At 38.4% G+C, this 144,179-nt stretch overlaps 3 protein-coding genes across 16 annotated transcripts; all 3 read left to right on the top strand.

The window, feature by feature from the left end:
- The first annotated feature begins 39,154 nt into the window (after positions 1–39,154).
- On the top strand, positions 39,155–48,017 carry LOC115437887 (transmembrane protein 200A-like). The gene is made up of 3 exons (XM_030161269.1): positions 39,155–39,286; positions 43,113–44,243; positions 46,848–48,017. Exons 2-3 carry the CDS (start codon positions 43,146–43,148, stop codon positions 47,328–47,330), a joined length of 1,581 nt encoding a protein of 526 aa, XP_030017129.1. The 5' UTR covers positions 39,155–39,286; positions 43,113–43,145; the 3' UTR covers positions 47,331–48,017.
- Positions 48,018–49,747: 1,730 nt separating this feature from the next.
- Positions 49,748–125,916, top strand: epb41l3b (erythrocyte membrane protein band 4.1-like 3b). Of its 14 annotated transcripts, none has more exons than XM_030159706.1 (26): positions 49,748–49,888; positions 77,817–77,977; positions 85,531–85,680; positions 93,540–93,644; positions 93,880–93,922; positions 94,637–94,712; positions 94,955–95,173; positions 96,054–96,141; positions 98,335–98,379; positions 98,987–99,139; positions 100,860–100,957; positions 102,124–102,299; positions 102,788–102,993; positions 103,438–104,022; positions 105,837–105,890; positions 106,300–106,335; positions 107,535–107,720; positions 109,231–109,293; positions 109,467–110,177; positions 110,971–111,003; positions 112,097–112,183; positions 113,737–113,811; positions 114,744–114,842; positions 116,475–116,555; positions 116,929–117,044; positions 124,781–125,916. In XM_030159706.1, exons 3-25 carry the CDS (start codon positions 85,627–85,629, stop codon positions 117,037–117,039), a joined length of 3,384 nt encoding a protein of 1,127 aa, XP_030015566.1. In that variant the 5' UTR covers positions 49,748–49,888; positions 77,817–77,977; positions 85,531–85,626; the 3' UTR covers positions 117,040–117,044; positions 124,781–125,916. The 14 variants fall into 14 exon arrangements, with proteins under 14 accessions (XP_030015566.1, XP_030015560.1, XP_030015562.1 ...); XM_030159700.1 differs by lacking the exon at positions 49,748–49,888 and adding an exon at positions 68,232–68,351 and having other exon boundaries at positions 77,790–77,977; XM_030159701.1 differs by lacking the exon at positions 49,748–49,888 and adding an exon at positions 68,730–68,752 and having other exon boundaries at positions 77,790–77,977.
- Positions 125,917–130,474: 4,558 nt separating this feature from the next.
- LOC115437731 (zinc finger and BTB domain-containing protein 14-like) lies at positions 130,475–133,169 on the top strand. Its single transcript, XM_030161055.1, has 2 exons — positions 130,475–130,574; positions 131,194–133,169. The coding sequence occupies exon 2, from the start codon at positions 131,217–131,219 to the stop codon at positions 132,387–132,389; it is 1,173 nt and encodes a 390-aa protein (XP_030016915.1). The 5' UTR covers positions 130,475–130,574; positions 131,194–131,216; the 3' UTR covers positions 132,390–133,169.
- The last annotated feature ends 11,010 nt before the right edge of the window (positions 133,170–144,179 follow it).

Here is a 144,179-nt window from a genome sequence, read left to right as displayed (position 1 = left end):
CACACATGGCCTTACTATGTTGAACTGAACATCTGCTGTACAGATGTAAACAGTACTGTTTCATTACAATTTCATGATAATATTATTTTTGTCTCATGAGAAAGAATGAAGAGTCGATTTTTTTCTTCATCTTCTACCCATTATAACAGGAAATGGTTAAAAAATAGAGAAGAAATATGAACTTTGTCAAATGTCATTATTCATCATTAGTCTCACAGAATTTATTGTATATGGTTTGACTTTCAAAGCTATTCACCCCAAAAGTGGAAGAAGTGACAAACTGAATGCAAAGATGACAAAACCTGAGAATGGTTCTGCACCACATCAGCACAGGATGCTTCAAAATTAATTATAAATGAGAAAGGTTGATGTACTGGAGACTAAATGTTTGAAAGAAATGCACCATAAAACCTTTATGCCTGTTACATTTTTCTTTATTTTCCAAGTGTCACCTGTTTGTTTGGTTTTTTTTTTCTGTAAATAAATAGACATTCACACCATAAACCAGTGGACAGACAGAACTTTGGTGCAAGAAAATTCACAGGAATGCAGAAAAAGGAAAGTGTTTGTGAGGCTTTGAGGCAACATCGAAACAAAACTATTCCCTTGATGTACAATATCACACACTAAACTGAACAAATGACAAGCATGAAGCTTCTTAACCCACTTAAAACAAAGCCAGATGAAATGAAGCTTGTGCTGTTTACAGTGTTTATGGAAATTTCAATACTTGAATAATGCAGATTTTATTCTAAAAATGTGTCAGTATTAAAATTAATTGTTTAACTGTAAATACAGATACTCATATTTTGTACTTATAATGTTGTGTATTCTGTTGCACTATTTAGAGGACATATGATAACCAATTTCATGTAAATAAATAGCACAAACACATAATACCATGTATGGTTTGCATGATAAGTAGATGTGGAGGACCCCCACCACAGACTCAGTGCCAACATCTGCCAACAGGCTTAAGCTGTTTTGCTGCTTTCAACCACAAGAGGTCAGTAAAGCTTTTCAGTTTGTTCCCAGTATTTTATTTGAGTACATTTGATCTGAACTCTATGTTCCTCCTGGCAGGTCGGATGTTATGAATCCTAGAAATACAGGACTTTGATTTTTTTCTGCTACTGAACAACTCACAAAATCATTTGCATTGCATAACATGCTGCAAATTAAAAAATGAAAGACTACTTCCTAAATAATGTGATATTTGGGTTTTCTTGGCTCCTGTTTCAGTCTCCACAGACTGCAGCAGAGCCTTGAAGCCTCCTTCTCTCTGGTGGAAAAGGAAGAGGGATTGTTTGGCGCGTCTTCATGGAAGTTGAAGGTTTCATCTTTTCCATTTTGCAGAATGTTCCAGGTGGTCGGAGCTACAGGCGCCGTGGCACCAGGGATGGTTTCACATTTCACTGCACGACTGGTGGGGAGGTATTCCTCTGTTCACACATGGAGGCCTGGGGGGGGTGGGGTGGAGGAAGGGAACAGGAGCTGCTGCTGCTGCGGCTGGATGTGAGCAGAGCCACTGGGACAGTCCACACCAGATGTTCCCCCAGTCTAGGTCCAGAAGCACAGAGACATATGGACACACAAACACACACTGTGTAGCTCATTTATATTTGTCAGATGCGGAGATCAGAACCAATCAGAGTCCGTCAACAAAATGCACCAGCATTATTGTCTGACTGGTACTGATAATGAGAGCTCGTAGGAGGGAAAAGTATCAGTAAAAATATCATCCCCACCACATCCCAAATACAACACTGAAACTGACATTGAAAATGCATTATACATGTTTGAAATGAACTATGTCACTGTAGAAACAAGATAAGTGTTGAACTGTTGTCATATGATGTATGTCTTCCCTGTCCTTCTGTGTAGATCCTGTGGCTTGTACCAGTTGTTGCCTGAATGCTGCTCATCACTCCATTTACATTTAATACTTTCTTGTTGTAGACAATATTCATAAATTCTCTGTATTCATTCTTTATCAAATATTTGTACACATATGCTTCCTTCTCCCTCTTCTGTGGCTCTTCCTGAAGTTTCTATAATTTTTCCCAGTTATTTGTGACTTTCTTCTCACTTAAAATGAGGGTAGTTGGACAGATGGTGTTGTACATTATGTAGATTGTAAAACCAATGAGGGAAATGTCTGATTTGTGATACTGGTAAATAGAAATAAAACCAAACTGAATTAAAAGTAATACCTAAATAAATACATCTGAATCACTGAACATTAAGCTCAGAGTAATTCATTAATAAATAAATATGACACTGACAAAAAACTAACTGTAAAAATATCTAGGTGAGCATGACTTCTATGTCTTGTGTTATTATTTTCCCTCAAAGTCAGTATTTATACTTAAGAAAACTAACATTTCCTATTGGCATTTATTAGTGCATACCTTAGCTAATACTGTTCAGAAATGTCTAAAACATGCTTTTAGTTTATCTTTGGTTTCTGCATTATCTCAGAATGTGCTTCCGCTTCTTCTTTTTTTCCACTTCTTCTTTCATCCACTGATAAGGTGCATTAATGTCATCTACAATGTTTGAGTGTGAACTAAAGTTGTTATTTCACTGACTAAAAAGCAAACAAAGCAAAAAAAAAACAAAACAAAAAAAAAAACAAGCACTGATTCTCATGAGGTCTTTGTATGTTTGTTTGTTTGTTTTTACCATCGCCACAGATGAATATGTCTATTGGCTGCAATCTGCAACTTCACCACTAGATGTTCACTAAATATTAAACATTGAACCTTTAACTGCACTTAAATATGATATGTTTTTATGTAAGCAAAACACAAAATTACAAGTATCAAAATAATTAGGTCTTTGTAGCTCAAAATACATTATTATAATAACTAATATGGAGCCAATATTTAACTATTGTCTACAGCAATAAGCAATTAGTTAATTGAGAGCATTATTATAAAGTGTTCCTGTTTTAGGAAAAAAAAAAAAAAAATTACACTCATAACTCTTTTCTGGAACTTCTACATTGCAGACGTCATTTCACCAGAGTCAACTTTCAAAAGGGTTAACATTACATTTGGAAATGAATATTTTATGAGGTGCAACTGAGCGGAGTGAGCCTGGGTGATGCAGAGGCATTGGCCTTGAGATGCTGCTGTTGTTATGACGATACACATCCAGGAGATGGTGCTGTAGAGTCACAAACTCTCACCATCAGACACACAATGTCAGCATAAAGTCAACAGGACCAATGGAAAACCCTGTTCAGTCCACCATGGAATCAGTTGCTTTGGCACCGTCATTCTCAATTTATGTCATTAATCTCTTATTTTCTGAAAATGTATGTTTCATTGAACTATATATGATCATACAGATGTCATCGTATGATTATGATAAGAGCCGATTTTAGAGTTCTGTACTGTAGGGCAAATGAAGAGTTCCATAGTGTATGCATACTCTTGGTTGGATTTCATTACGTTAATTTTTTTCGCCGTCCTGCATAATAAGGCATCTGAGATGAGCATAATATTTTCTCACACTTTCATCTCCTCTGAACTGATGTAACAATGTAATGAATAAACCAATGAATAATTCATTATTTTGGAATTACTGATGAAAGATTAAGTGTGTTTTCTCCTAATAAAGATGCTGCATGAATTCCAGCCAATCAGGCATCCAGCTCTGCAACACAACACAGCATAACTGTAGATCTGAACACAGGTCAAAGGTTAGCTGCAGCAACTGGAGCACGACAGCCTGTGTCCATCTCCAGAGACTGGATTATTCCTCTTTTTTTTCCTCCCTTTTCCTCCCTCCCAGCCTTCATCTCTTTACCCCACCCCCATGCTTTCCTATTACACATCATCTTCACTCGGATTTGTTGCACTGCATGCTGCTTTGTGCATGTTGTTGTACACACAGAATGGGGTCCATTTGGCTGTGATCAGACTCTACACCTTGAGTCTGAATTTAGCCAAAATCTGTCACGATTTGTCATGGTGATTTTAACAACTGAAAGCTTCTGATCGCTCTTCCATGCTCATTTTTTTCTTTTTTTTTCTTTTTTGGAGAGTGATGCAGCAGCTGTTTTGAGCCCACTTCCAATAATTCTGCCTATTTGCTTTCAGTTTCTGCTCTGCCATCGAACGTTTTGCCAAGGGAGAGCAAGAGATCAATCGATGGACCAGCTCGGCACACAGACACAAAACAGTGCCCCTGTCGAGTCAAGCAAATCCATATCTCATATTTCCTCCATTTTCATGCAGATGGAAAGAAGAAAGGAGAATAAGACATATCTCTGCTCTCCTGACATTGTTTCTACCCCCCTGACAGTTTGATGTGATCGCATTGTCAGCCCTCTGACTCTGCTTGGTGCTCTCAGTTAGAGGCGGGATGTGAAAAGGCTGGAGAAACAGTGTTCCTGGGCACAGATGAGGCATACATATTTCAGCAGTTTGAGACTACATATTTTAGAAGTTGCAAGTGTAGTGTCAACCCACAAGTGGATAGCCTACTTTAGTGTATGGCTTGTGTATTGCATCACTTTACCATTGTTTTTTTTTGGGGGGGAGGTCCAACAAGCACAGAAAGTACAGTCACTCACCCACCCACACACACACACACACACACACACACACACACACACACACACACACACACACACACACATACTGTAAAAAGCCTGATGTCTGTAAATCAATCTCTATCATGTGAAGAATCCTCGAAATGCAAGCCATCATTGGGAATCTGCCCGAGGTCAAGTCCTCATCAAAGTCAATCTAATTTCCCACAACTCAGGGGGAGACTGACGACTTAGCCCCCATGTTGCCGTGGCAGCCAACAGCATCTCTCTGCATACGATCAGTCTGTTGCCATAGCAGCCCCATAGAGCTTTCCTGCCAGTCAGTCTAGCAGAGAAGATGAGTGAACCAGCGGTGCCCCCCATCCAGAGAGGCCTGCGTGTCTTCATCTGTTGCCATGGCACCGTAATAGCGTTCCGGATAGATTTGGCGTGGCGGGGAGTCAGTTCCTTTATCTTCCGACGCATAATATCGAGTTGAGCTTGCCTGTGTTCAGTGCTCACAATGTGGTGGGCAGACAAAGGGAGCCAAAACGGGGGCAGAAGGTAGATGTCAAGATACCGTATCTATATTGAGATCTCGAGCTCTGCCACTGAGCTCAGATGTGTTCATCGGGTGCTAATAAGAAGGTCCACGGAGATGGTGGTTGTTACAGACACATGCCGGGCACAGTGACAGGAGAGGACACTCCATGCAGCTGACTCATTTTGCAGCGTGGATGGGAGCAGATAGTGGAGATGTGCTGACCCAGTGCAACTGTTTGGAAACAATAACAGTTAGACAGCAAGGCTTTGAAAGTGTATCTGAAGATATACAGTACATTACTTTAAATACACTGAACAAAAATATAAACGCACCACTTTTGTTTTTGCTCCCATTTTTCATGAGCTGAACTCAAAGATCTAAAACTTTTTCTATGTACACAAAAGGCTTATTTCTCTCAAATATTGTTCATAAATTTGTCTAAATCTGCGTTAGTGAACACTTCTCCTTTGTCCTTTGCTGAGATAATCCATCCACCTCACAGGTGTGGCATCAAGATGCTGATTAGACAGCAGGATTATTGCACAGGTGTGACTTAGGCTGGCCACAATAAAAAGCCACTCTAAAATGTGCAGTTTTACTGTATTGGGTGGTCCAGAGGGGTCAGAAAACCAGTCAGTATTTGGTGTGACCACCATTTTCCTCGCTCAGTCTTCTTCATAAATTCTCTGAAACACCTTTGGAGATGGCTTATGGTAGAGAAATGAACATTCAATTCACAGGCAAAAGCTCTGGTGGAGATTCCTGAAGTCAGCATGCCAATAGCATATTCCCTCAAAACTTGTGACATCTGTGGTATTGTGCTGTGTGATAAAACTGCACATTTTGGAGTGGCCTTTTATTGTGGCCAGCCTAAGTCACACCTGTGCAAAAATCATGCTGTCTAATCAGCATCTTGATATGCCACACCTGTGAGGTAGATGGATTATCTCAGCAAAGAAGAAGTGTTCACTAACACAAATTTAGACAGATTTATGAACAATATTTGAGAGAAATAAACCTTGTGTGTACATAGAAAAAGTTTTAGATCTTTGAGTTCAGCTCATGAAAAATGGGAGCAAAAACAAAAGTGGTGCGTTTATATTTTGTTCAGTGTATTTAATTTTCATTGTGTAAGATGTAGCAGAAATGGAATACAACACTCATACTAAGGTACACTGGTGCATATTCACTTGTAAATAACAGTTGTGTTTTGTGATAAATTAATGAGCCATTCAGAGAAAGGTTGAGCTTTGGCAGCTGCTCCAAAGGTAGAAGGACTCATCCACAAACCATGAGGTTGATGGTCTGATCCCTGAGCCATGTCCCCTATCCATATGTCTAAGTGTCTATGAGCAAGACACTGACCTCCAAGATGCTACAAGTGACTGATTCACTGTTGTGTGTGTGTGTGTGTGTGTGTGTGTGTGTGTGTGTGTGTGTGTGTGTGTGTGTGTGTGTGTGTTCCCACAAACTGATGATGCATAGTGCACTTTGAGTAACACTAAGACAGAATCTCATATTTATAGAATCTCTAGAATCTCTGATCTATAACAATTTTTGCTCATTCGTAATTTCAATAGAATGGCACATTCTAACAGGAATATTGTAACTCCCTTGTAAATCTCTTATACATTTCTGTACATTTCTAGAACATAACTGCATGGAATTGTTTGTTGTTTACCTATTTTTCTTTTTACTTGCTCTTGAGTTGCTTTCTTTCTGTACTTTAACTGTGTTGGAGCAACTGTAACGCACAAATATCCCCCCAGGAATTAATAAAGTATTTGTGATTCTGAAATGTGCTATAAAAGTGTAAATCCATTCTACAATTTCCATTTCCATATAGACTGAGAGGACAAGTGCCTACCAGTATTATGGATGGGCAGAGTTAATGTACATACAGTACTCTAGTGTTACTTCTATTAATTAGTGTTGTGTGTTTGTCCGTGTCACCATCACCAAAAAAGAGAAGGGATATTGAGAAGTTTTTCCCATCCTGATTGTTATTGACTCTATTAACTACTATACTAATGAAAGAATAAATAAATAAAACTAAACATAAATCTCATCATAACTTACTGACATAACTACCATAGCTAGCATGACTAGCATTACCTAGCTAAAAAAGCCAACTAATGCAAAATTGGCTGGTGAACAAGCTAACATCATAAGCCTTTCCAGCATGGAAATCATGTCAGGCGACGCTTGTTAGCCTAATTAACTAGTATTAACTGAATTAATTAAATCTGACTAACTACCTAATGTCACTGGCCTATCTAATAAGGAAAATAATGTCAAATTATGTTTGTTGTACATTTTGCTGTACATTTTTGTCTCTGTTGTAAATATCTGTATATGCACAGATTTTTTTTAATAACTATTTTATACTCATATTTTTATTTTTATTTTCATATTGTTCAGGTTTTATTACTATACTGTCACTGCACTGTTACCCTTGCTGCTGAACACAAGTTTTGCTAATGTGGGATCAATATAATCTTATCTTATCTTATCTTATCTTATCTTATCTTATCTTATCTTATCTTATCTTATCCATGTTATCTAGTAATCCAACCCTGGTTTCAGTCATCTGTAGGTGAACAGACCAGCTCCAAGTAGAAGTAAATATTTATGGGTGGGATTTATCAAACTGTGAGATGAATTACAGTCTATAATATAAAAGTCTATAAAAGTCAGAAATATTTTGTCTTGTTTGTGTTTAAAAAATCAAAAAGAAAAACTACAGCATCTTTATCAGGTCAGGTTGGTTTCATAATATACTATTTACTCAGTATTCCCTCAATGCTCCACTCGCAAAAATTAATGATGTTATATTATTCATATGTGTACATGTATCTAATTTGGGTTGGTGGTTTTGTCTCCATCAGTGCTGAAACCAAACCTACACTCATGCTTTTATGTGAACACAGACTCCTGTTCAGTACTGGAGGTCAGTCTTCAGAGTTTTTTTGTAGAATAATGTTCCTGTAGACAAGGAGGTTAGTTAGGACGATACTCAGAGTCAAATTGAAGTGTCATTTTGGAGATTTTGGAGAAACTGTTTTTTGACTCAATTAATTTTCAAGTGTTCTTTGAGTCCATTTTCAGATGAAGTTTTGTAGATTAAGGTACAACGTGGTTTCGTGTTTTAAATCCGAGGATTTCAACAAAGCAGCAGATATCTATACACCTTGGTCATGTTGTGTGAGGCCATTCTTTGAACAGCCACCACTTGAAGAGAATGTGACATTATCTGGAGTAAACGTTCCACTGTTAGAACAGCTTTTGTTGATGTAGATTTCAGAAGCTTCAAGGATGTGTTTTAATTAATGATGAGAAAAAAGTGTTCAAGGTTATATTATATAACCTGTTCACCTTGAGTCTTATTTGATGGGTTTTTTTCTGTGCCTCCTTGTTAGTTTTAGATTTTACCTTCTTATCACTTTGAAAATATGAATCACCTGCCAGCCTAAGCAGGTGTAACTTATATACATACACATTTACACTGTGCGAGAATGCACATTTATTTATGTATCTATTTATTACTTTTCCTATGTAAGTTGTGACTCCCTGGTCCTGCTGTTTGTGTTATGTATGTTTAACCATGTTCGTAATAAAATAAGACAAATAAAGTAAAAAAAAAAAAAATAAAAAAAAAAAAAATATATATATATATATATATATATATATATATATATATATACATATATACATATATATATATATATATATATATATGAATCACCTGGATTCACCTGGAGCTGGAAAAAGAGCTAAATGTAAATCTATACCCTTTCTCCCTTTTTTGGTTAACCAATACTACAGATCATGGATTTGGGATCTTTGTAATTGTGATCTCAGTTTTATACTCTGTACCAACACATTTATAACCATGAGAAAGTTGAAATAATATTCACTAAAATATGCCAGCTGTAATGTGTATTCATTCATTTATTCATTTATTGGTTACCTCCTTCTGTGAACTGCTTAGTCCTCGAGAGGGTCACAGAGATGACAGAACCTACCAAAGGGTGAAGACAGAGTACACTGTGGGTGTGTTGCCAGTTAAATGCATGACTCCAGGTGAAATGAGAGCTACACAAACAAATGCCTTTTACAACTGCAGTACACTTGACAACAAGCTACAACCTACAAGGTACGATCAAACTGAGCTGTCCTCCAAGCTGGACAAATCCAACCAAAAGGAGATACAAATAGGATAAGACATGCCTTTATTAGTCTCACAAGGGGAAATTCTAGATGTACAGCAGCAAAGCACAAAAGCACACAAGAGCAAAAGAGAGTGCAAAATCAAGAATAAAGACAAATCAAAAAAGCTGTTTATACTATTTACAGCTGTGCACATGGTGATCATGCCACAGGTTGGATAGGGATATGGTTTATATTTCTATTTTTAAATATATATAAAAAAAAACAGTTAATAATTTCACTCCTACACAGCAGAATCACATCACAAAGCACAACAGTTTTCATTTCAGAGGATCAAATCTGTGAGTTTCACTACATGTCAGCTTCACAGTTACAGATCCATGGATACCGTTTGCAAACCTGTAGTAAAGGATTGATTTACACATGGCTGGTTCTTCTCTGTTATCTGAGGTTATGGAAGCTATTCAGAATCAGACGTCCCTGCCACGTGCTACCTTTCACAAACTGAGATTGACCCCACGTTGAAAGACAGAGGGTTTGTTTTTTAGCTCCAGAAAAGCAGCCTATGATGGTTTCATCAGCTGTCAGTCCTGAATGCTTTCTGCTATGAATCCTCACTGCCGGCTGTTTCTTGATGTGTCAGACTGTGAGGATTTGGCCTGTAATGAGGCAGCGGCAGTGCTGAGGCTACACTCAGCGTGCCCACCATTTGGTAACCTATCTGCAAGGACACAGATGCTCCTTTGACCATTGTCCTCATAGACAGACTGTCTCTGCAGCTTATTAAACAGTAAGCGTCTGAAAAGTGGAAATGTATCTTCGGCGGTTTTTACAACTCCATAGGAGAAGGTCAAGACGGGGCACAATCTTCCAGTTTCAGTCTGTTTGCATTTCACCCTCTGGCTGTTTCCTGGCATTTAAAGGAACTCCTTTTGATGCTTTCTGTCCATCATGGCTAAAAAAGATGCATTTTTCTATCAGTTCTTTGTCTCAGCCATCGCTCCTTGTCCTGCATGGCTTTGGAGTGTGGTTTATTCTTGGTTCTATCTCGAAGCATTTCTTTCCACATGTTAGAGGTAACATCCGGTGGTACATTCTTTCGCCCCTGAGTGGGAATTGCCTTCATGAACTCCTCCTCTGAAATGTGGTGTTTAATGTCCTTCAGGCAAATCTGTCACCCGTTGATGGGCTGCAACATCAACACTGTTCCTCCCTGTCGGCTATGAACTCGGATGGATTACTGAAGAGGCCTGGGGGGGTCAGGGGTGTTAAAACCACTCACACACAACAGCAGGCCCTATGAAGTGACTGCTCTGGAGGCTTCAAAAGAGAAAATAGGCTCAGAAAATCCAGTTGCATATCATTAGCCTCATAGCATAATTGCCTAAGTCATACAATATAAGGACAAAAGTATTGGGACACATTGAATTCAAGTGTTTCTTTCCTAACTAGGAGTCTGGGATACAGAACAATAATGACAAAATACAATACTGACAATACTATACTAACATAATTTTATATTGTGATAAATATCATATTGAATATTAACAGTGTTGTTTATATCTCAAATCAGCATGACCAAAACATCTTACAGCTGTAGTCATGATGCGTTCCAATACTTTTGTCCATATAGTTTATAAATATCAATATTCCCTTAACGTTTTATGTGAGATTTTTCTTCCTAAGCGAGATGTGAAGAAAACAGATGGTTGGTTGTGGTAGAAAATTATTATTTATAGTCAGAGCACAAAAAATGTTTTAGAAATTTAGAGGTAGAACATTTAAAATCATAGTCATGGATAAAAGAAAAAAAATCCATGTGAGACAAATGAAGTAAAAACCATCTCTGAGGCATTTTGGAAGCAAAGATAATAATTTAAACAAAACTAATGCAATTTAAAACTATATTATGACATTATATTGTTTTGTATCCCAGACCCCTGTTACAAAAGAAACACCTGAATTCAAGCATCTCCCAGTTCTTCTGTCCATATAGTGTATGACTTAAGAAATTTTGCTATGAGGCATAGCAAAGGAAATAATGATATAATATTAATTTCTGATGTGTTTTAGAACATTTTTAGCATATGGTATCATTACACAGTGCTTTAGTTGTAAGTAACTAAGATAAATGGTTCTGGCTAAAAAGAAACTCTTCTTTATGCATGATATGTTTGTGTTCATGTACCCAGGTGAGGTTTGTGTTGGAGTAGGCTTTGTGTTTGGAGTCAGTTGTTTTTTAGTAACTTTATAAGCTAATAGGTGTTTTGGTTACCTGCCTTTGTGACCACAGCCTGTACACTGATTGCTACATAAAGTTCTCAAATAGTTTTGTTTTTTTTGTCCTGTGGAAACATGTGTAGCCTTCCATCAACTTATTTCAACAATTTCTGGTGGTGTACGAAAATCCATTTTAAGAGGCAAATTAGGCAAAAACAGTATGCATTTTGGTGCATCCTAAAACTGTAGTATGAAACCAATATTATGTGAATTAAATATTAATGAAGGGTAAATACAGCAGTATCAAAGCACTGGACATTTCTCCAGCATAAAAATCCAACAGTGAATTGCAATTGTGATGACAACAAACCACTATAATGGAAAGTGAACAGAGGCCAGTTTACCAGTGGTCTGTAGTATTTCACAGACACTGCACAATCCTTAAAATTACATGAAATTCAGAAGAGGGGAGATGGGCTGGTTACCAAGGTTACGTACCGGAAAGGAGGCTTTCCGGAAGTAATGCATTCAGACCCTGAGCAGTGGGACAGATACATTCTACTGCTTATTTACACAAAAGTATGTTGAATATTAATATGTGTTAATAGATGTTGTGTATTTAGTATATAATATGAGATTTTCAATGGATCTTTTTACCCACAAACCTCTGCAGAGGGGAACATGCCTCACATCAACTGAGGTGCTCAGGAATCTGAAGCTGTGTTCCACTTTAAATACTTGTTCCTTTTATTTCAAATTACATTACAGATGTGTAAGTATAAGAGGAACAAAGTTCAAGCTAAGGGTCAAGGTTCAAGGTGACTTTATTTGTCCCCGTGGGTAGATTTGTTTTGCAGCAAGCTTTCGCTCACTGCCGGTCGCTGCGTGCGCATGCGCCCAACACAAATCCTTCGAAAGAATTACAGTGAGGATAATGCAAGCACATACATCTCATACATGAGACATAAGACATTATAAACACAGTACACGTGGTCACGTGATGGAACTTTTTCAATGGATTTGGTTGTGGGATGTTATGGCGTAATGTTATACATTTCTTCCTTACACTGAATGCAGCAGTTCATCATATTGGGCAGTTAAACAGAACGTAAAAAGTAAAGTAAAACGAAAACATGTGTGATTGAGAACCTCAGAACTCATGGACTCTACACTAGTGACTTTACTAATATATAATTTGGCATTGGCTACACGAGGCGCTATGACCTTCAGGTTTACATCAGTGCTTTTCAGAAGGCAGAATCAGACAAATGCTTGACATTTTTGTCATTTTTGCTTAGTTATTAACGGTACTGGTTGAGGATGTTGCACTAAAATATAGCTTTTAATTCAATTTCTAGAATATGTGTCATTGAATGTCAGTTTTAAAGGTGCAGGAAACTTTCGTGACCAATTTTTCATCAAATCTGTAAAACCTCAGTCATGTCCTTAGAATCACGAATCTGTAAGTCTTTCTGTGATTACTCACCTGAATCTCTTGCATCACAGTGAACAATTTCGAAGTGCCATCCACCATAAACAAACTATGTGTTTACAAACAGCGCCAGGAGGTTTTTGTCGTGACTTGCATTGCGGGAAAGGGCGGTTCATGCAGCCGCCTGGCTGCAGCAGTGCAACCATATGATATTATGTGGATGAAACAAACACGACGTGGAAACAGCTGAAATGCGGAAACGGATGGAGGAATATGCATAGAGGGAAGGGAGCTCCTGCCGTTTCCGCATCGTGTCTGTAGCAGCTGCCACTGCACGAACCTCACTTTCCCACAATGCACATTGCAACAAAATTCCGAAGTTGCCCGAGTTACCTCCCAGCAAGTTACCAGCAGGTACGCAGCAGAGGGGTAATGTCAACAGTGTGGAGATTTTTCAAAATAAACAACGATGACAAAAGTAACGGTGACAGAAAGTTACATTAAAGACAGAGACAGACGGAGTGTTCTGTCCGTCCTCTGACCACATTCTGTATGTAATTCTGTCCATTTTCCGGGTGCTCGCAGATGCATACCCAGACAGAGAATTCAGAGTTGTACTACTGGGAACCGTGGAGGTAGCGAACTTTTCAAAGAGCGACTGTGTGAGTTAGAGACAAACTACTGATATATTTATGACAACTACCCTCATCAATATCAACATTAGCATCTACATTAGCATTACCTCCTCTGTCATCGCCATGTTTGTTATTATTGACTTTCTTCTTCTTTGTCTCAAAAAACTTTACTCTTCTTTGTGATTTGGCAAGTACAGTTAATTAAGAGTGATGCCCTCTGGTGGATTGATTGAGAAACGCTCATTCCAACGCATTAAATGTCAGTAGCAGCACTTTGTTACAGTCAGACTAATGACAATGACAATAAAGCACATTTTCAAAAGTAATTAAGAACTGTAATGGTATTATTAAGTACTCATATCAGTGCTTGGTATTGGCAAGTAATCAAATGTAAGTAATTGTTCTTGTACTTGGTCTGGAAAAAAGTGGTATCGGTGCTCCTTAATAATAATAATAATTAATACAAATATTAATCTAATTTTAAATACATCTAAATGACCACTACTGGTGGATGTTGGCTGTAGACTGATGGTTAGAGCACATCTCTCTACCACATTTCCAAGCTGTTCAGGGACATTTACAGTGACAGTTGACAGTGCAGACTAAACACAACTCTACTTGAAGGACAGCCGGTCATAAATCTCCCCCAACACAGTCTCAAATGATGCATTGAAATGCAGCGATGATGATATGTACATTAACACAGAGCAAAGTAGGTCCAGAAGAGCCACTGTTAAGGCCTGCTCTGCTGGTTTGGATAATGTGGTTAAAACAAAAGAGGCGATCAGTCATTGTCCTGCTCCACTCTGCTGCTTTAAGTGTGTTTCAGTGAAGAAGGAAAGTGATGAGTAGGCACTCTCACTGAATGCTTGGTCTTCAGCCAGTGTACACATTGGCTTTGTTGTTGTGTTTTGCTTTCTCCTCTATTTTTCTATCTCTTACTCACACTCCCTCCAGCAGCACAAGGTGATACTGGCTAAGTGTACAGTATGTCTGAGCAGTTGTACACAACATGTTCTGCTGCCTGCACTCATAATGTTATGAGACTTTTGCCAGTACAGAATGTCTACTATACTACCAAAGTGTTTCTGGCTTTTACTTTTGGAAAACATCGTAACAAGGTTAACTGTGCAGTTCAAAAATATTCTCCATTATTGATTCTTCCGAGTGAAAGCGGTTGTATTTGTAGCTTAACATCTCATAACACAAAGTTGCCTTGAGGGGTTTTACAGTCCTCTCAAGAAACCCTTTATAACTACAGAAAATACAAGGAAAAAAAGCTCAGCAAGAGGTGCAGAAATTTATATACAGTATGTAGTGGAGTGGACCAGGCGCATCATGTGGGGCTGAGTTTCCATGGTGGAGTTGGAGATGAGACCCACACCAGTACCTGGTCTCACCTGGAGCACCTGGTCTCACCTGGAGCACCTGTCAGATGACGGCGTCCACTTGAATGCAGAGGGAACCGGTGTTCTGCAGAACATCCCATGGTTGTTGGCTGAGGCATGTGGACGCTGATCACCACAAAGGCTCTTTTCAGAGCCGCCAAACCCTCAGTAAAGAGCACTACAGCTGGATTCCCTCTTAAAAATAACTTAGATTTTTGCTAAATAAACTCAACCAGACTGCTCACTATGGCAATATTTTTTCCAAATAAAAATAGGAAATGTGCAATTACCTTACAACTATGACAATAAAGTTACTTTTTTTAGAACAACAAACAAATTTTGGTACCAAAGATGAACATGTGACCAGTATCAGTAGGTCAGTGAGCCCGTTTCCATTGCACATCTCAGAACATTAAAGCCCAAACTGTCCAAACTGGTCCAAAACACAAACATGTCCCATGTGTCTTTTCCAGTCCAGTCCTTGTCCATTGTCCAAACCTAAACTCTTTGTCTAGTCTAGTGACAGATCACCATGGCAGTAGACTGGTTTGGTGGACGTCCGTAAAATGAGTACTTATACTCTACTCATATATTGATGCCTTGTAAATGAACAGACAGTATTAGGTTAGATTTTTTTATTATTATTAAAAATTGAAACAAAACAAAAGGTGCAAAAAAACAAGGTGCCTTGAGATTAAAAGGGAAATAAACATGTATGAAAGGTTCAGGGTTTTGGACCAGGGTCAGGATCAGCTGGTCCAGGACAGCTGGTCTGGAACTCCATGGTCCTGGTCCCTTTTTCGCTTTCCTACAGGAAAAGTAATAAAAATGCTAAAATGAATAACAGAACACATGATGACAGATTCCTACCAGTGCCTGGGTCTTCATTGGGGACTACAGACCCCCCCACTACCCCCTGTAATTTGAACTAAGAAACAAAGTACCATCAAACAGAACACTGACATAACTACACCATAACAAATATTTTGAAATTTTTTATATATTTTCAGCCCTGTGATGAGCTGGCGACATGTCCAGGGTGTACCCCGCCTTTGCCCATAAGTAGCTGGGATAGGCTCCAGCGACCCTCGTGACCCTAGTGAGGATAAAGTGGGTTCAGAAAATGAATGAATGAATATATTTTTGAGTTATTTGAGTATGTCCATTGTACTGTATATAACTTTATTTGCTGTTTCTGTACGTCTCAGTCAGACATTATACTTTTCAAAGTTATTTTTCAGACTACAGTTTTTCATCCTGTTTGTAACCATGTAAACCTGCATATATGATTAATAGAGAAATAAAAACCTTTATATGTTAATATTTGCAACCCGTTTTACTCATTAAACTTCCAAAAGAGATCATTGACCATGATTGTGGATTTCATTGAAATAAATAGCATATTTTTGTGTATTTTTGGGTCCAATATGTTATTAAAGTAAGATCAAGTCTGAAAAGAATTATCAGATCATTTGGGTGAAATAATGCTGAAAAACATATACCAAACATGGGTATGGTTAAAAAAAAAAAAAAAAAAAAAAGTATCGTGCTATATAAAGGTAAAATCAGTTTTGGAAGACAGCCAAAAGAGGCTCAGACCCCTACAGGTTAAACACTATCTTCCACTTCTAACCACTAGATCAGTGAGGTACAATCCAAGTAATGACATGTTTGTTAAGGGTTTGTGATTTGGATTCTGTCATGTGCTGTGTCAGCTGTGATTCTGTTGGATTTTTGTTGTTTTACTTTTTTCTTCTGTGTATGGGTGTGTGTTGTCTTTCTCTCCCTACAGATAGTGGTTGAGGGAGGATGAGCTGCAGGTGTGGTGCTGGACTGCTGCTGCTGATTGGTTCCTCGGCGATGAGCAGGGAAATATAAAGCAGGATCACCGTACCTTCTTAGAGACTCCTCTCTTCCCATCCTCCTCATTTGTAACCAGCCATCTGTCATTTCTGCTGGAGAGCTTTGTATAATCAGATGCAAAAGGAGGGAATCTTTTTCTTTAAGTTTTCTCCTGTTTTTTGTTAGGAGGGTAGGTAAGATGGATGCACTTTGGTTTCCTTGGTTTGTGTTTGTAGGTCAGCGTAGTGAGCTTAGAGTATGATTCTGTTTGTTATGTTTGTTACTTTGATTCCCTACCTGATTTAATTACCTCTGCCAGGAGATATTATTGTGATCACTTTGCTTTGTGTGTTTGTTTGTTTGTTAGCAAAATAACTCAAAAACTTATGGATGGATTTTCATGAAATTTTCAGGAAATGTTGATACTGGCACAAGGAACAACTGATTAAATTTTGCAGATGTGTCTTGGTGGAGGTCTGCACTCAGAGTGATTTTCTTGATTTTTTTTTATGTAAATAAATCCCTCAAACTGCAGTTGTGTGATTGCTGGTCATTTAATTTTTTTAGCCTTCTCCTGTTTTTTAAGGGACATTGAGGGAGGGGAGTCTCACACCATGTTGCGTCTCAGCAACCCCTAGACCAAGTGTAACAATGTTCTACAAAAACAAACTGAACCTCCATCTGGGTTCTTTTACAAAGACAAGAATAAAGATGAAGTTTGTGCGGTTTATTGCAGTTACAGTTTGAGGCAGAGGGGTCATTTTGGGTTTTGTGGGAGGTTCTGGTCTGGAGTGTGGGTTCTGGTCCTGGTCTCCCTCACAGGTCCATCGCTGACGTCTCCTCCGATGTCATTTACACCCACATCTAGAAATATCAAGATAGAATCATTGACACTGTGTGGATGAGGAAGAGTGATTTCAGGAAGTGATTTTGTAAATGTGGGTCTTCAGGAGACAGGAAGTGGATTTGTACCGACCTCTGGATCTACTGGTTCTGATGGAAAACAACCGCTGATGGATGAACGGCTCCATCAGACAGGCCTCCTCTTTCACAGACAGTCTGCATCGCTGTCTTTCCTGCAACACAGTCCAAATAAGACCCAGGTTATCCACTGTGACACCCACTGACACACAACAACACAAACGTCCAACTGTAGTGGACATTCCTGATCAGATGCAGAAAAATGCAAATAGACCAACACATTGACTTCCATGTTGAGACAATGTCTTTGTACCATTGATGATCCAGACCAGTGTCCATTGTGTCTCTTCGTATTTTCTCATCCTGCTGCTGAAAACAAAAAAAACTAAGAAAAACTAGACAGTTGTAGATGAAATCACATTGCACTTGAGCTTTGACAATATTAAATATTAATTCCAACTGAACACTGCAAAAAAAAAGGTGTCTAAAAACAAGATAAAAACACAAAATCTGAGGAAAAAGGGACTCAAAATAAGTGAAATTATCTGTCCATGCAGCAAGATAATTTCACTTGAATAGATTTCTTGAATTAAGATTGTTAAATCTAGAAATAGGCATGTCTACAGATGTATTTAGAAGGTTTAATAAGCATAAAATACTGGATTTAAGATGAGATTACTTCAAATGTAACTTTCTACAGTCTCAAAATAAATGAAATATACTAAATATAAGCTGAGTGAGCTGGCTCTAAGAATTTAAGTCTTAAAATAAGAGGAACAAGTAGAAAAAAATGTGTTAAAATGAGCATTTGATTTAGCTGAAAATGAGCCCTTCAACCTGGAATCAAACCCAGGTCTACTGTATTAGAGCCCAACACCTTACCTACTGAGCTAAGCAGCTCTTGTTAAGAACCAAGTAATTTGCAGTGAACACATGACCTAGACCCTGTTGAGGGCCGGACCCCATGGGCAAAGGCCCGGCCACCAGGTGCTCACCCACTGGCCCCAACCACAGGCCTGGCTCCAGGACGGAGCCCCGGTAACCCTCTGGACCGGGTACACATTCCCTTGTTGTTTGTTGTCATGACGGGTTTTCTGAAACGTTCTTGGTCCGACCCTTGGCCTAGGTCCAATCTGCCATGGGAGACCCTACCAGGGGCAACATGACCCCCACAACAGAGCTCCTAGGGTCATTAGGGCTCTCAAACTCCTCCACCATGGTAAGGGGATGGTTCAAGGAGGAGCTAACTATTTTTTTAATCATTTCAAATATTTTTAACTCTTGTTTTTTTTCTTTTTAAAATTTAAAAAACAAAAAAGTTGTAAAACTTTTTTATTTTTTTTTTTATACGAGGTGGAGGGCAGAAGGTTGCATGAAGGTTCTATTCTATTCTATTCTATTCTATTCTATTCTATTCTATTCTATTCTATTCCACACACTGGAAATTGGAAAATCTGATGAGAACAATTAAACTTTTTAAATATGTTACAAATTGCAGTGTATCATCAGAGCTGGTATTTTCTTCTGGTTGTTCAATCATTTTCTAGCCAAACTCAAAGTTATTGAGGCTTTTATGTTCCCACATGCAGCTACTGGACAAATTAATCAGATTGCCTCAGCTGTGCTCCAAAATTTACACATTCATAAGTGGATCTTCATTTTCTATTCCAAATCTAATCAGTTTTGTTTTGTTACATATGTGTGTCTCTGTGATGCTCATTCGGTCTCCCCTTGGGGTTAAATGCCCTATATACCCTCAACAAAGTTTGGTCTTCTTGGTTTCTAAACAAAGTTCTTTCTTGTTGTTTGCTTGGTGTTTTTTCTGTCTGTTCTTTTTCCATTAGTGTCACTTGCAACACAGGAGTTCAGTAAAAGTATTGTGTGACAGAGAACCTCACAGATATGATACTAAAATTAGAGCTGTTAATACATTGGGTTCAGTATCATGATAAAGGCATTATCAGCAATTTGGTTTACTGTGATAGATTGAAATACATGTACTAGATTGAAAAACACATCATCATATGTATGAAACAGGGTCAATTATTTCATAGTAATGTGGGTATGTAGATGATATTGTGTATTGTTTGTTATAATTACACAAAATCTGTTCATTTTTTTTTCATTTCTTTTGGTTAATACCTGACATGGGCCTCCGAGTCAGTATGTGGAACTTTTAATTTGAGTCTGTTCCCCAACAAGTAATTTACAGTGTGACACTGCCCACTATAACTAGAGTTTTCACGCCTTTACCTCTTCCCTTTTGTTCCGGATCTCTATGGGAGAGGTAAGCAGCCGCGCAGTCAAAGAAAATTTTTGTTTAGCCTCTGCTAATTTAATTTTTAAATGAACTGGCTGGTCCAAACGGTATGAGGTGCTAATGATGTACTGAAACACATTTCTATATCATTTGATTTGGGTAGGAGCTTGTTTTACGGGGGTCGCTGACCGGAGGTTTTTGAGTCTTATGCCACTTCTGTCAGGTATGTTGTATTTTGTTTTAATAATTTTATGTATTACGCCCTTTTGTTCCGGATTTCTATGGGAGAGGAGCTTGTTTTACGGGGTTTGGTGACCGGAGGTTTTTTGTCTTATGCCACTTTTGTCAGGAGCCATTAAAACAATAAATGGAGACTGCCTCCAAAGTTATAAGTGTGGGTCTCGTCCTTAAAAAACACAACACAGTCTGACACCGTTGGTTACATGTATACAACCCTATTAGATTAGATTAGATTAGATTAGATAAAAAGAGATGATTAGATTAGATTAGATTAGATTAGATTAGATTAGATTAGATTAGATTAGATTAGATTAGATTAGATTAGATTAGATTAGATTAGATTAGACTTTACTGATCCCACAACAGGGAAATTCAACTGTCAAGGCAGCAACAGAATAAAGTGCCAGAAAAGGTGTGTATGCATAAAATATAGTTAAAAAAACAACATAGTGCAAAATCAATATAAAAAGATGATAATAATAGTAATAAAACCTATACCCCCAAGGCTCCATCCTGGGGCCCCTTCTGTTCAACATCTACATGCTTCCACTTGCTCAGATCATAGAAAAAAACAAAATAGATTACCATAACTATGCAGATGACACACAGCTCTACATTTCAATGTCCCCAGGTGACCATAGCCCCATACCAGCACTGGGTAAATGCATGTAGCAAATATCTGAATGGATGGGCCATAATTTTTTTCAGTTAAACAGAAAAAACTGAGGTGGTTGTTTTTGGACCCAAGGAGGAACGTCTTAAAATCAGCATGCAGCTCCAGTCACTTCAGTTAAAAACCTCAGACCAGGCCAGGAATCTGGGCGTTGTCCTGGATTCAGACCTGAATTTTAAAAACCACATACAAACAATTACAGAGTCAACTTACTATCACCTCAAGAATATTTCCAGGATTAAAGGACTGATGTCGCAGCAGGACCTTGAAAAACTTGTCCATGCATTTATCTTTAGTCGAGTTGACTACTGTAACAGTATCTTCTCTGGTCTGCCTAAAAAGTCAATCAGACAACTGCAGCTGATCCAGAATGCTGCTGCTCGAGTCTTCACAAAGACCAAGAGAGTGGACCACATCAGTCCAGTTCTGAGGTCTCTACACTGGCTCCCTGTCTCTCAGAGAACAGACTTTAAAATTCTCTTGCTAGCATATAAAGCACTGAATGGTTTAGGCCCAAAATACATCAGAGACCTTCTAGTCCAGTATGAACCATCCAGACCACTCAGGTCATCTGGTGCAGGTCTGCTCTGGGTTCCAAAAGTCAGAACTAGACATGGAGAATCAGCGTTCAGTTTCTATGCTCCGCATATCTGGAACAAACTACCAGAAAATATCAGGTCTGCTGAGAGTCTGCGTTCTTTTAAGTCAAGGTTAAAGACTCACCTGTTCACTGCTGCCTAACCCTAACCCTAACTAAAAGGCCTTTTACTTTTTAAATTTTATATTTTATATTCTCTTTCGAAACTCTGCACTGCAACTCTTACTTTAATATGTGTGTGTTTTTATATTTTTGGGTTGTATGTGTTGTTTTCTTACTTGCTGTTTTTAATCACCTTTTACAAATTTATTTTATAATGTTTTAAATGTGTTTCTTTTTCCCTTGTCATTGTATTTCAATATCCTGTGTGAAGCACCTTGAATTGCCTTGTTGCTGAAATGTGCTATACAAATAAACTTGCCTTGCCTTGCCTTGCCTATACAGACCATATACATATTTTACTCCCACTGTTCTGTTTGTATAGTGAAGGTTACACTTTTAACCTGATTGAATAAAAAGTAACAGCCATGGGTCCTTGGGCACTGGTATCGAGCACCAAACCAACCCCGTCTGCCGCAAATCTATTACTTATAATCAATGGTGTTGTTATGAGCCGATACAGTATACCCAAGTGTATTGATGTTTTCCTTCTCCTCCAGCTAACACATTATCAGTATTAGTTCCAGTCCAATTACACTGGTTGTGTGTTTGTGTGAGGTTTCAGCAGACGTGTCCAGTCCACATATGCCTTACTCCTGTAGAAATACAAACTTAAGTAGAAGTAAAAGCAGTGATTCAACTTCTGTACTGAACAGATCTTGTTGTGTTACATCTTGTTCTGTCTTATGTCACTTTTGTCTCGTTGCATCTCTTATGGAATCCTTTATGTAGTTTTTGTCTTGCACCATCTTTTACATCCTTCTCTTTTGTTAAATATTTTTGTGCAGTTATATATTTTACATGATTTTAGTCTTTTACATAATTTTTGTCTTGTTGCATCTTTTAATATTTTTGTTTTTCTATCATCATGTCTATGCACTACTGTTCATCCATTACGGTTACAACAAGTTTTAATGTTGGGAAGTTGCACAATATTGTAACATACAAATAATACAATAATATATTAAAGGGGTCATATTTTGCTAAACCCACTTTTATTAGTCTTTGGTACATTTATTTGCGTATTTGGGGAACCTAATAGTTCAAAAAGTTTGAATTTGAACCCTTGCAAAGCTATCTTTATATTCACTCTGGCAAAAATCAAGTGGATTTCTACAACCCCTTTCAATTGCTTCTTAATTTGCTCTCTTTTATAACTAGTTATGTCATGACATTTGCACTTATAAGGCAAAGACTTATGACAAACTTTTCTCCAAGTATATAATAACTGTTGTCAGCAGTAGCGGTTGTAGTCCATACTATACTGAAAATGTGTCCAAACTTTAAGCCGATTACCTAAAATGTTCAGTTGTTGGTTGAATGGGACAGAGCAGCACAGTCAACAACCTGGAGGGGGTGGGGCGTGAAGTGGCTCATTTGCATTTAAAGGGCCAGCGCTTACAATGACCTTTCTGGTGTCATTACTCAGAAATAGGATTGAAGATGGACCTGTGGAGTTGAATTAATGAAGAATTCAGACCCAAGCAGAGCATTTACAGTTTATGAAGACCACAGGGAAATGTTTTAAAATGCATAATTCCACTTAAAAAAGCAAAATACCACTCCTTAGAGATACATTAAGACTATCATAACATTCTTTATTTGACTGTCAGGAGAAGAAAGTACAGATTATTTTGTTACAATGTAGGGCACAGATGTCAAACATACAGGCTGAGGGCCAAACCCGGCCCAGCAAAGGGTCTAATCCGGCCCATTGGATGAATTTGTGAAATGCAAATATTACATTGAAGCTATTAACAATCAATTATTTTAGTTCAGGTGCCACATTCAGACCAATATGATCTAAAGTGAATCAGACCAATAAAATACTATCATAATAACATATAAATAATGACAACTCCACATTTTTCTCTTTGCTTTAGTATAAAAAAGTTAAATTTACATGAAAATGTTTACATTTACAAACTATCCTTTCAGAAAAAATGTGAATAACCTGAAGAAACATGAAAAACCTAAAAGGTCTTAAGAGAAATAAGTACAATTTTAAGAATATTCTGCCTGTTACTAAATGTGTTGTTGATTTACAGATCCACTGTGATCTGTAAATTGTAATACACATGTGAATGAGAAGCTGACGTTGCACTTATTTTTCTTAATAAATTTCAGTTTCAATTTCAGTACTCAAGTAAAATACAGAAAAACTCTACTTAAGTACCATAATGAAGTTCTGTCACATATTTGCTCTGGGTGTAAGTAATATGACCCATTTGTTTTATTATGTTGCTTGAGTAAATTTTAAGTCATGAAACATCTATGCATATGCAGATGATATCACATAATGAAATACTATCATATTTAAGTAGAATTATTGGTCAATATATAGCTACAACGACACGGTGTAATATAATTCACGTCATCCAGTTTGCAAAGGTAACACGGTGTCTTTTTAATTCACTCTGTGGATTTTCAACTGTCCTTCCAGCAGTAGAGGTTAATTTGCCCGATAACACAAATGAGTCCGAGCGCTGCAAAGGCTTAATTCATTGGGAAATGTTGATTAAAACATTAGCATATGAAAAGATGAATGACCTCAAAGATACTCCAGATAAAAGCAGTCAAAAGTGGTTGTGTTAGGTCGCCCAGCGAGATGAAACCCATTTGACTGAAAATACACTTTCAGGTAGTTGCTACTGGGAATGTGGTGACGGAGATAAGTGATTAATGTGCTAAATATATGCACTGAAAAATGAGTGGGTGTATTGTTAGATGAAGAGGAGAATCTGTTTTGGATCGAATCCATACTGTCAAATTTATAGCGTATTGGATTCTCCACAACTGAAATAACATAATGAAGTCCTTCATCGCACTTGTGTCTATCCATCATCTACTGATGCTTTTGAGTCGGTCAATCTGACTGACTCTGCAGAGCCTTTTAACATGATTAGAAAACACCCAAAAAGAAGACACATTTTGCGAAGTTTCCTTGTTTTTCCTCATTCACACCATCGAGTCTCCAAAATCACCTGACACAAAGTTGAGGTAACACCATATGTGTCACACGACTGAAAATAGAAATGGGAATGGAGCTGTGAAAAAGACAAACTGGCCACATTAGCCTAAAACCCACTTATAGGATTCTACAGGAATGATGAACGACTTCTTTTGCCACAGCCTACATGTTTTTAAAAGTTTATGTTCTTGTTTCCCTTTTTTAAGGAAACTTGTTTTAAGGATACAACAGAAAATACTGTTTGCATTCCTCTATGAAACAAGTAAGATTTAACTCTATTGATCATTGACATGTGTTAAGAAGTAATAGAACACATGTATTTAGAATCTTAAAATCAGTAGACTACTACAGTCTACTCTCGTTAAACCGCCCGCCGTTATACCGCCATTTTTGCTCACCGCCGACCAAAACCATTGCACAAAAATCCCCAATGCATTATTCCATTAGCTACCACCATTTCCACCTATCGCCATCCGCCAGCCCAGTTCCATGCACAAACAACACTTATACCATTGATTTCCCGACCGTTATACCACCAGCGTGATTGCCATCGAGTACACATAAATTTTAACAATGCACTGAAACAAACGCACCAGACGCTGATCGCGACAAGCTACGAGTAGGTCTACGGAACGGCCACCGTTCATTTATCGCAGAACACTCAGTAGGTCAGGATGTCGGGAAGAGGACGTGGGATTAAGCCAAAGCCTCAGGATGATGGGGTGTCATTTCCCGACACGGTATAATAATGCTTAAAATGTTTCCCCACTTTAAATGATCCCTTACAATATAACAGAATCAAGATTTATTTAGAAACGCAATTAGAACGGGTTAACGGAGGCAGCATAGACATCATATAGTAAAGACATGCACATTATGGACGCAACCCGTTGTAACGCCATTTTCGCTATACCGCCAATTTGGCCGTGAACAGAAGTTGGCGGTATAACGAGTGTAGACTGTATAAGTGATTACTTTTTTAGGTCTATATTGTTCAGACTCAAATTTAAAAGAGTAATTTTCAGTATGGTTTGTAATTGCCAACAAAGTTGTATATTATGTTCTACATATTTGGAAATAACCATTGGACCACTGGAAATGTGATTTGCAAAGTCAACCAGGGTTTCCATCTGAGCAAATATGAGACAAAAATCTGGCAAAAGACACATGAAATGTCTGCTTTACAAATGTGAGAAAGAAATAAAATGTTCTTACACTGAGAATGGTAATAAAAACCCAAACACCTCTACAATAAGTAAAATGTAAATAAGGGATATTTGAGGATGAATTGTCATATTAAAGGGCTGTTTTCCTGCATTTCTACAGAAAATCATAAACTGTTGTCTTGTTTATCCATTTCTTGCCATGTTAAAATGGAGTGAAGAAAAGCTGTCTTTTCTGCTTCCATTTTTGTTTAAGTATTTATGGTAGCTGCCCCAAGAGCCTGAAAAATATTCCATATGAGAGCCTGGATTTACTATCATTATATGTAGCTACATAAGATTTTACATTTACACCATTTTTTATGTTATAAGTGGTGTCAGTGGAATCATACAAAAGGCAACAGCATGCAGACCGGCTGGCGAGTGAGAACTGACTGTATCTGTCAAAAGTGATGCAGCAAAAAGTAGCAGTGGTTTGGAAGATACTGAGGGGGTGGAGGGAGGTCTCAAATCAGAATCTGCTAGGGGTCCTACAAAGGCAAGGCTTGGCCCTTCAAGGCAACACAATAAAACAAACAAAATGTTCTATGTAAATTCTATGTTAAAAAAAAAAATTTCTACGTAAAGTCCTACGTAAAATGTTCTAATGTAGCTGTAGTTTCATTTTCTGCCTTTTCTTTAAGCAGCTGTCATTCTAACTTGATGTTGTGGAACGTAACATCTCAATACGGTGGCTGACAAGGGCCAAACCCATTGCAACAGCCCAATGCGTCTCAGTTAGAGAAAACAGCTACAAGTACAGAAACGATGCAAACTCACAAACTCAAACACAAGTCTAAACGAGGTACAAAAGGAGGAATGTGGTGCAAATGAAAAAATGTGGCACAAGAAATAAAAACAAATGCATAATCATCAAATGCTCTGCAAATAAAGAAATGACGCAAACCAAGAAAACATCTGCAAATGAAAAATGTTGCATAACCAGTCACAACAATGGAAGTGCTCCAAACCTGCAGGGGACAGCATTTATAGACAACAGACTAGTGTCCAGTAGAATCAAATAAAAGTCACATTACCTGTTAGAACCAGAGACACAAGACTTGGACCCAAATGCACAACCAACAGACAGGAGTAAAGTTAATGAGTGTTTATTAAACACGGACAGGATTAACAGTTTACAAAAAGGTTTCTTTAAGGAGTCTTCGCAGGTCAGACTGTGTGAGTTCGTCACGGCGTCCGAGACCAGAAGGGGAGTTCTCTGCCCGGGTCGGGAGCACACGAGGGGAACCCGACTAGGAGTAAGCAGAGAAGAGTCAGGGGACAGACCAGGTCATACACAGAGGATCCAAAAAACAGGCAACAATACATGGGGATAAAGCAAAGCACTAACCGTGAGTCCAGGCAAAAAGTCGAAAACCAGTGAGGCAGAATCAGGCAGCCACCACCCCCCCGTCTTATGAAGTATTCACCCCCCCACACACACCCATGTCCGTGCACTTCCTGTCTACCCCTCAGTTTCATTCTGCCAGCAGGCCTGGGTGTTAATAGTGTAGGGGAGACTGGGGACAGTTGTAACATGGGTCAGTTGTAACTCTTGCAATTGCTCCAATCAGGAACAACTTAGGACTCACCAAATTCACTCTGCACATGCTCAGTTTAGTCCTTAGTCCGCATAAGAAGTTGTAGTGCCGTGAGGCAGACACATTAAAATTTGTGAGTGAAAACATAATTTTGTGGTAAGTAATATTTTTTGCTCTAATTATTTTTGTGATTGCATAGTTTGCATTTGAAAGTTGTGTAAATTATATTTGTGAGATAAACAAAGATTTATGCAACTGTTTATCCACCTGTCCACAATTATCTAATATAAGATTATTATATCCTGTGTAGATCAGTGTCCTTATTTCATATATCGGCCAATATATCGGTTATTGGCCAATATCGGATATCGGCCGATATATCGGATATCGGCTTTTTTTAGCCCCCAATATTGGTATCAGTATCGGCCCCCAAAATCCCATATCGGTCGGGCTCTACTAATAATGGAACTGTAGATGATTAAGAGATGAGATATCTGCTAAGGTGTCTGGGTTACCGAACTGGTTTATATATGTGTCTATGCGGTTTACTGCTGGTTGGCTGGTTTACATATGTTTTTATTTGGTTTACTGCTGGCTGCTTTGTGCATCTCCTCTCACACTTTGCACATCTTTGCATTGTTTTGTGTGTTTGTGTGTTTGTTGCGTATGGACCCCCCCCCCCCCCCCCCCCAACCTGCTATAGGGAATTTATACATTGTGCTGTATATGTGTTTGTGTCTCTGCTCAGTCAATGAACCACCCTAACCCAACCCCCAAATACAGTGTCCAGGGTAACCCACTGATCCGCACCTCACTAACTTCTTTGAATAGGATGGTGAGGAAGATAAAATATATGAAATAACTAAAACTAATACTAAAACTAAACTAAACTAGACTAGAACCAAGCATTCAGAAAAAAAAAAAAAACTAATAAAAACTAGCAAACATGCTCTAAAAACCAATTAAAACTAACTGAATTAGAAATAAAAGTCAAAACTAAATAAAACTAAACTATAATTAAAAATCCAAAACTATTATAACCTTGGTTTGAGTTTGTGAATTTGTATCGTTTCTGTACTTGCACCTGTTTTCGCTAAATGAAACACATTGGGCCGTTGCAATGTGTTTGACCCTTGTTGGCCACTGTATCTCAAGGAAAAAATAATTTCATCCTTTGACTCCTGTTCAGTTTAATTATTATGATTATTATAGTTATAATGATGATGGTGATGATGATGATGGTGATGATGATGATGATGATGATTATTAGAGGGAAGACTATCTACTGATATATAATTATGTTATGTTCTTTCTGTTCTTACTTTGGTCATGGAATGTGTATAATTAGTTTAGAAAATAATGCTTTCTGGGGAATTCATGCCCTGAAATGAGCAAAATAAACTAAATATTACATTAACACTGTTACATCTAATAATAACGAGAGACAATGCTGAAATCCATAGTATTAAAAATCCATTTCACTTTTAATATGTTAGAATTTACATTCAATAACACACATTTTGTAAATTGAAATGAAAGTTTGCAACATTTAATGTAACATCCTCAACCAGTATTGTTGATAACTAAACAAAAATGACAAAAATGTCAAGTGTTTGTCTGATTCTGCCTTCTGAAAGGCACTGATGTAAACCTGAAGGTCATAGCGCCTCGTGCAGCCAATGCTAAGACACGGCATTACTTCCACTTGGTTTACCTGCTCAGGTAATACTGTGTGACTGCTGCTGCTGTATCCATGGTAATGAACCCCTGCAGATGCCCTCGACCCGGACTCCGCTGACGGGCTGATTAGCGTACATGGATGAGGCCTGAGCTCTTCCCTGATTGGTCCTGTCAGCTCCTGGCATGGGCTCTAGCTCACCCCTGCAGAAGACCCAGCTGGCTGTACACTTCCCCTGCCATCATGCTCATGCCTGCTGTATTCCACATGACTGGGCTTGTCCTCTAGGACCCAGAGACCGAGCTCCGGTATAGCCAGTGAATCACATGCAGGCATAGATATGTGTTTGCCACAAATATTAATGCATTAAATAAGCAGTTGCTGCAGAGGAGTCTATAAATCTGCAACAGAAAGCATATTTCCTGCCCGTTTGGATCAGCTGTGAGAAACAGACCAGATCTTATGTCATCTCATTTCCTCTTGGAGTGAGCTCTTCACATTGTATCCCTTATCTGGTGCCTTTCTGCAAGTCACACCTTTTGAACAGCTGCTTAACAAAGACAGCTGCAAAAAAAAAAAAAAAAAACAGGAAAAAAAACATATATGCATCCTGTCATCCGTCACTCTTGCCCTCACATTTGATTCTCTGCTGCTTCTGTCCCAGCCCTCAAGCCCAGATAAAAAGGAACCTCTTCTAAGGTGTTTCGCGAGGCATTATAAAACGGTTGCCATGGATACCCAGTCTGAACAGGCTCCATATACAGGCAGCAGAATAGGAAATGACAGAGGCAATATTTCACATTTCAGAAATCCCCCTTTTTTCTCTCGTCAGCACAATCTGATAGACCGTCGTGTTAAAAATGTCAAAGATCAGGACCCTAAAAATAGATGCGAGGCTATTTTCCAGCGGTCTGTAATGCAGCATTGAGGGGCTATGTGCTTCTTGCTCCACAGAGGTGGCTTGAATGGCATTTTCCGCCTCATTTGGTCTTTGTTGTTTCTCCCTGAAGAGATGACCTATATTATCTAGAATGGGAGATCAAAGAAGGCGTTTTCACTCTGATCCCGTGAAGCTTGCATCTTACAAGCCTGGAGAATTAGTCCTGATTACGCAACAGTCTCACTGCATGGCAAAAAATGGCCATGAAGCTAAACAGCAGGGTAAAATAACCCAGCTACGTTGTTGCAGGCCTACCATCAGAACTCCTGAATCTGCAGTTTGGAAGAAACTGGGCTTTTGATTGTTGAAGACTGTAATTGCTGTTGTTTCTTGAAATACTGCTGCTTAGTGCTCTTTATCTACTTTGTAAGCAAACAGGGAAATTAGCAGGAAAGGATGAACTACTTAGATTTTCTTTGGCAAACTTTATGCACAATATCTAAAAGTTTACACTTAAAGACTTCTTTATCTAGGCCTATCGTCCATTACAGGTTCATATGAGCTCCATTTTTTTTATCCTGAATTCCCATTAGTGTTTCCAGATGATGATATGTGAGGTAATACTGGCCTCTTTCAACTCCTTGTTGCCTATTCATCAGACATTTATACTGGGGAAATGAAACAAGGTCACCAGAGGGAACTGGCTACCTGCTGGGAGGCAGTGCTCACCTGCTGCTCTCCACTCCCACCCTCCACCCACCTGTGTTCTCCTGATCCTTTCTCCTCAGAGATTGCTCTTACTGGTCCGGGCGCCGGCTGCAACTGGGTTTCTCGTTCCATTTCCAGTGCTCCACATGATGTCAGAGACGCATTGGCTGCTGAACATAGAAACGGACTTACCAGAAATGTCCATATTTCTCCATGACCTGTATCAGTCGCTATGCTGTCATGCATCTCATTAGCAGCAACTACACAAACTGCAGCAGAGATCCTCCCCTAATGGTCGTTCATCAAAAGGCAGTGTCTCCCTGCTGTACCTGAGCAGACAATGGTACACATGATGGTTACACTGGGAAAGCTGGGTGTGATTTATGGCGAGATCTTCCCCTCTGCTGTTTGAGTTACCATTGTGTGAGAGAATGAACAGTGAGGTCTAAATCCGAAGTCAACAGATGTATGCAGTTTGGTTTAATTTATATGTCGTTCGGTGAGTTTCAAGCCTATTATTATTTCTTTTTGGACCTTGTTTCTGTGCTCTGATTTATGCAGATATTTGACAGTGGTGTGCACAACTATTTTTGCAGATGGATGATCATAATATATAATCCAGGTTATAACTCTCATAAAATGCTCCTGTTTTTACAACAGAAGTTTGGTGATCTATATTTTCTTCTTCTCAATCAGAAATGGACCAAAATGGCTGTAGTGATAAAATGTATATAGAGGTACTATGACGGTTTCATTTCAATAACAAAATTCTGTGAAAGTGATTCTACAATGCAGTGAATAAATGTCTGCCTTTGCCTTTTTGGATGTATTTCCTCATTAGTTATGCAGCCATCATGATATAATGTAGATGCTTGTCTTGCAAGTCTATCAAATATTGCAGAATTATTGACTTACTACCATGTTAACCCGTGGGGAACCATGGGTCATATTAATACCGATATCTTCAAAATTCAAGATTCAAGATTTTTATTTGTCACATGTGGATGTACAGATACACATACAGTGAAATGAAGTTGCAACGAGCACCCCTGTGCAAACTGTGCTTAGCATAGAAGAAAAAATATACATAAAATACATAAAATATAATATGAAATATAAAATGTACATATGGACATGTAATCATTCAGTATAGGGATATAGTATATCTAGGGACTGAAGATAGTAAATACGTCATTCCTGATTTTAACTTCATTTCCCGTCACGCAGCATGGTACTGCGATTTATGGGCAATGCAATGTGATTGTAAGGCTATTGAATTCCAAAATTACAAATATCACCCGAATATTGGTCCTATCAACTTGCTGAGATATTTAATGTGGAGAGGGACTATTCCTCAACTGTAGGTCCAAAATTGGCCGGGTAAAAAGTCTCAATTTCTCAAAACTGTGCAGATACACACACACACACACACACACACACAGATGCTTTGAGACCTTCCAGTATTAAGATATATATTTTGTGATTACAGCACCCATTAGAAATATATCCCATGAGCAGGTCTTCATGGTCTGTATATAACCAAAGCCCAAGTAAAACAAATATGTATCAAATGTGTTTATTTTCTGACTTAAAAAATATTATTACATGTTCAGGTATGTAGTATGTAATATGTGAGTCTCTTTTACCCTTGTAGATTCTTGATACCAATTCCATTTGTAAGTGAACAGGAGGTAATGCTGTACACTACTGCAGAGGAGCAGAAGACAGACACTGAATCAGGAAGGAACAATAAGGAATTTCATGGGAAAATTACCGGAGTCCTCTACAGAGAAATCAATACACTGGCTATTATTGTGGATGTAACCTACTGAGAAAATCATTGGATTAGAAGTGGAGTCAACAAATAACCAGCTCAAAGTTAAAAATATACACAAGCATACGCAAATGTCGCAACATTAAATGGTTATATAAAAATATTTGGGTCTGGATCCACAAAAGGATTACACAGCTTTGGCATTTGCACAAAATCAGTGCAAATGAGACAAAAATATTGCATGAAACTCACCTCTGACTCACTGACTCCCTTTGTAGCTCTACAAATATTCAGGTTTGTGAGGCTTGAATGACTTGAATTGCATTACTGTTAAATGAAAGATAAATCACAAAATCTTAAGTCAGGAACTGAAGAGATCTGATGCATGTATGGTTTTTCTCAGAATGTCAGGTATTTAAATAGAAAAAGTAGTGATGATCAGACTGCTTTATTACTTATCCATAATACCCCACAATCCCAGAGTGTAACAGCTGCAGAAAACACTGATGACCATCAGATTCTGACTGATCTGCTGTTAATGAAGATGCAGCTGCTGCTCCATGTAAATACATAATCTGTTCTAACTTGTTTTGATGGACATTTCCATAGATTACTGTGGAAGCAGCATGGACATTGATTTGATTGTGAAGAGCTCTGTGTGTGTGTGTGTGTGTGTGTGTGTGTGTGTGTGTGTGTGTGTGTGTGTGTGTGTGTGTGTGTGTCTGCTCATTAAAGAAACCCAAAAAAGTGGCTTATTGCCATTTTTATTACTGATCTGTGGCTGAAACATGGAGAAACCTGAAACACTAGAAACTGTGGTGCAAAACAAGGTTAAATTAAACTAAGCTGCAAATGTTTATGGGCAAGTTTATGCAAATATATCATTAGTGCTGAAATGTTTTGTGAATAGGTGCTGGAAACGGAGCAGATTACAAGTGCAGACGCAACACAATTCCCTGGGCAGTCAGCACCATCCATTCTTTATGGATCCAGCTCTTTTAAATTATTCCCATATTGTTTTTAGTGTGTTTTACTATGTTTTTTTTTTTCATGCATGTAGTCCTTTATCGACTGAGGATTGCATCGTAATATGTGTTGTCTTTGTTTCTTCATGATAAAAATGGCTGTTGTGCATCAACCAAATTGCCCATATGGGATCTTAATAAAGACTGGACTGAACTGAACTAAACTAAAAGAAACACCAGTATGTTGTTGGGTTTGAGATTCTTCATCTGCACTGGACATGTATCTTACAAAAGCTACAGGAGGAGTACACTTCACTCATTCATTTCAGACCAGACCAGAGCAGATGTTTGGAGTGTAAGTGATGACCTCCTCATCTCCCATCTCTAAACGCTCTCAGCTACTATTTCTTCATTTCTAGGCAATCAGAAGGAAAGAGAGCTTTTATCTTCCCAACTGCGAAGCCCTTTGACTCCTGCAGCAACTAAGGCAGTAATGATGACAACGTCTCCTCGAGGGAGTCGGTCTCTGCCTGAGCCCACATTCCAAGTTTTCACATTCCCAATTAGCCAGTAGAGCTTAGGAAATGAAATGATCCCCCACAGCTTGTGATGCCTGTTTAGATGTATCTCATATCTCATAACCAGCATTTTACTGACAGAAAGACTGTTGGACAAGTAAAGAGAGCCTGAGGACAAAGTGTAAAGATGTGAATGTGTTTTTCTGAGCTCCGGCTGTGCAGATAACAACAGTGGTTAGATTGTACAGCAGAGCAAGGAACTATTTTTGACACTACAGTAGAAGTGAAGCCCATACCATGGTGCTCCGTCTCATGGGATGCCTGGATGTGTGAGGAGTGATCTATTTTTTGATAAGTATCAGTAAAATGGCATAGGGGCAAATCTGATACGGCTTAAATAAAACTATATGTAGGAGCTACATCATTCACAGTGGACAGGATAGGAGAGTGGTTTTTAAATAACCGTGACAGAAATGATATGATCACTGAGGAATAAATTGAATTATTGAATTACTGCTGCAGTGTGGATGGGAAAGCCCCTCCCAAACATGAAAGCCTCGACATTAGTGTGACACAACCAAAGCCTGGTCTCTTTCTCCTCGTTTCTTCTGTATTTTACACTCTTCTTTCCTCTCCTGTAATTTCTTTCTTTGTGACTCTGAATACCTATAGTGCTGAAAACCCAATTCATCACACTCTGGGTGAGCATAAGTACCTGGGGATATCTTGATAATAAATGACTTCGAATGTAAAGGTAAAGTCATTTGGGCCAGTTTCAAAGTCTGTAGAAAAAAGGTAAATGCTTTTGCAATTTCTGCAAGAGTCTGCAGTGCTCTTTCACCTTAGGGTTTTACAATCCACCAGTGAGATTGCAAACACCTGATTATTTCTCAATTGCTCTACATTGTGAAGATTAATGGATTTAAAATACCCATTAATATAGTGAATTAATGAAGCAGAACAGGTACTGTGTTGGACCTAGAGTTGGATTGCAGACCTCATTTTGTATGCAAAAAGTGAAAGCAGAAAGAGTTTAAGATACGGAACATCTGCAAAGGGTTTTTGACATTCCTTGTCAAATTTTCTACATAGGAATACGGAATGACGTTCTCAAACTTTGGATAGACACCTGGATGTGGTTCTTGAATTTACTACTTCAGTATGATCTCTCATTTTAGTTCTATCACTTTTCATTATTTCACATAAAGAAATGTCTTAAATTAAAGGTTCAGTTTGTCAGATTTGTCCATGCTCTTGTGCTTACTTGTCATGTGTGTTGAAGTTGGTACTGTACTTGAAGCTTTGCGTTTGTTGACTTTCATCAACTCCATCTTTAAGCTAATGGATATGTTAGCTGTGTTGTTAGTTTAAAAACATACGCTGTGCGTAAAGACAGATGCTGTGACAATGCTTCCTGCTTCCTTCCATATGCTGTGTAAAAATTAATGAAAAAACTGACAGTCCTGGAAGCTGTCATGTTGGTTGTTTAATGCAATTTGGAGTCAATGTCTGGGTAGTAGAAAGGCGAACATGTGACCGATACCAGCCAGGTGGTGTCTTGATTTCGACTGTTTTTTTATTTAAACAAACAGATAAATAAAAAGAAATTGATCTGAGATCTGAGAAATTATTATTCAAACACCAATCACTCTCATGAAATCAACCTCAAAAAGGAGAAACCACCTTTGGAAGGAATTTACTGCATATGTACTTTGAGTTTTTAATCTCATTGACTCATGTGGAAGGGGCAGATTTAAAAGCTATACAGCCTCTAGCCACCAGGGGGAGACTGAGGCGTCCTGGTTATGCCTTTGGGGAGTCATTACATGATCATAATAGTCTAGTCTATGCGTAGAAAGAGAGTTAGCAGATGACTAGCATCCAACATTAGACCAACTCCACCACTCACTACATAAACACATGAGAAACAGATCTCTATGGCATCAAGATAAGGCCAGATAACATTGTACACTTATGTGAAGTATTGTAAGCACAAGTGAAGTTTTGTGAACTACAAATATATATTTATTTTTAAAAATGCATCTACAAAACTTATTTTGCTCCTACAAACCTGTTTTGTGCTTTTACAAAACGCTTTTTGTGCATAGAAAACTTTTCTGCATGGTTACAAAACTTTTCTGTGGTTACAAAACATGTGGCCTCTTTTTAATGTGGGGGCGTGGTTAGATGGGAGGCGTGTCCAGACCTGGTCCAGACAGGAAGCAATATTAGTGGTGCTTGGGGCATGACATTGTTTTATGTTCTGTAAACAAAACTGGTTCCATTTATGGATCTCGGAAATGGTTTCAAGAACGGAACCAACTTCACTCTGCCGGGTACTAATAAGTGGTGTTATTTAAGGTGAAATAGAAACATTACAGTGGTACTTCGCAGTCACTCCACTGCAGTGAATGAGGTGATGTCTGTCCATCACCACTAATACTGCTTCCTGTCTGGACCACGTCTGGACATGCTTCTCATCTAACCGCGCCCCCACATCAAAAAGAGGCCACAATGTTTTGTAACAGATAAGTTTTGTAACCGCAAAAAGCATTTTGTAAAAGCAAAAAACGGGTTTGTGGGAGCAAAATAAGTTTATAGGTGCATTTTTCATGTACGTGTATGTTATCTGGCCTCATCTTGATGCCATAGATCTCATACAGTGAAGCTTTAACTTGGTCTGTTGTGCACATGCATAAAGTACTGGACTGTCCATTCTCATATAAAGTGAAGGAAAAGTAGCGAGGGGATGTTTGTAATGATGGTTAGTTGTGGTAGAAAATTATTATTTACAGGCAGATCATGAAAAATATTTTAGAAATTTAAAAGGAGGACATTTAAAATCATAGTCATGGATAAAAATGTACAAAATCAATGTTGAGAGAAATTAAGTAAAAACCATCTCTGAGGCATTTGGAAAGCAAAGATAACAATTTAAACCAAACTAACCAATGCAATTATATTTATCACAATAGAAAACTATATTATGACATTTGTCATTATTGTTTTGTATCTCAGACCCCTGTTAGAAAAGAAACACCTGAATTCAACTGGTCCCGATACTTTCGTCCATATAGTTTATGAACATTAATATTTTCTTAATATTTTAGGGAGTGTATATGTACATACATGGTCGATGTGGCCCTTTCATGATTGAGGGCAATTTTAAATATAGTGTGGAGATGATCTTATGAAACCAGTTTACTCTGATATGGATGCTGATGATCTTTAAGTAAATCCAAGACCAAATAGTTTGACCTTCAAAGGTTATATTTACTGAATATTAATTCTGATGTTTCTCTACTGTATATTATGCATAAACTTGGCAATAATTCATAATTTGAAGCTCACCTCAAACCCTGAATGTGCACCTGTTTCCTCATCAGTCTGCTCTACTTTTCTAGTGTGTACTGCTGTGTTCCCTGCAAACAAAATGACTCATAAATGATGTCATTTGCTTGAGTTGTATAGACTGACATCAATATCTCAATTTGATATATCAACCTGTAAATGTTTGTTCCTGCTGACAGTCTGTTGGCCTACAGATGACTGATCACAGCTGCTTAACTTTAGTTAAAATAGAGACCAAACATCACTCCACAGTGGGGATGCTGGTGATTTGAGGTATCAATTTTTCATTTTAAAAGAACTTGGCATCTGATTCTCAATTATGTATGCATCTGATGCCCCATGTTTTTTTGTTGGTGACATGGCAATGTACAAAACATGGATATGGACAAAATGACCTTATGTGTGCTGTGCAGTGCACGCAATAGAGAAAAACCGGATTAGTAGAGTATTAGTGTGGTCTCTTATGGGCTTTCTTATGTGAAAGACAAGATATTGTGAACTAGTTCACACAAATATTGGTGTAAAAATGGCCAAACTGTCCATATGCAAACATACCCTCTTGAGACTTTGCGTTGTACATTATGAAATGCAATCAAAACTACAAATGCAGTAGAAGTTCTGTCCTGTTTGGAGTGTTTAATGTGAGTCTGCATCTCAGGCTGATTACTGATTGGACTCAAGGGCTGTTCAGAGAAGTGACCTCTTGAATATGAGTTAGTACAGAGACTGATGCTGATGATGAGAGTGAGTCTGGTAAAGCGTCCGGTTTCTGGTTATTCTAAAGCACAACTTGATGTTGATTTCAAGTTTATATTCAGGAAATTTAAGTTAATAATATAATGAAGGTATTACATGGGCTGTTTTTAATATAAATGACAGAGCAAGAGGACACATGGACGGGCTGGTGAGGCTTTGGCCTGAGCCTTTCAAGAATACGACAGCTGGATCCTAGTGCCGTCAAATGCGAACTTCCCATTATTTACCCAGATTTACTACTTTAAATTAACTTATGTCAGTGATTTTGTAACAAGGGCTGCCTTCCGTCTCTATTGGATATCTTAGGTTGACACATTTTACAACATTTGTTCTCAGAGACAGAATTTTAAGACATTATAAGCCTCAGTCGGAAGCTCAGAAACATCTGTTGTGTATCACTGTATCTATATTACACAAGCTTATACAGCAATACTGAAAGCTGCTCTAGACCTCAAGACCTATGCAGCAACGCGGATTAAAAAGCCTGCACTTCCAAACCCATGGATTATTTCCCCCCTTGTCCGTGAACTCCAACTGCAGAATGCGCACTGGAGTTTTCCTCTGTTCCTTCTCACTAATTTATGCCATAAACAAAACACATTTCTGGGTCATAAATTTGCAGTCAACTCTCTGGAGCATCAGCACCGAGCTTTGTTTTTCATGCTCCCCCTCATGCCCAGCGTAGCAAGCCTCACATCACTGAAACACATCTGGACTCTGTCATATGTTATTTTGTGTAACATGCAGACACAGCATACAGGCAATTACAGCAATACAACCCAAGGGTGAGTGAAGCATGAGTAGAGGAAGGCACATGATGCAACACATACATTTGGTGCATTTAAGCATCTTCATCTGACCTCACCTACACTGTATACTATTAAATCCCATACTAATCTACAGCTTCCTGTTCATTTATTTTATGTAACAGCAGCCTGTGGTTTTATCATAAGTGGTCAGAGTGTGCAGTGAGTTAAAACCTGGCATCTGTATAAGATCCAAACAACTTGAATTTAGCAGCTTGTTGGTTTCAGTGCCACAAAGAGAGGTGAAATCTTGTCAAAACCAGGAAGCATTTGGCTCCTAACCTACAGTGTGATGATAGATGTCCCAGCAGCTCTCGTTTTTCACGTTGCCCAATTATGAGCACCAGTGATAAAGCGGTTGTCCCGCCCCTACCGGTCTATTGTGAATACGGCGTTCAACTGGAAACCACCACTCTTCCAGCCTTGGCACCAAAGTGGCGCACCTCGACATGTACAGCTGAAGAGGAGCGTGTGCCTTTGAACATGCGTGATTCTCAAGCCACATATTCTGGTAAGAAACGCTCTTTTATTACAATCCTACTTTTATGAAATTACTATTACTATTTTTATTATTATTACCAACAGCAGCAGCTCCTGCACCTTCTCATTGAACTGAATAACCGAGCGTCTTTGTGTTCCATACTAAAATATGATCTCACATTGGCTGCTTGTGGGTAGAATCGGCACAGGAGGTGGTTTGGAGGATCTTTAAATGATGTTTACGACAGGTTCTTTTATCTGAAGAGTATTCTGATCCGAAATAAATCGACGGATAAGAGTTTTTTTTATGTCAGGAAGGCGTTGGAGCAATGCGCACTCCAGTCCAGTTTATTCCAAGAGATTCTAAATTATTGTTTTTGTCCCTGTGTTAAATAGATAGATTGGGTTTTCGGAGATGTGATCCAGGAGCAGAGAAGTAAAAAGGCAAGTGAATGAAGATGTTAGAAGCATTTTTAACCAAGCTCAACTTTTTTTATGACGCTACCGTGGAATGGGGTTTCTCGCGAGTTGCTGAGACAAAGCGGTCCACAGTGGTGTTGTTTTTTTTTTTTTTTGGTTTTTTTGTTGTTTTTTTTCCCCCCCCATTATTGCAGCCCAGCTCTGGAGTTGTGCCGTTAGTTATGAAAGCGTATGGGCTTCGTCAGGCTGTGAAAGAGGTGTGGATGTTTGTCATCTGTCTGCGCCTTCTGAGCAAAAATATGCGATGTTTAGCTTCATGCGTTTGGAACCAGATGAGTCGCGGTGGATCTGGACATTTTCAGGCCACTTCCAGCTTCCTCCACGGGGGCTCGTGTATTTGGCTTCACGGTCTTTTCCAGCAGAAGGGAAACAGATGCGCCGTAATGTCAACAGTCGATTACTCACGCAACATTGCTCGGATAAAAATGCGCCCCCGCAGCTCGGACTTAAAGCACCTTCTACATCCACACGAGAGGAGGGCTTTGGATAGGGCATGGGTTTTTATCCCCCCTACCCCCAACCCCCCACCCCTTCCTCCACCGGTGTTCAGCACCATAGACAGAGGTACACTCGGATCGGACTTGCCCACACCCACCTACCCACCCACCTCTTCGGGTCCACGTTTGCGCGCTTCCCTTCTCTCCCCAAAACACACACACACACAGGTCCGCCTACACCTCGTCGGTTTTAGCGCAGGCTGATGCGTTTGAACCGGGATTGGATGTGATCTACAGCGGAAAGTCGCTATAAACAGCCGCTGAGTCTGTTTGAGAAGCTCAGGCGCAGATGCTCTGTGTGTTCTACTTCTCCAGAACTGCCAGTAAAAATAACAACTTGGATCATGAAGCTATTGATGGGCCTTCAGTGTCATTATTCTCATCCTTAATTCCGGATTGGCTATGTGAACACCCCGAAGTGTTATTAATTGCTGCTCTGAAAGGGATTTGTGCAATAAGTTATTCATGAATCTAAGCCCTAAGCCATACACAATTAGACGCGATTAGTCAAATTAAATACGTAGCTACCAGCACGATCAAGAAGGGAATGCTGGAGTCAGTCTCATTCATCAGCCTATCCTCCGATTATCATTCACCCCATGTGGTTGGAGCTCATCAGCAGATGTCTGTAATCATGATAAGTGTTGGCGGCTTCATTGCCCTTTGGACCACAGCTTCTGCCATAATCACAGACAGAAAAAAGAAAAAAAAAAAAAAAAAAAAGACAAATGCAAACAAAACAGTGGATTGCTCCTTTTTTCATTTTTTCATTTCATGGGAATGATGCATTCAGTGAAGAGCATTTGACATATATTTGGGTAGAAAGCAGGAGTCAGAGTGTTGGTAAGAGAGATTGTTGGGAGCAAGAGGAAGCAGAAAGAGAAAGAAGAGAGTGAGGAAGGGAGAGTGAGGTGGAGAGAACATGCCTGCTGGCCTCCTGTCTGGACACATTACACTTTCATAGGCTGATATCGCACCGGCACAGCTGACTATAGATAAATAGCACTCCTTGTTCTCTGCTGTCAACTTAGGTATTTGTCTTTGTTTTTACTTGCGTCATTATATTTATAGATCCAACAGCAGCAGCAGCAGATGGATGTTATCTGTGTGGCCAGTGACCTTCTGATTACTAATAATCACCTGCTTTTATAGTTGGCTTTGTGCAAAGAAGCAGAGGATGCAGGAACTGTCAGATGATCTCCGATGCAGTCAGATGAACCAGTTTAGAGGATCTTGGGGATAAACTCAGATATCTGATCTATTTCTCTCTTCCTCTAAAGTCATTCTTTAGTAGAAAGCAGCTAGGTCTGAGCAAATAATGGAGACATTACTGAAGAGCACTATCCAAATCACATGAGCTGCAATTTTTTTTTTTTTTTTTGATACAGGTAATATGTGTCTCAACGTGCCATTCTAAATAAAGCAATGTGGTGCTACAAAGATAACTCGGATAATGAATCATATTCCAGACCCAAGGAGACACACTTATTTGGTACAGACGTGAACAAAATCACATGCTCATTTTCATTTTTGTGCTTTTGTGTGACCAGTTTCACTAAAAATGGGACTCATATCACAGTAAATCTGTCTGAATTAGACGTCAACAACAGTGGGTTTTTACAGGCAGATATAATAACAGTCTGGAGCAGGAAAACACTGATAGCTGGCTGATCTGCCAATATCATCCGTGCCCAAACTCCCAATATTTTAGATCCTCAAAATGCTATACACGTGTCCGAAATTACACATTTTTCTATTTTTTGAAACCTAGTTGAAAATCTAAATCAAAGTAATAAACATTATTATGAAATTATCTGAATCCATGAATATCAGCGTGAAAATGCTAACTGTAAAAATGGCTTGGTAGGAGTGATTTTCATCATTTGAGTTATTACTATTTTCTCAGTTCACAAGTCTAATATAAACCATCATTTACTATGAGCACCACCCTCCATAAATACCTGTCAGTACCTATTTACCTGATTAATTGGCATAGATAGAATGTCTGTTAAACTAACCATAACTATTGATGTGGTCCATTACTCTGTTCATCTTCATCTCTAAATAACTGCAATTACATATCATTAAGACCTGAAAGAATCCAGTATTTCAATGCTTTTGCAGTTTCTAAAGAATGCATGTTTTAACAGCATTATATAATGAAACTGGTGTCCTAGCGGTCTCTAGAGGTCTGGAGCCCCAGGGGAGTCACCTTGTTTTACTGGCTGGTAATTTGTCTTTGAATGGTGCTGAAAGATTTGCTCTTATAATTGATCTCACTGCAGATTAGAGAATACATCTTGTTCTTTGTAATCCATATCATATTCAGATGGATTATTCAGAGTGAGTAATTTATTTGAAATGCTATGGATTACCTCAACAATTTCTTACTTTATTATTTCATGTGTTTCTCAACACATATGAACACCTGATGTCAGGATGTGTAAACCATGTTGACTTAAATCTCAAATTTTCCTCAACCTTTTATTTTCTTTAACATGCAGTTATAGCGAAAGCCAGTAAAGAAAGATGAAAATAAAGCCTTTCATTTCCAATCACACCCTTTTTTGTTCTTGTCACTGCATGAAAAGAGTGAAAAAGACAGCACATAAACTTAATTACCCATCTATCCCTGTGTGTTCTGTGTAGACTACACTGCAAACACTACAAGTAACTAAATACATAGATGTATTCCACTACTCCCCAACACCATATATAATATATGTTTGTACATATAACGTGGTAATCTGAAACTCGAATCAGGATTAAGTGTATAATCTCTCGTGCTATTGATGTAATTCTTTCTAAATGACTTAATCCTCTGCTCATTTGTATACAATAATCCTCAAACCTTCTCTTATCTCTTATATATACCTCTAGGTTGAGTGACTAGCCTGCCATCCAATCGCCATCATGATAGCCACGGGTGGCCTCCTGCGCATGAACAGGCGCCAGGATTCGCTCCGTTCTAAAAACCGAGCGGAAAACAAACGGAAGCGGAAATCAAAGAAAAAGAAGAAGAATGATGTGGTGGTGGTGAAGGGAAAGCTCAATCTGTGCTCTCCGGCCGGTTTGGTGGCTGCTGTTGGAGTCATAGTCCTGATGGTGGGGATCTCCATGGCTGTACTGGGCTACTGGCCAAGTCAGAACCAACAGGAGTACCAGGAGCGACGCAGAACTGGAGCATACTACACTAACAGAATGAGCTACTCCAGAAGTTCACCTTTTTCATCTAATCTAACAACTGATAAACCTCCCCTCGGCCAGACGAAGTTACTCAACCAGAGCCATGCTAACAGCAGTACCCCTGACCCCGCCCCTCACTGTGGCTTCCTCTGTGACTTCCTGAATAATTACTTGTACTCAGACAATCTGAAAGTCTTCGGACCGCTAGTGATGGGAATCGGCATTTTCCTCTTCATCTGTGCAAATGCAGTACTGCATGAAAATCGAGACAAGAAAACCAAAATCATCAACCTGAGGGACATCTATTCCACAGTTATCGACCTACACAGCATCCGGTCAAAGGAGTACTCCCCCCTCAATGGCATGGTGAACTACACTCAGTCTAGGAGCGCTGAGGGACCATCTGGCTCATACCCTGCGAGTGGGGGGCTTACTCGCAGCTCTTGGCCCTCCACTGGACTTAGTTTTCAGGGCGAGTTAGGTGCTGATGATGTGTTTAGACGTCCATCTCTGGCCAGCAGGCCTCGAAGCTGGTCCAGAGACGTCCAGACCTTCACAGACACGGTCTACAGCATCTACAAAGACTACAGCAATAGTACTGAGCAGACCCCACAGCCCAAACAGTGGGAGACCACATCCATTGTCACCTCCTCTGTAAATGCCTTCACTCTCCCTGTCATCAAACTCAACAACTGTGAGGTAGAGGTGTCTGAGAGGGCGGAGGCAGAGGTGGAGGCAGAGGCACACTCAGAGGAAGTTATCATTGAGACTCCTGCTGAAAATCCCAGGGAGGAGGGAGAAGCCATCAGCAGCCGGACTACAGAGGTGGGTAGTAAAGTAATACAGTAATCAAGTACAAATACTTCATTGATGAAGCATACATCACTGATGAAGTACAAATACTTCATTACTGTACCTACATGGAGTATTCAGCTTTTTACTTTAACTCTCTACATTTTAACACATACGTATACCTGTGCTGACTACTCCTTACACTCTCACAACAGGCTCATTTCTTGGGTTTTAATGCATTTGGGGGAGATTTGTTGGTTACTTTGCCTTCCCAACATCTAGAATGATTCCAGTTGACAATGCACAATTCAGAAATTCTCCATTGATATTACTGGTTACATAACAATTTTACCAGTAACCTATAGTATCTAATGCCAACATGTTTTTTTGTTTTTGGTTCGGTGTGTTTCTTTGTTTGTTAACACCTTAGCAGCAAAATTATTGGTTGAATTCATACCAAATTGGGTTTCTAGATTTCCAGTGAAGCAGCATAGATGCAATCACATTTTGGGAAAAGTAGGTCAAAGTTCAAATTTTTTATGAATTTTTCAAATCTTTTTTTTCCCCGTTTACTTATAATGGCCAAAATTTGTCTATGCTGTCTGTGTCTATGCTGACGTCAGCACACACATAGACATGATGACATCAGCTAGATCGATGCCAAAATAAGCTACAATATGTGTGAGGGGCGGGGTTTGTTTTGCTTGGCACCACTTGTTTTATTTGTTTGTTTACATTGTAGTCACATTATTTTGGCATGCTGACCACCAAAGAGCTGGCTTTTCATCAGAAATTGCAAGACTCACAGCTTCTAGTTATGTGGTAGCATGAATGAGACTTCTGAAACAGAACTGAATTAGCTGACCTGTAGTCAGTTCACACAACAGCAGATTAACATTGACCACTGCCGTCATGAATGTCATCTTATTTGCTGATTGGCTGTTGACAGTAAAAAAGGTGAATAAGCCAATATTTATGTTGGGCCAATAGAAGGGTGCATCCCTAATTTGACCCTGAATGAAAGGGACAGTCACACATAGAAAGATCGTCCATGGTGGTGTGGATATTTATTGGACACGATAGATGATAATGAGATTAGACCTTAGGGTAAAGGCACCATAAGGAATTCTGTTGCTGAAATTCATTACTGTTTTTGCCCGTTGGAGTGAAATTATGTCACTTTTCCACTGACGATAACAACTAGACTTGTCTGAACTTGACACAGCTTTTTTCACTTTTCTGCTGCATGAGAGCAGGGACCACCAGGTACTATCAGATACCATTTCTCTTACTACCTGCACTGAGGTTCGAAGTGGGTCAAGGTGGTCCTATGAATCTGACATATACCCATGCAGATCACAGATCGGTCAGTCAAAATCATTGCTGTATCATCAGTACGTAATCAACATATAACGCATTACTGTTGGGGCAGGACAATATAAGCTTGGCTTCTTCAGACTCCTTTTCAGACATAAAGTATTGTTAAAGAGCCACAATGAAATAGTTATACATTGTGTGACATTTGTTTTTATTTTTTGGTTGACTTATTTCCTTCAATATATTGGAGTGTCCTGTTGAAACTGGTAATTTGTTTTGCCTACCTATGTTCCAAATAAAATCTGTCTGTCTGTCTGTCTGTATATTGAGATGCAGGGAGCCGTAATAAAGAATAACAAAGAAAATTGTATGAAAAAGTCTTAATATTGTAATTCTAATTAATATTATGTATATCATAATTAAGTTTAAAGTTCAAGCGTCCTTCATTGTTGCCTCAGTTGTAGCTGCAGTTACTCTGAGGACGACTTCACAATAGTTTTCACTGCATCACTATAACAACCATCCAGTGAGTATTATACCTGCAATAGAAATACTGTGTGATGCTGGTCAAACCAAACCAAGTAATGTGAGGATGCAAACAAAACCACTAATACAGTGTATTGCAACCTTTTTTGAATGAATGCCCACTAATGGCATCATGAGCCTCCTGCCAGCCCCACTATCTCTGAAAAAATTTGTGAAATTTGTGGAACACTATGCATTTTGTGGTTTTTAAAAAACGGTTTCACTCATCAGAAAATAACTTACCATACTGCAAATAGTAGTAGGTAAAGACAATAAATTAAATCCATAGTACAAATAACTGCAGCAATTAACTACAACAATTAGTTGATTAACTGAGTAGTTAATTCAGTTAACTACAATTAGTCAACTATTAAAGTGATCAAAAACAATTTGGACTATCAATCATGTGAGTAATGAAATAAGAAAAATCAAAGTTCGCTAAAATACAGGTTTATACATTTGAATATTTCCTGTTTTCTTCACTCTCTTTATTCTCTTTTGGCTCCAAAATACCTTGTTTTGGAGTGTAACTTCTCAGTCAGTGAAATAATTAATTGATAATTGTGAGTATAATTGCTACCAACAGGGGAAACAGAGTTAATGGTATTGATTTCTTCTTGACATTAAAATGGTTTAATAGTCTTCACATTATAGTAATAACACATGAGGTTCAGTCAGCAGACGTGTTCTTTGAAGAGATACTTTTCACTTTTACACTGTGAGTGTTTTTTCCACTATTGTATTTACGTCTGCTGAGTGAGTAATGAATGTGTTTACTTTTTCCACCTCCGGCAGATTGAAGAGACAGACTCCAAGGAAAAGGACGCCTCATCAATGGACTACCCCCCACCTCCGCAGAGCCATGAGAACATATCCACTGACACATGTGACCAACAGGGGACGCCACAGGCACAGACTCAGCCCCAACCCCAGTGGGCCCAGCTGTTTCCTCCATCACCTGTTGCCAGGGCGATGGGGTCACGGCTGTCGCTCAACTCTCTCACAGATCAGCCCAGGCCTGCACGCCGCTGCAGCCTGTCTGTGACTGCTTGTCGTCAAGGCGACAGAGCCAGGCGCTTCAGCTGCCCTCGTCTGGAGCGCTCTAACAGTAAGGGCTACATCAAACTAACGGACCTAGGGGGCGAGTCTTTCGAAGCCCCCGACACGGACACTTCTTTAGTGGGCGCCGAACAGGAAGTAGCAATGGACGCAGCTGAAAAAGATGCTCAGGGAGATGATGAAGAGTTGGTGACACCCAGCACGTCTGCAGAATCCTAAACTTTTACTGTTGAGCCTCTGGAAACTCTTTGATGTCTTGTTCTTTGCATTGTCCCTTCTCTGCTTGCTGATGTGATGCTTCTGAAGAAAAGGAAATAATGGAAGTAAGCAGCTAAGGACTATTGAAACACAGCCATGAACACTTAAGGGCAAGGCTCTTTATAAATACCACATCCACAGCTCAATATTCAGATGTAATTTTTCTATTTTTTCAATGTAGCAAGAGCAATATTAAAGACTTGTAAGAAGATTTAGTAAAGATTTGTAAAAAAATAAATAAATAAATAAATAAATAAATAAATAATAATAATTAAAAAAAAAAAATTAAAAGAAAGAAAGAAATCCTAGACCATCCTTCCTAGGTAATGATTTGAAAAGATAAGTTTTGTTTTGTATACTGTAAGAGTAGGGCAACAATTGTAGCTTGTAGAATTGCCAAAACTGTCACTGAGAACTGTTGTCACCATGTCGTACTGTAGCATTTACATATGCCACAGAAAAAAACTAAATAGTTTAGATTTGTTCCTCTGCATTGTTATGTGAATACCATGTGGATAGGTGAGTTGAACTGAATCTCAGGTAGACGTTATGGTTTAGGATCGGGGACCTCCAGAACAAGGTCTTTCTTATGTGCACACTTGTTTGTATGAACATTCCTGATTGAATAAATTTGACTGTAACACTTGCGTCGGGTTTGTTCGGAGTCCTCATGTGAGCAGTGACTGCTAAATAGCTTGTTTGCCACAAGTTTTACTTGCATTAAGAAGAATTAAAAAGATGAAAACCTGGAAAATGTTGAACTGTGAGTGATTGAAGAGCAAATCCAGCAGTTTAAGGTTTTTTTTTTGTTTTGTTTTGTTTTCTTCATTTTAGCAGCGTTATGTATTTCCTGGAAAGTTATTGATGTTGCACCATCTGTGTTAACTGAACTGAGACCAGAAATCTATAAGTGACCTACACCTTACTGCATTGGTTTCTTTCTTTCTTTCTTTCTTTCTTTCTTTCTTTCTTTCTTTCTTTCTTTCTTTCTTTCTTTCTTTCTTTCCTGACAACTATCAGAACCTTTTTTTATATATAATAGTAGTTTGTTCTGAATTAAAAGTAAATGATTTCATACAGTACTCAACCATCATGCACTTCCAGAACAACATCAGCACCTTCAAAATCTATATTCAAAATATTTCTCTCATTAAGTATTTTAATTATTATTATTTTAATGCTCATATCAAGCCTTTTTTTTTTTTTTTTACATTTATTTCAAAGATTACAGTTAACAAAGATCAAACATACCATCAACAAGGCCACAAGAACATACAATAATCTTAACATACAAACAAAAACAAACAAATACAAAGGGATTCTTGGACATTAGTTCTCTGTAAAAAAAAAAAAAAAAAAAAAGTTCTTCATATAGTTTGACAGTTTTATCACATTTTGGGGAGTCTATAAGCTTAATACTGCAAATGTACTGTTCAAATTCAGCCAGGAGTCTGTGTAAACTGGGGGTCATTTTCAGCACTTTACATTTATGGATATGGAATTTACCAAACAATAATAATAAGTTAACAATGTACTCAGTGCTGCTCTCTTGGTGAATAAAACATGTAATAATAGACTCATATCAAACCAAAATCTCTTTCAACTTCTTAATTTGGTGATATCAGTTTACCTCTGTTGATCTCAGTATATGAGCACATCAGAACTGTGTCATCACTTTCTTTCTTTCTTTCTTTCTTTCTTTCTTTCTTTCTTTCTTTCTTTCTTTCTTTTCTTTCTTTCTTTCTTTTACAGAACAAGCTATAACATCAAAATGCTTCTTTGCCTATTTATTATTCATCTGTAACTCTGATCCAGAAATGTCATTTATAGCCAAACAATGGCATTATCCATCCATTGTATCCGTTGTGCTCCTTTTTGTGCTTACATACTTAAATTAGATAGATAGATAGATAGATAGATAGATAGATAGATAGATAGATAGATAGATAGATAGATAGATAGATAGATAGATAGATAGATAGATAGATAGATCAAAACAACACGTGCATCTGAGTTTAACCCTTCTCATGATAAAACTAAACCTAATTTTAGGATTAGGGTCACAGTTTCATGAAGAGAGGATGGTTGATCAAGTCTTAATGTAGTTCTCAAAAACTCTTTATATCCGGTTGATAATTTTCAGAACCCCGCCCCCCCGCCCCCCAAGCAAACTCAGTCGCAGCATAGCCTAACACGGCCATCTAGTGGTCATGTGACGGACTGTTATCAGAAACATTCATCTTCACGCAACCTGCCGCCAGGAGGCAGTCGGATAATGCCGGATAGTGGTGGTGGTTGTCCGTGGGCGGATCCGTTTAGGAGTATCCTACTATGGGGGCCGTTTTCCTTGAGGCTGGAGGGGCGGGGTTAGCTGGGCCCGTCTCTGGGTAGGTTTCCCAGTAGCTGACGCTTACAGGTGTCTTGGTCCTTTCCACACCGGGACGACGAGCCCCACGCCGGGATTCCTCCTGGTCCGCGTTTTTACGCACAGTGGTGTCACGGAGTTGGTGTTCTGTCAGGTAAAAGGTGTTGTTTTTGAATACTATTGCGCTATTCAGAGCCACAAAGACATTTAAAGAACATGCTTTTGCTGGAATGAAGTCAGTTATTCTATGTTTGTGGAGATAAAGATTCCTGTTAGGGGTTGTTAACATGTGGAAGGAAAGTATCCACACACTTTTGCGCACGATCAGTAATGTTTTGTTTCATTTTCATGTGACAAACACCGGACTTTCCAACAAACTGTGACCTGCTGATCGGTGACCTGCAATCTGAAACGGTGAGTATCAAGTCTTCATTCACAAATATATGGGGAAGTATGATTCACAGAAATACAGGTAGTTAACATGCAACAGTAAAGGCCATGTGTAGTGAAGAGTCCAGGTTTTGTAAGTTTAGTGGTCCAAGCAACACTCCAAGTAGATGGTGTTTTAATCTGAGAATAATTTCAGTTAATAAAAAATATATATATTATCTTGGTTTTCAGGTGTCAAAACTTTGACAAATCCAATTTCTGTTTGACTGAAGGCTGATCAGATTGTGTGATGGTCTGTCATGGTGACATATCTACAGTGTCTAGATCAGCATTTTTCTCAGACAGTTTCTTAACAGAGTGCTGCCATTCTGCTAACTGACTGACTGCTGAGCAGGCAAAACGTGTTTTCCTTGACTCTTAAACACACACACACACACACACACACACACACACACACACACACACACACACACACATACACATGCAGACATGCACACATGCACACACACACATACACCTGATCAAAAGTTGACTGGGCACTGGCTGTCACTTCGGAAATGGGAAGTTCTCACAGCATGTGTTTCCTCTTGTGTTCTTCCCAAAATAGAAATGAAATCAAATCACAAATGAAAGAGCATTTTGTTGTAAGATTCTATCTGAGTGACTCTGTGGGTGAAAGAGGTGCTTATCAATGCTTTACTGTCTGATTATTTTTATGTCTGTAACCAACTCATGTCCACATGGTTGCACTAACACTTATTTTATATTTAGTATTTAAAAATGCGTACATTTTTGGGATAGGGCATGACTTTTTATTGCGCCACATGGTCATTTTTCCAGCTCAGTGATTTGAAAAGGTTTATGAGGTTGAAATGATGAAGGTGAATGTACAGGACCAGGGAGATAAGACTGTGCAAAGTCCGTGAGACTCGTCGTGGTTGTTGAATGACTGCAGTGCATGGGCAGCCACGTTTTTCCTGACATGTTACGTGAATATTGATCAAGAAAAACCTGAGTTACTGGAGTTTTATGGCAACCGGTGACATGCTTATGCGTCTTAGAGCAGATGAATGTATCAGACCACGTGTCCCTGGGAGATAATTGTGTTTGACTGCATACTTTCTGATAGTGAAAGTTTAAAGACCACAATGAGGACTGAACTGAGCAGAAACACACATTACAAAGTCAGGAATTGTGACCTTTCTCCAACAGTGTAGCTTACAACTGACAGACCTCTTAAGTAGGAATTTCATGAAGGAAACATTATTTCCAAACAGGAGGTTTCCAAGATACTGTTGTCACACTTGACATAAGTTGGCTCTATACACTGGAAAAGCCCACTGTTTGAAAGTTTGTGTCTAGATGGCTATGAATCTGCAATAACATTCACATAATTTATTTGGAAAGTTTATGTTTGTAAAAGAGAAAGCTGCACTTACACTTGGCTGAACTGAATAATCTGTTTGGTATTGTCGGACATACTATGAGTTACATGATAATAGCTGTAACATGCAATAGCTGACTGTGTTTCTTCCCTGGTTTTTCCAAGTTAGGCCACTGGAACACAGGAAGGTTGTAATTATGGGCAAGCAGCGGGGAATTTCCAAATTCTGACTTTGACCAGAATGTGACATATGTGCCAACACTGTATTTTTGATCAGGTATAATGTACAGTATGACCATGTTGCATTGGTGTAATTATTGACAGGTCAGTTTAGAGCAGGGGTGTCAAGCACAGTTTAGTTCAGGGGCCACGCTCATCCAAATTTGATCTTTAATGGACTGGACCAGTAAAATAATAACATAATAATATGTAAAAATGTCAACTCTAAACTTGAGTGAAAAAAGTAAAATTACACAATGAAGTTGTTTACATCTACAAGTTATCATTTAAAATAATGCAAATAACATGAACAAAAAATTTCTTAAGAAAAATAAGTGCAATTTTAACAATATTATGCTTCAGTTTATCATTTACAGATGTGCATTACAACTTGCAGATCACACTGGATCTATAAATACATAAACCATTTAGTAACAAGCATAATATTGTTAAAATTGCACTTATTTCTCTTAAGACGTTTTAGGTTGTTCATATTTATTCAGGTTATTCACATTGTTTGTGAAATGATAGCTTGTTTTAGTGTAAATACAGTAAAATTACATGAAAATGTTTACATTTACAAAGACAAAATTTTTGAGTTGTGATTATTTATAGGTTATTATGATAGCATTTTACTGGTCTGACACACATAAGATTGAATTGGTCTGTATGTGGCTCCTGAATTAAAATGATTGTTAATATCCTCATTATGATTTTTGCATTTCACAAATTCATTCCATGGGCCAGGACTGGACCATTTGGTGGGCCGGATTTGGACAGCATGTTTGACACCCCTGGTTTAGAGGAAATCCTGTGACCTGTTTGAAGTTGTCTCATGTGTCTTTGGGGTATCTCTGCAAACTGGAGGACATAACAGGATTAAATCTGTGGGCTGAAGAGAGAAAGTCATTCACACTGTTCTGCCGTGAGAACAGTTTGATGCTTTTAAGAAGCTCTGCAGGAGAGATTTCCTACTGTTGTTTTGATGTAATGATGCTAGTGATAAAAGACTATCTTCGTCTATTCATCTTAGGAATTTGAATCAATACTCCTGACACTTCTCTGCATGATCAATAGTACTCGCATTGTAGTGGAAGAGAAGACGTTACTCTACTTTAGATGCTGTGACTCACTGTGCTGCATGTGACAAAATAATGAATATGAAACGACCCTGGGTGTGAGTCAGAAGCACAGGTGAAAGGTTAAGAGAAATAGTCTGCAAAGTCTTAGCCACTATCACGATTTAGTGATAAGACATGCAAAGATTTGAGGAAAGTAGTGCCTATAGTGGAGCCAAGTTTTGAGTTGTAGCGTCACACCCACACCCACACCCACAGTGCACATACAGTGTCACCATGATTGTACAGAATTATTAAAGTCTAGTTTGACTGAAAAGTAGGTTTTGATTTCTGTTACAATTTTTCATTTAATAATGTCTGCCTTGTAAGAACAACAGCTAAAATAATCATTCATTTAGAGGGGTTTCCCTTTAATTATAAGGTCAGTTTACAATAAAATCAATATAGATAGCATTAAAACTAAATTATTTTACCCACATCTAATGGATGCAGCTGCTCCCTAGTGGACTTTTATTTTTAAGCTTGAGTAATTTTTATTCATTATCATCTGCTCTGAGCAAAATATCTGTACCCATGTATGATGGTAATAATGGTCCATTATATGTATATATTTTCTACTGTTTTTACCATAAACATGGGAAACAGTGGAACATAGACCTCATCTGAAACACCATGTATTTTTGTGTTTTTAAAAACCATTTTCACTTATCAGAAAATAACTTGCCATATTGCATCTAGTAAAGACAATAAATTAAATCCATAGTATAAATAACTGCAGCAAATAACTACAACAATTAGTTGATTAACTGAGTAGTTCATTCATTTAATTACAATTAATTAGTCAACTATTAAACTGATTAAAAACTATTTTGACAATCAATCATGTGGGTAATGAAATAAGAAGAAAAATCAAAGTTCACTAAAATGCAGGTTTATACATTTGAATATTTCTTGTTTTCTTCGTTCTCTTTACTCTCTTTGGACTCCACAATACCTTGTTTTAGAGTTTAACTTCTCAATCAATTAATTCATTGATCATTGTGAATATAATTGCTATAGTAGCTAAAATTGCTCGTTGCAGCCCTTTATACTAGTGGCTGTAACATTCATTTATTCTTGAAGAGACTTTTTCATCCTCAAACAATTACAATGTGAAATGTAATGAGTTACATTTACATTATATCACATTATAATAGAGTTGTTTTGATTTTAAACATGATAGGAGATTGGTACCAGACACTCCGTTATGAAAATGTAAATTCACAGCTTGCATTGAGACAACAGCTCCTGTAAACTTCAATAGAAATGCTCCTGAGGACGATGCTGTGCCATATTTTACTGTGACAGTAATTGCATTAGTGTGTAAAATCAAAACATGCAAATGAAGCCATCAGTGCAGTTTCCCTGCCCTCAGGTGTGCTGTCAGTTGAAATGAACTAAAGTCGACACGTGAGTGCAGCGCTGCTTACCATCTCCAAAGCCTTTAGGGGCTGGAGGAGATAAAGCATACACTGACTCAATCTTGTTGAGTAGAGAGATAAGCTTGTTGGGTGTCCCGTTATCTCCCAGTGTTGCCTGATCACTTGAGTGCGGGATGGAGCTGTCTTTGCCTTATAAAGCTGTAGCTCCTGGGGTGGCACATTGACAGTCACAGGGTATTTATAGTGGAGATGTCAAACAGGGCTGTCTTTGAAGTCCTCCTCAAATGAGCCACTGAACAGGAGCTTATATTTCCTCACAAAAAGCTATGCTACATGATATGATTTTCTTTGTATAGTTGTAATATGTGAAATATTATTGTGATTAAAGTGTTCATGTCAGTAATTATAACAAATCACCAAATAGTTACTTTTGGTGTTGAATGATTATTTATGCTCAGAACCTGACAAAATATTTCAGAAATCTAGAAGTAGAACATTCATTCGTTCATTCATTCATTCATTTACTCATTTAGTCATTCATTTTGCAATTGTAGTTGATGACATGAATAACATTAATCCTAAAGATGAAGATAATTAAGATGATTATGTCATATTATGGCATTTGTCATGATGGTTTTGTTTCCCAGCCCCCTTTTAACAGTGAGACACATGAATTCAATGTGTGGCAATACAGTTGTCCATATAGTGTAGAACACACACTTTGGACTTCATTTTTATTCCAGCATCAATGCTAATCATCTATGCGGTACTACAAAAAGGAGACGCTGGTTGAAGGTATACTACAATAATACTGTATGCAATATTTCAGTGTTAAAGTGTCTTAAACATAAAATTGATGATATAACGTATTTTGTTGACTTCCATACATACAATACATCAAATGTTAGTCTACTGTCATGGTATTTCTAGCATTAAAGTTTAATGCATGCATACGTGTGTATATATTTTCAAGTGAAACAACACCATATAAAACGTTATAACAGTGTGAAGCACAGCATAAGTAAAGGTTTAATGCAGTACTTTGTTATGCTGATTTCATGTATGAAAACATACATCATTTCCATTGCCTTAATTTTTTGTGACCTCTCAAATTGTTTTTTAATTCAACAGGGGCAGCCAACCCTGGTCCTGGAGAGCCACTATCCTGCATGTTTTAGATGTATCCCTCTTCCAACACACCTGATTCAAATGATAAGCCTATCATCAAGCTCTGCAGAAGCCTGATAATGACTGTCAGGTGTGCTGGAAGAGGGAAACATCTAAAACATGCAGGACAGTGGCTCTCCAGGACCAGGGTTGGCCACTTCTGCTTTAATGGAAACGTGGCTGCTGTATGTTTTCATTCGTTCCAGTTTTGAGAACTATATATGTGCATTAAATAGAATATATATGGACGTCATTTCTGGCAAATCAGTAATGTGTTACTTTAGATAATAAATCACAAAAAAGGTCTGATTGCACTTTTTGGTGAATCTGGTTCAGAGTGTGTGGTTAAGTTAAAGTAATCAGTGCTTTATGTGCATCCACTACTGCACAGCACTGCTATTGAAATGGCGATCCTATCCTGAAATAGGAAGCTCTGAATGGAGGAGTGATTTCTGCTTCCATTCTCTACTACACGTTCTGCCCCTCCCATTTTCTTTAGTGCTTACTCTGCAATCACTAGAAGAGCAGTCATTATTAGCCTACTGCTTTCCAAAGGTTAGAAAAACCCATTGCATTTATGATTCTTCAAGATAAGATGTGCTCCCCACATGTGAGAAGAACAAGATAGGAGGGAGTGTTCCTCACCTTTCTCGCCATAATTCCTTCTTGCACATGTATAAATCAGTGTGGAAAAGCCTGACCCCCTGTTTCACTCGGGAGGTGTAATGTGATGCTCGAGGTAGGGGGTGGATTTGGGAGCTTTTCGAGTGTCAGAATCAGACTGTAATTAGGCGTTGGTGCTTGGTGACCTGCGGCCCTTTGGTAGTCAAGCTGTTCACAACAGAGTAGAGATGGACAGCAGGGGAGAGTCGCTTTGACCGGTTAAAGGTGAAGCATGAAGGAAAGCTGGAGTGAATTCACCTTGGGGTCATTCAGTTCACACTGTAACCTGTAACTATTATTAAACTGACAAACCATAAAGGTTTATCACTGACATGTTCACACACATTGGCACACTGTTGAAGATAGAATCCTCAGGTAGAGAGTTTTCACTTTGGAAATCACTGTACTAAAAAAGCAGATTTTTGTAAATGCAGAATAAATAGCGTTTGGCAAAAAGATAATAAAATATCATATTTGTGTTAATTCTCTTGAAATACAGAGGCTATAATTATTATTTTTTTCTTAATGGCTTATTTCTTATTTAACTTTTTTCTATTTTATGTTTTGCATATTCAGATGCTATAAAAAGATGATTTTCATTAGAGTTGATCTGAAAGTGTTGTGGCCTAGTTATTGTCTAGTGTCATTTTACATCTTTTACATTGTTTTCATCTCATGTCTTTTACATAATTTTGGTCTCATTGTGTCAGTTTTATCGTGGCACCTTTTACGTTATTTGTGTAATTTTCTGTGTCATTTTCATCTTTTATGGTATCTTCTTGTAAAATACACAACAAAATGAAGGCAACATTCTTTTTGCATCATTTACATAATTTTTGTACATTTTCTCTTTGATTTAATGACATCTTCTACACAATTCTCATGTTGGTGTGCATTTTATGTTGTTTTTCATTTGTTACAGTTTCAGTTATATTGTCATTTTTGTCTCATCACTCCTCTTGAGGCATTTTCATCTTTTTCTTTTGCATCATTTTTGTCTTGTTGCACCTTCTGCCTTTGTTTTCACATTTAAAACTGTATATTTACAATTTAAAACTTCAAAAAACTGTGTAGCTTCTTTGATTTTCACTCAGGACCAAATGAAATTCTCATGTCACATTTTTCATGAGAATATCAGCTGATATTGTCTTCCAGCTCTGTAAGTCTACAACATTTAGTGACAAGAGGATCTGGAAAATTCAGTGACTATTTCGTCACTGTGTGATGAAATGGAAATATGTTTCTGTTTTTTAGAGCTGGTCCTTTTTGTCCAGCAATTATTTTCCACCAGACCCTAGGGACAGCAGGGAATGCTGGCCTGGACTTGTTTTTTTAATTGGATCACATGGGGGATTTGCCATGTATTGTAAGAGACATGCTTTAGTATAATTATGTATTGATAAAGTGCCAGGTTGCTTGTTCTGACCACAGCTCTGAAAATTGGATTGAAGTAATGAGGTTCGTAAGGTCACAGATTTTAGAGGTTACACATGCATACACACTGTGGTCTGCTGATTAAAACGGAGATACACTACCATAACAAGTCTAACTAATCATCTTCTGTTGGTTGTGTCTCTTTATGTTAATTTTAAGTGAATGCTTTTTGATTGTCTTAAATGTGACTGGTTTAGATGATTCTCCTCCAGTTTAAGTAACAGAAGCAGTTACCAGTAAACTCCGTATGTAAAGGATAACAGATATGCTAAATAGCTGCTAAGAGTGTGGAACAAGACATTATATTCAAGGTTACCCAAGTTCAAGGTTAAGCTTCACATATAAATCAGAGCAGATGAGCTGTACAGGAACTAACTGTGTGTGCACAGCAGAAAAAAGTGAAGAGTTAAGCAGCCACATAAGCCAAGCACAGTCCAGAGATCACATGTTGTCTGTCTTGTGTGGTATTAATCATTGTGCTGACCAAGGAGTCTCTGAAGAGTCATAGATGTTCACTTATCTGCATGTCACTATCCATACACGGACTCACAGATAAGAGAAACTCAAAGTAGTAGGTATCTTTAATCTTTTAGTGTTGCAGATGTTTCCTTAAAACATTAATACCCTGCATGACCTTTTATCTCCTTAATCAGGTCATGACTTTGGTGTATTTCTGTGATGTTGTTTTTGTGTTTCCAAAGATCACTCAGAATATAACAAACAGCCATACAGTAAAACCTAATTTGTGTAGCAAATGGTTTACAGGGGAATGAATAATGCAATAAAAACCATAAAAGTGCTGTAACACTGGGATGATTAAAAAGAATAAAAACAATTAAAGGGTCAAGGCAAATGGGAAAAGCAGAATATGAGATTCTTACAAAAGCTTTGCCATGAGAGGTTTAATGTCAATAGCAGAGTACGCTTATGTCTTTCAAGTTAAATGTAAAAAGCTCCAGCTGAACTATAGGACCAGCAAATACTGAAGACCATTTAACCCCTAAAATATAGGCCCACCATTTATTTAAGCCTCATGTATTTAGGGTGACATTAAAGGTTCAATTTGTAAGAGTTAGGCATGCTAATGTACTTTGTGAGTCTCTTTTGTGCTGAAGCTGGTCATCTGTGAATGTTAGCTTACTCCATTTCTGTGGTTATTGCTGTCTCGGTTGGGCATTACACTGATTTATGTTTTTTTTTTTTTTTTAATATCCTAGATTTAAAAAAAAAAAAAAAACACTTGTTTTCCATTAGCATAGACATAGATTCAGTCTAGTTAGCTACAAAAAATGTTTATAATCAGGAAATAGTGAATCTAATGTTCTCCTTAAACTACATAAAGTATCCTCTTTATTTTTCTAAATATTTTAGCTGATTTAGATTTAGGTTTGGGTATAGTTGTGGGTCTAATGTGTAGAGAGTATGTAGAGTTAAGTTTGTAGAGTAGAGCTTATGACTATCTCTGTTGCTTAGATCCATGAAAATAGTCTGTATAGTTATTTGTATATAGAAGACTCGCAACATTTTTTCACTTAAAATCCTTCTACTCCAGTGTTCTTAAAGGCCTCTATAGAGAGATTAGGTTCCACCTTTTCCGGTCGTGTATTACAGTCAGTGGAAAGACACAAGTAATTTTGAGTGATATCATTATTTATACATGCCGTTTGTCATATAAATAGTAAGACTGTCCCCCCAAAAATTGATGTAAAATGAACTTATTGTAACTTTCTGTTCAGAGGTGCTGACTATAGTAACTTTCACCTCTTTTAGTAATTTTTCACCTCCTCCTTGTTGATGTGAGATAAAGGTAAGGTAATAGCCATTTTGATGTTGGTGACATGTATTGTGTGCAGTGAGATGCAGTACATTGAGGTGTTTCTTGCAAAACTAGATGTTACTTTACCAGCTTTACTACAAATTTGCTACTTTCTTGACTTATATTATTAGATTTTAAATATACAAATATTATTTGTGTAAACAGTGGCACATTTAAAACTTTAAACTTTTTCATAAAATGATTTGTCTCTCCAGTGACATGTTTGTTACTGAACCCATGGGGCACATTGGTAGGGAGAGAGTTCTGCTGTCTGTTCTCCCTACAGAAGTAACAACTGTTAGCTTAGAAATGGAGTGGAGTCAACAATGTCAACAAAAGACCGGCTCCAAGAGCAACACAAACTCCAGCACAAACTTCACTTAAGCACACACACATTTTACATATTGAACCTTTAAGAATAACCTTACTTTATGTGTCACACTTATATATATGTAGTGGTTGACTGTAGCCCCCAGCACACACACACACACACACACACACACACACACACTCACACACACACACACACACACACAGACTGAATATTTCATATTTTGTCTTGTAGTTTTTGTATATTGCTGATATTTTGTGTGATATTTCTATACAGTCTTTTTGCACTTTAAGTGTTTGCTGCTAAACGGATCTTCATTGTTTCTGTAACAGTGACAGTAAAGATCTATTCTATTCTATTCTATTCTATTCTATTCTATTCTATTCTATTCTATTCTATTCTATTCTATGTATTAAATCATGTTGACAACCTAAGGTGTTAATTAGCCACAAACACTGACCCTGGCCTACTTTCACTGTAAAGCAAACTGAATCTGCCAGATTCAGTTTGTTGTTCTATAGCTATTATTATCCAAAAATCCTAACTTAATGTTTGTAAAGGTCAGAAAATACATCATCAGACTCACAAACAGAAAGGACAGACAGTTTGAGCTACGTTTTAGTTTGAGCTGTTTTTAACAATGCAAGTGTGTGAGCAAGTTTATTTCCTTTGTAGACAAATTGCAGTCTTTCAGCATACCCCTCATTTCCAATTTAAGATGCAGCGTTACAGACATACAGTCACCGCCCACCGGCCAGACAGGCCCCGATGAGCAATGTCTGCAACCGGCATGACATACAGACTCCACCTGCTCTAAATGTAGATAACTATTGTTTGGCTGAACCGAGAACATATTTATGCTCACGTATTTAGTTGTTACTTCCTGTTGTATTCCTTATTGACTGCCTCAGTCATTGGGGGGCTCATTGCAAGGGTTATTGTTACAGTAATTCCTGATTTTCAGCAAAGAGACGTCAAGGAGAAGTGAAACAACACTTTTTAAGAGAAATGGGAAATAACAGTATGTGAAATTAGTATTTCGCATTTCCCTCAAATCAGTCACTTTTATCATAATGACTTTCATAATGGCTCTGACGTTGTCTGCAGACGCTTTATGGTTAATGGAGATATTGCTTTATGCACAGGATGACACTGCAACAAATTATTGTTGCGTCTGAGATCATCTCTCCTCAGCTATTATGTCTCCTCACAGCACCAAGGGTAACAGGAATATTTTATTACATCTATTGTGTATCCACTGTGGCTCAGAATCACACCCACTGTGCTGCCGATTCCTTGTAAAGTTGTTGGCTGGTTTTATCAGGCTAAACTTGCACATGTAATAGCTATATAAGCACTGACTGCAGTGTGAAAAATACTAAGTCCTAAATGTGAAACATCCATTGTTGTTGTCATACTGCTCGTTTTATGGGCTGAGCTACAATTAGCTAGAGGCTGAATGAGGAGCCAGCTGTCTGTTGTTCATAAGACCCACACTGTGTGTGTGTTATTACATTTACCCTTCACTATCAGCAAACTATGCCCAATGCACTACTGCTCTGCACTATTTAGGGAATTCGCTTACAACAGCAGCAAAAATCTCCTCTGAAGCTCTAATGTGCATGACTGTGTGTTTAATTTGTATAGTGTAACGTACAGAATGTGTTGGCATGCAGCATACTCTTGAGCATGAAAGCAATTAGATGAAATAAAAGTCAAATGGGTGACTGAGTTGGGTCAAGTTCCCACTGGGAGGCGGGAGGAAAAAGCCACAAATCCCTAGAGGGAACAACCAGACACTAATTAAAAACTTGCTTTTATGTCTGCATTTGTGCACCCATGACCATATGTGTGTATTTGTGTGTACTGTATGTGTGTGTACAGTGATGTTCATGCTCTCTTATTACTGGCTTATTCTAGTATGTCTTGGATTATGCTTTTTATTGAAGGGAGTATTATGAAGTGCTCTAGACAGGGCGCACATGGTCAGTAAGTCTTTGAGGAGTCTGTTGAAATTCAATAAAATCACATCTTGTGCACTGGACTGTATTCAGTTCAATGGTTAAATAAGTATTAAGATACTAGTAGCTTAATGTAAGGTTGCTACTACAAGGTTGTTACTGAAGCAAAAGTACAAAAGCATAACACTAGTACATAGTATGTAACTGTTCTTAAAAGAAATTAATGTACAATACTCATCTGTTACATTTCTTATAATGGACTTATGTGTTTTTTCTAGGTTGTGGCTATAAACGGTACAGATATAGATGAACTTTTCTGATCCTCAAGGGACACATAATTGATATTTTATAACATTTTATCATACTGTACATTTTATTAGTCTGCATATTAACTACTAAAGCCTTTAGAGAAATTATGTGGCGTAAAATGTACAGTATTTATTCAAGCATAGTTGTATATACTAAATAATCCATTACAAGTAGCCTGCTTGTAATTTCTGCTTTGAATATTCCAAAATATGAACTACAAAAATAAATTTACTGAGTTTGCAAACCAGCCCTTTTGGGACCTGACATGACAGACTCATGATAAATTAGCCACATAACTGAAAACAATTAATTAATCTTTTAAAATAGATATTTTGTAGTTTTGTTGTTGATTGATCATTAATTTTCCTGTAAAAAGTTAAAGTGTAAGATTCAAATGGTGGAACAGTACCAAGTGCTCAAGTATACAGTGGTGAAATGTAACTACATACTTTTACTATTACACAGTATTTCCATGTCTGACAGCTTTAGTTTATTTTCAGATTTCAGTTCCTCGTCCCCTTTGTGTTTAGTAAAAACCACATATTCCCAAATGTTTTGAATGTTTGAGATAAACTCAAGGATGAAGTGTTTATGATTCTCCTGCTCCTTAAGCTAAATAAACTCTTTAGAAACTGGATTAGCAGGAAAAGACATCGCCCCAAGCTCATAACTGGCCCATTTTACTGAGCTTATGAAGAGCTGACTTTTTAGATATATGTGGTTCTCACAGGGTGACACTGTAAACATATGATGATGTTATAGCATATAATGAACTGCTGTAGATTTAATATAATGTTGTCAAAATGAGCACAAACTTAGACATGTCCAGTAGTAAAATGCAATATACATGTGAATGCAGCAGTAAAAAAAAGCATCATATATAAGAGTGAAACATTAATGGGAACCATTTTACTGCTCAACTACATTGACTTGAATTATGTTTTAACCATAAAAGACCTAAACAGCCAGCAGCAACCAAAAGCACCCACTGATCTAAAATGTTTATGAACTCCTAAATCACTAATACTATTAAATATTAAATACTATTGAATCACTAATATTATTAAATGTTAAATACTATTAAATCACTAATACTATTAAATGTAATAATTTGGGTAAAATGGAATTTTTCATCTTTTCATCATAATCAGATGTGACCCATTTAGACATCCGAAGGCTCCATAGTGAATATGGAAACATCATCTTCTGTAACACTGATTCACCAATAAAACCCATGTAGTGGTTGATAGTGGTTGGAGACACTTGTTTTTATGTTCAGTTAATGATGTGTTAATGATGTGTTGAAATAATCACTTTTTATTCAATTTTCTCTGTTTCATTATAATAACCTTAGAATTTTAGGGCATTTCTAAACATCTACATGGAAACAAAATATAAAAAAAAATACCTGATTTTCACTGAAAAATGAAAAATGCAGAGGATAATATTTTTATAATGGTGATCACCTAGGAAAGATTCTCGGTCTTCAAGGGTTAATGACTGTACTTACTGTGCATATTCATATTTAAGTCAGGACCCCACTGGAGGGGATTGTGAGGTCCAATGCAGAGGGACCACATCTGGACAAAATACACTCTCTGGAACAGTCTGCTGTTTACAATAAGAGAACGTTATCTTCAAAACTCAACTCAAACTGTGGCTGAAAGCAAACCAGTCTTGTGCTCATTTTTGACATTTAACCTTTTAATGTGCTGGACTTTTATTCTATTGTTCTTTTATTGCTCTATTTGTTTAAATTGTGATGTTTTTTGTTACATGCCTATACACTACAGATGGAATTTAACATTGTAGTAATAATCCACATCTGATGTTGTCTCAGTACAGATGTTTATTCATGTGTACTGGCCCAATCAACTTTATTTATTTTATTGGTTTATTAAACAGGGACATTGTACATTGATTCACATTGCTGTAAATGCACCAGTGAGCCTAATGGCTATTGTTCATCTGCAGTCCCTCCACAGATGTTGAATTGTCACCCTAAAAGGTAGTACAAAGTTATAAACATAAAATTTTTAAAACAAAATTTTAAATATCTAAACACAGACGAGTACAATACAAGTTTTGCAAAATAAAGTTTACAATAACACATCAGACAAAGTAAGTAAAAAAAAAAATGTTAAAATACACTTGGCACTTATATATAAAAAAAAAAATACAACAGAGGCAGGGCTAAAACATTATAATGAATCAATGAATAAACAAATAAATTGATCCAGTGGAGAAGTTTCAGTATTTTCAGTAAGAGTATTTTTGGTGTACTTCTACTGCACAGGTGTCAAACATGCGGCCGGGGGGCCAAATCCGGCCTGCAAAAGGGTCCAGTCCGGCCCTTGAGATGAATTTGTGAATTGCAAAAATTACACTAAGATATTAACAATCCTTTTAGTTCAGGTTCCACATTCAGACCAATTCAATCTCAAGTGGGCAGGACCAGTAAAATACTATCATAATAACATATAAATAATGACAACTCCACATTTTTCTCTTTGTAAATGTAAATATTTTCATGTATTTACACTAAAACAAAGTATAATTTTGCAAAAAATGTGAATAACCTGAACAAATATGACCAACCTGAAATGTCTTAAGTGAAGTAAATACAATTTTAACAAGATTCTGCCTGTTACTAAATGTTTTGTGTTTGTAGATCCACTGTGATCTGTAGGTTCTAATGTACATGTGTAAATGATTAACTGAGGCAGAATATTGTTAAAATTACACTTATTTTTTCAGTTTGTTCCTGTTATTCACATCTTTTGAAAGGATAGTTTGTAGATGTAAACCTTTCCATAATGTTAATTTACTTTTCTTTTTTTTTTTTTTTTACTTTATTTATAGAACTTTTCAACATTCATAGAACTTTTCATTGCACAAGTATAACATTTATAATTTCAAGCAATGTATTCATAATACAAAGATTGACACTGGACATGATAAACAAACAGAACCCAAGGGAAAAAGAAAAAAAAAAGGCAAAACAAACAAGACACACATAAAGACAGTCAAGACAGTGCATTCTGGTACTGTTAAAGGAGGAAAATAAATAAATAAATAAATAAATAAATACAGGTCAATAACAATATAAACACCTAAAATCTTTTTAAAGTTCCAAGCCAGGCAACATATTCACGCAGTGTAAAAGAGGCTCCCATATTTTGAAAAATTTATTAATAGAGTTATTTAGGGTGCACCTAATTTTTTCTAACTTGATATTAAGCATGATGTCTCTAATCCATTGATCGTATGTTGGAGGTGATGAATCCTTCCATTTGAAAAGAATGATACATCTAGCTAGTAAAGATGCAAAGGCCACAACTTTTTGGTAAATTTGCTTTTTTTTTTTTGCTCAAAAACATAGAGATAAGCTTGGAGTTGACATTATTTATATATTATTATGTTATTATTTTACTGGTTCGGCCCACTTCAGATCAAATTTAGCTGAATGTGGCCCCTGAACTAAAATGAGTTTGACACCCCTGTTCTACTCTATTCACTCTGCAAATTGTGTCTAATCTTGGTTCGGTTTCATTTAATTGCATTTGTGCAAAGAGTATTCATAATACGAAGACTGACACTGGACATGATAAACAAACAGAACCCAAGGGAAAAATAAAAATAAAAAAAGGCAATACAAACAAGACATCGATAAAGACAGTCAAGACAGTGCATTCTGGTACCGTTAAAGGAGGAAAATAAATAAATAAATAAAACAGGTCAATAACAATAGAAACACCTAAATGTTTTTGAAGTTCCAAGCCAGGCAACATATTCACGCAGTGTAAAAGAGGCTCCCATATTTTGAAAAATGTATTAATAGAGTTATTTAGGGTGCACCTAATTTTTTCTAACTTTATATTAAGCATGATGTCTCTAATCCATTGATCGTATGTTGGAGGTGATAAGTCCTTCCATTTGAAAAGAATGATACATCTAGCTAGTAAAGATGCAAAGGCCACAACTTTTTGGTAAATTTGCCCTTTTTTTTTTTTGCTCAAAAACATAGAGATAAATTTGGAGTTGACATTATTTATATATTATTATGTTATTATTTTACTGGTTCGGCCCACTTCAGATCAAATTTAGCTGAATGTGGCCCCTGAACTAAAATGAGTTTGACACCCCTGTTCTACTGTATTCACTCTGCAAGTTGTGTCTAATCTTGGTTCGGTTTCATTTAATTGCATTTGTGCAAAGAGTATTCATAATACAAAGACTGACACTGGACATGATAAACAAACAGAACCCAAGGGAAAAATAAAAATAAAAAAAGGCAATACAAACAAGACATCGATAAAGACAGTCAAGACAGTGCATTCTGGTACCGTTAAAGGAGGAAAATAAATAAATAAAACAGGTCAATAACAATAGAAACACCTAAAATGTTTTTGAAGTTCCAAGCCAGGCAACATATTCACGCAGTGTAAAAGAGGCTCCCATATTTTGAAAAATGTATTAATAGAGTTATTTAGGGTGCACCTAATTTTTTCTAACTTTATATTAAGCATGATGTCTCTAATCCATTGATTGTATGTTGGAGGTGATGAGTCCTTCCATTTGAAAAGAATGATACATCTAGCTAGTAAAGATGCAAAGGCCACAACTTTTTGGTAAATTTGCTTTTTTTTTTTTGCTCAAAAACATAGAGATAAGCTTGGAGTTGACATTATTTATATATTATTATGTTATTATTTTACTGGTTCGGCCCACTTCAGATCAAATTTAGCTGAATGTGGCCCCTGAACTAAAATGAGTTTGACACCCCTGTTCTACTCTATTCACTCTGCAAATTGTGTCTAATCTTGGTTCAGTTTCATTTAATTGCATTTGTGCAAAGAGTATTCGTAATACAAAGATTGACACTGGACATGATAAACAAACAGAACCCAAGGGAAAAAGAAAAATTAAAAAAAGGCAATACAAACAAGACATCAATAAAGACAGTCAAGACAGCGCATTCTGGTACCGTTAAAGGAGGAAAATAAATAAATAAATAAATAAATAAATAAAACAGGTCAATAACAATAGGAACACCTAAAATGTTTTTGAAGTTCCAAGCCAGGCAACATATTCACGCAGTGTAAAAGAGGCTCCCATATTTTGAAAAATGTATTAATAGAGTTATTTAGGGTGCACCTAATTTTTTCTAACTTTATATTAAGCATGATGTCTCTAATCCATTGATTGTATGTTGGAGGTGATGAGTCCTTCCATTTGAAAAGAATGATACATCTAGCTAGTAAAAATGCAAAGGCCACAACTTTTTGGTAAATTTGCTTTTTTTTTTTTGCTCAAAAACATAGAGATAAATTTGGAGTTGACATTATTTATATATTATTATGTTATTATTTTACTGGTTCGGCCCACTTCAGATCAAATTTAGCTGAATGTGGCCCCTGAACTAAAATGAGTTTGACACCCCTGTTCTACTGTATTCACTCTGCAAGTTGTGTCTAATCTTGGTTCGGTTTCATTTAATTGCATTTGTGCAAAGAGTATTCATAATACAAAGACTGACACTGGACATGATAAACAAACAGAACCCAAGGGAAAAATAAAAATAAAAAAAGGCAATACAAACAAGACATCGATAAAGACAGTCAAGACAGTGCATTCTAGTACCGTTAAAGGAGGAAAATAAATAAATAAATAAATAAAACAGGTCAATAACAATAGAAACACCTAAAATGTTTTTGAAGTTCCAAGCCAGGCAACATATTCACGCAGTGTAAAAGAGGCTCCCATATTTTGAAAAATTTATTAATAGAGTTATTTAGGGTGCACCTAATTTTTTCTTACTTTATATTAAGCATAATGTCTCTAATCCATTGATTGTATGTTGGAGGTGATAAGTCCTTCCATTTGAAAAGAATGATACGTCTAGCTAGTAAAGATGCAAAGGCCACAACTTTTTGGTAAATTTGCTTTTTTTTTTTTGTGCAAAAACATAGAGATAAATTTGGAGTTGACATTATTTATATATTATTATGTTATTATTTTACTGGTTTGGCCCACTTCAGATCAAATTTGGCCCCTGAACTAAAATGAGTTTGACACCCCTGTTCTCCTGTATTCACTCTGCAAATTGTGTCTCATCTTGGTTCAGTTTCATTTAATTGCATTTGTGCAAAGAGGTGATTTGCACTGTTTTTTCTCCAACAACAAACCTCGTGTCATTCATTGCACCGCTGTGTATATGTGTGTACATATATTTGTGTGTGTGTGTCTGTGTTGGGGAGGGGGTGCGCTGCTAAATAATGCCCCGGCTGTCCTGCTATCCCACAATTCTACTGTGAGCTGCATAGTGGAGTGTGATAGGCTGGTGGAGAGGGGAACTGCAGCAGAGTAGCACCGCTGTCAGGAAACAGAAGCCCACTACGAATGCAACTCCCCTCACAAGCCGAGCGAGGACGGTCCACCGGGTAATACAGCCTTCTTCTGCTTCTTGTCTTTCATTTACTTCGTCTCCACTTTTCTCCTACAGCTGCTGTTTCTGTGTTTGTGTTACTTGCTAGCTTGTCTGTTGCTCGTGCCATCACAACAGCCGCGGTCAGTGACATATCATTAACATTAGAATACACTTCTACTGTCTTCACTCAGGCGGAAAAGTCGAGTGGACGTGGCTAACCGTGTCGGAAATATTAGGTATTAGCTGCTTTTTTCTCTGTGTGTGTGGTTTATATAGTAGCTAACCTTCCGGTGCGTAACCCTGTAGCATTATGTTGTTGTTGTTTTTTGTGCTGAATGGGCTGCCAGCAGCGGTTGTTATTTTCCAGCTAAGTCAAACCTCGGACGGCTATTTGAAAGAAACAAACCGGTTAAGGTAGGCTAACTGGGTCTGGTTTCCAGGCAGAAAGTGGAAAAAAAAATGATGAAAACAACTCGATACAGATGCTTTTCCAGCCTTAAATCCCACCGCATTGTACATCCGCGAAGGGCAGCGCTGAGTCACTGACAAACACGGGAACCTTTCTGGACAGTTAATGGATTAAAATGGGTAGGTAGTCGGAGGTTAAGACGACATACTTGGGTGTTTTTGATCTGCAGTGCGGAAGGCGTGGTTAGGGACAGGATGACATGGTCTGGATCTTCTTTTAGCATCCTCACATCCTTGTAATGGCTGGAGTCTGACTTGACATTTAATTAAGATGCACAGTAAGCTGTTGTTGCAGCAGCAGCAGCCTTATGGGCCTTGGATGTAAGGTTTACAGCTCAGGGACAAATAATAAACTATATATGTGTATTCAAGGTCTTAGTTTTACTCAGTCTTTTTGGGAGTGACCAGGATGGATCGGAACAGGAATGAGTACATTACAGGAACAGCACATGTTAGATGTTTTGGAGAAAAAGTCAGAGGCCAGACTGAGATGGTTTTGACATGTACAGAGGAGGGATAGTGAATATATTGATAGAAGGATGCTGAGGTTGGAACTGCCAGGCAGGAGGTCTAGAGGAAGACCCAAGACCAGTTTTATGGATGTAGTGAAAGAGGACATGAAGGTAGTTGGTGTGAGAAGAGGATGCAGAGGATAGGGTAAATGGACAAAGATGTTTTGCTGTGGCGAGCCCTGAAGGGAACAGCCAAAAGGGAAAGAATAAGGAGTTTTACTTAGTCTGTGTTTCCCAGAACCTCAAATGTTCCTCAGAGGGGTTGCAACCTGCACAACACAAGACACAATAGTTAAACTCTGCACTCACATGAAGAGCATACTCTTTGTACATTTAATGTCATGTAAAGTATTTTTTTTTTTATTCATCATAGTGACACAGTGGGACCATTTTAAATGTATAATGTGAAAGAAGGGGTATATGTGCATTTTTTAAATGATTTTATTTGTAGGGATGTGCAGTAGTAATCAATCAGGATGCATAGTCGACTATGTTTATTAGTCGTGGTTGTAGGAGGAGGTTTTTGTGACCGTATCAGCTCGGCTAAGGACCTTTTTTTTTTTCGGTGTCTCTACTGCATGAGAGCAAAGACCACCAGAGACTATCAGATACTATTTCCAGTATCATCTTCACTGAGGATTCCAAGTGGAACAACTATAGTCATGATGTGTAATCATGCAGATCACAGGCTGGTTGAGCCAGAATCATCGCTGTCCTCAATATGTAATGTGTCATCATGTCAAGATGTGGGACACTGAGCCAAGCTAGTGGGAAATATCTGAAAACCTCAGAGTAAATGTTCAACTTGGCTCTATCTTGATAGATTTACAACAGATTTTAAGTGTACACAATCGTATTCTTTCACTAAAAAAAATTATTATTGGTTATTCTACAAATTATTAACTCACAATTTACAGTTTCTGCATTGTTTCTTTACTCATAGTAGCAGTTGTGCTAAAGACAACATTATAATAGTTAATGCTGTGTTACTATAATGATCAGTGTGGTCAAGTGAGTACTATATGCAATGTGTTTTGGGCCAAACCAAGCCATGCTGAGTTGAAGTGAGTCAAGATAATTCTGCCAGTGGAATAACGCCAATACAGAAACAGAACTTGTGTTTAAAGCACCTATTCTGCCTGAGTCTTGCATATATTACAAAAATTAAATGATATATTTGTCATTTCTTAATTTTTTTTTTTTTTTAACATTATTTTGGTTTGGGTGGAGTGTGCAGGGTTATAAAGATGTCTTAACTAATTGATGTTGTTATTCAGCTTCTAAAAAATAGTCAAAAGGCCCATCCTTAGTTGTCTCCAGCGTTTCATCAGTATAATGCAATATTGACTTTCACAGGAGATTAGCAACTAAGTCAGTTCTTCTGAACAGTATCCTTGCCAGTAGCGATTATTGCTAATCAAGCTACGTCTGATTTACTGATTACTTATAGCTAATCTCATAAATGCGTAATCCCTGTTGGTCTGTCTCACTTGCTGTTTAATTAGTTTTTAGTTCTTCTTGAAGCTACAAAGGTTTAGCCCTAATCTTTAACAGTAACAGGATTTTCATTTTGTATAAAGAGCGATACAACTGTATTCAGACTCCAGCAGACGTTTGCTAGGTATGGTTTTTGTCAGACATACTGTTCATGTTTGTGTCGGGCTTTTGTGGCCAAGTGACTGCGTCCAATAAAGACTTGGTGTCACATAATGAAGTGCACCGTCAAGACAAACGAGTTAAGAGGACAATATATTTGCTGGTCTGTCCGTTGCATCCCTTTAATGTGTCGGAGCAAGACACAGTCATGCTAAGAATGTAAACTCAGCAAGCTGACAGGATTTATGGCCTCCTCAGCAAAAATGCTCCCAGTTTAAACTCACCTCCATGTGACCAGCTGGCCTTCCACAAATTCTGCTGTCAAGATGCAGTAGACTACGATGAATTTACGAAAACTGTTACAAAAGCTGGATGAAAAAGCCTTTGTAACTTAGGAGCTAATAAATAAGCAGAGGTAATTTAATGGTGTCAGTGGAGACCTAAAGCATCTGTGTTGACATTTTTAGAGTCGCTGATTATAATTTTTGACTGTCACTGCTTAGGGGACACTGTACCAGTGAGTTTTAATGGATTAATTTGTTGGCTTCATAAATGAACAGCCTTGCAGTGTCAGGTCTGCCTCTACATTGTGAGTTTGTGTTGAATGAGGGCAGAGGAATGTTCTGGCTAAACCTTTGTACATGTCAGGTAGAAACCAGATCTGGGATGTTTGAATTTCACGGACTGTCCACTGTGGGACTGTGAAATGTTATGAGACATTTTCCACATACTGTGTGTCGTATTCACTTTAAACTTTACAGCTTGTGAGGATTTTCTGAATGCCTTGAATGCAATGCAAATTTTAAGCAGCAATTATTAATGTGGAGAATGGCCCCTGGTGAACACATATTTTTCCCAATTAAGGACATCCCACTTGTTTCATAACATATCAATATTTTTGTCAGCTTCAGTTGAAAATACTTCATGGGATCTGTAACGCCTCAGCAGAGGTGTCTCATTTGAGTGGCCAGACCAGCTACATGGTATCCTGTTACAGTGGTGGGGTTTGTGTGTGACAGCTGTCAGCCCTGCAGCTATGTGGAGGGGCGCATCATATACGACTGGCCCTCACAGGATGGGCTCTGACGTGTTAAAAAACGCCAACCATCCCCTTCCATGTAACCTCCATAAGTCCCCAGGGGAGCAATGGGCGCGTGTGGGGGCAGGGGTGGGCCCAGCTGTGGTGAGCTCTAGCTAATGGCACTTAGCACAGATGGCAATTCCTCATCCTCTTGTGTGTTTGTGTGTGACTCCATGGGCACAGGCCACTTTCCAACAGTGTGCATTACAATCACAAATGGACCTTAAAATGGAACTCGCATGCAGAGAGAGCAGCACCAACACATTTAGTGACAGTGACCAATTATGTAATGTAGCTACAAAGTGATGAACCTCTGCAAGCTTTTAGCTTAGATGTGAAGATCCACTGCAATGTATAGCCAAAAATATAACATGCCAAAATAGTTCATGTCACATTACTGATAATTTTTATTGACTAGTTTTTGATAATGTTGCTTTTAATTTTACTTTATTCATCAAGCATCGCAGGTAATTAAAGCTGAGGAAACAGTAAAAGTCCAATGAGTGATGCATTATTGTCCTATTTGAAGTCACATTTATTCAGTTTTACACTCTTGCACATCTGTAAACGTATCACAATATGTTCAGGGTAGGGATGTAAAGAATTAATCGACTAACGATTTATTGTCAATAAGAATTTGCTCGATTTAATTATTGATAGTTGGTTAATTGCCCTTGTCCACCTGTCCACACCTGTCCGAAGGCTGCCGGTTTGTCAGCGCTGCGACGCCGCGGCTGGGATAGCCGAACATCAAACTGGATCATGGCGTTGATGAGTTAGAATGTCTTTATGGACATGGTGGAGCGAAACACTGACCGGCCCGTCTGTTTGTGGGAGTGATACACCCCCACCTAAATACACGCACAAATGCGGGGTCGGTATCGGAGCGTTTTCCTGGAGGTTGGTGTAGTCCACGGTCAGTGAGACAGAAATTGAAAACATCCTCCAGGCTCCTGATTCGGGTCTCAGGTATGTAATGCATTTGCGAAGCTTCAGGAGGTGGGGAAAAGATAAATGAGCAAAAAGTTTCACTTTCACTTCTGCAGGGGCACGGACTGCATCGCCCCGTACCCCCATAGTATTATAAGTAGGATGGAAAGTGACGCACACACGGGCACAGTTACCAACCAGCACACACGCATCCCCCGGCTGTACTGCGCGCTTGTGGCCAAGTGACACCCCCACGCCACCGACAAAACGCACGCGCATGCACCCACCCATCGATTAAATGCACGCACGTGCAACCCCCCCATTATACACTGCCACATCAACAGATGAATTCCACAGGAAACACTGGCTGTATCCACTGGTTCAATAAATCAAACATTAAGGAATATAACATGCTTTTTTCATGAAGTACATGTATATAAACAATATTTAACTTTTATTCTTATAGACTGTATTGAAAAAGAAATTTAGGTTCTCAGGAAAATCGCTGCTTATCCATTAATCGTTAACCAATCGATAAGGTCAACCAACTAATGATGAATGAATTAATCGATAATTTGCATCCTTAGTTCAGGGTTGGTGTGTTTAATCATTTGGTTATAATGGCACTGAAAGTGAGTGGTTTTCGTCACTGAGGCCAATGTATGGGTTGTAAAACACTTCAATAAAACAATACATATCTCATTCCTGCCATGTGGGCTCATACAGCTAGCTCATTTGCAGTAGCTGTAACTTACAAAAGTAAGTCACAGTGAGCCAACGGGTACCAAAGATTTGTGTGTGTTTGTGTGTTGCTCTTAGCATGTTGGTTATCCATTTCTGAAACAGGCAGGGATCAGGGGTTTGACTCTCCTGCCTTTGGGCATCTCTGTCAGAACAATAACAGAAGATGTCCATTGCTACTGCCAAACCGACCACTTCCATTATTGTCTTTCACAATAATTGTTGTTACTGTTGTAAATGTATTACCACTACTTGACATTTTGTTAACTGAGGGATAAATCAGTATTAATCAGAATGTGATTTATGTCTGATTTGAATGTTGTGTGTGTTGTTTTTGGGAAGGAGTAATCTCAGCGAAACACTATTGTTCACTGTTGGACTGGGCAGTGTCATTTTAGGCCACAATTAATCTCAGTTTGGTGTATGATCTGCTATGCAGAGGGCTGCTACAAATTGCACTTTCAAAACTTCTCCTCAGCTAAAATTTGTTTTAAATGGCCTGTTTATCGGTGTAAATATGGTTGTTTAGAGTGCAACATACACACATTACACCAAGCTATTTCAGTCTGTTCATAGTAGTACTTGAGCATCAGTTTCCACTAGCAGGTTTAGGGTTTAGCCTTCAATTAAATTCCAAAGTTTGTGTAAGTGGTTTTGCTGCTCCTGATGAACAATGGCAAATTAGTATAAGTTCATCAGCTTCAGGGCCAGAGTCTGATGTACACAGATGCTTTAGAGTTATGTTAGAATGTGATTTTGCTTCAGTATAAAACTCAGGTGGGACAGATTACACTGAAAAATCTTGCTAATTAATGGAAACACTGTAGCTGTATACAGGAAAATATCAACTAGTGAATCCATTGAGATCCTGTAATATTGTACTGTAATAATGTTGGGCTAAATTCATGCAAAATTGATGAGTTTTTGGTCTGGTACAGCAAAAAAAGGTCACACACAGCCTAAACCTAAACCAGAGCGCTGAGCAACCTGAGAGAAAACAAACTATAAAACGTTGAATTTGGTTGAAACTCACCTTTTTCAGGAGGTAAGAACATTGTGATTCAGATAATGGATTGTGATTCTACAACAAAAGATTGTTATTTGATCCTTTGGCCTGATTGCTGAGCCTGAGTTCAGTTTTTGTAGTAGTAATCTTGGAGATAAATATGTGACCTTCTACACCCAATGCTTCTGCTTTTCTGTAGCTGCTGTTTGAGTTATTTCTCCCAGCTTTTATGAAAAGTGTCTGTATTTAAATGTTGACTTTTTATCAATTCCAAAGAAAGTTGCTGATGAAACATTTGCATCACTTTGATCGTACCAGAGGATTTATCTGGTAAGAAGGAATCGTACCATCTGATAATATTAAGAAATGTAAATGCTTCTGTGGCACGAAAATCAGAAATGGAGAAGAACTTTTTTTATAATGTCACAGATGTTTAGAGTAAAATGACGTTGCTTTTTCTGACTGCCTGAGTTGAATGTTATACTCAGTTTGATAGAGCTATGCTGGCATGGGCCACTCCTGTGTTGCAGCAGTAATGTGTGCACTAAATGAGTTGTGAATACAGCTTTCTGAATGCATAATGTATGTGCCAGTGCATGGTGAAGGCCACACACAAGGCTACTGTGTGGGCTGTTGTAAGGCCCTGTGAAGAGTGCCTGTCACCAGTGACTGAACGTATTCTTCCTCCATTTCTATGGTGCTGAGATGTTCCTTTCCTCCCCTCCTACCATAGTTCCTGCTTCATGTGGGGGTTAAGAGAAGCAAAGGTTAGCCATGCAGACATCATTTGTCAGCTGATTACTGAGCTGTTCCTCAACTCGGCCACACATGACACAATAAAGCAACAGAGAGGTTTTGACAACTAAATTCCTCTCAGTAGTGTAATTGCTTATCTTCGCTTGAAAAACGTCTTTTGTTTCAAAGCCAGTGTTAGAATTTTCATCTTGTGACGTCTTCATTTGTTCACATTGCTGCTTTCAGAAAGTCTTGATCCAGATTGGTAATCTGTGCAGCCCTTTTATAGTACCACAAGGCATATGAAGTATTTGAAAGAGTGTGGTCAGCATGTTCAGTGGCCCTTGATGCTCAACATCTGTACTCAGGACTTCTTGAGCAAAGTTATAATACTGTAACAGTCTTCTATTAAAATATGTCAAAACAATTAGGCTTGTGTTTTATTGACTTGTGCACTTAGGCCTACATCATGTCAAGTGCTTCACAAACAAATTCAGAGAAATGTGTCATTGTGTAACAGCCGATTAAAGACATTATAACTACCTTTTAAACATTTATTGTTGCTTCCAGCTATTTTATATTAGAATGAAATGACATAACATATGTATATCACTTGGTAACCAAAATACATTTTCTTGTCTGTAAGCATGATTTGTGCCTGAGTCACATCACATGATCGTTAAAACAAGAGCTCCCATGACTCCATGCTACTTCACAGCATCTTTTTTCTACATCTATTATTATGAGTGAAATGGCACAAGTTACATGCCGTGCATTTAAAGTGGTAATCCTGATTTACTGCTGCTTTAGGTCAGCATGATTTTGATCCATTCAAATACTAAAAAATCTCTGTTATGAGGTAGGTTTTTTTATTACTTGGCAAAGCTTTTGTGGTATCGTGTTGTAATCCAGTTTAAATATTTCCATTGGTAATGAGCAATGGGCTTCAATCCCTAAGAGGAATTACCCATTTGGCGATCGAAAAATCAGTTCTTTACTGAAGAAATGTAACTTTGTGTGTGGTAATGAGCAGTAAAATCATAACAAATGTGGAGGTTCTTTTATTTGTGGAGTCAAAACGTTTAATATCACTTATCAAGTGTCATTGGAAACAAAACTCTTGCAGATGAGCTAAACAACATTGACTCCAGCTGTTCATCATACAGCTATGCGCCTACAAGTAACACATGGGCCACGTTTTGTCTTCTTGAAATATATTCAGACACAGGTTTCTTATTACAGATCATTACATGTCTTGACCTTCACACATGCATTACCTACTGGTGGTATTTCAGAGTTTTTTTAAGCACTATACGTACAGTTTTGTTGCCTAAGCTTTTCCTTCAGTGTGTCAGAAGTTTTGGATATCACTGTAGCCCACAGTGTTGTTGTTTTTAGATCCAGAGGCTGCTGTCCCCACACGCGGCTGAAAGTCAGAGATCCTGCCCTGAATCCTCCTCTCACCCCGGAGTAAACACGGCACTATAAATAGAGCTTAGGGAGGAGGAGGAGGCCCGCAGCAGAATGACAGGCATCCATAGTACAAACCCCAGACTCTCTGTAGTAGAGGCCTGTGTCCCGTGCACACGCCCTCCAAACCCCAAGCCCACATCCCAATGTTAAAGCCTGTGGGTACATTTAGCACAGAAGCCCCTAGTGAGATCTGTCATCTTTGTTTGGCAAAGCAAGCTATTAGATGTTTCCTCTTATTACACAGTTTGAAGCCCTTTGAGATTTCATCTGATGCTGGTATGTTGCTATTCACAGAGGGAGAAGGTCATTCAATGAAAGATATTTACTGGAGCAGTTCAGATGCTTTGAATTGCTGTGTGTAAATACTCTACAGATCTAACTGTAGAGCTATGAATGGAACTGGATGCAACATAGAGAAACACTACCCTGATTACCAAAAAAAATCTATACATGTCTCTGGAAGAAATGGAGTAGGAGCAGCTTCTTAAATGTCAAGTTTTTAACATAGCTCACATTAAACCGAACATCTTTGGGTTTTAATTTTCTGTTTGAATAGAAAATGAAGTATAACTAATGAAGTGTATTCCAAATATTTACTTTATCAGGTGAAAGTGATGTAAAGATGTCTCATCCAGTCCTCCAGTATTGCATATATTGAAGAAATTGTTACATCAGTGTGTGAAACACTCTTTACTCTCTTTTGCTGACACAGTCGAGGACAGGTTTCGAGTACACTGAAGCAGCTCACTTTAATCAAAATTTTACTCTACCGTCAAACAATATCCACATCTTTGAATTTCATCAGAGGGTTAGGTTATTGTCATACAATCCTGAAAAGTGACAGTACACTAGATCAATTTATAACAAGTCCGCTGATTCAACTACTTTTCCCTCTTTCCTCCACTTCAGCGTGATCTACCATGACAACTGAAACAGGCGCAGACTCGGAGGCCAAGCAGCAGCAGCAGCAGCCTCAGGAGAAGGAGGAGACCGAGAAGGGGAAAGCCAAAGCAGCAGCCCGAACTGCTTCACCTCAGAACCAGCCAGAGCAGCTTCCCGCCGCTGCTGGACACAGCACGCCAGCCAGGAAAGAACAGGTCAGCCTTCTCAGCAGCCACATGGTAGCCATCATCCTCAATAAATTACTAAATCATCCACCATGATTACCATCCACCATGTTTCCTCCACACAGATACGCCTGTCACAGATACTACATTAATGCCTTACTGCAGTCATTTTAGCTAATGATGATCATAATCTCCACTGAACTGTATAAGACCAGTTGGCTAAAACCATAGCCAACGTATTTTCATCACTATTTCTATACCATATCAGATTTGACTGGCATTCCAGGCTATTCAGGGACAGGGATTCACAAGATTCACTAAACCATTTGAAGGTCTGAAAGGTTTTGTTTGGGTTGTTGTACTGCTTTACAAATATAACCCAAAAGACTATATAATCAGAAGTGTGCATTGTTCTTGTTTTTACCACTTTTATTGTAGAACTGAAGCACTGAAGTGTTGTCTAACCCAGTGGTTCTCAACTGGTCTGGCTTCAGGACCCACTATCACCCCTAAATGATAAGCCACAACCCAAATTGATAAAAGTTAAACTTCTCAAATTTATTTAATGAAAAGATGGTGTGTTTTGAACCTTAGATGATACAAAATATCACAATATGCCAGGACTAAAGACAAGTTTAACGATAAATCAAAATGACCAGCAGGTGGTGATGCTAAAGAGGGAAATATTCCCTTTAATGCTAAATGAGGTACATTTTAACCAACACCAAAAAGTGCATTCAGTCACGTATTCAAGTATTAATCATAAAACTGACATAACAATCAGAACATTTCAGTAACAGTCATTTTTAACACACTCTGTGTTTTCATGCAAAATGAATTCAAGTAATAAAGTGCACGTAGTGTTTCTTAACATAATTTTTTGGCCAGGCAAAGGCCCATGACCCAGTGTAAACCGGTTTGCAACCCACTTTTGGGTCATGACCTACCAGTTTAAAGTCTCTGGTCTAACCCACCTGCCCTCTGCTTTATTCACTATTGTGTTTTCATACATCATGTTGGAATCAAATTGACAAACAAACCAATAAATACAGATGGTGGTATTGTGTTGTAAAATAATTGCCCCCATGGGAATCCAGTGGATCAGAATAAAGCAGTGTAACAGCTTTGCACACTCCTTCTGAAGGACAGGTGAGCTGCTACCTCTGACTAGATGAAAAAAACAAACATTGCATAACACAGAGTAATCCTATTCTACATCCGACTCTGTGTCAGCACCAGCATCAGAGGGCTCAGGAGGGTTTTAAAACAGGAAGTGACATGTTGAGCCACTTGCACATATATTAACACCAGCATTGATCTGGAATTTTGTCATCCCATTTACATCTAATAAAAAAATTCTATATTACGAGGCTTTGTGTATTCAAGTTATTTATGCCAAATCACTTTCTGTTTGCAAAGCCTAAAAGATATACATCCAACTTCAATGTTCTTTTTTAGGTTGTGCTGAATGTATAAACTATTGTTACACATAAAAAGTAGACAATTAAATCCTTCATCACATGTATTTTTCTAACATCTAATTGTCAGCTAAGTGTAATCATGTAACCATCTCAAGAGAAATGGGCCTGTGAAAGGAACCATTGTCTTCACCAATATAATAAATTCTCATTCATTACCTTTAGTTCAACTGCTCCCATATGTAAATATTTACATATTTTGCCCTGCTTATAAAGTTTATGTCATTAATTAAAGAATTATTTCCTTCCTTTTCATTTCCCTTCAAATTAGAGCTGAATTTAAGACAAAAACAATTACACACCATTCATTCGTGCATTGTGCTCCAGAATGAATTGCACCTTTGTGTGGAAAAATGGAAATGAACGTGGGTAAAAATTCTGACGGCATGACCTATATGCCCTCAGTGGGCCAGCATCAGATGCATCAATAGACAACCACAACTTCATCAGTACTCATTGTTTTCCTTTTTGAGGTTCAGGAACGCCCTGTGAAGTGTGGATGTTTTCATTCCTTTTCAACTTTGCATCAGCTGATTAGCACAACTTCACACAGCTGCAGGAAGAAAAAGCAAACTGAGCTACTGAAGTAGTTGGCTGGAAATAAAACGTTTTAGCGGTTCATGGGGTTAAGATCTGGGGTGCAGGGCAGGGAAACAAACACGGTTAACAAAATGTCAGTAAATATTGATTGTACAGGAAACAACACTCCTGACAAAATGTAGGATCTTTATAGGAATAAGATATGGTAAGATATGATCTGATCTGACTTCATTTATCCCGCTGTTGGTACATTTCACAGTTAACAGCAGCATCACACAGCAAGCAAGTGCAGAGAAAAAGATAAGTAGAAACACCACAAACGACTGAAAAAACTAAATATAAAGAGAAAAGTAAGAAATTTGCTATTTATTTAAATATTCATATAAATATAGAATTATAATTAAATGTTATTTACATTGTGGTATACAATACACACTTCATTTTCTTCTTTCCACTCTTTTGCTGCTTTTCAACACGACATTTCTATTTACTGTAATGTTAGGTATATGGGTGAAATTTTCAGGCAATCCAGCAGCAGACTAGTGGATATTTAGGTGAACAACAGTCAGAGAGCTGTCTTTTTTTAAACGTGACCTTATTTACAAAGAAAAGTGCAGCCTGCAGCCTGTCCATTTTACATTTGAAACAACACAGGTAGCTGCTGATTTTATCTGAACACTAAGTGCGTGTCCGCAGATTTTGGCCCACACAACCCTCTGGGCTCACTATCTAATCGATCTGTAGATTAAATTTCCAGCACTTCCAAAATGGAGGTGGGCCGCCTCAGACTGAAGTCAGACTTCTGCTCTATTCCCTAATCATTATCTGAAAAGTAATAAGTGGTAAGATGAACTATAGACACGTACAGATTTGCTATTCAATCTGTGCAGCTTCCAGGAGCCAGAAATGTTCTCTAATATAATCACTCATATTACAAACAAATTACTTGCATTAAAAACTTCAGTTACACACATCACTGCAGCCCAGAGCATTTAGTTACAAGCTTAAAATCACACCAATTCAGGTTCATCATAAGTCACAGAAATATGATATGTATGTTCAGTAGAGCGTATATTAACTACATTTGTTTATTTTTGATTTATGCAGGTCAGATTATTTGCTGTTGGGGTGGCGTGAAAGTATTTGCTGTTAGAGGGCGTATAATAATTTAATGATTTAAAAAAAAAATAATTCAAGAAGTTGGACTGCTCTGTATATGTCTGCTCCAGTGATGTGTAGTGAGGTTCATGGCTGGTGAGGCACTGACTCAGTCAGATCTCCAAATATATGAACCCAAAAGAGTATCGTATTCACCTTTTGATTGGCAACAGTTAACAGGTTACGCTTCATATCTCATATCAGCATTCTTTACACATACATACGTGACTTATATTTCATTTAAGGTTAGAATTTTATTTTCAGTCAAATTATGTTGGATTTGTAATCTTCCATGTTGAGATAAAGGCGGGGCGAGGAGGAAAAGTGAAAGAATCACTGCACTTGACTTGTAGCTCACACAATAGCAAGAATGTGTGGACTCTTGAGTGCCCTCTGCCATGAGGCAGGAGTACTGGCTGCCTCAGTGAGTGACTTTTTTTATGCGGTTTTATGATTGATCTGCTTGACTGAACAAGTTATATTACATACATTACATACATTTTATACATTATCCAGGCTATGGAAAGTCAGGGCATATAATCAAAGTGTTTGAAACCATTTTATTGGTGATATACAGAGAGACAGCAACACACTCTTAATTGCATGGGACGAAGCACAGTTTGTGAAGGATTACACAATCCAAGGTGAGGCTCAGTTCGCTGCTGCCGCACCGCGTGTCACAGTTATTGGAATCACACAGAAAATAAGTTTATAGTACAGATCAGCGGACAAATATCTATATTTATTTTTATTTTATCATTATTTGTTTTTTTTTTTCTTTTCATGATGACAAGTGAGGCGCTGCCTCCCCGACTGTATGAGGATGAGGATTAACTGAGCTGTCCTCATTTTATCTCTACAGTGATACAGTAACTGTGTACCAGCCATAAATGCAACTTTCAATCCACTGTTGCAACAAAAAGTGTAAGACTGTATTCTATTTATCATTGTAGCAAGCAAAACTAAGGAACCAAAAGGTCAAAGCCACTCAAGTCAGATGCCAAAAGGCTGAAAACAGTGCAAATCACTGTGAGATGTTTTGCCTTCTTCTGATCTGCCACATGATTAGGCATATAACTGCAATTAACACATGCTCAGACTCCCAACCCCACTGACCCAACACTGTGGTTTTCATCCTGATGTGGAAAAATTAAGTATGGAAATGTACTGTTTGATGACGAGAAGAAATAGAGCGTGAGTTTACACGTGAGTCATTATGAGCTGTAATGAGAGAGGAGCTGCAACACAGTGATGGATAGGTTCATTAACGGCACAGGCAGGGAACCGCAGCAAAGAGATTAGTAAACATCTCATAGTAACCAAATCTTATGTTGTAGGAACTATTTTTTTTTTAATCCGTCCAGATTGCAAAATTTAGGGGGGTTTAAAAGGCTCTGGTTTCAAAATAAATTTCAATTATATTTTTCAATAGCCCAGTCACAAACACACACATGAAAAGCATTTATTCTGTTCTTTGAATGAGCTATTAATATCTACAGATTGGGTGGTGTCACCATTAAGAGTCCTTCATTTTTATATAATAACCCAGAACTTCTTTTTTTCATTTTATACTGCTACTGCTGTTATATCTGCTGCTTTCTTAAAATCCATTATTCACCTCATAACCATTACTGTTTTGTGCTACCACTGCCATTGTAAATGGACTGTGTGCATTTTATATTCTATTACAGTTTATTCTTTCGAAGTGACTACTGACACAGTACTGTGGCATGAATTATCAGTTTGTCTATTACCACAGAGCCAATCAGCGCCCTCGTTATGTCATGTCTAGACTGGTTACTTGTTACGTCCCGAGAAGAGTACCAAGGCAATATAGCAAATAGATCAGACATAAACGCAGCAGAGATTTGGCTTACTTGGTAACGTATTGGACTGCAACATCGAAGACTCGGGCTCAATTCCTGGGTAAAATAGCTTTTTTTTTTTTTCCTGAAAGTTTTCAAACAGGCAGCAGGAGCAGGGGGGGCCCCAGCGCCAAGGGCGCCGATAGGTAGCTTTGATATAAATCAGCCACTGGGACAACGTTCAGAGAGCAGAGTTCGGATCACAGCACTCAATACACTGAACTGGCACAGAACTGAGAAGTCACATGGCACACTGCTGCATCTAACATGTAGCTCTACCCACCTTCTCCAGCCTCCTGAGCAAAGAACACCATAAAACAACATATAGAGTATTTAGAACAATAATTCCTATTCTATACTATATACTATCACTAATTTGTCATTTCCTCCATCAGTTGCCATAGTACTGTGGTAGCAAAATGCACAAAAGAATGCACTGAAGTATATGCTATATATCACCACAGTACTGTGGCAACAAGAGGCTAATGAGTTCATGCAGCAGTATCCCTAATTGGCTCTTGTACAAATGCTAACATTTGATTGGCTCTGTGGCAATAGACAACCTGATATTTCATGCCACAGTACTGTGGCAGTAGCCATTGCCTTTACACCTCTTATTTGTTCTTGTTCTATTTTTTTCTAATGACAAGGTAAGAGAGAAACAGTATCTCAATTCTGTGTATGTCCTGTGCATCTAATGAATTGACAATAAAAAAAATCTTTGAATTTTTTAAATCTTGAATCTTATAGCAGTTTGTGTCCAACCTGAAGGTGCAGTACTTTCACAGCCTATGCTTGATTGTGAACCAGAGTTAACATCCTTAACTAAAAAGGCTAGAATGGGCAAAACAAACACTAACTCTAAGTGTTAGTGGCCACCACATGTGAGCACAGGGATATTAATTTAGTTGCAGTCTGCAATATCACCGCTAGATGTCATTAAAGATTACACACAGAGCTATTTCTCAATTATACCAAGTGTAAATTTTTTCTGATTTTATATTATCAATATTGACCAAACATTGGTTTTTAATGAGTTGATAGTTGAGATAAGCTGAAATAGGCATGTATTTCGGCAGCAAATGATGTGATGCTGTTCCCCATTAGATGTTCTATGGATGCTTTATTAATATTTCTAACATTTTTATAAAAGCCTATTCATTTAGCCTATTCCTATATAGATTTACTTTGTTTGCTCATATGTGTAACTATATTATACGAACCTACCCAACATTATCTTTTATGTTTCTTTATGAGTAGTATTTGTTTGGTAAAACATGTTTCTGTAAATCCCCATTCGTTGAATCTGTACCAGCATCATTATAATCAATGTAGCTACATTGCACAGGCCTTGTTTGTGTCATAATAATGATGATGGATGTTGCCAGGCCATTATCATAGTAGTGTAAAATGACAGAAACATGGCTGAGAGAAATCGCATCACTGTGACACAGCAGTGTCAGTTTCCCCTGCGGCGAATAATTCCTGTTCGATGAATGAACTGGCCTCCTTTTATACCTCCACTGCTGTGTTTTCCTAATTCTCTGGTGCTTGTTCGATTGGTTTATTCCTTCATTTGGTGGCTTTTTCTCTGCTGAAAGAAATTCCCAGGAAAGGGGTACAATATCGTAAAAAGAAAACTTGTGTACATCCTCATAGCTAATGCTGTAACAAACAGTAATTCACAGTTCACTTTCATCTCAGTCCTACTGTTTCTCTTAAACACAGTACTTGAAAACGTCTATAACCTGAAATCTCCATCATTTGTCCTTCATCACAGAATTAAAAGCACTTTATGAAAGGATGTATGTTTACACCAACAAGCTCTATTTCAGTGTTCCTATTAGCACTGAACTGTTATTTGAAGATGGACTTGACATTTATTAAGCTTTTCTTTAAATACAGCATTGGCAGTTTCTTTTGAAATGTGAATGAATGAAATCCAATTTAGACTGTCACTCAAATTCCTGTGTTCCCTAAAAGTCATTTTCCTTTATGCTTCAGCACTGAATCTGAAAATGTCCACATGTAGAAATGGTCTACACAAGCTACAGTTGATGTAATGGCTATAGTCCGGAGAGCAAGATCAGAAATGTTCAATATAAAAATGAAAAGGGACATTAAATCCACTCTGTGAATAAGAAGAAAAATATCTCTGAGCCAAGTCTTCTTTTTCAGCAAAAAAAAAAAAAAAGTCACTCACAAAGAGCTTTGTTTTCAGTGAAGTGGAAAATTGGATTTTCTCTCTTTAAGACAAAATGGCAGTCTACTCAGTGCGACCTGATTACAGTCAATCAGGGTTCCAGTCTCTATTTTTAGGATTTGGACATGGGACAGAGCTGGTGGTTTTGTTAAAGACAGCAGCTTTAGGTAACACACAGGGCAGGTAGAGGCATTAAGGTGTGGAAATGGTGCCCAGGTGGGATTATTCATATTATTTTCTCCTCACACTTTGAAATCTAAAATCAATTGTCAATTTGAAGCCATACATTACTGTCATAGTAACGCAGTGGCGATTTTTTTTTTACTCTTGTTTTCGCAGTCTCAGGAGCCGCAGGAAGAGGACCAGGTATCCCACAGGTCATCTACCAGTCGTCTGTCTAGGTCTCCCTTGAGAGGAGTAAAGAAGGTTAAGATCATGCAGTGTAAGGTCACCCTGCTGGACGGCTCAGACTACACACTCAGTGTAGAGGTAAGACATGAAATTAGGACATTTTCTCTTTTCTGCCATTTTTAAAGACATTGATTAAATGGGTGAAAACCAAGTCTCTCCCAGAAATTCAACACTGAAAAGTCCACTTGATTGTTTAACATAGGGGTGTCAAATTTGCAGCCTGTGGGCCAAACCGGTCCACCAAAGGGTCCAATCTGGCCCGTGGGATGAATTTGCAAAGTGTAAAAATTACAGGGAAGGTATTAAGAGTCAAGGGTGTTGAACTCATTTTAGTTCAGGGGTCGCATACAGTCCAGTGTGATCTCAAATAAATTAATATCGTAATAATCTATAAATAATGACTCCAAATTTTCTTGGTTTAATGTGAAAAATTGATATTACATTACGACTATAAATAATGACAACTCCAACCTTTTCTCTTTGTTTTAGTGCAAAAAAAACCCCATTAAATTATGAAAATATTTACTTTAACTATTCAAACAAGAAATGTGAATAACCTGAAATAATATAAACAACCTGAAATGTCTAAAGAAAATGAAGTGCAATTTTAACAATATTCTGCCTGTTACTAGAAGTGTTGTGCCTTTGTAGATCCGATCTGTAATGCACATGTATAAATGATGAATTGAGGCGTAATATTGTTAAAATTGTACCTATTTTTCTTGAGAAATGAAATTATTTTCATGATATTCACATAGTTTGCTATTGTAAATATTTTCATAATTTAATGTTATTTGCACGAAAACAAAGAGAAAAATTTGGAGTTGTCATTATTGATAGGCTATTATGCTGTTATTTTACTGGTCCGGTCCACTTGAGATTAAGTTGGTGTGAATGTGGCCCCTGAAAGAAAATGAATTTGACATCCCTGGTTTAACTGAACAAGATTCAAAGATTTTTTTTTATCTTGTTAAATGGCATGCATTTAAAAAGAAAAAAAAAAAAGACAAGTGGTATAAAGAATAAACGACAGCAGAATATTAAGTGTACATGTTTGTCTATTTACAGTAGCAGCAGTAGTGCAATGCAGTAATGCTTCTGAGGTGAGGAGGTGCATAATGGAACCAAACAGCAGCAGATAGTGCAATATTTATAATAAAGTGAAGCAGACAATCAGCAGCTAATGTGAGAGTATCACAGGATGTAAGTCTACTGAGTCTTATGTGCAAAAATCAAAAAAATAAATACCTAAATGAATATATCTGACCGAGTCATCTATGTTTACATCAAAGTACAACTGGTCAATCTTAGACTGTGATTGGTTTAAATTGTCACATGATCTGCTTTTCAGAGGGGTCATTCAAAAACAACAGTCTAGTTGAAACTCTTCTACTCAGTTTACAATCTTTGTAAATGTCACGTTAATCCATGTAATTACACAAGTTTACAGAAAGCTGCACTGGCCAATGGGCTTGTGGCATTAATGTCAATACCAGAGGTTCCTAGGTTGGTGGATTTATTTCTGTCTGTTTATAGCAATACTTGAGCGTCTGAAGTGTTTGATTTCTGTCTGCATTAATGTGCAGAGTTTGTGTAACAGGTTGTTTTGCTGCTGCTGAAAAATTATTGTAAGTCTGTCTGGTTTACACAGATGCCGTAGGGTTATAATATAATTTATTGTGGAACACTGTAGCTCTATACACAGGAAAATGTGAACTCATGTTTATGTCATGTAGACATTGGTCATTATTGTAATAATTTTGGTCTAACATTGAGCAAAAATGCAGTTTATAGTAAAACAAAAAGCCATTGCACACAGTCTAAGCCTCCAGAAACAGGAGAAAACTAGAGAAACTAGAATACTTACAGACTGGTTGTAAGTTGTTTACATTTTACAAAAGACAAGAAAGGAAATTCAGTTTGTGGATTGTCAGAGGATCTTATAGCAGATTGGTCAGAGCTACATCCAGGTTTTTATGTAATGCTTTATGTTACCCTCTTTGTTTGCTTTAGCTTGGCTGCATTTTATCATTTTTTACTGTGTTTTACATATACTATTCATTTTATTTATTTTTCAGTGTCGGGATCTGTAGCTTTAAATATCTAGTTAATTTCTTTTCCTCTCCCTTTAAGTCTTAGCAGGATTTATAAAAAAATATCCCAAAAAATATCTGGCAAAATGTGTCATTTGAGTTTTGTTCATAATATGCAAAAACAAACTGCATCCCACCACTGGTTAAAATATCGACATGGATCTGTAGTATTATGAATGCCTGTTGTATTAACATAAAATAAGACTGAGCTATTTTGAACTAGGGATTTCATGGATTTCCCCACACATTTGAATATGCGTTGTGTCAGAAGCCTCTGTAGGATTTGTTTTTCCCTCCAAAGCCTCTCTATGAAGTCCTGAGATGGGGGGGGGTCTTCATATTACGCCTATTAAACATTTAGTTCTTACTTCAAAGCTGCTTTCCAGAAATAAATCCTGCGAAGAAAGGAGAGCTGATAATCAGAGCAAAAACCTGTCTTTGTGTCGTTAATGTGGACCTTGCAGCCCCACTAACCTAACTGTGTGGCTTTTGTGAAGATGTGGAGAAATTAAATGTGAAAATGGAACAGTTTGTGGTGGGAAGAAATGGAGCGTGAGCTGCTTGCTAATCATCATCGGAGACAATGAGATGAGAGAGAGGTGTTGGCCAGATCCATTTTCTCCAGGACAGAGCTGAGGACTGATGAAAAAAATATACAGTTCTCGTTAAAAAGAACATCACACTCTTATACAGTACTGTGTCAGCCAGGAGGATGATGTAATGTTTTGAGAAATCGTGCCACGATTGTTTCACTTGCACATTTTATTATTCATTTTATTCCCGTGGAGTGCTATTAGCATAAACTGTCAGCATCTGTTGCTTTAAATACCCAGTTATGAACCTTCTGCTGCAATTAGAGCCTAAAATCTGTTTAAAGATGGCTTTGTGTTTAAGTGTGAGAAGAGCCAGCAGTTTTATGTCAGCGCAACATAAAAGCTACCTCCTGCCTTCAAATAGTCCTTTATCTTAGAGACATATTTATTCAGGAACAAATCGAAATCATGGCATTATTTGACATGTCACCCAAAACAAATCATCAGTCTTTTAACTTTTTTTCCCCCCAATCCCCATAAAGTGTGCATACTGTGCAGGAGGTGACAGATCCTCCTTCCCAAATCTGTTCTGAGCAGATTCCTCCCCTCCAGGGGTTTGAAGAAAAGGATTAAGAGGACTGGTGGTGGTGGTGAGGGAGTTTTTTAATGGAGGGAATTAGTGTCATGGACTCCGTGTGTTGGCATGATTACTCTATGTCCCACAGTGGCTCTAGAAGAGGCTTATAAGGACCATCATTTGTAAATAGGGGTCAATCTGGACATCTTACCCTTGAGACAGATGCAGAGTAGGTCGTCTGCTACAGGATTTCAATACTGTAAAAAAAAAAAAAAAAAATTGGCACAATATTATCTTGAGAATATTATGCAAATTTTAAAATAAACTGCTGTGTGTGATGTTGCTCTAAATTGAATTAAGACGTCTCCATTAAGAGCTGCTACAGTTATTGAAAATTGGTTTGTTTTGTGCTAATTGAAAATGCGTTTTACAGGCTGCAACATGTCAAATGCATATTGGAATGAAAAAAGTCAATTTGCACATGTCACTATGAGTTTGTTAAAGCCAATTATGGTTCATTTTGATGTGACATACTATTAGAGGAAATTATGATTCAGTCTTTTATGTAACTGTAAAAACATTCTGCAGATGAATTTGTAATGAAAGCAATTAATGATAATAACGCAGTCATACAATTAAAAATATTTTCATTGGGTTCTTTAATTCTAATCTATCTTATCCTAGCAGCAAAGACTCAGCTTTATTGTCATTCTATCAATAGACATGATAGAACGAAATATATAATATATACATAGAAAATAGAAAATTATATATATATATACACACACACACACACACACAGTATATAATTTTTTTTAATGACTCTAAATCTAGAATCTTTGGGCGTCAAACTGTTGAGATATTTTGATAGCTTGAAAACAAGAAATAAAAAAAATCTGCAGTGAAACTCCCAGTTGCAGGTCTACTAAAACACTGTGGTCACAGAGCATCTCTGTTGTGCTTCGTGTTCTCCTGATTAAATCTGTCACCCTTTAAAGAGCATCAGGCTGTGCTCATTACTGCACTGTTGATGTCTTAGGAATGAGTCACATCTGTGCACTTTGTGGGCACAGCATCCATATTAACACCAACTGTACTGACACTGGTGATATTGAAACAACCTCATTGAATATGTTCCATTTTAATTACAATTTTTAAAAAAACGCAAAACTGGAACAGCAGCTTATTTTCCCGCTTGACCCATCAGACAACACACACTAAACACAGCAGACATAAGTGAAACAGGCCTCAAGTGTTTCACACATAGATACAATTCAGGTCAGAGGATCTTCACGTAATCGCCAAGGAGTTATCTGCCTCCTTCCAATCCCATTTGAAACCAGTCCAAAATGTCCACATTTGACAATTTTTTTCCCCCTGACACTGTGGTTTTCCAGCTCATCTCAGTTTCCTACTGTGGGAAAAATGTCCTCACTAATGGTTTCCTTTCATTTTCTGTGACACAGAGCTGCTGTCCCTTCCCTTCCCTTCAGACGGTGTTAGGTCTCTGGAGAGGCTTTCATCTCATGTTTCATCAAATATTTAGCTTCCTTTCAACAATTCTTTCACATTTAGATGCACAATTTATCTTCCCTCCAAGGTGTATTATAATGTTTCATCTTCTGCTGTACATTTTCCATGTGACTCTCTAAACATGCTGTAGCAGCTCGGTTTTTTTTGTGTGTGTGTTTGTGATCTCTTAATCTAGTGATGTTGTAATTGATGAAGACTGATGGGTTTTCTAATTTGAGATCAGTTTTCCTGGTAATTTCCTGTTGTTCTCATTCTTTCCAAATAACCCCAGGGAAGGCTGAACATAAGCCAGATCTGTCTACTCTGTTCGATATCGCCTGCCTGACAGAAATATGCTCAGGTCACATGCTTTTTTAGTGTGTGTATCGGGGCTCTGACAATAAAGCTCATATACACACACATTCTGACAGTAAAGTATTGCACTGACATCTCAGTGTCCCAGTGAAGCAGTGCACGTCTGACATGACTCTGTTCATTCCTTTTGAGACAGTCTGGTAGGATTAACTGTGACTTCAGCAGCTTTATGGCTCTGTAAAAATCACAAACGTACGCTCTGAGTTCTCCTCATAGGATTTACTGCAGGTGTGTTAATAGACCTCTATGTGTGAAATACAGGTTGTATGTTACTACTACCGCTTGTGTTTTATTTAGTTATATTCAGTCCTCTTCCTACATGTGTGTGTGCTAAATAGACATCTGACTTGAGCATAGTCCTGCTGCTACGATAATCTGTGGCAGTGGTTTTGGCTTCGTGCAGGTAGGAGGCATCTGTATTGTGGCAAATCTGGCCTCAAATTGTCCCATGTGAGCAAATCCAGCCTATGGGCGGGGATAATAAAACTTGAGCTGTCTGACCCTTTTTTTCCCTCAATACTGATAATTTGATATTAACAGACCAGTAACCCATATCTGATGTACATTTGCAGTAAACATGAAGAAGAGTAACACAAAGTCAAGCACAAAAGTTTGTAGATGTGCGTGTTTGTTAATCAAAAGGCGACATAATGTTAAAGGAAAAAGTGTAGGGAGTTCCCGGCAGCACTCTTTACAAAAGCTAATTGACGTTTTAACAGCTCCCTGAGGGTATATGAAGATTTATAAGGTAAAAGAGTAGCTCATTACGCTACAGAGTTGCTTTAGTCCTCTGTGATCCAGTACCTTAATGTTCTGCATCAGACAAAGACAATGTGGACAAATTTAATCTTTTTTTTTTTGCGTTGTGAAGATTTTTATTTAAATCTTTTTTTTTTTTTTTTTCAGTCTATATGAACTTGAGACAAAATTATCTCATGACTGTACTTCATACATGCATAGTATCTAAATGAGGTGATTGATGTATTGGACACGACTGTGCAAAAGTCCTAATCCATCACTTGATTTTTTTGGTTTAGTAAAATTGTAATGACCACACAAATGCATTTCTCAGTCTCTGCACTCAGATCCAATCTGGATATATGTGAAGTATGTACAATAGTAAAAAAAAAAAAAAAAAAAAAAGGTTCAAGGGAAAAAACAGCTTCTATAAACCAAAGAGGTCGTATTTAGTGTGACCTTCCTTTGCACGTAACATTTATTTAATCCAGGGCCAGATTAACACTTCATTGTACCCTGGGCAACAATATTCAAGGGCCCCATCATCACAACCCCAGGATCCCTATAATCTGGCAAAATACAGAATAAGTTCCAGGAATATATGTAAATATACCCCATACTTCAATATCTAACTATCATCAAATGCATTTTGATGTACAAATGTGTAAATGCTCACAGAACTACAAGTGCACCACTATAGCCTCTTGTCAAGGCCACTCACTTGCATATGATGATTTGAAAACAAAACACATTAGCGTCAGTATAATCTAAAATTGATCCACTACACTACGTTCTTTAAATTTTCAGCTTTTTTAATGTCCCTCTCCTTTTTTAATTTTCGTTTGGCGCTCCCACTTAGCTGCTTCTCCATGTTTGCAATGTTTTGATTCGCGTAGTTCTTGATGTCTCACATCCCGCTCAGTGCACGCACTTTGATTTGCGTCACCGCTGATTCACTTTTTGGACTGACCAATGAGGAGAGGGTCTCAGCTCACGGTCACAGACAGCAGGAGCAGGGTTTCTGTGCAGTGCAATGGCTCCGGGCAGCAGACAGTTTCATTTATAAGCAAAAGATAACCAGATATTTTCGTTATGCCCGAGCTACCCAGGGCCCTTCAGAGGTCACGAGCCACTGGGCAATTGCCCAGTTGCCCATATGGTTAATCCGGGCTTGATTTAACCCTTTTGTTCAGACAATATGAGATTTTATGGCATTGATTTTATACCAGGTTTCAGTCATTACATGTTGGATGCTTCTACCTGTTGGTGTTGCTTCTTGTTGTGGGGTCAGAGGTCACACTAAACAGTGACTTCAACCTTTACAACCCATTTAGTTCAGTTTTGTGTATGTCTGTTAAGGTTGTTCACTTATTTCTTGTGTTTTTGTTGTATCTGAAGTAAAGAGAATGAGAAATAAATAAGTATGATCATTTCAACCCTGTAAAACACACAAAGCTGAAGATGGTCTAAAACTTTAACACAGTACTGTATTATCAATAGATGTATTGACCCCATAAGAGGAACTCATTCAGTCATAATCTGAGCCTGAAACACCAACAACCATAACAAATAAACATTGACAAATAAAATAATAAAGCATCATTTGCAAGTGTGTCATTGTGCCTTATTAGTTGAAAAAACTAAAATAATTTTAAATGAAATAAGTTGTGGAGAAACGTATTCAGAGTTAATATATTGCAATAATATAACACAACCAGCTTTCATCTACAAACAACAAAAGCTCACATGAAGGAAAAACTCAATCAGATTAATTTGATATATTACCCAGTCCTAGTTGTGCGTCATGGTGCTGCTCCTAAAATTGGAAAACATTAATTTTATGTTCTACAAAATGAGTTTCCAGTCAATTTCCATGTCATTATCTCAGTTAAAGGGGAGGGTAATCTATTGGCATCATCAAGTTTCACTGCCTGGGGTTTCTACATTTTATATTGGCACTTGTCTTGTTTCATTTTTCTTGAAGGATTATTAGTTCAAAAAGAGCATTTGTTTTGTCTAAGTGACATTAACTGCAACAGATCAAATAATTCGTTATATCTGTCAAATGACTTATAATGTGTTTTTTTTGTTTCTTTTCCACCATCACAGAAACGAGCCAAGGGCCATGTGCTCTTCGATAAAGTTTGTGATCACCTCAATCTGCTGGAGAAGGACTACTTTGGCATCACATACAGAGATATAGAAAATCAGAAGGTAAACAAAGACATTTTATATTTAAAGTGAGGAATGAGGCAGAAAGAACAGTAAATATGTTATTTGACAAAGCTTTTCAACAGCTTTTAAAAGATTTAACTGTTTAATATGATGCACCTGGAGATGATTAATTACAAAATTTAGTGACAGTGTCTTCAATACGAAGTGTAATTTATAGTTTAATTTTTCCTTAATTGTTTCTTCTTGTTTTTTTGTTCTTTTTTTTGTGGTGCAGAATTGGCTAGACCCTTCCAAGGAGCTGAAGAAGCAGATCAGGAGTAAGTACTGTAATGCACTGAGGCCTATTAAACATTTTGTCATTATTTGAAAGGTACCTGTAGTGAATTTTCATTGCTAGCTATTTCAAAAGATCAAGTACAATACTAACCGTTCCATTATCAAGTACACACGAGTAGTAAGTCACTGTTCCGTCAGTTAGACATGGCCAGTGGCATGTTTCCTCCTTCATGGGCTGTTCCAGCACTGGTAGTGATGCAGTAACGTTGTATTGTCCAATTTCTGGAGTTGCAATGGACTGGTCACTGACCCCATGCAGCAGACACCAGTCTAAGATGACACATTATCGGCCAGTGCTGGGGCACGTCACTAGGATAACGGCAGAGTGCAAAGCTTATGGCTGCACAAACAACAATCGTGAACTCGTGCTTTCCACTCAACCTTTCTCATTGACTGCCGCTTGTTTAATCGTACCGATCATCCAGGATCCATGAGGGTACGTCACTTCAGCAGCAATGGCTTCTCCCTATAGGCTCTGCCCTCGCACATAATTCACATAATGAAAAGGTCCAGTGTGGTGCATTTATGGCAATTCAGTTTTTTGTTACAGAATTTGCGGCTCTCTCGCTTATAAGTAATACACAAAGCATAATTAATGTCATAAGCTTGACCAGTACAGGTATATTTTAAAACTGACTAATTGTATGTATATACATTTTAAATGCTAATTTTGCTTTTATTTTTTTCTGTCTCAGCTGGTCCCTGGAACTTTTCTTTCAATGTGAAATTTTACCCTCCAGATCCCTCTCAGCTCACTGAGGACATCACAAGGTGAGCATTATTATCTTATATTATTTTTATATGGCAGTAAGTTACTCCTTTAATGTGTGAAAATCTATCACGAGGTGTCATATCCTTCATACAGATATACTTTCAGAAGTTTGGTGTAGATTAAATTAAGTTTTACTGTAAAAATGACCAATGTTGCCAATAAATTACCCTTACAAATCAAGGAAAGACACCCAAAAAATAAAAGGATGCAAGTGTTTCACATTGTGTCTTCTCTTTTTCAGGTACTACCTGTGCCTGCAGCTCAGAGATGATGTGGTTTCCGGCCGCCTGCCATGCTCCTTCGCCACCCACACGGTGCTGGGATCCTACACGGTGCAGTCTGAGCTCGGAGACTATGACCCAGAGGAGCTGGGCAGCGACTACATCAGCGAACTGCGCTTTGCACCAAACCAGACCAAAGAGCTTGAGGAGAAGGTTATGGAGCTCCACAAGACCTACAAGTGAGTCCGAATTACTTTTCCTCAAAGCTATGTGTGACTTTTTTTTCCTTTGTCAACCAGCATCTTAAAAACAAAAAGATTCAGTTGTCTGTCAGACCAAGAAAAGCCTCAAACACTGATATTTGGTAAGCTCAAACCTCTGAGTTGATGTTTTTCACACACAAGCTTTCTTTTCTTTGGTAGACAGAAGATTTTCACACAGATAGTGAAACACTGATAAAAAACCAAATCATCATTACATTAAAATCAAATCACAGTAGTTACCTGAATGTCTTAATGTTAAGACCTTCCTGTCATTTCAAACATTCAGTTTCGGTAACATATTTGTAGTTTTTATGTTTATTTTAGCCCTAGATGGTAAGACAGGAATAATCTGTTCTAAAAGACATCACGTCTAAGGCGGTTGTTTTGTTTTTTTTGTGTCATATAAATAGATCTAGATGGTCCATTCTCTCTGTTTACAATGATTTGTATGTAATTCAATGCGGCCCTGTCTAGCCCACTGGGTGGAGTAAGGCAGTGACGGTGCAAGGATTAGGGTCTCTCTAAAGGCCATCAAAGCTAAAAACGGATGCATTCCTGGTTCTCGTTGGACCTTTAGTTAAAAGTAACTATAAAGCAGACTTTTAGGAGAAAACATAAGATAAGATTTTATTGTTCCCACTATGGGGAAATTGCACAAATGACAGCAGTAAATCCAAAAATAAGGTGCAGAGAAAATAGAAATATACACATGTGAAATTTAAAATATAAAGAGAAGAAAGAAAAAAATCTGCTATTTATAGAAGTATGTATATAAATAGACCCTATTTATGTAAATTGCTCATATTGATGCTTGCTCATATTGATGTATCACCTCTAATATGTCTGGTCCTTTCAGGGGGATGACACCAGCCGTCGCAGAGATGCACTTTCTGGAAAATGCCAAGAAGCTGTCTATGTACGGCGTGGACCTTCATCATGCCAAGGTAACGAGTCGGTAAAAATATTCAACTTCTCATGTAGAGTTGGCAGCTCAACAGTTAAAGGAGAGAAGGGTTTGTTTGAGTGTATTTGATCAAAGCCACAGATAATAAACACTGGAGATTTCTCATCATGTTTTTAGCTCCTTTCATAAGACATAAAAAATGTGTTAAAACTCTGCTAATGTGTTCTGTAATGATGGGTTCTAAGGTTTGTGCAGATGGATATTCTGCACATGAACTAACATACTCCACTCACGCAGTCAGTTGTGCTGCTTTCCACCACAACACCGCTGCTTCTGAAACATCATGGCTGCCACAGTAATGCCTCTGTTTAAACCACACGCCACTGCTGCACCGCTGATTTACTGACATGATATCATCGCCTGTGCCTGTGTGGATTTAAGGTGGAGGAGGGGTGGATGGGTAGGTAGAAGAGATCTGGAGCCCAGCTTGACTTGAATGATTCGGTTTCTAATCCTCGGACCAGATGGGATCAAATGTGTCATTTGAGCACAGGCAGGAGAGACAGAGAGAGAGGGCTGGATTATGATGGCAGGTCTTTTGTCATCAGAAAGAGAAAACTACACTCTGGATGTTCTCAAAAGCACTTTGGAAGTGGGGTTCTCTCTGTGAGTGATTGCCTTCATAGATATAGATTAAAATGGGGGAGATGGTAGAGATATGGAAGGTTTGATCAGAATGAGGTGATAGGAGTGCTTTGTTTTGGATTTGTGAGATGTACTCATCATATTAAATAAGGAGAATTTGTACATTACAAAAAAGCATTTAAATTAAAGTAATTTATCTACCAGTGCTGCCAAATATCAATTATGTAGAAAAAAAAACTAGTGAAATAAGCAGCACTGAGCAGTACTGCACTGAGCTGATATTAGAGCACTGTGACAGTTCTTATTGTGAAAAACAGCCTTAAAAGACACAGTGTGGCCTCTTTGAGTGTCTGACAGTAATCTAACTGGACATACATGCAAAATAACAAACTTTAAGCTGTACGTAAGACAAATATTCTCACGACAGTTCTAGTCTGTATAAATTAGTGCATTAGTGTAAATTGAGGATTGTTCTTAAATACAGTGCATATGTTGGAGTCACAATCACACACTCCTGTAAACCTTTGAAAAGACTGAACTGCATAGTACTGGAGAGTGCAAACACTTGAACAGTTTGACATTAGTTTTATCTTTAGAATTTTTTAGGCAGATCAGAGATTGTGACTTAATGATGCACTGGAGCCATAATTAACATGAATACATCAGCATCAATGCTTTTTCACTGAGGTTTGCTTGTCACTAAAATAGACTGTTCACCTTTAAAAATTGAAAAAACTTGCCTTATTGCCGTAGTGGTATTTTATACTGGTGCATTTATGCTTCATGCATGTCAGCATGCATCCAGTCAGGAGAAGCCGACTGGAGTACCAGCACAGAAGCGAAGCAATGTAGCAACAACAGTATCTGCTAAGATATTGTCAGCATAGAGATCCAGCAACTAATGTTAACTGGTGTTGGGCTCCCAGCACAACACAAACCTCACAAGCATGCACACATATTACATAGAGAACATTTAAAAAAAAAAAAAAAAAAACCTCCCACATGAAACGAAAAATAATATTCCAACTTCATCCATGTACACTGTATTTAAAATAACGCCACTTTGTGTGACAGATGCCTTTCATGATGCATGTCCTCTGCAAGATCCAAAAAAATGTAAATGTTTTCGTCAAAGGGATTTGGTGCCATTGAAGTGATATAAGAGTTTCAGTTTTATGTTGTTTGATAATAAGGTACAGCAGTGAAAATATTCTAAATACAGCAGACACATGAGTAAATATTGATATCTATTAATACATGTCTACGTTATGTTTTGCTGTCTCCTTTGTCTACAGTATTAGACTACAACACTTAAGCTTCATGTGTCAGTGCCTTATGCCTCATGTGCCTTATTTATGTACTTGTCATTTGTTGTAGTCATTAAAATTTGGCTGGGTGGCTAATAACACAGATGTTAATAAATTATCTTAATCTCCTCTTACATAGTATATCATTTTCAAAACAAGATAACAACAAATATAAGACTATATGACTAGGAATTAGGTCTTGGTTAGATAAGGAATTTTTGCTCTGCATATCAGACCAGCATCCCTCTTTTGTCTTCTCTCCTCTCTCATTAAATGCAAAGTTGGTAGGGAGTCTCTATGAATGCTTGGCTCCATCTGAGGGAGAGGTAAGAGGCTGCTTTCCATACGTGTGTGCGTGTGCGTGTTTTGTGTGTGTGTGTGTGTGTGTGTGTGTGTGTGTGTGTGTGTGTGGTTTCTACTTGTGCATGGTCACACACCAGAGTTGTCATTTTACAAACCCACTGTTGTTTAAGACTGGTTGTTCCTGCCTTGGACCAGCGTTTCCCCTCTTTCAAAGCGTCATGATTGGTTTCACCTGCTCATCTCGTGCTTTGTGCAGTGAAGAGCATCATTGTGTGCTTCATCCACCATTTCCCATGACTTCACTGTTGCTTTTGCCGCTCAGCGCCTCTTGAGTCATGATTCAGCGTCACTGCAGCCTGCATAGAGAAGATAAGAGCATCATATGCCTGACTTCACTTTTCCACCTGCCTGCTTCTACCCTGTTGTTACCATATCTGCAGCTCCATTCAATTCTACTTTATCCTGCTGTTGTCCCAGCTCCTAAACACCTCCCATGTATCCTGTGAAGATTATGTAACAGAAGTTTGTTTTTTTGCAGAAAAGAAAATAATATGAGGGATCCTGGGTGACTGAAACCAAGTTGACTAATTATGGTTAAATTTAATATTTGTCTTTTTGTGTTGTCTCCAGGACTCTGAGGGTGTGGAGATCATGTTGGGAGTTTGTGCCAGTGGCCTCCTCATCTACAGGGACAGGTTGCGGATCAACAGATTTGCATGGCCCAAAATCCTCAAGATCTCCTACAAGAGGAACAACTTTTACATCAAAATCCGGCCTGGCGAGGTAAAGTCAAGTTTTCAGATGTATCTCCATCAGAAGGGTTATCCTTCAGTCACTGCATCTGTACTTCTGTTGTGTTTGAAATCAGTTTTCTCAGCTATTTCAGCTCAGGTCTAATTGAAACTCGGTAGGTAGATTGTTATAATTAAGGTGCAGCCGATGCCAGGATAGTGGATGCATCAGTGAATTTACATTTCTTTTTCCAAATCATGTTTGAGGTAATTTGTTTTTCACTCTGCAGTGATCTGCTAGTGCACGGCTCTTACATAGGGCTGTTCATTTGAAGTAGCATCTCAAAATGTTAAAGCAGCAACAGACAACATTCAGAGGAGAAGAAAAGCCAGAATGTAAAAATATACCCCTTCCCTCTGCAGTTCCCTCCTCTGGGTCCAAATCAAAAACTAAGCATACAGATCCTGTTGCTGTTTCATGCTGTTATGGAAAAATTATGCCACATTTTATGTTAAACTGTAGAGCAGTAGAATCACCAGCAAATCACATCTGACAGAATCTGATCAGCAATCAGTGATTACAGCTGTCAGTCATGTATTTAACCCTCCTAACTGTCTGAGAGGATCTGTGATTGGCCGAGGACTGCGTCATGGGTTACATTTTTTTCAGCCTGAAAACATAGACAATGAGTAGAGACAGATGTCTCATGTCCTCTCAGACCACTGGATTTATAATATACTGAAAGAGAATTCTGGAATTTTGGCCTGGTCGTGCTGGAAAAAAACCCTTCAACTTCTGCATCTTTTACATGTGGCCTGTATCTGGGTAATGACTATCTATGCATTTCTTTCTGGAATTAAAATGATTCTCTTAATTCTGTCCATGTTGTTGTCAAAATTTTTAATGCCAATTACGGAGGAAACCATGATGTAACAGGAACCAAAAGTTTTGTTCGCATAGTATTCAGTGACATAGTTATATTATGTAATACATTGTAATGATAAAATATTTTATCATAAGTAAAGGTGACAAAATGGCATTGAATGAAATTACACAATTACAGTGTTGATCCAACAAAATGCAGAACACAAATATATATAAGTCTTGTCATTTTTAGATATTTTAATTATGAAATATATCTCCAAAGTCCACATTTCTGAAATCATTTGAAGCGTTTGCCATGAAACTGAATCTGGCGATCTGTTGGAGGAGGTGGGTTTAAGTGACCTTTCAACCCACAAGAGGAAGCCTTTTTTTCCTGAAGAAAGTGGTCTTGTTGGACAGATTGCATTTACACCTGGCTGCGATGTGATCACATGCTGAGCTAAATTATATCCACATGTGGTTTAGTCGATCAGATCACAGTGCATCTTACAATAACATATGTGTTTACTTAACCTGATAGAAAATCCAGATCTGTCATTGTATTATAAGCCAGTGTTTCATTTGTACAGGGGATCCAAGGTTATGTCTAAGAGCATCAAGTATTAAATATATCTTAAATAATACTGACTTTAATTATTTCATTGTAATCCTGATTTTGGGTTCACGGTGCAGGTGCAATGCAGAAAAATGTATATTAGACACATGGAACTTGACAGACTATTAAATAACTTAGGTAGTGGTGATGGGCAGAAAGTATGGTGCTGCTGTTACTTCTACTGATGCTGAAAACACAGAAAATGGTAATTAATGAGCCATTAGAATTACAGCAGCTAATGGTTTACTGTTGGGGTTTGTTTGTTCACTGGATCTGACTCTTCTTTTGCAGTTTGAGCAGTTTGAAAGCACAATTGGTTTCAAGCTCCCGAATCATCGTGCTGCCAAAAGGCTGTGGAAGGTCTGTGTTGAACATCACACCTTCTTCAGGTAAGAAAAGTACAGCAGACGTTTAGACGTAGGGAAAGAGCTTTTTTTGAGCAGCAATACATTATATATAATAACAAATGTTAAGTATATGCAGGTAATTCTATGCAAAAGTCTTTTTACATGTAGTAATATTGAACAAAAGGAAAGAAAATAGAATTTAAGCTGCAAAGATTGTACTATATCCTGCAATATACAGCCCTGAATGCATTGCGTTCTATGTTCCAACCCTTCATCATTGATAATTGTATTACATTTTAACAGTAATTCTTGATAGGAATGATGAAATTTGTTCATAATCAATTATGTATAAAAACGCGAAGTAATGAAATAGAAACATTTCCAAATGTAATGTCAGAGCAAAAATTCAAAGTATTTTACTATCCACCCAAGAGAAGAGAGTTGTGTTGAGGATAAAATATACATTTTGGTGCTTCACTGATGGCTCGTATCCATTAGATCTTTAATGTCAGTTCTAGTGAACCAGCACAGGTTTCCATAGGTTTTTAGTGGAACCAAATGCTATGGAATGGATTTGTTGTGAATGGAGCATGGTACACACTACACAACGGACCAGCCTATTTTGTTGATTTATTATTTTATTGTTGTGTTTAAGTGAAATCATTCTGCTTACATTAGTTGCATGGTGCATGCTGTTTTTTTCCATTGATTCAGTAATTATTTCCAAATCATATCTTAATTTGACTAAAAGTTCTTCTTTCCATCTCATGAATGTCTTAAACATATTCAAGCCAATAATTTCAAGTAGGTGGGTTTGTCCTGTAACCGAGCACCAACTTAAATTAAATATGCAGCATTTCTTTTGTGCAGTTTTGGACTCTCAAACACTTGTTACTCCTTGGCATCATTAGTGTTAATTGATCACACTAATGCTTTCCGTGCTTTAGCAGCATATGGATAATCACCTTACATGATGTCTTTGTAGTGGAACAGAAACACTGTTGCAACTGTTTGTTGTTGTTGCCATTTGGATCGCAGCAAAGATTGTGCAGCTTCAAGCGTGTAAAGGTCTCTTGAGCAGCGAGCCAAGCCTGAGAGCTCTCTGGAGGGTTTTCAGATGAGGGGGAGTTCTAATGTTTTACAGTGCGTCGCTAAAATCTGTGTTTTATTTCTGGTTTGATTAATGTGAGTTTTTTTAACTGTGGCAGGCTCGTGTCCCCTGAGGCTCCCCCAAAGAAGTTCCTGAGCCTCGGCTCCAAGTTTCGCTACAGCGGCAGAACACAGGCTCAGACCCGCAGAGCCAGCTCTCAGATCATCAGACCTGCTCCATTCTTTGAGCGCTCCTCCAGCAAACGCTACAACATGTCCCGCAGCTTAGATGGAGGTGAGGAGAGCCACAGTGGTTTGATGAATGTCCAGCCATTAAGAGCAACCCAAGTTAAAAGCACGAGAACTGGTTTTCATTAAGTTTTCCAGGTCATGAGGAACATGCTGAAACCCAAGCTTCACTCAGTTGTTGAACATGATCTGATAGAACAGTCTCTTCACTAAAACATGCTACTGGGAACAGGAAACAGTGACAAAATCCATCACTGAACAGGCAAAATACTTGTTTTATTCATGTTTTCTTTAATTTTTAAATCAGAGAAAAATGTGCTTGCACCTGCGAGTTGGCAAAGCTGAAGCTTCTGAGACTAATTTGCAGTAACAAAGCCACAATTGATTTGATTACAACAAGGTGCAGGAGAGAGTCAAACCAATTGCTCATGTTGTTTGTTGTTAAAAAATAAACAGACGGTCTTTCTTCCTCTCGTCTTTTATCTGTCAGTGTTTTCAGTCCATAACAGCCATCTTTGTCTCCCTGTCCCATAGCGCCCATCATGGAGAACCACGAGACTTTGATGAAGGACAACACCGCTGACAGGGCTGCCAAAGTCATCGCCAAGGGAGACATCATCACCACAGTAACAACAGAGAAGAAGGCAGAGGAAGAGAAGGCTGAGCAGGAGGATGCCCAGATGGAGATTGCAGAGACGCCAGAACCTGCAGATACAACACCACTCAGACAAGACACAAAGGTAAACTGGTGTGGAACAGAAACGCAGCCAGAGCTGCATTTAGTTGTAGAAAAGATCATTTGAGGCTTGGATTTCTTTTTGTATTTTCGTTCAAAGAGACACTGTATAAATAAATGTGCCACCTGATTCAAAGAGAAACATATGATGTTTCTCAGAAGCTGCTGCAACTTTTTTTTCAACTTTTAGTTTGGTTTTCTTTCATAAGAGACTTCTTAATGGCTGATGAGATATCCCAGTTGCTTTCAGCTTAACCCACTGCAGTAGAGTAGGCCTAAGTGCTTCTCATTTTTGTGTGCGCTTTACTAATTAGCTTTTCTTTTCTTGTCCTTCCTTTGACCCCACACTATACTTGTGTGTGTGCCCATGCGTACTCGCTCCCATCTCCTCCACTATCCTCCATTTACATTCGACATTCTTCCTTTCGTTGACACTGCCCTACATCAGAGCTCCCCTCATGTGTACACAACTGTCCCCCTCCGCTCTGAGCTTTCACTCCCCTCATCTCCTGTTTCATCGACTAAAGTACGGCGGCGGCGCAGGGAGAATGCACGCAAACGGGCCTCATCAGTCAGTCCGGCCAAGAGCAGCGTCGGGTGCCGGCGCCGGCAGGCCCACGCGGACCGTAAAGCAGCCCTGCTGGAGGAGCAGGCGCTGCTGCTCTCCGCACGCAAACAGAGGCTGGAGCAGGGCAAACGCCGTGGTGGCACGCTCTTCTCCTTCTCCCTGCACCTCCCTGACTTGTCCTCCTTCCTGGATGAGGATGGCTACATTACCTTTCCCGATCTGTCAGAGATGCGCTTTCTCCCTGAGTGCGCGCAGAACTTCCTGCCCATTAAATCACCCTCGCTCATCCCCTGCTTCCTCTTCATATTCTTCTTCCTGCTGTCCACCTCCTTCTCTGTCCCCTATGCCCTCACACTGTCCTTCCCTCTGGCGCTGTGCCTCTGCTACCTGGAGCCCAAGGCAGCCTCCCTGACCGCCTCCATAGCCCAGGGCTACCATGACCATGACAGTTCAGAGGAAGAGGAGGTGTGTGTGCGTACGCCTGTTCTGTTCCAGTGCCCGCCTCTGGCTTTGAATGACAGTTCATTAATGACGGGTTAACCCCTTATTGTGTCCTGTATCCTGCTCTGCTGTTCTCACCAGTTAGAGCCGACCTGGAGACACTGTCTGTCTGTCCCAGTGTCTGTCAGTTCACCTACTTTCAGAACCTCATCTCTGCCCAGTCACAATCTCATCCTGTAGACAACACCCTCATCAGCATCACCAGTACACAGAGATGAACTTGCAAGTGTCACCATTTCATATTTTATAGGCTTGTGTTGATTCCACTTTAACAAGAGGGTTAGACACAAAGACTCATGACCTGAGCACCTCTTAACAAAGGTTTTGGCTGCATCACTAACAAATGAGCATGATTATTATAACATTACAGTGAAGGGCTGGGCAATAAAACAAATCTCAAATAATGATGATAAAAATAAAAACTGATCAAGGCAAGGCAGATTTATTTGTATAGCACAATTCATACACAGGGCAATTCACAGTGCTTTACAAAAATGGAAAAGAGACAGATTAAAAACACAATTATAATTAAAACTGATCAATGAATGATAAAAATGTATGATAAGGTTTGGATATTATTTGTACTTGATTTGTTTAGATCTGACATCCTGTCATACAGCAAAAATATATGCATCAACGAACAGTCTGTATTACATCAAGGGGGACTGTGTTAATATTCCAAAGTTAAACTAATGATCCCTCTTTCCTCAGGCTTGAGCCATTATCACACTAGTCTTCAAACTATCAGTATCAAGAAATTATATGTTGTGTTAAATATCAGTATAAACAGATATAGAAATTGTGGTTGTATTTTATGCAGTATATTGTCCAGCCTGACTGTACTGTGAAAAAAGAAGTCATGAAAATTCAGAATGTCTCACAGCATGTGTTAAGGTTTAGACATTTTAAGTGTCCTTCATCAAAACCCATATTAAGAAGCATAACTTTGTGCCTAACCCATCTTAGTGCATCTCATCTACATTCATTGCTTAGAATAAAGAGTGACTGCCACAAGATCACCACCAGCTGCATGGAAACGCCCCCATATTTATCTTTGCACTATGTTCAGGCTCTCTGCATTGCCTTCTGAGTTTAGCAAAGCAGCACAAATTTAAATAAATCATTTAAATTGAACTTTGGCTGACAAGTGCTCTCAGCATTTCACTTAAGTAGTTTGTGATGTGATGTGCCAGAATGTAATTTTTCTCCTTGAGCAACACCCTATAGAGTCACAAATAATCAGTGTGATGTAGTGCACACTGTGATGCAGAGAGACTGTGACAGGTAAATGCATCCAGATCAGCTCTAGTGTCAACATGCATGGAGAGAAAGGGGGAGGGCCTGAAAGTCAGGTTACTGTTTGTCCAAAAAAAAAACCCAAAAAAAACTCAGCTTAAATCCTTGTTGTTTGTAGTTTCTCCTACCTTGACTGGATTTCAGTTACCAGGTTTAATCCATTCCTAATCGAGCACCAATCTCATAATAATACACTTAAATGTCAATGTGACTGACCGAAGGTTTCAACTTCCTCTGAGTCTGTTTTGCTCGCTTACTTTTCTTTTGCTTTTTTTCCTTCGTTGTCTTTTTTCTTCTGCTAACCTTATCTGTAGTGTTGTCTGTTAACTTAATGAAGCAAGTAATACATTTCCATTATTTCCATTCATGGTAATGAAGAATCTGTTTCTCTGAGTGCTGCATTTTCATTGGTTTAAAAGTTGGGTTCTCTCATTTTCTTGCTTGCCAACTCGGAATGGTTTGGGTCTGTTCAACAAAAACAGACTGACAGCGAACAAACTGACTTTGCCTTTGACGGAGAGATGACTGCCACAGAGGTTTGTACATCAGGGGAAATTCATGTTTTTAAGGCATGAAATGATCTAAAAGAAAAAAACAACAGCACAGAATTATATGTTTAATGCATTACAATATTCAGAAAACTTATCTGTCAAGTACTGCAGGTAAAGCATGCCCTGCTGATCATTTTACTGACTGTTTCTATCTATAGTTTTTCTGAATCACATTTTCTCTTCTGCCACCCCTCATCACTTGTCACATCCCACCACTGTTACATTAATCTTATTTTTTTGTATTGTCCACCCACCCTTTTCTTGATTTGTCTCTGCTTCCTGCTCCCTGTTGTCCACTTTCCTCATTCCCTATTTGTCCGCCCTATCTTTTCTCTTTAATATTTTCCCATTTCTTCCTCATCTCACACTCTGCTTACTCTTTACTCGCTATCAGTCGGAAGCAGACGAGGACTCTGAGATGCGGACTCAGGTACACTGGGCTCGCTATGTGGCCCTGCTCAGTGCATCACACCACCCCCAGATGCACTGAGCCGCTCAGACACCAGCCATCAGTCACTTTGTGTCATCCCTCACACCTTGGCTTGCCTGCTTCTGCTGCCGCTGTTGCTGTTGACATATTCACTCTCACACTGCACACCAGACTGAACATTCATTTTTGCCTGAATTCACTTCACAGACTGCTCCTGTAAAGCTGTCGCTGTCTCTAAACATGCCATTTCAGCTCAGTCCTTAAGTGCTTTTGTTTATGTGGTGGATTTCTTTTCCTGAACATAAGTGTCTTAAATACATTGATGCTGTTGCGACTTTTTCAATGACTTGAATTTTCACCATAGTGGCATTTTTAGTTGCACTATAGAGGACAAAGCTCCCAATTTCTCCCAGTGAGAGTCTGACTTTAACACAGCGATTCCTCTTCCCTCTTTTGTCTTTACAGTATAGTTTCATAAGACGAGTAAAAGGGGAGAACGTATTTATCAGACATAGTAATCTGATGCTAGAGGTTGGTAAGAAAACGATGCATGACTGAAATATGCATGCAGGTATTTTGGTATGAAGTACCCTAAAGAGGACTTATAAGTATTTCTAATCCACCAGACGCTCTGCCCTTACTAAATGCTGTTTTCTTGATCTAACTGTTTTTGCTGTGAGCCTCTAATTAATTTTTTGTAGTAAATAAAACAATGAAAATAAACCGAATCAAGCCAATATTTGCAAAGATCTTAAACTCTAATGAAATTTGGGAGTGTTGTGCTTAACTGAACCTATAAACTAAAACTAGACGTGTGCATGAAGCCATTTTCATAGAATTAAGCTTTACTAAATGCTCTCTTAGCATTTAAGTACAAGCTGCCATGTCAACAGACCTTTTGCCATTATTTTGCTGTTTGTGGAAGCTGTCTAATTGATAAACAGGTAGCCTGCAAAGCCTCTCAAAAAAAAAAAAAGGTCTGAATGTAACAAAGACATGCATAATGCAGGTTATGCGGGTTTGTATTGTTGACATTTTGTTTCCAGACCTTACCAGACCTGCATTTTATGTTGCTCAGTGTTTGTGTGTAATTCATTGGGACATGCAAGCTACCATTGCGTACATAAAGCATGGCCGTCGCTCCCTTCGCGCTGCCCCTGGCCTCATCTCCCTCTGTCATGGTTGACTGGCCACTCTAGGACACCGAGCCCCCGGCGGAGATGGTCAAGCACCAGACCAACATCAGCGAACTGAAGCGCTCCTTCCTGGAGACGGGAGCCAGCGCACAGGGTCTCACAGAATGGGAGAAGAGACTCTCCTCGTCCCCTGTACGCTCACCCAGAGCAGATGAGGCACCGATGATAGAACCATTGGACCTGCAGGATGTAAGCCGCTGCCTGCAGAGTGACGGATGTGTGTGTAAAGCATGGCGTCACCAAGGAGACTTGTATTGACATCAGAAGTGTTTGTGTACTGACTCAGACTGCAGTGAATTTAACAGGACTATATTTTCTCCATTACAATGTGCGTGGTGTGGTATATTTTAGATTCCAGATGGTTCTGGAACACATTACAGGACAAAATGTGCACATTGATAGGTGACATTAATCATTTGGAGTTACTGCAGGAATAAAAATGCTTTCTCAGTTCACTGGGAGTGTCTCTCTGCCAGTGTCAACATATATTGCCAATCTGTCAACTCATATGCAACTCATTTCAGTCAATCAATCAGTCAGATTTTTTTATATAGCACCAAATCATAATAAAAGTTATCTCATGACATTTAACTTATAGAGCTGGTCAAAACCAGACTCTAATTTAGAGGGTAATTTGTCATATGTCGATCTTGGCAGTAGATAATGCAGTCAGAAATATAACAATAAACAATAATACACTCTGTGCACAGAACCCTTTAATTAAACATAACATGCTGCACACTTTTAATCCCCCTCACTAAGATTCTGATGAAAGTTACTGCCCTGTGATTTAGATTAGATTGTCTTTGGTTAAAACTTATTATATACATATTTATATTTTAAAGTACTCAGATATTATAAATGCACAAGGCCATTTAACCTTGAAAAAGTGGGTCAAGGTTACCGATTTTCAATAGGCTTCTGCTCCGTGCTAAGATGCATACACAGTATAAGTTTTGTGCAGATATCTCGATGCATTCTTCAGACAATACAGTTATGTTGTTGAATGGACAGATAGACGGGCAGGCAGATGACAAAACGATTACAGTACCCCTCAGCTGAGGGGTAAAAACCAATAAAATAAACAGGCAGTCACATAGAATCAGGATATGCTTTTAAATGACTCAGTCTTGGGCAGATCATTTCAGAGCCTCAGGGCCCTGATGGCAAAGGCTTTGCATGGAAGTACAGCAAACTTTACTACCTGTACTACAGTTGTTAAAAACTAGAACAGCTGTTACTGTTATAATTACCAATAGCTAGAACAAAGGTCCATAACTGCTAATACTACAACTCTAAACACAGGTAGTCCTAAAACAAACTGGGAGCTAGTATGGTGACGCTTCAAGGCTTTTTTGATCCAAGACACAAGAAACACTGTTGAAATAATGAAAGTGTGAAGAGATAACAGCATGTGTGATTGTTATGATTGTGCTAGTGAAATTACATGGCTGAGTTTTGAAAGGGTTTTTATCAAAGCTTCTCTTGTTGGACATAATCTGATGAACTCATGCAGGACAAAGGAGCAGCACTGATTACACTCGCATCAAATATGTCTGAAATAGAAAAGAGTTGATTGCGTAAAGCAGTTGTGGAATCCAAATCGACCTCTTGTAAACTGTTGCGTTCACTCCGGACACATTGTTTTTTGTGTGTCTTTTAATCTGTGTGACCTTTGTATTTGTTCTTTCTCGTGCAGACTCAAGATGAGCAGCCTGAGGGAGAGGAGACAAAAGAGGAAGTGGAGCCTAAAGCTACTGAGGTTTGTTTTTCTCTCTCAAAAGCAGTGTTTCTGTGAGTCTGTCTGACTGTCTCTGTGTGTGTAATTTGTAGCCGTACTCTCTCTTGAGCTTATTACCCGGTGTGCTGGCTGTGATTCTCTCTGTTTATTAACCTGGACAATCCGTTTTCAATAAGCAATAAGTGTCTCCCCAGGGGAAAGGATATCTGGTGAAATACGTGGTGGATAGTTTGGTAACAGATGGGGCCACCTCCTCGGGGCCTCACGGGATCAGTCTGTCAACCACTATGGATGATGACGTTTTCATGGATGGGACCCTCAGGGAGGTTGAGGAGAAGACTCCCGATTCCCAGGATGAGGTATCGGAAAGGTCAACAGTGAAAGTCAGTCCTGGAGCTGTCAGACAGGAAGTGTCCCAGGCCATCAGCGACAAGAGAGGGACTCTGATCATCCTGAAGGAAGCGGAGGACAAAACGGACGCAGAGGACGGAGTCGCAAGTGGTTTAGATGAAAAAGAGGAGCCTGCTATCCCTGGAGACATTGAAGCTGTGGAGAATGAGTCTGAAGATATCAGAGAAGACACTGCCGCTGTCACAGACGCTGAAATCACAGTAACCAAGACGCTGAGTCCGAAGATAGAGATAAAAACTGATGACATGACTCAGATTAAAGGTATTGACTCACCCAAGAAGGCCATGGCTTCGTGGATTTCTGAGGTGGTGACGACAGCACAGGGGTCAGATCCTGTTTGTGTGTCGACCAAGGAAGTGAAGCAGCATGAAACTACTGAGGAGACGAAGCAGACAGCCAACATCTTTACCTTTGAACAAGTCCAGACGGAGCTGACAAAGTCCAGCATGACTCACATCACAGTTACTGAATCTTCAACAGCATCCTTAGCAGTGGTACTGTATGAAAACTAAAAGAAAAAACTTGGTTTTGGCTACCTCCCTTCATATCTCCACCACCACCCATTGCCTTCCCCCCAGCAGTAGCCAAACCAGTCTAACAACAGTGTAATCAGTTGCTGTGCATGGCTAAGGTCCGCTTAACACTCACAGTTTACTCTCAACACTTGCCAAACCACATTGCCGCTGCTTTTTTTAAACAAGTTTTGTGTTTGTTTTGAATTTGTTGATAGCTAAAACTGCTTGACTTGCCTTAGCAGCTGGCTCCGGCAGCTGATAAGGAAAGGGCTTTGACTCCTGTTCTTTTTTTGTTAATCTTTTACTTTTTAACAGTTTTGCTCAGCTGCACCACTTTCTTTCAGCCCTGTTATCAGGTGCCTGAAAACAGTGACTTCATAGCTCTGGCTCAGAGCCACTGCTGCAGCTTTCCCCCTCCTCATCCTCCAGAATCCCCTCTGCCTTTGTACAAGTCAGGAAAATTGTATGGGTCTACCTGAAAAGCAATTTCAGTGTTCATAAGGAGCAGTTTTAAAACAGATCAGAAAAAATGCTGCTGGTGGATTCAGCAATTCTCAAATCAGATTGTTTGAGGTTTTAGGATTTGTTGAGCTCGGTGTAAATGTCACTGAATTAAATGAGCTACATAATGGTATTCCATACAATCTATGTAATATTTACTTTTCCCAGACTCTCTCTTAATACAGTATGTTGTTCACTGTTTCCATTCTGACAGTTTCCTCTTTAATTCTTTCTCTTGTCCTTGTTTCTGTTGTGTTCTCTGTCCCATCAGTCTACTCTTGGATGGGTTTCCTCTTCTCAAAAGGTGATGACTCTATTCTTGTTCTTTTTTTTCTGTCCATAATACACCACTGTGTATTGTAACATAGTTTGCTGTATTTGTAATAGATGTGTGTATCTACTGTCATTATTGCTATTCATAGTTTGTACACAGTATAAATTGCAATGATCAGGCTGTTGTATTTTTGTGTGTCTTACAATGGGCCTCGGTGCAGGACTTTTATTGTGTGTTGGATGTAGTCATCTTCAGCCCTGGACTTTGGTCAAATGTTGCACAAAGGAGTTAAATAACACTTCCTATATACATTATGTTGCATTATATGTTATATGTGATGTTGCTGTGAAGAAGACTCTGGATGATGTTTGGCACTATGGCTCTAATTCAATATTTACTTGTGGGTGAGTCTAGCCCTGCACTCTCAAGCATTTGACAAGATTGGATAATGTACATGCATGTGACAACAACTTAGTGTTTAATTGCAAAACTTGGAATTTACAATTTTGACAACCAAATTCTAAGTTGCTGGTCTGTTTGTCATATTTCTACAATAGAAATAAAAATTAATAATTAAAATAAACTTCCCCCTCTCTTTACTATCATGGATAGTAATGTCATGTTTAAGTGTGAACTGGGGTAAGGATCCCCTTAACTAAAAAAAACTCCAGACTTTTGAGGGACTTGCATGTTCTTTGTGGCCACTGTAAGTAAGAGTGGGGGGTATTGAGTGGGTTGTATCTGCAACTTCACCACTAGATAAAACTAAATATCACATACTGAACCTTTCACCAAGGCAAACCTAATGCAGGGGCTTCAACTTTGAGGATTTGTAGTGTTTGCCATTGAGTCATTTTGCAAAGCTCATGCCCAGACCCACTAAAAACTAAAACTTGTCACCTCTTTGTGAGTCTCAGCCCCTGAAAATACGATTTGTTGACTGACTCATTCACAGAACAGGATTAATTTCTTTGGATACAATAAGGTCTTTAATCCACTCTGTTCCTGGGCCATGATAAACAACCCGCTTATTCATATTCCTCCTTCATGTGTCAAACTGTGCAGTGCTATTTAGAAATATTGATACAAAAACACCATTTAATAGAACTTTTCTCCTTTACAGACGTCACCTGATCCAGAACAGAAGACTGTGGAGACTGTGGAGACTGTGGAGACGAAGGCAGCACCAGCCGAGTCAACAGGGCCAATGGTGAATATCCAGACCACAGAGCCTGCAAAGGTTGAACCAGTGCAGGAGCTAGAGCTCAAAGTCAAAGAGATATCTGCAGAGCCTGCAGAGGGGGAGCTAAGCTTAGTAGTAGTGTTGAAAGAAGATTTTAGCAGCAGTAATTTAGGAGATCCACAAGCTGGGTTTGGTTTTCCAGGCACTGCACCCTCTGTAGCGCAGGTTGAGCAACATACATCTGTGGATTTGGTAACAGAGATGCAGCCAGTAACAACTGTGGAGTTAGATGAGAATGTGTCTAACTGTTTCCCAGAGTCTGAAGTTGAGAAGCTAGCGGAAGAAAGCGAAGTCAAAAATGAGGAGGGAGAGGAGTTGAACTCAAGGGAAGAAAACAGCGGTTTCAGATTCACTGTTTCACCTGCTTCTATAGAAGAAAATGAAGAGAAGCTGCCATTACCAGAGGAGGAGCACAACGAAGAGCAAGCAGCAGTTGGTTTGGAGGAGGAGTTAATAGGTTTTGAAAATGCAGGGAAGAGAAAGGACACAGAAGTTAATGGAAAGAGAGTCCAGTTCTCCAGTGAAGTCCAGTATTTCAAGGCTGAAGAGTTCCCTTCAGAGTTAAAAGATCGTATCGAAGACATGGAGGAGGAGGTAGAGAAAGTTTTGCCAGCAGATGTTTCATGTGTAGAGAGCAAAGAACAACCATTCCCAGAGATCTTAAAATGTTTGCCCACTGGAAAAGAGAAATACTTCTATGTACAATTGGACTCGGAGGCTGAGTTGGAGAGTACAGAAGAGAATGAGACAGGTGTAGGAGAGGAAGAGCAGGAGGGAGATGGGAAACAAATCGATCTGAAAATGGCTGAAGATTGTGTTCATGTGAGAGAAGATGATGCGGTAGCTGAAACAACCCAAGCTGAAGTCCTGACAAATGATGAGGTAGATGAACACCACCTGAAGTCAGTCCCACACAACACGACTCCATTGGGACCTCTGACCCCTGACGTCCCACCCGCCCATTCACTTCCCGCCACATCTCAGTCCGAGGTAACCCTGCATCGTCTCAGCTGGCCCCAGCATCGACCCCGTAACCTCACCTCCACCCTGCCGTCCTGACGACACAATCTGCCCACTAATAATCAAGGGGAAAACCTCGACCAAAAGCATGGAGCTGTGTCTCAGCTTTCTAACTTCACAGTTTGTAGCTGAGCAGATCAGGGGACCTATGATGTGGTGCACACACTTGATTGAAACCTTGTGATTTGCATTCTCCAGCATTTTCTCCTTCACTGGATTAGGGACCCTAATGCATGACTGCATGCTCGTCTAGAGAGCGCTTCAATGACTGGCTTAGTTTATTAGCATGTGGCATTTATTTGTGTCAATTTGATTTTATGTTCAGTGGTGCTGAGCTATTTTAAGGATTTCAGCTAACAGCGAGCACCTACAGACGTTTGCATTAGACGTGATATCTGATTCATTCTTTGAGAACTAGAACTCAAATTGAGTGTTCTTTCATTCTGCTTCTGCTCTTCTTGCATTGATTTGTACCTGTGTTTTCCTTCTTTATCTCCCAGAGTCCTGAGGTGTGTACCAAAGAGACGCCTGTGATCCACACAGAGACAAAAACCATCACCTATGAGGCTGCAGAGGTACAAACAGAAAAGACATTCCTCTTCATCTTACATCTCTCCAAGAAAAAAATATTACAGTTAATGTACTTGCAATAAGTGTTAGCTAATAGATAAGAAGGGGCTTATTTTTATTAAAACATCCCTGATAATATGATAATTTAATTGTTACAAGCAGCATGTAACATAATGTTAGATCATAAAGCATTTATAAACACCAAAAAAAAATGTATCATCCTATAAACTGCTTAAGAGTGTTAATAAACTTTTGATGGCTTTTGTATAGTTGTTAATAACAGCATTACATCTAATTTTTGAGCTTTTAATTTCTTAATTGAGATTAATAATTAATTGAGATTAATACATACTTTATGTCTTTATTAACATGTATGCTTTTTGCTGCTACTGGAGCTATAAAACAAGAACAATCTCTTGTTAATATTAATTAATCTTTTATTTAATAGATTCACCACATAGTGCTTTTCTGCCTTTCTTACAAAACACTGGTAGTGTGTTTTTGAGCTTGACCAGTAAAGTGTTCAGAGCTGTGAACAGTGTGTAATGTTTTAGGTCGCACCACATAGTGGATGGCTGCAGTCATGAGGTTGCGTGGTTTATCCACAAATTGCAGGGCGGTGGTTGGATCTCTGGATTGGTGCATTTATTTATTCTTAAGTCTGTGAATAGTCTGTAAACTTTTAACAAGATTCTTTTAAGTGTTTTTAGATGTCTTTTAATCTAACATGTTTATGCTGCTATTACACTTAAATAATCTTATGATATTGTTATAATAGAGTCTTTACTACCTATTAACACCCTTTACAAGCACAACATACAGATTATAAGGATTACAGGTTTCAAGATGCTCTCTAGTCCCTGTTGACTGAGCGGCTCAAGGGAGCAGGTTTGGCTTCATCCAGTGCACAGACGTTGGGTGTTTTGCTTATCGACAGGTTGACACTAATGGGGACGCAGACCCTGGGGTGCTGCTGAGTGCCCAGACCATCACCTCAGAAACCACCAGCACCACCACAACTACACACATCACAAAGGTCAGAGGTTATCTATTGTCTCTTTGACCTCATAACACCTCCAGAATGTCAACAAAAGTGTGAGACTTTTTCTGCTCAAGGCTGAACTAAAACGACAGGAGAATAAAGACTACAGGATGGGCTTAATGGTGGCGCTGTCATTCCATTAAGAAAAACAAATCAATAGCAGAATTTTCTGTGTCCTTTTTGTGTTTTTTCTTCTTAAGACTGAAGCTTGTCATAATATGTTTTAAAATGCAAAGGAAGTTTATTTAAACCCAAATACTATTATGAAGGACCATGTTTTTATCTTTGTACACAGATTAACTCTTGTGAGCAACAGATTTCCATTACAACCATTAAATCCATTAACCTCCTGACCCAGGAAATGTCAGCAAAGTACAAGCTTTTTTTGTTTTTTTATTAAATAAGTGCCTATATTGGAAACATCATGATGCAACAGTTTTTTCAGATGCAAATTTTTATGGAATGTCCTTTGTGGTGGACAGTTTTTTGTTTGGTTTTTTTTTGTATAAAGTTGTGAAACTCTTGTCCACAAATGTGGACAGAAAACCCATAGCTGGGTCTTAGGAGGTTAATATTGACAAAGCCCAGGCCTTTATGTTCCAGCATCAGATGAATTTCAGAATCATCAGTTATTCTAATTCGACACTAGACGGGTAATTTGTGCTGTAATGTAAATGATCTATAAACAAACAGTATTTCTAGAAGTACAGCTATTGCTGTATTTCTATGAGACTTTTACTGTCTGTATATAATCATTTTATTGCTTTTGTGACCTTTAGGTTTAATGGTTGTAATAGATGTAAAGCATCTCATTTCCCAACACAGTCAGGATGGGAAAATAAGGATCCTACCATCAAGAAATGAATCTTTTTTTTTCTTTCCTACCAGTAATGATTGATACGACGATGAACGCGAGCCATGAGCATGGTTCTCCATAACTAATATCTAATCAGAGATATAATGTGTATTAAATGGAATGCAATATGATATTAACCCAGTGGAAATCTCTTAGTCAAGACTTGTGTGCATCCATTTCCCTTTAAAATATGATAAGTTGAGCAACTGGTACAAAACTTTCATTTGGAAACGCTGATGTTCATGTCCCATGAATTTCTAATAGCTTCACAAAAAGCGACAAATTCTCTGCTCAGAGTTCAAAGTGATGGATGTTTTGCAACATTAGCACCACACTGACAGATGTAGATGATAGCTGCTACTTGTAATGCTTCCCAGCACTGGTTATATGTCAGTGTTTTTTTTTTTTTTTTTTTATGTTTATCATTGATTGCAAAAATGAAAGTCTTAATTTTGAGAGCAGTCCTTTAAAAAGAGCTTTCAGAAGCCTCTCGTGTTGACAGTTGCTGGCTGAAAGTTAACAGTAAGAGAGAGACTCAAAGAACTCAAATACTGAGTGTATGTATTTTTGCAGAACATTCAGTGTTTTTAGTTGCTGTTACTTTTATTGTTATCTCTCATATGGAGTGATCTAACATCAACAAACACCTGCCTCCCTAAGTAGACTCCAGCATAACTTCACTGAAGCATATGATGAATTGTTCTCATTGAACCTTGAAGACGATGGTTTGTGTCTAGTTATTGATTTTGAATCTATTTTGTTTCGATCAGACGGTGAAAGGCGGAGTATCGGAGACAAGAATCGAAAAAAGGATCGTCATCACCGGAGATGCAGACATCGACCACGATGAGGTCAGTCTTTCAAAACAGCTGTTCATTGTTTTCCTCAGTATTTCACTTTTCCACTACATCATTTATTGTATTGAGTAATTCATATGGAAAATGTTTATTGCTAAAGTGTGTCCATAGTGACTGTACTGGCCCCAGCAGGACGTTAACAAAACCATGACTTATCATGTGACGTTTTATCCAAACACATTGAAATAGTCTCATTAACTCGTGATGTGACTTTAACAAACACTGAAAGTATGACAAATGTTAACTAATACTGGCTTCCCCTGTTGCCATATTGACTTACAATCCAACATCCCACTCCCTCCCTGTCCTTCCCCGTTCTCTGTCTCCCCCTGGTGGTCCACCCTGGCCCCACACCCCTCACATATAGGCTCTGGCTCAGGCCATAAAGGAGGCTAAAGAACAGCATCCTGACATGTCAGTGACCAAAGTAGTGGTACATAAAGAGACAGAGATCACACCAGAGGAGGGGGAGGACTGACCCAGGTAAGAACAAAGAGGTCCCAGTCCCGGTTTCCTGGTCCTGTCACTCTTAGTCCTCATCCGCTCTAGTTTTAATGTAGACGGACTGGGGCTTTCAAGTTGGTCTCCATTCTCGAGCATGCTGCTTTTCCCATCAGCACTTCTTCTCACCAGTACAGACAGCGCTGCTTCTGTACCACTTACTGCTAATGCATCATGCTGTTGTCATTCCAACCTCACTTCCCCCTGCAGGGAAAAGGTCAACTAGTGCGTCTCCACACAGACCGGATATTATAGTCTCAGCTTGTAACGATGAGGCTTACAAACCTTTACAGTAATGCTTCTGGCAGTCTCATGCAATCTCCTGTAATTTGGCTGCATTGCTCCCCCTGCTGGAAAGAAACTTAATGCTTTATTCTTTCGCAGATTTTGTCTATGTGCATGCGACACTGACTCCACTCTTTCTTATTTAGACTATTCACAGACTAAACTCCCATCTTGTATTTCCAAAATGAGTGTAAACTGCTTCTTAAATAGAAAATGGAGTGGCACAGAAAAACAAGTTGTATAGAAATAGTTTTGCCCACATGACGTGCAATAAATCATTTTCTTTGTATACAGTGTTTTGTCTACATTGTGCGGACTTACAAAGAGCACCAGCAGTGATGAGCGATTAAATACCGGCTGAACCAGCTTGCCTTCTCCCGGCGTCCATCTGGGGCTGCAAACATACCCACACCGATGAAACCTGATCATGCAGGCCCAAACATTCTTCAGTCTATTTTCATCTCCGCTCTTGGATGACAAATCATTCACCTATAACTTTTCACTGTCCTGTGACATGTTGGCAAAGGAAAATGTTTCAAAATTTGCCAGAAACCATAAGTAAGAGAAAATAAATCATATTATGCAGGATTTGCTGAAAGATGAGCTCAAAAAACATCAGTTTAACAGGATGTCATGTGCACCTTAGGGTGGAGGATAGAATCATATTTTAGTTTGTTTTATCTATTAACTGAATCATTGTTTTGAATGATTGATTTTGTGTCGATATGATCCAGACAAAACAGGACTCGAAACTACTTATTAATATCAGTATAATATATCAATATCAGGGTAAAGAGCATTAAAAGTCATTAAATAGATTTTGCGAAAATTAAGGCCTTAAATGGCACTAAAAAGCATTAAAGGTGATGTTCAGTGGCATTAAAAAATTAAATACACTTTTTATTTTGATTATAGAAATATTTAATCATTTTGATCGGAAGTATAGTGTGATGATTGACAGGCAGAACCCTTTAATTGGCTAATGTTTACAGCTGGCGCACAAGGTCACAACACCAGATGCTTAGAATGCAGTGTGCTGTGAGCTTGTTCATGTTGTAATGAAAGTGTGGAGGGAATATTAGCAAATGTCAGAAAAATGGGAAAATGCAAGTTTCAGCAGAAGAGGTTGGATGAGGAACTATTCAGAACCTGGTTAAACCTGTTGACGGGATAGATAGATAGATGGATGGATGGACATGGGCATTACATTTGTTAAAAGTGGCATTAAAAAGCATTAAATTAGATTTGCTGATACCAGCAGAAACCCTGAATATATCAATAATAAAAGGCAGCACTTGCATGGGTGTCCATGTGCATTTGTTTAAAAACAAAACCAAAAAAAAGTAATTACCAAATAAAATGAAGTACCTCTGATGGGCAATGACTAGAGAACCATTTTCACATATATTCAGGGTTCCTGCAGAATCGTAAAAAGTCTTGAATTTACAAATCTGCATTTAATACCTCAAAAAAAGTCTTTCAAAGTTATTAAATTTGATATGGTAGATCTTAAGTCATGTTGTCATAAATTTGTTCCCTGTGTTGTGTTTAAGCTGCAAAGAAAGTAACATTAGTCTACACAGGTCCACCCGTTCCAACCTGACAATTTATATTTAAATTAGGAACCAATTATCTCTAACTTTGCAGCCCCCGGTGAGAAATGACTCGTAATGGTGGGAATCAAGGTGTTGGAGTAAATAAATACATTTTCCTAGATTCTAAGAATCACTTATTTTTGCCAGTATGGCTGTGAAATAGGCTGTGAAATGAGCATTAAATTCTGTTGTAAGTAGTCTTACAAAGGTCTTAAAAAGTCTTAAATTGAACTTGTAGAAATCTGTAGGAATCCTGATATTACAACAAACAAACTGGTTGCTTCAAAGGTCTCCACAGGAAGCAATAATGTGACTTTGGTTTGTTTCAGAACAGAATAAGTGGACTTAATTACCTCCGCCAAGGAGGTTATGTTTTTGCCAGGGTTTGTTTGTCTGTCTGTCTGTCTGTCTGTCTGTCTGTCTGTCTGTCTGTCTGTCTGTTTGTTTGTCTGTCTGTTAGTGTGCAACATAACTCAAAAAGTTATGGACAGATTTGGATTAAATTTTCAGGGTTTGTTGGAAATGGGATAAGGAAGAAATGATTAAATTGGCGGAGTGCAGACCTCCGCCAAGGCTGATCAGTGGCCCCCCCCCTTGGGCCCCCCCACCCCCGATCACCACCAAAACTTAATCATTTCTTCCTTATCCCATTTCCAACAAACCCTGAAAGTTTCATCCAAATCTGTCCATAACTTTTTGAGTTATGTTGCACACTAACGGACAGACAAACAAACAGACAGACAGACAGACAAACAAACCCTGGGTGGGGGGGCCCACGAGGGGGGGGCCACTGATCAGCCTTGGCGGAGGTCTGCGCTCTCCGAGTGCTTCTAGTTCTTTCTATTTTTTATGCAGTTAAATGACTATGATTGCATTTAAACACAGTGTACAAATGATATATGAAGAAGTGGGTCATGTACATGGACTTGAGCTGAATTGACACAATACTTCTCATCTAATTCAAGGTATTGAATAGATTCAGAATAAAGATCTTCATTGCTATTTAAATGTGTTAAATTATCTTTGAATTTCCTTAAATGTAAATGGAATATTTCAGATTTTCTTCTGTCATTGCAGTTTAGCATTTCATAATTGGTGAGTTACTAGTTACCTCTCAAAATGATGTCACACAGATCAGGATAGTGGATCTAACTAGTAGTGTTCACCAAGAAACTGCATTTTCATCATTATATTAAAAAGTTATGATTTGCTTGCTTCTTTATCCCACTGGAAAATTCAATCTTTCGCACACCACCCACAGCGCACACAGCAATTAGCATTAGCACATAGCACACACATTAGGGGCTGCCATTAAAGGCACTCAGGGACCAAGTCCAGATCTTCATCAGTACCGTGGTCAGAGGTGCCGACAGGACAATTAACATATGTACCTGTTTTTAATGGAGTTTATATGTGAAAAATGAATGAAGAAAAGTCACCGTATGTACCTGCACCATACAGTCACATCAAGCATGTGATCATTAGGTCAACCTGCCTCAGCTTATCCTCAGATTAATTGGTTCCATTTGTGTCAACTGTGAGGCCTTTATCCTAATGCAATATTGAACAGTGTTATGTCATCATATCAAGTAAAGCTACTTGATTGTAATTTTAGCTCGTCGCTATTTTAGCTTTATGCTAACGCCTTGTTGCGATGCAAGTGATCATTATCTGTGCCGTCTCGAGCACTTTGACACCTACCCTATTTGGCCCAGACTTTTAGATATTGACTTGTCAGTTTGATTCCACAGTGCAGACCAAACAGCTGGTCCTCACTCCAAACAGAGGAGGTGGTAGCTGTGTTTCAGTTCTTTTACAGTATGAAAGCACACTTGAATTGTTCAGACTTTTAGAACAATTACAGGATGTTTTGCTGTGCTGTTATCGCTGGTTCACAAAAAAGGAAAAATAGATAGATGATGAGAGATATCTATAAACCAATCAGTGTCAAGTGCAGGGTGATGTAGCAGACACAGATGATGACAGCACAACAGAAGTATATGATGTGGAGTATTTCAGTTCACTCCTAAAACTGCAAAACTGTGCAAAGGAATAAACTCTGGTTGAGACTTTAAGGCATGAAAAAGATCCAAAGATCCTCTTTGTTGAGTTTAAAATGATTACCTTTTAGCCTAATAAATAAAATGATTACAATCAACGCAAGGAGGTCAAATTCAAGACTAGCTCATAATCCTAATAATTTATTTACATTATAAACTTGGTCTTAAGTTTAACTCAGTGACATTTTAAAAGTCATTAAAATTCTTACATTTTTGCCTTCAGCTGTAGTTTCCCTGACAAATGAAACTCCGACTAATAATTCATGCACAGGGTATATCCCTGAAATGTCAACGTGTATTCCCAGGAAGCCTGTGTGTGAACCAGTTAACGAAATACTGCTTGTGTGTGTGTGTGTGTGTGTGTGTGTGTGTGTGTATGTGTGTGTGTGTGTGTGTGTGTGTGTGTGTGTGTGTGTGTGAAGGAAAACAGGTCAGCGTTCCTCACGGTAACATATCTGCAAACTTCACAAATGCAGCCATTTGTGTTTGAACTTGTCCACTGTCAGTAGTGGAGCATTAGGACAGGTGTGGAAACGTCCCCGTCCTCCACAGCAGCACGTCCTTCAACCCTGCCCACCTTTCCCTTCCTCTCTGTCTGGAAAGTCGCCATTGTCCCGTTTACTCGACATCACCCTTTCACCTCTGAAGCTAATTATTTCATTAGCTTCTGACTGCAGCGATCCCAAGGCGCTGGGTTTGGGATGAAAGAACATGCATGTTTGTACTCGTGTGACTCACCAGATGGGAATGCTTGGCTTTGTTTCTGCAGACTTGCCCTCAGTGCTGTGTGTTTGTGCGAGTGTGTGTGTTGTCTAGTATCAGTCTGTGTTTTTTCTGAGTAGCGCCATTAACATTCAACTAAATGTCCTCTTTGTAGTTCTATAGATGCTCAATTCTTTCCACTGGAGATGCACACAGAACGATGGGAGCTGCAACAACTCACTGATTGATCCATCTACAAAAATTGTTGACCCGGTTTTACATCAGTTTTCCTGCAAAAATGCTGCTAATACTAGTTGGTTTTCTTTGGGCTGTAGAAGTTATAACTACAGATCGTTTATTGTTGGATATTCAGAGGTTGAATATAATAATAGTTGGGAGCAAAGCAAAACAGATACTGATTAATTGGCTGATTCCATCCCTTGAAAAAAAATATTTCCAACCACAAGTCATTGGCTTTATGATCAATTTGAACATGGTTGAATTGAACAAGTCAATGTATGACAAAAAAAGATGCCAAAATATGAATCGCTCATCATCAAACTCAAATAAACTAATCAATACATCTGGAAGTTAACATCAAACATAGGTAACTTTGATTATTTGACCTGTTGTTTTCCCCCAAAGTCAGTCATTCCAGGTGAGACGCCTAATATTATCCACAATCTGAATCTGTACTCTACAAGTAGAATGCTCCAGAACACTTCACCAAGTTTGAAGCATCGATAATGAAAAATTTTATCGAACGTACCAGTTGATTATGGTTTTTTACTGGTTTGGATCAAAATGTGAAATTCCATGAGTTAATGAAAGAATGGATTTTACTCTAGAGGAATGTTTGTCTCTGAGCTGCTAGTTCTATTTCCAAACACCATCTGAACATTAGAACACATTCACTTCACAGATTCATAGTGTCACATTCATATATATCTGTACATATATATATATATATATATATATATATATATATACATATAGTAACACTTAAACAGTTTTATCATTTGTTTTCTAATTCATCTTATCAAAGTATTTAATATTCAGCACATTTTATCTCTGAAGAAGAAAACTTCCCAAAAACAATATTATAGAGCAGCGTTGTCAGATGTGACTTCTGCTGATACCAGTAATTTGTAATAAAAATAAATTTTTTTTTTTTTTTAAATCTACCATTGACCTTTTTCACACTTGCCCTAAATACATAATTGTTGTGAAAAATGACTTCCTACCAGGCATCAACACAGTGACATAAAATGCATAAGAGAGTGTGCACAACCTGCCTGACCGATTTGCCTAACATTACATTTGCCGATGTTGCAAGGTTCATTGAAGAAAATGCTGTAACCAAAAAAACCAAAATCAATAAAGGGTACAAATATTTTCTCAAGGAATTTGTCCATGAATATCAAGGTAAGTAGAGAGCCATCAGGCTGTTACTGAACTGCTGACTAGAATGACAAGTCATTAGCATTTTTACATAGACATAATTTATGTCTAATGTACAGTCGACCTTGCTAAAGCATCATAGTCTGCTTTGAATGAAGCATTATGGCATCAGTTTGTTCTATTTAGGGTTGTCCAAGTGGACGTCTTCTATGTAGCAACAGTGGTGTTAGCTGAATGCTATCTTCAGTTAACGTTTTTTGGGGTAATTTTTGTGTTTATGTACGCCTAACTTCACTGTCCACAGGAAAAGAATGAAAAGACAGATAGGGCTGCTTTTGGGCATAACAAGAGCAACCTGGAACACTCCAAAAACTCTTGTTCTTTGCTTGCACCATAGGTGACCCGATAGTCAAGGAAGTAGAATTTAATGACAATTGCGTATTTCTGGTCAAAAATATGGAAGTTGTGAAAAAGGTCTATTGGCCAAACCAGTGAATGAGTCTGTATGTAGTTATAGGATTTGACATTTTCTGCTCTTTATGAACATGAAAATAGTAATCAACACAATTTAAATCAGTAAAACTACTCTGATGGACACATTTGATTACATTTCTAATAGTAAAGTAATATAGTAATAAAGTAATAGTAATACAAACTATATTTCGAATACTGCAAACAAGTCTGAAAGAAACCCAGTCAGTTGCCCCACCAAAGGTAACCAGCAGCCTTCAGCAGCTAACTTGATATTGACCATGTAAGTTGTTGACTTGGGCTCCACAATTTGGTTAAAAAGTCATATTGTGATAACTGTGTTAGAATTACAATTCGTTAGCTTCATATTTTTGGCTAAATTGTGATGTTTGCATAAAATGAGTCAGCAGTGATATGTTAGTTAAGTTACATAGAGGGTCACAATTTAGCCAAAAATATGACTTCGCTAATTATGCCATGAGGCTAACAAATTGCAGATGCATTTAAATCTGCCGGTTTGGTTATGAAGGAAAATAGACAGATCACTCAAGAAATCAGGTCAAGCAAACTGAAAGTAGTAAAAAAAAATACACAATAACTTTAAAAAAAATAGAAGAAATAAATTTTGCGTGGTTTATACGGTACATAACACCTACATCTAGACCTTTACAGCCTCTTGTGACTGTGTGTCTGTACAGGCTGATATTATAACTCCATGAATGATGCAGGCACAGATGAAGCCCTATGGTGGTGTAGCTAACGTTACTAGTGAATGGGACATCTGCTCCAACTCCACAGCCTGGGAAAAATCCACACAGCAGCTGTTTTTGACTACCTTTATAGAAGTTCTGAATGTTTATTTCCCTTTTTTTTGTGGACACTTACTGAGACCCTGAGCTTTGATGCTACATGTGCATTCTTACATTTCAAACCGAGTTTCCAAATGCATAAACAAAAATAAGAAAATTAACTGTAGCAACAAGCGAGTGCCTAAACATTCTGTGTGTATCTCCATTTTTTGTGTGTAAATGCTGTAACTCTCTAACCTTGGGGCATCTATTTATGGGAGCTAACCTTTTCCACCAGCTCCTTTTCCAGTCTTTGACTCCAGTGTCAGCGTTCAATGCTGCGACACTGAAGGTCCACAACTGATTAAAAATGCACAAGTCAACTGACGGCCGTTTCCTCTCCTCTTTTTTTGCAGAACTAAAAGCCAACAGATGCTTTCTGTCCGACCTCCCCGTGATCCACAGTACATCCCACAAACCCGCATACTAAAACACCGGGACTGTTGAGAAGAAGACTAGAAAGGCTCCTTACTCCAACTCCAAATGCTGCAGCCTGTCGCCGCTAGTCGCGCAAAAACTAAACCATCACCTGCAAAAACAAATAAATGCATTTTTGCATGAGAAGGACGCAATTATCAAACAATGGCAAAGATTATACTGAAAACTGTACGATTTTAAAAGGTTCTCTGTTCATCTGCACGCCGAAACCCTGCGTGCAGCAAGCAAACCGTTTTTGCTTTCACTGCCTTATGACTCTGATGCATTTTTATGATTATCAAGAATAATTATTGTAGCAGCATTTTATTTATGAAGAAAGCCATCACTCCAGAAACTCCAAGTTGCTGTAGGCTGGATGTATATGTTAGAGCATACACTATTTAACCTTGCTGTAGAAGTGCCAACCTCATTTGCCAGCAAGCATTGCCTCATTCACTCCAAACAGCCCGCCGACTCCATCCGGTCCGCCACCACACCAGTCATTACGGCCCTGCAATGTACATATCAGAGTTACTAGGAAAATAGCAAATTATCCATCACTGTTGATTTTATCACATCTACTTGAATTGCATTTTTCTTTTTATGATCATTTCAGTATTTTATTGTTTCTCACTTAATTGATTCCTCCGCTGCGACATTTTTATTTTTATTTTTTTGAGAGGTTTTAGTTCTGCAAATGCCAAGGAAAATCCAGATCGATTTACATGTGCCTGTGCAGGCTTTGAATGTTTAATCCAGGGTAGATGATCGGCTGCAGCACAAGTCCCAGGTTTGTGACTGTGAGGCAAAGGGCTCCCACTGCCGAGCTCTGCCCAAACTACGATGCAAAGCCAAGAGAGATCTGTCGATAACCCCACCTCCACCTCCCCCTCCCCCTCCCAACAGCAACCCCTCCACCTCATCTGTGTGTCTCCCTCATCTGCTCACCTGTATCTTACGTCGTGTTCATGTACAGCCATGTTTTCCTCAGTATACTGAAATAAAAGTGGCAATGCGTTTGTTTTAATTTTGCTGTTTCTTCTCAAATAAAATAATGACCACAATACTGAAACCATGTCAGCCCTGTTTATATTCAGTCATTGCTCATTTTAATTCACTGCCTGTTAATATATTCTGTTTCATGGCACCAAGTGTACATTGAAATGCAACTAACAAGGCAGGTAAGTGAATGCACCACATGGGAAACTACCAGTAGTAAACCAGCCATCCAATGTAGAACACATTACTCCAAAAATTTATGTAAAAACATCAACTACTTAATACGTATTCATCATTACTGTGGCTCAAGGATGTACTTAAACAGTAATAAGCAAAAACAGAGATATTTCCCATGTGAAGACGGTAAAATAATCTGATGAATACACTCATTCTTGAAGTATCAAAGGTACTAATTGGTCTGAAAACCTGTGAAGTGTACCATAGTGTGTAACTGGTTAAAGGTGTTTCCTAAAGCTGGATTTTCATGTCTCCTGGTGATTCTGGATATACTGTGCTGAGACTGGAGACCCCTCCCCATTAGGGAGCAGCTCATGGACCAGAGAGAGGCAGAATGGAAGAGCTCCCACTCTGTCTCCAACACTGGGAGTGTATGGACAGTAGTATTTAAAGTACATTAACATGTACATTTAAGTGCAGTCTGTTTGTCTTTTAGCCAGGATTCAAACAGCTGAAGAACATGTAGGTCTAATGTAGCCTGTTTGGACTTTAAGATGTAAAATGAAGGTTGTGAGATGATCAAAGTAAACAAGACTTTAAATGTGTTTCAACAAAAAAGACCTGTGTAGAGTTTATTAAGTAGCTAAATGTCTGGGATATAATTTACACAGTGCAACCAATAGGAAGTACATTTAACATCTGTAGGTTATAGATTATGATGTGCACTTTTATATAGTAATGTGTTGTATATACTGTATTGTTTGTATGTTTAGTCTGTCTTTAAATGTTGAGGACTACAGATGGAAAATAGCTTCCAGGTAAATCTGGCTTATTTACACAAAGTAATGTTTTTTGTACTGAGTGTTCATTAATATGTATTGTCCTCATCAAATAAAAAATGTATGATAGATACAAACATGAAGTAGGTGGATGGGATTTAGACTCAATGCTAACCTAATGACAAGCATAAGAAGCAGAATTAAAAATTCACTAAAAAACTCATTTTGAAAGTGAATAACAGCATTTAAGCCAGTTATCACCTTTTAGTTTAATTGAAATAAACTGAAATAAAACATCATATCGCAAAAATATGAAGGTAAGCACTTCACTGTATTCATGGCTATTGAAAATATTCTGTATTGATGTCCAAAATCCTCTGTATGGACAAAAGTATTCAATTCAGATGACTGGACTACGAATTGATAATGACAAATGCCTATATATATATATATATATATATATATATATATATATATATATATATATATATATATATATATATATATATATATATATATATGTATATACAGTACAGGCCAAAAGTTTGGACACACCTTCTCATTCTTTGCATTTTCTTTATTTTCATGACTATTTACATTGTAGATTCTCACTGAAGGCATCAAAACTATGAATGAACACATGTGGAATTATGTACTTAACAAAAAAGTGTGAAATAACTGAAAACATCTCTTATATTCTAGTTTCTTCAAAGTAGCCACCCTTAGCTCTGATGACTGTTTTGCACACTCTTGCCATTCTCTTGATGAGCATCAAGAGGTAGTCACCTGAAATGGTTTCCTAACAGTCTTGAAGAAGTTCCCAGAGATGCTTAGCACTTGTTGGCCCTTTTGCCTTCACTCTGCGGTCCAGCTCACCCCAAACCATCTCGATTGGGTTCAGGTCCGGTGACTGTGGAGGCCAGGTCATCTGGCGCAGCACTCCATCACTCTCCTTCTTGGTCAAATATCCCTCACACAGCCTGGAGGTGTGTTTGGGGTCATTGTCCTGTTGAAACATAAATGATGGTCCAACTAAACGCAAACCGGATGGAATGGCATGTCACTTCAGGATGCTGTGGTAGCCATGCTGATTCAGGTTGCCTTCAGTCTTGAATAAATCCCCAACAGCGTCACCAGCAAAGCACCCCCACACCATCACACCTCCCCCTCCATGCTTCACGGTGGGAACCAGGCATGTAGCATTCATCCGTTCACCTTTTCTGCGTCGCACAAAGACACGGCGGTTGGATCCAAAGATCTCAAATTTGGACTCATCAGACCAAAGCACAGATTTCCACTGGTCTAATGTCCATTCCTTGGGTTTCTTGGCCCAAATAAATCTCTTCTGTTTGTTGCCTCTCCTGAGCAGTGGTTTCCTAGCAGCTATTTGACCATGAAGGCCTGATTCACGCAGTCTCCTCTTAACAGTTGTTGTAGAGATGTGTCTGCTGCTAGAGCTCTGTGTGGTATTCATCTGGTCTCTAATCTGAGCTGCTGTTAATTTGCGATTTCTGAGGCTGGTGACTCAGATGAACTTATCTTCAGCATCAGAGGTGACTCTTGGTCTTCCTTTCCTGGGGCGGTCCTCATGTGAGCCAGTTTCGTTGGAGCGCTTGATGGTTTTTGCGACTGCACTTGGGGACACATTCAAAGTTTTTGAAATTTTCTAGACTGACTGACCTTCATTTCTTAAAGTAATGATGGCCACTCGTTTGTCTTTACTTAGCTGATTGGTTCTCGCCATAATATGTATTCTAACAGTTGTCCAATAGGGCTGTCAGCTGTGCATCAACCTGACTTCTGCACAACACAACTGATGGTCCCAACCCCATCAATAAGGCAAGAAATTCCACTAAGTAACCCTGACAAGGCACAGCTATGAAGTGAAAACCATTTCAGGTGACTACCTCTTGAAGCTCATCAAGAGAATGCCAAGGGTGTGCAAGGCAGTCATCAGAGCTAAGGGTGGCTACTTTGAAGAAACTAGAATATAAGAGATGTTTTCAGTTATTTCACACTTTTTTGTTAAGTACATAATTCCACATGTGTTCATTCATAGTTTTGATGCCTTCAGTGAGAATCTACAATGTAAATAGTCATGAAAATAAAGAAAATGCGAAGAATGAGAAGGTGTGTCCAAACTTTTGGCCTGTACTGTATATATATATATATATATATATATATATATATATATATATATATATATATATATATATATATATATATATATACAGGGTGGGGAAGCAAAATTTACAATATTTTGAGGCAGGGATTGAAAGACAGTGTATGACCAATTAGTTTATTGAAAGTCATGAGAATTTATTTGCCACAAGAAAATTTACATAATAGAAAATGTTTTTATTCTATGTGTCCTCCTTCTTTCTCAATAACTGCCTTCACACACTTCCTGAAACTTGTGCAAGTGTTCCTCAAATATTCGGGTGACAACTTCTCCCATTCTTCTTTAATAGTATCTTCCAGACTTTCTCGTAATAGTTTTGCTCATAGTCATTCTCTTCTTTACATTATAAACAGTCTTTATGGACACTCCAACTATTTTTAAAATCTCCTTTGGTGTGACGAGTGCATTCAGCAAATCACACACTCTTTGACATTTGCTTTCCTGATTACTCATATGGGCAAAAGTTTGTGAAAAGGTATGGATAATAGTGTTAGGTATGATTATGACATCAATATATGTTTGGTTTCAAAACAATTGACGTAGTGCCTGCTGAGAAAAAACAACTAAATGTTCATTGTAAATTTTGCTTCCCCACCCTGTATGTTTATTTATTTTTTTATTTTTTTAATTTATAAATTACATTGAAATAAATATTTTATGTCCTCTTATGCCAGAAAGAAAAATCAACCTTTAAAGTGAAAAAAGAAATGCTGACTTCACATTTATCATGACAATTATTCAGAACAACTGACATAAATATGTTTATATAAAACGATATTATTATTATTAGTAGTAGTAGTATTAGTAGTATTATTATTATTATTATAAACGGGAATGTGAAGTCCTATAAGATGATGTGTATATCCAACATTTTTGTCATAGAATTTGCAAAATCAAGTGCGATTTTATATTTAAGCATTTCATTAAAAATGTTACATTGTTAAACTGTTAAAGTATACGGCTTAAAATAATTGATATGTGTGTTCATGAACTCACTTGAATATTTATGATGTTAAACTGAGAGTACATTAGATTTTTTTAAAAATAATTTTTCAACACGTGCATTATGTTAATTTGCGTTTAAAAGAGCATTTATTTATTTATTTACAAATAATGACGCTAGACATCAGTAGTGACTGAGACATCAATAGATAATAAATCATTGTATTGGTCATTATCTATTAAAATTATTATCTATCAAATACACAACAATCCTGTATCGTTTTTCTAAACAAATCGATCTAAAAATTGTAAACAAAAACGTATAGGCTGAGTTTGTTCATTTGTTATTTTCTGGGTCTTTTCTTGGTCCTGTCATATATTTACTGTATTAATATTTGTTTGACATAAACCTTGTGGTTGCCCTACATGTCCGCTGGTGGGGTCGGTCTCCCTCCTCGGTGCGGAGTGATACCTCTGTCCGTCAGAGCGGATCTGTGCGTGTGCGTGCTCCGGTGCTGTAGGTGGCAGCAGAACAATGCAGCATTTCCTGTGAAGTCTAGTAGTCACAACAAGAGGAGGAAGAGGAAAAACGACAGCTCTGGATCGTCGTCGACTGCCTTGCGTGACAACACAGGGATCGCGTTCAGGCTTCGGGTATAAACCTTTTTCTTTGGTGTTCTTCCGCTCGGACAGCGCACTTTACTGCGCCGCGTCTTTTGGCGCTTTATTTGCTTTTGCGCCTCTGTGTTTCTCCGCTGTTTCTCAAGTGCTTTAAAGACACCGAAACATGCCAATGGAGGCTTGCTGACCAAAATGGCTGGGCGCAGTGAAATGTGAAATATTCTTGCTAAGGTTATCCTTTTTACACGCAACGCAACTGTCACGCAACCACAGCGGCTAAAACGCATTAGTGGAGTTGTAAAAAGTGCATCTGTTTATTTGCGCCGCTCTTTGGATTTTATGTCAACGTCTTTTAGCGCTGTCGGGCCTATCGTGTTTTTTTTTCTCAAGGATTTGTGCATGACTTGTGCAGCTACTTTCAGGTTACTGTGTGTTTGTGATGCTGCTGCAGAAACTAATGCGCTGTTACTAGTGAGTCCGTGCTGTGTGTGTGTGTGTGTGTGTGTGTGTGTGTGTGTGTGTGTGTGTGTGTGTGTGTCCGTGGACTGTACGTTCAACCTGTGGGTATTATCCACAGGCACGTACAGCCTCCACCCTCCACGGTGCACTCATACCCGCTTCATCTCTGAATGTGGATGTGTTTCCTCCTCAGGTTGCTCCTACTTGACCTGCACCATGTCTGACTTACTGAGATATATCGACTATGACCATAAAGCCACCTTCCTGAAGATGCTCAACCAACAGAGGATGGAAGGTGAGCACTGTGATGTAGTGGTGGTGGTGGAAAACATTGAATTCAGGGCTCACCGCTGTGTCTTGGCCGCCTGCAGCAACTACTTTAAAAAGCTCTTTAAGAAGCAGAGTGACGAGGACAACTCCATCGTGGAGTTGGACTTCATCCGCTCCGACATCTTCGAGGAGGTGCTTAACTACATGTACACAGCTCGGCTCGCCGTGAGGAAGAAGGACATCAATATGATGATGTCGTCAGGCCAGATCCTGGGCATCAACTTCCTGGATAACCTGTGCACCCAGAAACGGGAGCTGACGAACATGAAGACCAGGGAGAACCAGGCCCCCGGAGACCACGGGATGCGGGCCCAGGACGCCATCCTGAAGGAGCTGGCCATGGAGGAGGTGAGGAAGAACAGCTTCTACGACCAGGGGATGGACAGCATGGGGCCAGGGGGCTCCCACGTCACCCAGCCGCACAACTACAACACCAACTTGAGCAAAGACCCCCACAGCCACGGCTGGGGTTCATCCTCCTCTAGTGACATGAAGCTGGAGTACCTGCTGTATGGCCACCGCGACCACGGCTCCTGCCAGAGCACAGGAACGAAGCCCATGGACCACAATGCCAAAAAAGAGCGTCTGCTCACCGCCAACCGCCCCTATGGCTGTGAGCACTGCCCTAAAGCTTTCACCACCGCCGCCCACCTCAAAGAGCACCTGAAGATCCACTCTGGCTTCAAGCCGCACCGCTGCGTCGTATGTGGCAAAGCCTTCATCAGGGGTCCCGACCTGAAGAGGCACGAACGGGTCCACAGCAACGAGAGGCCCTTCGCCTGCCAAATGTGTGAAAAGGCCTTCAAGCACAAGTCTCACCTGAAAGACCACGAACGGCAGCACCGAGGCGAGCGGCCGTTCAACTGCGGCTCGTGCGACAAAGCCTTCATCAAAGCGTCGGATCTCAAGCGCCACTGGAACACCATGCACAGCGGAAACCCCCGCAGACAGATGTCCCTGTCCCCCGCTGCCTCCCAGCACGGCCAGGCAGAGGCCACCGACCAGAGAGACTGGAAAATGGAGACCGGGCCACACTCGCACAACTCGGGGGACTGTTGAGTCTGCAGACGCACCAGACACACAAACATACTGACAAACACACACACATTCACAGTGGAAAACATGTAAACACACTGACACAACCACAACCTGTGACAGGCCACGTGGCCTGACATCACATGGACAATGACCGGAGTGAGTAACCAGAGCTCATCGCATGTTCAGAAGACTGTGGGGCTGTATTATTATTATTCTAAAGAATTATGTCATCTTTCCACCTGTAAAATCATGTAAATGTTTAGTTCACTCTACTATACAGATATTTTTCACAAAGCATCGTTGCTATCTAGACCAGGGGGTTCTCATAACATTATTCTCTTTTACTTTTATGGGATATGTAACATTTAAATGTTTGTTTAACCTTTACTGGATTTTATGAGATAAAAGAGAGAAACAGAGCGGGGGGGAAAAGATTTTCTGCATAACATTTGATGCATTGAGTATATTCATGTGGATGTTTTTAATGGATGTGTTTAGTTGTATTGATTGATATTACACTGTAAGAGTAAGAGTCACCATTTTGCATTTTGACACAGATGATACCAAAGTCTTGGGCCTCTGATGGATTGTCTCTGCAGGCTGTCCTGCCCAAGCAACCGGCCAGCTAGATTTACTGTTATACAGTATAACTGTCATCCAGCTATCAACAGTTAATGATAGATGTCTGTATATACTGTAGCTTAGTTTGTTGCACAATTAGAGTACACAAGAATTAATTATGCACATATAACATTGTCCTACTCCTACACTTTGACAATAAACACCATTTGCTGTGTTTTATTGTTTTGGCAAAGCGTGCTTTTTTGTTTTTGTTTTTTTGTGCCCTATGGATTTTGTTAGTTGTGCCACGCCCAAAACAGTGTGAAAGCACCTGGGTTCAGTTTGTAAAACTCTGTCATATTGGTATTTATGTTTGTGTGTAGTGTACATTCTACTGAACTGGTGCAAACTGCTGTCCCAGGACAAAAGTAGAATTCAGAAACTAAGTAAGTATGCAACTGTTGTATGTTTACTTCTGTCCTTGAGGCATGTATTGAAACTGAAACTGATATTTTGCAGATCGAGGATGATATGGTTGCAGCTTAGCATTTTGTGCCCATTTGATGGTGTCTCGTGTATACATATATTCATACTTAGATGGATATTCCATCTATGAAGAGTTTACAGATCATTAGTAACATTTCAGCATCTTATTAGTTGAGATTCAATAATTAATTTGTGCTACTTCGTCTGTAGATGAACTGTCACTTGTTGAATACCATTGACTATTTCATCCTCATCCATAGTTTGTCATGGTTTTATTATTCAAAATCATGCTGAAATACTTTGTTTTAAGTGAGTATTGAATTTGTAAGTACTGAACGTAAGCTGTTGAAATGCTACAAATATTCTGTAAGTTCCGTACAAAGGTTTCCAGATATATTTCTATATCTACATCTGAATAATCACAGCTGCAGTTAGATGTCATACAGGGTACGCATGTGGACTTTTGAAGTTATATGGTGCTAAAGGGTGTAAACCTCAACATCCACAGTTTATGCACAAAATAATGTCCATGTTGTGTATATGTTAATTCAAGCTGTGAGGTGAAGTTGGTTTTTGGTAACACAAAAGAACCGCTCCTCTTTGAGCCGTTATGATCCAGTCAACCTGCAGGTAGCTACAGGTGTGTGTGGCTGAAAGGCATCATTTCAACTTGTGTTGGATAATATTACATAATATGAGCGCAAGCACAGTAACGGGTCGAGGTTTTTGAGGTATTACAAAGTGCTGGTGAATTGATATTTTAGATGGCTAACAAAAGTCTGAAACTTCTATACACCTAGACTCTTACGAATATGTTTTGCTTTCTTAAGAAAGCAAGTTTTTGTGCATTTAGGAATTTTGACAGACATTTTACACAGTACTATGGATGAATAGATTGAACAAGGAGGAAAAATTACACTGATAATATATTTCATTGCTGCTGTTTTCCTTGAGAGTCTTAAGTGTGATTAAAGCTGTCTACAGCTCAGAGCTGCAGCAGCGCCTCAGGCTTTGGTTTGTTTATAGCCCAGCCTATGCAAACAATAACATCTGCTGGCCGGTCCACTACCCTGTTGGGTTTGTGTAACCTGTAAGCTCTTCAGTTTGGAGATGAAACTAACCTCACAGTGACCTGAGAGTCCAATGACTGTAAAGACACTGTGCACTAAACATGAAGTCAGTAAAACATACACTCATCATGGGTGTACTTATTGGTTGAAGGGAACTTCAGTGCTGCACTCTCATACTCTGCATGCAACACTAGATGGTGCCCTGTTCATAGTGATTGACCTGTTGCTGCCCAGTTTGACCCACTCATGTCGACTGTCCAGGACCCAAGACACATTGATGATCCTCTTGGAAGAGGAGAAGAAGAAGAGGAATCGAAGGCTTTTATTATTAAAGCAACCCCAGGTCTCACTGAAAAGCACATATGGTGGCTGTGTGAAAATGTATGCACTCTCACACCTCGGTGTTTTCCATATATTTACATACATCTGACTCCAGTGGTTGGAGCGAGGCCAGCGCAGCATTGGGGTCTCACAGTCACTGCTCTGTGTCTGATGGAGGTTTTCTGTACTTATTTAAGACTCTGTATCCGGAACACTGCTTTTGTTCATGCCATGTGTATCTTAGGTGATCTATTCTTAACTGTCAACAGAGGAAGGTTTTGATCGCCTGTAATTTGAGGTGAAACAGTTTTTGTGGAAAACTGACGTCAATGTCTAATGGAAAAGGCGGGCCTTGCCTTACTGATGTCAGGATCTGTTTTGTGCATTTCCTGGCCCTGCAGTGTGTATGTGTGCGAGTGTGTATTAAAGCCAGTGAATGATGCAGGATATGCATTTTATATCACATTGTTGGAGTGATTGGCACTGGGTGTGCGCCTTTGTGTCGTGACTGCCTCTATGAGTGTGTATCTGTGGGGAATGTTGAAATGTAAAGTGCTGATGTGCGTGTGTGTGCACTTAGGAGTTTAAGTGACGAGGGCTTATTGTGTGCGTGTATGTGTGTGCTCAAGCATGTGCATAAGCCCATTTATATGTGTGTGCTCGCATGTGTGCGTGTGTATGCATGTGGAATGACTGAGGGTGAGGGGAGTGCTGGAGACCGTGTGTGCATTCATGCATGTGTGCATGCTTGTATCCCAGAGTGTTTATATATTTGTGCGTGCTATGGGCATCTATAATGAGCTCTGTGTGTGCGCACACACATCCTTGTATGAGTGACAGACAGGGAGTGTGCATTCATGTGTGCACTTGTGCATGTGTGTGTGAAAGAGATTCAGTATTTGTTTTTATATATGCATGAGCTTGCATGCATGTATGTGCATGCAAATGCACGCATCATCTCTATTTAGGGAATTTACGTGTCAGCAGGCTGAGTTCTATAATGCAGGTAGTCACACGGATGAATTTATGCATTTATCTGTGTGTGTGTGTGTGTGTGTGTGTGTGTGTGTATTGGTGGCATACATTAGTATTGTGGGGGTTCAGTCAGATTCATGTCTGCATAAGTTTATGTGGCTTTCACTGTGTGTTTATGCACTCTTCAGCTTTGTGTGTGTGGGCGCCTGTGCATGTGTGTGTTTGCATGTATGTGTATATGTGTACAGTGAACACCCGGTTTCCATTACCCAGGCCCGGCGTGGTTCCCTCAGCCAGACCACAAACCTCCTGTCTCCACTCTGGCTCCACCCAGTGCTGCCACAGGCTTCCCAGAAAAGAACAGCATCTAATTAAAAAACTTTAATTACATTCATCTCATCTCTCTCTCTCTCTCTCTCTCTCTCTCTCTCGCTCTCTCTCGCTCTCTTTCTCTGTCACACACACACACTTGGGGAGAATAAAACAACTGTATACAAACAATTCCATGTGATAAATGGGCATGAAAGGCAAAGCCAGCACTTTTTTTTCCCCCAAGCGGAATGGCTTTTAATCAGAGCTGCTGACATTCATGAGCCTTATAGTCTCCTATGATGTCGTCCTCCACTTGAGCACCATCTGGATTTTCTTCAGCTTTTGATGATCGTGGTGTCTCTCTGTCCTCCATTTTATGTCCTTAAACTAATCTCCAAGGCATCTTAAAACTAAAAAAAAACACACAAATCATCTTACTCTATATGTACAACCACACACTTGGGGTATTAGGCAGATTTGTTGGGCAGTACTAAGCAGCAGTCACTGGGGCTGAAACCTGAAGCCTGCGCTGATGCACCAAAACCTGCAGTTCCTTAAATGTCCACTTGAGACTGGCTGGCTTGGCTCAATCTCAATAGACTCTCATGTTACAATTTCAAACTTAACAGAAGAAATAACATGTTTACACAGTGATACAAAAAATGTCCTAGTCTTTACAGGTAATGACAATGTTCATAACTGTATCATTACACATATTACCTGTTAACATTGTTAATGCTCATAGACAAGGGCGTGGCTGTTGTGATAGGCAGGTCTCTGCTGTGAAAGCTAGCTCTCCTGATGGGTCTGACTTTATGACCCTGTGTTTACTGAATAAAACTTTTTTCCTGAGGAATTTTGTAACATAAATATTTCATTAAGTTTTCCAGGACTTAAGTACTACTCCTGGTCTTTTAGCATAACTTCATAATGTAAAAACACGCTAATTAACCTCCATTGTCAGCACTATAGCTGAGACGAGTCTAATATTGAATATTGTTATAACATTAGCTAATCCACTGTTGTTCTAATGCGAACATTAATTCAGCATTAAATTAAATAGCATTACCGATGTCTCAGTTCACAAACTAATGTACTTAAAGTTGTTATTTTGAGTACAAGAGTATGTTCATTCTCATCTATTGTAAAATGCAATGAATGGTAAATACCTGGGTATTGTCAAAATGGTCTAAAAATTGAGTGTGGAATGCTGGAATATACTCCTCAATGGTCTCTGTTTTGGCTACAGCGTCGTAGATGTGGCACCAACAATTGTGTAAATACAGACCACAGCTTTAACAGGCAAATATATTCTGGTAGCTGATTCATGTTGAATATTGGGAATAATGCTCTACCTGTTAGCATAAACAACCATACTGAACCTATCGAAGTTTAAGCACTACTTTTAGCCTATATAGAGTACGCCATGTTGCAAGATGGCATGTACTAATAGACGTATCTGAATTTAGACACAGAGCTAGCCTTTTAGCTAGCCCGTTCATTAGCATTGTTTTTACAGTACAATAAAAAGTACAAAGCTAACAGGCAAATAGCTTGAAGTAAGCTACTTCTTAGTTACGCATACTGTAATTTATTTATTGCATTTTAGCATCTCATAAGCTCAGTCATATCTTTAACTTGGCTAGTTTCACTCCTCATTTTTCCCCAACTCAAAATCTTTTATTTTCATACTTATTGACCATACAGTGGTTGTAAATATTGTATTTGTGTAACTATGTGTGTGTGTCTTTATAGTCTCTTCATATTTGTGTTATGCATAATTTATAGAGCTGTGCTTAAGGGGTGCATCTTCCCATAAAGTGACACTAAAGGAGATCTATTGTAAGATGGTGACAGCCAAAATGCCAAACTTCAGGCATCCACAAAGCAATAGGAGACATCACAGACAGCTACATCTACTTCTTTTACAAAGTTTATTGCCAGCAATTACAGCTTGACACAAATATAAAATAATCCCCAATGAATGACTCATCTTCAGAGTGAGTGTCACATTAATGGAAGGAGGATCTGAGGAATGTTTCCAGGGGGGATTCACTCATCACCTTAAACACAGGAGCTCCTATCCACCCGCCCTCCTCCTTTCCCATCAGACCACATAGGAGCAGCTTTATTAACTGTGACCTGGCGCGTCCACACACAAGGTATGTCTTTGTTGATCCACATGGCACTGACCTGCAGAGCCAGACTGGCCTTTTAGCCCAGTGGAGCTGGGTTATCAGGCCATCTCCGCAGGACTGAGACAGGCAGCCGGATCACTGCAATCTCCCTTCTGGAGCCATTGTTCGGTTCAGGACTGGACCAGATGTTGCAGCTGAGAGATTACCATCATATCACTCCTCAGTGGGAAGTCCAGGCTCACTTCTCCTCTCCGACGTCACCCTCCCCCCCCCTTTTTTGTCTGATTTCCTTCCTTTCCCCACCTGCCCTGTTTTTTTGTACATCCTTCTCTCCTCCTCCTACCCACATTTCTTTTCCTTTCCTTTCCTTGGAACCTTCCCAGCCTCCTCTCTCCTCTCCCACCCTCCTGTCCCTCTCCTCTCCCTCACCACCCAGCTGAGATAACAACTGAAGACTGTCTTTGGTCAAACACAGCATACGCTGTTCACCACCTCCTCCTCCTCCTCCTCCTCCTCCTCCTCCTCCTCCTCCTCCTCGTATGCTGTTATCAGCCTCCTCCATGGAGGTCTCACTCTAATGAAATTCCCCCGCTGATCACACTGACGGATCTAAGAGCAGTGTTTGGAGGCCACATTTAGGGAGTAGCAGAGGGCATGAAAAGAAAACTGTATAATCTAATTTTAAACTAGAGTTACCCCCTCGCAGCCTCTGCTGTGCAGTCAAGTTCTTATGTCATTGACCATGTCAAGTGTTTTTGCAGAATAATATTTCACTGTGAAGTTGACCTTTGACCATAAAATGACAGTTTTATAGTCAGTTCATTTTATCTTGTTAAATATTTGTGTGAGATTATGTCACAAATATATAACTATGAATTCTTCAGTTTTATCAGGGGGAAGTGACCATGACCTTTGACCTTAAATCAGTTTATCCCTGTATTTAAAGGATCATTTGCACTAAATTTGAGGAAATTCCCTCATTGTTTTCAAGTCTGTGCCCATCAGTTTAAGATAAAATTTTGCACACTGTTCCTCATAAAGTTGGAATAAAATATTTTTACTATAATTTTAATTTTTTTTAAATGATTGTGGCAATGATTTATTCTTGATAGATAAAGTGTAACTGGGAGTCAATTTGAAATCATTGCACCTTCAAAGGTGATTACTGATGTGTATAAATAGGAATAAAAAGAGAAATGTGTCTGAAAACAATATTATTCCAACTTTATGGGCAAGAGTATATTAAAACGTCTTGTAGGATACAGAATAATGCAATGTTTTTTACACTCATCCTAAGCCAGCTATGAGTTTTAACAGTAACAAGTCACATATTACGCATGGCTCCTTTTTTCTTTTTCTAGGTATAACTATGAATGTTTTAGTGAATAAACTGACAAATAAATGTGGAAAGACAAGATTTCCCTATAAGAATTAAAGGAAAGTGAGTGAGAGTGTCTGATATTGATATGTTAATCAGTTTATTGATACACAGGGGTATGTAGATATTATGTCTACACTCCAGGGCAGAAGATTAAATAACCTGTTTTTTCATTTTTGTGCGGTCACTGTTAATGGCATTAACAAGAATCTTGACTTTCACTGTTCTCCATCATAAATAAGTTTTGTAAAGTTATTCAGATTTTTTATTTTCCCTTACTTAAGACTTCAGGATTAGACCTAAATGCACATGCAGACACAAAAGTAAGACCTGAAGTAACAATGATTGAAGTCACAGGAGGCTGAGAGTATTCTGAATAATTGTAATAACATTTCAGGATTTGTGCTGATTTTGACTGATGGAGAATAGTAAAAAAAAAATTTAAAAAAAAAAAAAAAAAAAAAAAAAAAAAAAAAAAAATATATATATATATATATATATATATATATATATATATATATACACACACATATGTATAAATGGACTTCTTACTTTTAAACAAGCTCATTCTGACACATACTTGTCACATATTTTGCTGCTATTTAGTAAAAGGGTAATTCTGTAAAATGGCAAAAGGAGATTATACTGACTCTGAACCTTTGCACTTACGGATTTAATCAGGTTTTCATATTCATGATGAGATTTTTGTCTTGAAACATTGCACACTGCATCCAGTATCAAGTTACATTCACTTCATCCAAACCAAACACTGGACCTTTCTTCAAACAAAACTATTGTTCTATCTAACTAAATTAAATGTAAATGGAATGCAGCTTTTTTTCTCTTCTGCAAAATTGAATTTAATAAACTGTACAACCTGACTGAACTGTAACTCATAACCTTTACACTGTCGATTCATGCTTACTTGTGAATTTATAACTTGCAACAATGAGCATTTTAATGTTTCAGCCTTTTGTTTTAGAGAATAACAGCAAGAAAAACTTAAAATGATTAAAAAACTTCAGATCAGTGATGAATTCCCAGTGCAGCATTTCATTTGGAGTTTCATCCATCACAACACTGAGCAGTTGCATCTTCGACCTCACACTGCAGTCTGTTACGAAAGGTCCTTTATGTAGACAGTCTTGATTTACTTGCATGACATAAAAATGATCCAATCTGTATTTCATTTTAAAGGTTTTTGGAATACTCACATGGATTTCCAAATTAGCACTGTAATCACCCCCAGACACACTTTCTATTGTAGATTATGACAACAACCATCACAAGTTAATTTCACCCTGAGGAATAAACAGCATTTGTCTTTAAAGAACTTTGCCTATATTTAATTGTCCAGTGTGTGAGATTTGGTGGGAAATGGGAGGATCTACTTGCTGAAATGGAACATAATATTCATGAGAGTCTGGTTTAGACCGGCTCTAAATGTAAAGTGTCATGAGATAACTTGTCATGATGTGGGGCAATATAAATAAAATTTGGTTGGTTGGTTGATTGGTTGATTGATATTTTTGTTTTCATTACATTGTAAACACACAAAAATGAAAATTATTGTGTTTACAGAGCTTTAGAGTGAACAGTTCATTCATGTTTTGCGAAGTCTGAGCTTTTTTTTCAGCAATTCAGCTGTTGACATCAAGCATTAAAAAAACATTTCATTGTCACTTATTATGACTGATTATGGACCAGAGTTAATAATCAAAACAAAAAAACAAAATTAAAAACTGGAATTAAATTTGGGATTTTTTTTTTTTTTTTTTTTAGGAATTTAATTAGTTGCAAGAAATCTTTCACTTTTCACTTTTTCAATTTTCACTTGTTCCATTGACAGATGTTTTTGCTTGTATTAAGCAAAAAAAAAAAAAATCTTGAACAAGTGAAAAATATCTTGGTAAGATTTCTTGAAATAAGATTTTCAAGATGTAATATCTAAAAATAAGTTCTTATATCTCACTTTCAAGTTACTCTTTAGGTCAGGGGTGTAAAACTCATTTTAGTTCAGGGGCCACATACAGCCTGATATGATCTAAAGTGGGCCGGACCAGTAAAATAATATAAATAATAGGATAATAATAACTTTTGAGTGAAAAAATTAAAATTCCGCAATGAAAATGTTGGCATCTAGGAGTTGTATATTAACATAACATGAACAACCTGAAAATTCTTTAGTAAAATAAGTGCAATGTTAAGAATATTCTGCCTCAGTTTATCATTTATACATGTCAATCACAACTTACAGATCACAGTGAATCTAAAAATACACAAAACATTAAGTAATAGGGAGAATATTATTAAAATTCCACATACGTCTCTTTAGACATTTTAGATATTCACATTGTTTTGTAAAAGGCTAGTCTGTAAATGTAAATATTCTTGTGTAATGTAACTTTTTTTTTTACACTAAAACAGAGACAAATTTACAGTTTTCATTATTTATAGGTTATTATGAAAGTATTTTAAAGGTCTGATCCACTTTAGATTGAAATAACCTAAAATTATTTTAACATTCTTGATTGATAATATCTTAGTGTAATTTTTGCATTTCACAAATTCATTCCAAGGGCCAGACTGGACCCTTTGGCGGGCCGGATTTGGCCCCCGGGCCGCATGTTTGACACCTGTGTTTTAGGTGATTATGTCTTATTTTAAGTGTGATTAGATATTTTGACTAGAAATGAGGAAAAAATACACTTGGTAAGATTTTGATTTTTGCAGTGCAGAGTGATGTGTTCAAAATATCACAAAGGTTTGTCAAGATGGGACTGGGGTATAAGCCTCTCATTCAGGTCAGTTGAATCCATTGTGTTTTTACTACAGAGGACAATAGCTACATACAGACCTTTGAGACACTGGTTTATGTAAGTTGGCTGTGGTTGAGAACCGCACCATCCTTTTGCCTCAGCAGGTGTTCATATATCAATTATCAGTGGCTGTTTCCTCAGTCTGAGCCTCCGAGAACGCTTTCTATTTTTGTGTTTAAACTGAAGACATCCCTGCTGAGGGAAAATAAATGATAAGCGGATCATTTTGATCTCTGTACACTTGGCTTCTCTCTCTGTCTTGTCTGTGTCTGAGCGCAAAGGGAAAGTTTGATGTGAGTCGACCACACTGGGGTCCGGGTTCATGTCAGAGTCCTTGGTTTTCCACTGCCAGACGTTCAGATCACAGGACCCTCATTGGGGAGGAGCAAGATCAGAGGGAGTCCCTGAAAATATTGATTCATAACTGGAGGTGCATTTCTATGGAGTTTAATATGAAAACATACTTTTTTATGTCTGTTATTATAAACTGTCATTTAAAAACCCTGAAATTATACCAATAACATTTGTAAACTGCTCAGAATTATTCACTTTCCATGCACGATTTAACCCTCAAAGACCAAAAACTATTTTGTGGTGTCTTCCAAATGTGTTTTTCTCTACACCTAACCCTTTCTAAGTGGTTTATCACATTCTTGTAGGCTTATCCTTTGCATTTTTCAGTTAGAAGCAAATAATTTCTTATATTTAATTCAATGACCATGTAGATGTTCGTAAAAGTTCAGCGCAAATTCAAATGTTATTATATTAAAATGGGGAAAACTGAAGAAAAATTTAATCAATAAACTATCATTAACTGAACTAAAAAACAAACATCTACATCAGGGGTGTCAAACTCATTTCTTTCAGGGGCTGCATTCAGTCCAATTAGATCTCAAGTGGGCTGGACCAGTAAAATAATAGCAGCATAACCTATACAAAATGACAACATTTTTCTCTTTGTTTTAGTGCAATGAAAAACATTAAATTATGAAAATATTTACATTTACAAACTATCTTTTAATTAAAAAAACATGTGAATAACCTGAAAAAAAGAAATTTGTAAAAAAAAAAAAAAAAAAAAATGAGTGCAGTTTTAGTTTAATATTATAGTTTAATATTATGCCTCAACTTATCATATACAGAGTGGGGAAGCAAAATTTACAATGAACATTTAGTTGTTTTTTCTCAGCAGGCACTACGTCAGTTGTTTTGAAACCAAACATATATTGATGTCATAATCATACCTAACACTATTATCCATACCTTTTCACAAACTTTTGCCGATATGAGTAATCAGGAAAGCAAACGTCAAAGAGTGTGTGATTTGCTGAATGCACTCGTCACACCAAAGGAGATTTCAAAAATAGTTGGAGTGTCCATAAAGACTGTTTATAATGTAAAGAAGAGAATGACTATGAGCAAAACTATTACGAGAAAGTCTGGAAGATACTATTAAAGAAGAATGAGAGAAGTTGTCACCTGAATATTTGAGGAACACTTGCGCAAGTTTCAGGAAGTGTGTGAAGGCAGTTATTGAGAAAGAAGGAGGACACATAGAATAAAAACATTTTCTATTATGTAAATTTTCTTGTGGCAAAGAAATTCTCATGACTTTCAATAAACTAATTGGTCATACACTGTCTTTCAATCCCTGCCTCAACATATTGTAAATTTTGCTTCCCCACCCTGTATACATGTGCATTATGCACAATGTTACACAAACATTTGGTAACAAGCATAATATTGTTAAA

Source organism: Sphaeramia orbicularis, chromosome 17 (genome assembly GCF_902148855.1).
Source record: "Sphaeramia orbicularis chromosome 17, fSphaOr1.1, whole genome shotgun sequence".
Taxonomy (NCBI): domain Eukaryota; kingdom Metazoa; phylum Chordata; class Actinopteri; order Kurtiformes; family Apogonidae; genus Sphaeramia; species Sphaeramia orbicularis.
The sequence above is the reverse complement of the archived record's forward strand: the minus strand, read 5'-3'. Positions and strand labels throughout refer to the sequence as shown.

What these genes read in the sequence shown, in the direction of transcription:
- LOC115437731 (XM_030161055.1), top strand. Translation starts at nt 131,217, where the DNA reads ATGTCTGACTTACTGAGATATATCGACTATGACCATAAAGCCACCTTC.
- LOC115437887 (XM_030161269.1), top strand. Translation starts at nt 43,146, where the DNA reads ATGATAGCCACGGGTGGCCTCCTGCGCATGAACAGGCGCCAGGATTCG. An exon ending in TCAGCAGCCGGACTACAGAG is followed by an intron (nt 44,244 to 46,847) that starts GTGGGTAGTAAA and finishes CACCTCCGGCAG; the next exon opens with ATTGAAGAGACAGACTCCAA.
- epb41l3b (XM_030159700.1), top strand. Translation starts at nt 77,801, where the DNA reads ATGACAACTGAAACAGGCGCAGACTCGGAGGCCAAGCAGCAGCAGCAG. An exon ending in CACTCAGACAAGACACAAAG is followed by an intron (nt 102,994 to 103,437) that starts GTAAACTGGTGT and finishes GCCCTACATCAG; the next exon opens with AGCTCCCCTCATGTGTACAC. An exon ending in ACAGTTCAGAGGAAGAGGAG is followed by an intron (nt 104,023 to 105,836) that starts GTGTGTGTGCGT and finishes CAACAAAAACAG; the next exon opens with ACTGACAGCGAACAAACTGA.